This window comes from Lissotriton vulgaris, chromosome 6 (genome assembly GCF_964263255.1).
Source record: "Lissotriton vulgaris chromosome 6, aLisVul1.2, whole genome shotgun sequence".
NCBI lineage: Eukaryota > Metazoa > Chordata > Amphibia > Caudata > Salamandridae > Lissotriton > Lissotriton vulgaris.
The window spans coordinates 322,845,082-322,989,260 of record NC_141694.1 but is presented as its reverse complement, the minus strand read 5'-3'; the positions used below and the strand labels follow the sequence as shown (position 1 = coordinate 322,989,260).

Genomic DNA, 144,179 nt, shown 5'->3' with positions numbered 1-144,179 from the left:
CACAGAGTCTTAAGGCCAACAAAAAGTATTCAGCCAAATTGGAGGAAAAAGGGCAAATAGTTTGGGGGAAGAGCACTATAAAGCGGACAGGTCTAACACCCCTGCTGGCTCCAACAGCGGAAACCCTACGCCAATGTTTGGAGAGAGTTGGGGCCTTCTGCCTAAGTACATCAGATCATCTGACCTATCTTTCTTTTTTTTTAAACTTGTTTTTATTGTATTTTTCCAAGGATTCGTACAAAAAATATACTATACATGCAATGTGGATTACATGAACCAATCAATGACAGATAAAGAAAAAAAATGTGCTACACGTGACAACAATAGCTCCATAATCATTAACTAGGAAACAACAATACAGGCTCAAGTAACAGAAGTACTTCCGTAATCCTGATCCACAGGACCAGTCGGTTAATCCAACAATCACATAATTATTTGATACATTTCAGTCAATGAGCTCCGGGTGCGGTAGCAAGTAGGAACGGAGTGGCTGCCAAATGTTTTTAGGGCGGGAGGCAAGCGGCAACAAGGATACATATACATCGCTAGTCGTGTCACAATACATCATATCTCTGAGCCAGGCCCCAGCTAAATGCTGTGCGGTTCCACCCCAGTTCAGGGAGACCTGTCTTTTAACCAGCACAAGTGCAATTGCAGTGAAACGCCTTATCCCTGGACTCAACAGGACTACATACGCCATCTGACCTATATAGAGTAGTTAGTGGGATGTTTTTTTCCTGTGGAGATCCCAAAAAGAAAAAAAGAAAAATTAGCCCAAACCCTGGGAGAAGACTCCCATGGTGTCGGGTAATTAGTATTTTGATGTTCCATCATCTTGGGTTGCTTTTTTAAATTCAAAAAAGTTTGCTCAGTGGATGTATGAAACAGCAAACTTTCTGTGCCTTCAGAGGAGCTACATCGATGCTGGCATCACAGAAGGCAAAGAGATCTCCGCAGCCCTGATGGAGATCTCTAAATAGGTAGGTAAAGGTAATAACTTCCCCAACCCTAACAAATGGTGGACCACCCACCAAACTCTAAATCAGGTTATATTTCTTCTCTGCAGACTTAAAGTGAAGCATGAATGGGTACAGCACCAAACTGGTTTCTGCTCTTTTTTTGAGTGGATCCACACCTGGTGCCTTGAAATCATGTAAAAAAAAATAGGGACCCAAATCCTCCCATTTTGTTGCAGATCCAAGCTCCGTCACTGACCAAGGACTTGGGTACCCCAATGCTTAATTTGAGCCAGTTGTTGCTGCTGAGGGCCATCAGCACTCATTTGTTGGGACTGGCATGTATTTTTCCTCATTAGACAGGAGAGGGGAAGCACAAAATGGGAAAGAAGCTGGGAGAGAAAAATAAATTAAAACTTCTCAAAAGGAGAAAGCAGGAACCTGCAAGAGTGAGATAAAGAGGCAGGGAGTGTTAGGTAGTGGATTAGAGAGAAATGAAATTGTTTGAAGCAGGGCAGCCTTGGTATTTGTCACGTTATATTTTAATAGCAGCAACCGCGAACATCTGCGCAGAGCTTTTGGGACCAATGCACATTCTTTTACAAATTAAGCACGTCTATGCAGAGTACTCAGTGAGCTGCTGTGATCCAGGACTGGCATTGCTGATAGTCAGTCTCCAGGAGCTAATCAAAGATCTCCCCAAGCCTGTAGAATGTACTAGAAAGATGTGGGTCTGCTAGAGACAAGAAAAATTGGTGGAAGGATCCCCTGGTAATTTTCACAGGGAGGGGAATAATTGTTACAGAAAAGCAGACCCTGTGCTTTTTAGGGAGTAAATTCCAGTTAACACATATTAAGCAAGTCTACGGGGGAGTAGATCTGTAATGGGTTTCAGAGGGCAACTATAATACCTATATCTAGTACTAGTCTAGAGTTGTGTCACAGTATAATAAACAAATTAAATAACAAACAAATAAAATTGGATTATAAAAAAGTGTTTACACTTTATTAACCTCATAGCTGCTATTAAACATTCCTCCCCAGTGCTGCGCTGTCCATTAGAACTAGTGCTGAATGGACGTTCAATGGTCGTGCGCAGCACTGGGGAGGTAGTGCTGCCGTCGGCCAATGCACCGAGGCAGCACTTAAGGGGTTAAGTACCTCCCTTTAAGTGTTACATTCTAAAATTAATAAAACACATCGTGCTATGATGTATATATTCAGTTATTACAAAAACAGTCAAGAAAAAGAGTCGACGCGGCGTTTCGGTGTAGTTAAAATGATGTCACCTTCATCAGGACATTGACATTAACTGTAATCTTAAATTGCAGATTTATGTTGGCCGACTTTATTGTTTGGTTTTTGTACTGTACCGCTTGGGCTTCAAATGTGTTTTTTCCTCCTGCGGACTGATTGATTTAATATCTTGGATGAGAATTTTAAGTCTTTAAGATTGGGCACGTTGAAGCCACCGTTATGTAATACCAGGTGCAGTCTTTTTTGACTTCTAGATTTTTTCTTCAATTCAGAATCACAGAATTTAATATCGGATATGGTCCCAGGGAGATTGTGAGTCATATGTACCTACTTCACAGTCACTGTTTTTGCTCCATATGTTGTGTACCTGTATCAGAGCATTCGGTGGTTTCGTAAAAAACATGTCATGTCATGTTTTGTAGCAATTACCTTGGTACCTGGATAAATAAATAGGCAGTTAAGTACGTTTTATTAACTCCCCACCCCCCACCCCTGTTGACGAGCCACTACCTCCTCATATCTTTACCAGTTCAGTTAATAGTTGCCTGGTGCTCGTAGTGAGCACACTGATCGAGTGCATATCAAATCAAAATAACGGAAGTTCACATATACATAAATTAATTAGCAGAAATGTAGTCACAGAGTTTAATGCATATAACTTCAGAATATCAAATGCTTTAAAAGTTTCCAACAGTTGATCCGAGCTCATAGCAATAGGTTCCTTCCGTAGGCCTCTTTACTCCTCCCTGCGGATCGCCGCACTCTCTGCCAGTCCCCACATCTCTACTTCATCTTTCCAACTGAGTATTGTGGGGGATCTTGGAGATTTCCACCTCCTAGTGATACCTCATTTGTCAAGGAGTACAGCTAAGTCCGCAAACCTGGTTTGTACTTTAAGTGCTTTACGTCTTTTGTATAGACCTAATATACTTGCTTCTACTTTATGGCATCCCATGTTCCCCACCACCTCCTGTAAAATAGTGGATTATTCCCCCCAATATGCTTTCAAAGTAGAACAGTCCCATAGCATATGTAATAATAAATTAGCGTCTTGCTTATGGCATCTAGGGCAATGTGGTAGGAGAGTAGAGAAAATGGCATGCAGTCGATGGTGGTTCAGGTACACTCTTTGTGTAATCATGTATTGATGAACCTGAAACGGGAGTTACGGGAGGCTTGTTTTGGGTATTCTAATACTGTTGCCCAATCCTTGTCAGGTAATGGCCTATCAAGGTCCTGTTCCCATTTGGTACATGCTGCCGGGAGGGGGGTAGGAAGGTGAGCACGTATCCACAGGTAGAACCATCTCGTTAGGTGGCTACCAGTCCCCATAAGGTACATTAGATGAACTAACTCATGGGTGGGAGGTTATTCTTCCTGGGGTGCCCAATATCTTTTGGTGTACTGCGTCAGATTCACAAAAGTCATAAACAGTCAATCTGAGACACCCCTTTTGTTTAGAAAATCGATGTGTAAGTAGCATTTTATCGCCATATAAGTCCCCTTTTGTTGTCACTCCAGCATGCGTGCATGAGTCCAACCTATGAGGGGTCAGTGTTCCTGAAGTGGTTGGAATGCCAAGCAAGGGAATATTTGACGCATATGCGGGAAGAATATTTGTGTATTTTAATGTGTGTATCCAGTAGGTGATGGCAGATCTGAGGAGAGGTCTAGCGGTGTGAGGTAGTGTGCCGCTCGGAGAGAGTAGTCTGTGTAATGTACCCTGAGGTAGCATTCACTCTGAATTTGCTATTTCCTGTAAATTACGACCAGCAATCCAGTATGAGAGCCATTGCAGCTGCAAGGCTAAGAAATATGCACAGAAATCAGGGGCTCCCATTCCCCCAACGTCAGATGGCAGTAGTAGCTTTGCTAGACTCAGGGGCCTACGGGCTGAGCTCCAGATTAAGGAGATCAGGAGTGTGTTCAGGGTTGTGAATGCAGCTCTAGGGATAACCGATGGAAGATTAACAAAATAATACAAAGGTAGTGGGAACATTACCGGTTTGGAGATTGCCAACAGTCCTGCTACCGATAAGGGGATTGAGGTCCAGAACGCAATTTGTGCCCTCAAGGACCGGATAGCTTTATGGAGGTTGCCTTCGATTAGATCTGTTTTAGTGCCATACACCTAAATATCTAAAGGTATTATGAGCAATGGTTATCACGCGGTGTCCAAATAGTATAGTGAGATTAACTCTATTAAAGCCGAAGGGGAAGGCTTCATACTTTTCATAGTTGATTGCTAAACCAGCTATGCGTTCGAATTGTGTAAACAAGCCTGCTACAGGGACTAAATTATTCCGCGATTTCCTAGTATATAAAATAATATTGTCTACATAAAGAGGTAGGGCATGATGGGTATTATTAATGTGTATCCCCCATTCCCTAGAAGAGGCTCGGAGTTGAGCCAGTCGTTCGAGGGCGAGGGGAAACAGAAAGGGCGAGAGGGGGCAACCCTGTTGGATGCCTCATTGTATTTGCTATGGTTCTGAAATGTGCACTCCTGTGCGCACCCTTGCCCTGGGGAGATGATGTAATAATTGGATCCAGGGAATATAACCCTGCGGGATCCCGAATTTCAATAATGCGGTTAACATATAATCCAAGCCCAATGTATGCAACATTTGAGTGAGATCCAATGCTAAGCATCCTGCTTCGGAGGTCTACTCTGTGCAGGAAAACATAATGCTGCATGGTTTGCGTATATGCGTATATTCAAGGATGTACTTCGCCCGGGGGCAAAGGGACATTGGTCAATATGCACCAGTCTTAGTATTAAAGGTTGTAGGCGGTTAGGCAGGATTTTACTCAAAATCTTAAACTCCGTATTCAGCAACGAGAGTGGGCAGTATGAAGCTAGCAGAGAATGATCCCTCCCGGGTTCAGGGAGCGATGTTATTAATGCTTGTGTTGTGGAGGGGGGAATGTACGCCGTCTTGAAAGCCTCCTTGTATAATTTATGAAGTGGTGGAGCCAGTTGTTGTTAAATGTTAAATGTCGTATACTTGTAAAGTGCACAGCTGCCCCAGCAAAGGGGCGTCCTGGAGCTGTATACCGCTGGTGCACCCATCCTGGCTTTCCTTGTGAGATGGTCCCTCCTGGGCATCTCCAAGGTGAAGACAAGCATCCCCAGCGCTAATGGGGCCGTTAGTAGAGATTAAGCAAGCTATTGCCCAGAGTTGCTGAGTTGGACCCATGGTTGGAGTAGGCACCGAGGCGAGAATTATCGAGTCCGCTGACCATGGCTCAAGACTCTGCCACGTCAGGAATCGAACCCAGGTCCCGGGCCGACCTCTGCTTCCGGGTCTGCCGCCTCTAACCAGTGAGCCACACCACTCCACTATATATAAGTTGCATTGAATTCCACAGGTAAGCCATCTAACCACAGAGTTTTATTTTTAGGGAGATCCATAATGGCTCTTTTATCTCCATTGTTGTTATAGGATCAGCTAACATTTTCTTGTTCTCGTCAGATACCTGCGGCAGTTCTCTTGAGTCATGGACAACGACAATTTCCGAGTGATCAATCTTTGGTGGGGCAGTGTATAATGCTTCATAATATTCATAAAAGGCTACATTAATATCTGTTTGTGTAACAGCTTTAGTATGTCGGGTTGACCAAATAGCAGTTATAGGAGTGGGGGGAATGGCATTCCTCAGGATCAGCGCTAGCAGTGTACCTGGTCTATCTGATTCTGCGTGTGTTTTATGTAGGTATATACGTAATTGATCCAACATTTCCGCATATTCAATGCGTGCTTCCTGTAGATCTGGTTTAGCTGAGGGGTCTCCAGATAACCAAGTATCAAGTGTGTGGAGTTTATCTTCAGTGTCTTGCAAGTCTCAATGGATCTGTTGCCGTGCTCCAGTGGAAGTGCTGATAGCTGTACCTCTGATTACCACTTTAAATGCTTCCCATTCCAGTCCCGTCGAGGATGTTGTGCTAGTGTTTTTAGTAAAATAATGGGTTATGGCGGATTCTAATGTTGCATGATAGACACCGTCCTCTAAGGGACTAGGATTAAGGCGCCATGGGGGCATGGTATTGGGATTCAGCCTCAGGAAATTGCAATCTCTAATGCACTATGGTCAGATATTGTCTTTAAAGCAACATTATTAACATTCTCTGTTTCCTTAAATATATTTGTTAGAATTGCTAATGCAACAAAGATGATATCTTTTTTAGTTAGATTTGAGGGTGAGGAAGGATAAATTGTACAGAATTTGAGCAATAGTTTACACTGAAAAGAGAACATTTTCTATGATGATTCTTATTGTTGAAAAAAATGGTTGATAAAAATATTATTTTCCCCCCTGAATTTGTCATTTTGCACACTACATGACAGGTTGAAAAACATTCTCAACAGTAGGAATAGAGAGACAAGGTCACTCTTGTAGGTGCTATCCATCAGATAATCTGCATGCTTGTCACACAGTGTCCATGCAGGATTGGGGAGGGTGTGTCCTTGAGAATGGATGAGACAAAAGTGTCCTTAAAGACAAGATTCAGAACATAATTACAGAATACTGTTAACAAATAAGACAGACAGTTCGAGATCAGTAAAGTGGGAAAACTATGAAGGTTTATTAAAAGAAGAAAGGCAAATAAATAGTGAAATTCAATAAGTCTGTCATAAAGATCAGAAATCAAATGCTCTAAAGGCTCTTTATATTGTACGTGGGTGCAGCAATAAGCAAAGTCAGAAAGATAAGCTATGTCCAAAATGTGCAATATTTCAACAGAGTGATGGACAGCATCCCTAGTGAACATCCAAAAGAATCTGGATCTCCCACCAATCATGACTTTTATGGAGAATTTCACCTTAGAAAGCAAAGGAAATCACAGTCAGCATGTGGTGAACACATGTAACAATACAACAACAAAACCATGTAAAGCATTATAAAACGTGATTTAATACCACCATCTTAGAACTAACCCCCTAAATAAATATTTTTGAGTCCCTTCTGGTCTAATGTCATTGGTGGTGTCAGGACAAATCTGGTTACATAAACAATGGAAAGGCTCTTAAATGAATGGCCTACAGTGAGTGAGCGGGAAAAGCTTGGAAAAGTAACTTAAGGTTTCCTCCAGAGTTCTTTGAGAACAGCATGTCATCACTTGCACTGGCAGGAATGCCGGTGCCGGTGCGAGTGAAGCAAATGCTGCCGATGGCGGCGAAATGACGGTGGAGCCAGCTTTAGAGCGGACATCTGTAAAAGCAGCTGAGAAAACGGGACTGCTGGGTCGGTAAGCCTCTCTTATGCATACCGCTGCTCAGGAAAGTAACGGAGTTTCTCTTGTCAGCAGTGTGGGGATCGTGGGGAATGTTGTAGAAGAGAACTGTGGAAACAACATGACTCTAGGGGGCTTTTGTAGATTGGTCCTGCAACTTTGTAGCCGCTGTAAATAGGAATGATAATGAGGCTGCCAGTGCTCCCGAGGAAGATATCATGGGAAACGAGGAGACAGAAACAGATGAAATAGTTGAAAGATGGAATTTAGGGCTAGATGTAGGTAGGAAAGATTTACCGATTTCAAATTACCGAATTTTACTGATTCGGTAATTTGAAATCGGTAAATCTATGGGTCCGACAGTAAGTATTCCAGATGTGCTGGACAACCGAATCGGATGAATTCGGTATTTACCGATTCGGTAAATACCGAATCGGTAATGCCCATTCATTCCTATGGGCTTTGAAGCCCATAGGAATGAATGGGCATTACCGATTCGGAATTGGTAAATACCGATTCACACAAGGGTGCAGGGTGTGTCACTTTGACACCCTCTGGCACCCCCAAAACAGGAACGGGTGCCATGTGGCAGGCAGACCTGCCCTAAGGGCAGGTCTGCCTGTCACATGGCATAGGTGTGCATGCACACATGTGCATGCACACCGGAATCAGTATTTTACCATCAAATTGGATTTGATGGTAAAATACCGATTCGTTAAGGCTCCTGGAACTCTGAAGAGTCCCAGCTACATATGGGTGGCTCTGAATCGGTAAATTTACCGATTACTTATTTTACCGAATCGGTAAAATTACCGAATCGGTAATTTTACCGATTCGGTAAAATAATGCCCCCTACATACCATTCGCCTATTTACCGATCGGTAACGGCCGAAAATACCGATTTTCGGCCGTTACCGACCGACCTACATCGGGCCCTTAGATACTGGGGCCCGGATAAATATTGAAGTACCGGTGACTTTACATTTTGAAACCCCGAAAACATTGGGGGGGAAGGTACGAGAGGAAAAGGCTCCCAGGAAAAGCTCAACTGTTTTCTCAACAGAGAGCTTGCAGATTGCACCAAATTTAGGCTCTGATATCTCAGCTACCACTATTATGGCTGAGACTTTAAATTATGATATAGTGGCAGAATTGGGTGCTAAGACATCTCCGGTCGTAGATGAAACAATAGATGAGACGGATGTAATAAAGGAAGTAGATTCTGATGAAGACTATGCTGAATCAATGAATGGTCATAATCACACACCTACAAATGTAAATATACTTGCTGGCATTAAGAAAGGAAGAGGTAAACAAAAAGCAAGGTTAAGAAAATAACCAGTAAACAGAAAGCTACAGCATCAATGGAATAAAACCATCGCAGAGAATAGCCCTCTGCGGAAATGGGTACAGACGAAAGGTGGTGTTAAGTCTATGGCATTGCGACTTTCTGGTACCAGCCCTACGGATGTAAATCTAGTGCCTGACAAGGTGGATAAACTTGATAAATCCAACTCAAAACCTAAACCGAGCACACTGTAAGGGGACCAACCTGCAATATTGGCTCTAACATCAGCCCCAATGTCAAAGGCAATACCAACATCTATGTCAACAGCAGCTCCAGCTGCTCCCACGGTGCTCACTGCCCAGGTTCTCGCTACTGAAGTGGCTAACTCGCCTTCAGCGAACTTACAGCCAAGAGAAAAGACTACGACCTCGGCTGCGGATAGCCAGGAGGAATTACCATTGTCACTTAGTCTGATACTACGAATGCTACATGAACAAAGGCAGGAAGCACAATAACATTATCAACAGATGCGAGAGGATAATAGCAAAACGCAGTCCTCGTTTCAGGAGATGGCAGGCAAATTGGGTTGTATATCTCAAGAAGTCGAAGAGTTGCAACAAAGGGTCGTGGACACCGAAGAAAAATCAACACATATAGAAGCTATCTATGAGACATGAGGCTCAGATAGCAAGTATGCAGACCAAGCTCGAGGACATGGAAAATCGGCAACGTCGACAGAACCTTAGACTTTTTGGGATTGCAGAAGGGGCCGAAGGAGCTGATCCAAGGTCATACGTGGTACAACTACTCCAGAAGGCATTCCCTGATCTCTCTGATTGGGATTGGGATTCACAGATACAACGTGCTCACAGACTGCCGCTGGTACAAAGAAACAAGGGGGATCAATACCCTCGGCCGTTTCTGATTAATTTAGGAAATTATCTACTACGACAGGTTATCTCATTAAAAGCCAGACCTAACACTCCTGTTTCAGTAGACTCTGTCACTTTTATTGTGAGATTAGATTTGAGAAGAGCCACAATGGAAAGGCGTTGGAACCTGTGTCAATTCATTGATCCAATAAAGGCCCTTGACGGGCAAGTCTTTGTGCAGGAACCAGCACGGCTAAAAGTATTTAAGAGCGGCCGCACATATTTCTTTTCAGACAAAAAAGAAGCTGAACAATTCGTAACTAAATGGCAAACTGAAGCTACTGATAAAATGTGAAATAAGCTGCAAAAAAACGATCGTAATATTATGTAGACTACTGGAACTGGATAACTCTGAACATTGATAGAAAGATGCCCGGACTTTCGATTCTGTTGTTTGACCTGTGAAAGTGAGAGCAGGGATGTTAAAGTCTCCGCTCTCTGATACTTATTTTCTTTTTCTCACTTTTCTTATTTTTTTTTATTTTCTTTTTTCTTTTTAAGGAGTGGGAACAATGAAACTGAACTGAATATATGTATGTGCAGGTCTGATCCCCATGGCTGTGACTCTGTATGGCTGCCCAAGACAGCGGCAGCTGGATCAAAAGAGGAGGTCTCCTCTGGGGGTAAAGGGGTGGTTTGGTGTGGGCGGGCTAAGCGAGGGTAGTGGGTGTGTCCTGGGGAGGGGGAAAAACAACATGAGGATAATTAGCATAAATAAAATGATTAGCAAGATTATTCTGATTGAATTGTGGAAGGAAGGGAGCAAAAATCGTTTAAGATGTATCGGCTGAGATGTTTGGCATGGAACGTGGCGGGTTTGAATAGTAGGAATAAAAGAAGATTAGTCTTGGAAGAGCTAAAGATGTATAACCCACAAATAGCTCTGATATCGGAGACTCATATTTCATATAAAGATCGAAATCTGCTTAGGCAATTGGGTTACGATGCACTTGTTTGTACAGATCTAAATGCGTCAATTCGAGGAGTAGCTATTCTTCAATTTAGAGTAGAAACGGGTAAAACTTCTGTAGATAAGGCGGGGAGATGGGCTATAGTTCAGCTGGTACTTGAAGGCTGCAAATACACGTTCTGTGGCATATATGGCTCAAATATAAATGAACCATCAATCTTTGATCAAGTTATTATGGGGCTGCTGGGTTGGGAGGGAGAGCGCATAATAATGGGGGATTTTAATTGTATTAGGAGCTATGATATCGCCACTACTAGACGAGGGTCGTTTCAGAGAATACGAAGGACACGCGCTGCTATTACGGATCTGGGCCAAATACATGCTATAAAGGATGCGTGGCAGGTACTACACCCAAAAGTTCCCGGCTATACTTATTATTCAGCCACACATAAATTATGCTCATGCATAGACATGGCCTGGGTATCGGATAGGATCCTAAAATCTAGTATTATGGAAATCTGCCCGAGTCACCTCTGATCACAATCCAATTCTTCTTTCTTTTAACATCACAGCAGAGAGGCAAGGCCCTAGATGTTTTTCGTTTCCTAGATATTTATTTTTAAATACAGACTTCTTAAGACAATTAAAGGAACATCTGACAGAATTTATCGATATAAATATTGATTCAACCTCACCAATAGCTGTATGGGATGCTTGCAAGGCTAGCATACGGGGCTTTGTACAACAATTCATATGGAGACAGAATAAGGAACGTAAGAGAGAAAATGAGAAAATTATCGCCAATATAATTTCAATCGAGAACCAATTAGCAGAAGCACTACTTTGGGGGTCGGCAAAGACAGAAGAATTGGGCCATAGCTTGATAGATCTCAAATCCGCTCTGAAAAACACATTTAGGGAAAAAAGTATTGCTAAACTGAAGAAGTATCAACTGTCACAGTATGAAAGTGGAGAAAAGATAGGCAAGATACTGGCATATAAAGTTGCAGAGGAAAGGGCTAAAACCGCTATCAAAGTAATCAAGGGGCCTAACAATCTGGTCTACAACAACCCTAGGCAGATCTTGCAGCAATTTGTTAATTATTATCAAGAACTCTATACCCCTGAAAACCATATAGCTAAAGATGAGATACTCAGATATATCGACAGGAGTATATTAAAAAATATGGGGGATGAATATTCTGATTTATTAATAGGCGATATCACAAGAGCAGAAATCAGACTTGCTATCAATGCTTTGCCATCTGGATTCAATACATCTGGAATTATGCAAGATATGTATTGAAGAGCTTATACCACTCTTTAGTAAGGTTATCGCTTTATAGGGGTAGGGAAAAAGGCCCATAACTCTTGGAATTCTACACAAATTGTTTTTTTTTTTTTTTTTAAAACAAGCCGGCTGACGAGTGTGAGTCTTATAGACCCATCTCGCTTATAAATAATGATGCTAAAATATTTGCCAAAATTTTAGCGACTCGATTGGCACCAATAATGTCTAGCATGGTCTCACCTCAGCAACATGGGTTCATCACAAAAAGGGATACCACATTCCATATCAATATGGCTGTGATGGCATTCGACGTCGCTCAGATCAAGTCGACCCCACTCGGTTTGATATTATTAGACGATGAAAAAGCATTCGACCGAGTGGGATGGGACTTTTTCTGGGCTACACTGTCAGCATTTGGCTTCAAAGGCCAATTCTTGAATTGGATACAGGCCTTATATGACAACCCGATTGCTAAAATCAGCTACGCAGGGATGCATTCTTCGACATTTTCAATACTTCGATGCACACGACAAGGGTGCCCTCTTTCACCTTTGCTCTTTGCGCTAACAATGGAGCCATTCTTATTAGCTCTACAGAATCAATCCCGGATAGCCGCATACACGGATGACATTGCAATATATTCAACAGATGTGTCTGAAGCTATGAAGGGTATCATACAGGAGGCAAAAAGATTTGGGGCTGTCACTGGATACAGATTGAATACTAATAAGACCCAAGTCTTAATGAATTATAAATCTTTGGCCCCAATACAGGGAGTCTGTAGCTTTGCTACTTACTTAGGGGTCAGAATCTCTGCAAAAATAAATGAAATAGTTGCATTAAATTATGAGGCACTTCTAAAAGAAACAGCTACCTCTGTTAAAAAATGGCATAAGGTGCCTCTAAGTATTAGCAGTTGGATACATTTATTAAAAATGAAGATCTTGTCTAAATACCTCTATTTATTTCGGTCTATCCCTCTACGGGTGGATACTTTTTACTTTAAACGGTTAGATGGGATCCTCAGTAGTTTTATCTGGGGGTACAAAAAAGCTCGCCGAGCAATTGCCTTATTAAAACTTCCATTCAACCAGGAAGGTCTCGATCTTCCAGATTTTAAATTATATTATTGGTCAGCTTTCCTTAGCCGTTTCCGTAGCTTAATAAATCCTATTAATAGTCTTTTTTTTCATAAATTTATGCTGGTTGAAGACTCCAATATGTTTCTTTTTAGACTTAACGACCCAAACTACTTTAAGAGGGTCACATTTAAGACTGCACTGGACATTGTAATTATCTGGCGTGCATTTCTCATCAAATGTAAGACATTGCTATATCATTGTAGATTTCCCTTATGGGGCAATCCAGGTCTCCCGGAAATTTTTCACGATAAAGCTGGCAAACATCTATTTAGATTGGGCATAAAAACTCTGGGAGACTTATATGATCATAATGAATTTATGACCATTCAAGTACTGAAGGCTGTATATAATCTCACAGATGGGGCACGGTTCAAGTACTATCAGATACGTGATTACTTCACACGTAGGCTAAACCTTACGGCTATTTCTGATTCTGATATCTGGAACTGCCTATTCGCGGAAAAGGATAAATCACTAATTAGCACTGGATATAAAAGTTTAAATAGCCTCAGGACTGATGACTGTGTGAAATGGAGCAAAAAATTGGATACTGATGTTACAGCTACTACTATCTCCACAGCTCTCAGTAGCATAAGCAGATCAGTGCATTCTTCTAATCTCAGGCTGCAACAATAAAGAACAATATGTCAGCTACACTACACCCCGGAAAGAATAACAAAATGGTCATCAAATCATACTAACAGCAATCGCACAAAATGCCCAAAATGCGACCTTAGGGTAGCCGATTTGAAACATATGTTTTTTCTTTGTCCAGAACTCACAGAATTTTGGGAAGGAGTTATTAAAGTTCTTTCTCAGAAATTTGGGCGACCTTTCTCACTTACAGTCTCAGAAGTATTAGTGGGTGGGCATAATTGGAACATCTGTCAGAACGACTTAATAACTATTATAATTGTCAATAGCCCGGGTCTGGATATTGCAGAGCCCACCGACAGTCTTGGAGTGGTAGAGCCTCGTCAAGGATACATATGATACAGAATATGCCTTGGCCAAAACAAGGGGGATTCAATCATTACGGAAACTGGTGAAAATCTGGGGATCGATAATCTGAATTTCATTTCTCTTTCTTATTCTTGAACTGTTAAGCTTGCTTCTCTTTTTCTGTAGAAAAACTTCTCTTTTCTTTTTTTTTCTTGATGATTATGTGTATGTAATCTGCTATCTCTCATGGTGTCAATAAAAATGTTTTTAAAAAAGAGAACAGCATGTCATCACAAAACAACAGTGCACATTTTGCTGTGTACGTTATGAATGAGAAATATAAACACACAATGAATCGTATGAACTAGCTATACAATTGCAAGATGGAGATGAAGTCTAGTTTAGGCCTAGATTGGCATAAACAAGGAAAACTTTGCTCTGTACATCACAGCATTATCGTTTCAATTGCAAAAAATGTATGTCAATTTGGAAATATGATTTAAATCAGAAAACAGCTACATCAATCTGATACCAAAAGATATGCCAATATTTGCAGGATTACACTTTACTTTGTCCTTTATCTGATTTAAACAGCAAAATGTCAGGGAAATTCTCTGCATTTTTAATATTTGGAGAAAATAAAGGTAGGACTTTTGATGCTTTTTAAGTGTCAACTCTTTGGAACATAAGGTGCTGCCAACACTAAGTTTTGGACTGCAGTGTCAACTAAAGCTACACCACTGTAATCGTGGGGTTCGCTTCATTACTAAAGGGGGTGGAGTAATTGATAGGTTGGCAGAAAAGATATCTGACAATTTATGGTGGATGTTTGATTATTGTCTCCCATCAAAAGAGCGGGAGATTTTTAGTCCATTTAAATTGCAACAGTTACTCACAAAAGGGCAACTAGACCATACAGAATAAATTAAAGAACAAGAGTACCAGCTAAAGTTCAATTGCCTCCCTGGGGTATCCAAAGATACTGGAATAGATGAATCGCTCACTTATCATAACATGTTTGATCATCAATGCCTATCCACAGCCTGGTAGGATAACAGAAGAAGAAGAAGGTGTCTTAGATAAAAATGAAACTAGTTAATGTAGGGATCCAGAAAAAAAGTGATAGGTAGTGAGTTAAAAAGGCCTCATTGATTATCCCAAAGAATATGTTTTTATTAAAAGGATAATGGGGGTATGGTTAAAAATATGACAGTAACAAGGTTATAATTAAGAGTTATTCCTCAATTAACCTTGAGTTAAAAGAATATCAACATGTTTCGACCTCACAACATGTCCAAAAGGGATGTGGGGCTTCTTCAGGGCTGAAGTCATATTCCTGCACGAAACGACTATACATTCATTCTCTGTGTGTGTAAGAGGTCTATAGCTTTCACCTGGAGTTATAATCCATATGTGGATCCTACTCTAATTGTGGGTTGTTTACTCATTATGCGTGTCTAGTACTTGGTGCCATCCTGTAGTCACACTTGTGTCAACATAATGGCACCACCCATAGACCAACGGGTTCCTGTCGCTCAGACCTCTGCCAAACTGCATGGTCCAGTTGCCCTGTTGTGAGTAAAGGATGTTTGATTATTCCCCACCTTTAATTGACCCCATCACAGTTTTGTTTTCCAAAAGAATGTTCTAGCAGGCCCCACAAGTGGATAGGTGGGCCATGAGCACAGCCAGTTTCCCACCAAATGAAATGTATGGACTTTGCTTTATTGGGACTTTACAATGCACATTTGTCTCAGTTTGATTTTAATAAACACAGGGAAAGCTATTCCTGGAGATGCCCTCATGTTATTACATTCTTTTGTAAATAAAATATTTGAATATGTGGCCACACACTTTTCCCGCCCCTTTTTGCATAGATTGCACATACTCCACATGACTTCATGTGTGTGGATTGCGTTAAGCACAGGAAGTGCACATAGTACAATCATAATTGCTCTTTGTGAAGCAGGGACTGCACTCATTGCATTCCTTTATGATTTTTACCCTGCATACTACTGATATTAGTTAAAAAATGCCAACGGTAATTCAAGTTCTTCCTCTGGAATTCACTTCTGTTGAAGATTTTTGTGTACTGCTGTTTCCAAGAATTATTAATAACATTCAGAATATAGCTCTATTCACAATTACACATGTCCACACAGATAAGGTACCATTGGTTTGCAAATAAATTTCTTACGAAGTGTGGAAGTAGGTTTTTCTGAGCATTGTCTACCAGGCTTCAATTTGGATTCCATAGCCATCTTGTCTAAAAATGGATGTCTTCCCTGACTTCTTCCTTCAAATTTCACTATTTATTTCTGCAGCACACAGTCAAGCAGAAACATTTTCATTGCCATTGTTATTGATGTTCTTAATGAATCTTCTCTGGCTCAGTCATAAACTGTAACTTTACTTCAAGGAACTTCCACTAGCTCACTGTACCCTATTCATTCATAATACCTTACTGTTTTTAGTTAGTTAGTTTTTTAATTTATAGTGCGCAACAGATACCCAAAAAGGGTTTCCCGGCACATAGGAGAGGTCGGGGCTTAGAACTAGACAGACAAGGTAGTATTACCCGTCGAAAAGCCACGTTTTTAATGACTTGCGAAACTGTGTGTAATTTGTCTTTTTGCGGAGTACTGTGGGTAGAGAGTTCCAGGTCGATGGACCGAGATAAGAGAAAGACCTACCGCCCATCCGAGCTAGTTTGAATTAGGGGACGACAAACCTTCCTTGGGTGGCAGAGCGGAGATTTCGGGAAGGAAAGTAAGAACTGACCAATGGATGAAGATAATGAGGGGCACAGCAGGATTTAATTTTGTGCATGTAACTCAGTGCCTTGAACTTTATTCTGTTTTGGCTTTTAGCCGGTGCAGCTTGCGTCTGTAGGTCGAAGTGGAGGTGGTCTTAGGGATTCCGCACAGAAGTCTGACAGCGGCATTTTGTACCATCTGTAGTCTATGGACTACAGATTTGTATGACCCCAAGTAAAGAACATTTCCATAGTCGAGCCTCGATGTTATTAAGGCATTGACTATGGTTTTTCTGGTGGATTCCAAAAGCATCCAACAGATTTTCCTTAACCATTTGAGAATGGTGAAACAGGTTGCTGTAACTTTGATTGATGGAGGATGCATGCTAAGTGAGTCATCGATTGTGATGTCCAAATTTTTGACTTGGTGGGGGGGAAGGAAACGGAAGTTCACCCATTTTGCACGGCCAGTGTTGGGATTCCATAGATCTTTTTTCTTTCCTAGCACCAGAATCTCCTTTTTTTCCTCCATTAAGCTTAAGACAATTTTGCTGCATCCAAGAAGCTATTTTGTTTAAGCCAATTTTAAGAATCGGTGGAGCATTAGTTTTGTGTGAGGAAAGGAAGAAAATGATTTGAGAATCATCGGCGTAGGAAAAAAGGGATAATCCTGATTTTTCGGCTACCTCAGCCAGTGGTCTGACATAAAGATTGAATAACAAGGGGCTGAGAATGGATCCCTGCGGAAGGCCGTGGGCAGTAGAATGGATTTCAGAGCAGGCTGATTGTGAGAAAACTTGGAAGGGGCGTTTTGTAAGGAAAGCAGTGAGCCAGTTTAAGGCAGGCCCACCAATGCCCTGTGACATAAGTGTGTTTATTAGCACAGCATATGACACCTTATCGAATGCAGCGCTCAGATCCAATAAAATGAGCGCGACGGTGTCTCCATTGTCCAGATGTTGCCGTATGCTTTCAGTGACCTCAAGTAAGGTGGTTTCGGTTGAAAAACCCGCTCTGAAGCCTTACTGGGAGGGATGAAGAAGACCATGTGTTGTTACAAAATGGTTTAGATGTTGGTGGATATGTCTTTCTAAGATCTTTGAAAAGATAGGAAGTAAAGATATGGGACGGTAATTACTGGGCACATCAGCTTCGGCGTTAGCCTTTTTCAAGAGGGGATGAATCGTAGCATGTTTCCAAGATGATGGAATGACAGCTTCCTGTAGTGAGCTATTAAGGAGATTTTTTATCACAGACAGTGAGGAAGAGCTCAACTACTTTAATATTGAAACAGGTAGAGGATCATTCGGAGAACCGGATTTAATGTTGTTTAAGAGTGTTATTAAACTTTCTGTAGTGAGTAGAGGCCAAGTTGTAAGGGAATATTCAGGAAGATTCTGTTGTTCCGCTTGATTTAGGAGTGAGTCAGTATTATAAGAAGAAGGTGGAAGTGATGGGGTAGCGGAGACATTTTTTGCTTGATTAAGCACGGTGTCTTGATATACTTTGTCAACTTTTTGCACAAAAAAAGAGGCCATTTGGGTTTAGTTAATGCGGGCGACAGTGCTTGAGTTTTGGAGCCCGCCAGTTCCTTGACAGTTTTAAAAAGAATCTTGGAGCAGTTAATAGCATTTGCAATAGTAGTAGAAACATACAGGCTTATTCATCAAGCTAAATTGCACTCGCAAAGGGCCAGATTCTGAGAATCTGGCCCTTTGTGAGTGCAATTTTTGCATTTGGGATTCATCATCCCAAATGCAAAATTCGCTAATTAAGAATTCGCACATTTGCGAGGAATTGCATTTAAGGAATCTCTATTTGAGATTCCTTAAATGCAATTCATGATCCATTTTAAAATTGCGGAATCACAATTTTTTGCCGCTATTTACCGCGAGGTCAAACCTCGTGGTAAAATGCTTTTAAAAGCATTTTTCTAAGTTGCATGTTACACACACACATGTCCTTTGGACATGTGTGTGCGCAACACCTGTGTAAATTTGCATTTCAGGGGTGTTACAGGGTGTCCTTTGGACACCCCTGGCACCCTTGAAATCGCTATCTTATTTGCGATTAGCTAATTGCTAATCGCAAATAAGGAATACTTCCCATTCATTCCTATGGGCCTTTAGGCCCATAGGAATGAATGGGGAGTTATTCCTTAGTTGCGATTAGCAATTTGCTAATCGCAAATAAGGAATGTGTAGGAATCACAATTTATTTTGCGATTCCTACATGAATCCCGTTTGGCGAGTCTGTAATAGCGATTCCTTATGAATCGCTATTAAAGACTCGCAAAACGGGTCTTTGATGAATCTACCTGATAGTCTGCTCTAGCTAGTTTGCAATTTTTGTGATAGTGTTTTAAGGCATTTATGTAAACAGATTTAGATGAGGAGGTGTAATTCTTTCTCCACTTTCTTTCCAACCTTTAGCAGTTTTATTTTCAATTTTCAGTGCCTCATTAAACCATGGGGCTGGTGGCTGATGGTTATCAATTTTTTTTGTTCGTAAAAGGTAAGCAAGTATTTATGGCGTCTAAAAGCCAGTTTTGCACTGAAGATGATAGCTGGTTTACTTGAAGCACTGAACAAGGTTTGTGAGAGTCCAAAAGAGTATTTAGGGCAGCGATGTCTAACTTTTTCCAATTTCTACACTTTGAGACCGGCATGCTGGAAGTAAAGGAGAAGTGTGCCGGGAGTGTTAAGTCAAATTTAATCAGATAATGATCCAACCAACTTGTAGGCAGGGCCGGGAGCAAGACATCTCTGTAAGATTTGAGGACATTGGGTCCAGGAAATGTCCTGCTACATGTGTAGGGCCGTAATTTAATAAATGAAGATTCAGAGAGGCTAAATCTGAAATAAAATGTATGCTATTTTTACATGAAGCATTTTCTAAATGGAGATTAAGATCTCCAAGGAGGGAGAAATTTGCTGCTTTCATGGCTAAAGGGGCTATGAATTCAGCAAAGGTTGCGGTCCACGATAAGGAAGAGGTAGGGGGTGGTATACTAGCATGCCTGAGAAGGTAAATTTAGGGGATAAAGTCAAGTTGAAAAGAGCGGCCTCACAATGTGGAAAAGGCAGATGTTCAAATTTGCATTTAAAATCTTTCTTAAAGATGACCTCTATCCCGCCACCCATTTTTAAGCTTCGATCTTTCTTCACTATGGCATAATTTGCGGGCAATGCTGGAGCACTATCTGGACTGGAGCTCTCATGGAGCCAGGTCTCAGTGAGGAAGACCGCATCAGGTTTGTCGTTTACTAGTAGATCAAAGATGTCAGATTAGTGTTTTGGTAGAGAACGGCAATTAATACTAATGAAAGAGAAAGATCTGTTATCAGAAGGAGGTGGGTTGGAGATGGGCGATTGAGTCTTAACTTCAGGTCTGGGAGAGAAGTAGAAGCCACAATTTGTGCATAGTTTGTAATTTTCTAGTGAGTGCACTCTAGTACAGTTTGGATGCAGGGGTATGTGGAGGGCCTTTAGTTGCTCAGCTGTATACTTGAATCTGCTAGTTTGTGCCTTGGTATTAAATTTTGAATTAACAGGAGGTCTAGAGTGTCTTAACAAGGGACCAGGGTATCTGGCCCTGGGCCCGAGCCAGGCGCGGACGGGCACAGACGAGTTTGCCTTTGCCGCGCCAGCGGCGCGCCCGCTGCGCATCGGGCCATTGACCTAATTTGGCATTTAGTTTCCCTCCATGCAAACGGAAGAATCTGTGGTGGCCCGCTATGGCCGGTTTGAAAGTGCGCTGTGCAATTAGGGTAAGTGAAGTTACAAGTACAATGGAAACAATTGTGGTTTAAAAACAGTTTCACGCTATTCGGCAATTTACACTGTTTGTGCAGTAAGGAAGAAGGGTGAAGCCCTTTGCCAGGCGTTTCGATTAGCAGTTCATGCTCATATTAACAGAGCTCGTCCTTCAAATGCGTCCGCTGCGCGTACGGCCATTGATCTAATTTATACAGTCTCAGCAGCTAGACTGCTGACCACAGTGTGCGTGATGGAGGCAGCCAGCACTTCCGGTTTGGCGTTTAGTTTCCCTCCACGCAAACGTAAGAATACGTGGTGGACCGGGGAATACGCTATGGCCGGTTTCAAAGTGCGCTGTTCATGTATCTAGTTTGTGCCAACATCTTCAGATGGTATTAGCATAGAGTGGACAGAATCAATATACATGTAGCGGGATTGTGCTGAGGTGCTAAGGTAATATGATGCTTGATAAAACCGTAATCTGATTTCCTGAGAATGTAACACACTTGATCATACCACAATGAATTTGAAGTTTTAGTAATTTCATGTGCGAAAATTATTTTTGACTTTAGGGTGAGACAGAAAATGTTCCTGTGCTGCTAGGAGTGTTCGTTTGTTAGACCAGGCCATGGTGTCCTATTTGCTGGGAGCCATCATGGCAATTATTTTGTATCGCCTTTTTGAATTTTTGTAATAAATCCTTTAAATTATTCAAATGATCTAAAACTCAGTTAAGTGTGCCCTTTACTTGTGTGTGTTTCTGATATTTTCGATGTGTGGGAGGTGCCTTACCGCGGGGACACATTGGTACAGGAAATTGAGGTTTAACACCGTCTCCCATTCACTGACTTGTTTGCATTCTGTCGAGGCAACATTTTGGGATGTAAAAATTTCAGGGTTACCCGTGCCTACACTTCTGCTTTCATGAGTAGTAGAGGAAAGATGAAACTTGAATGTAGACAGATCCATTGCAGTCCAATCACATGTGCAGGGCTGTGTACAATATGACTGTCGGCTGACCTGTCACTTAGGAGCGTTCGTTTGCTTTCCTGGTTGTTTGACTGCTACTGGGCTTGTTGGACCTCGTTGGAACCGGCCACCAGACGCTTTCCATGCGATTCCTCCCGCTGCTCCTTTCTACACTACTGCGGCCGCCGAGTGGAGGACTCGCTCTCCCAGGATCCTTTGCGGCGCCGATAGAGGACATCACCACTGCGCCCGGAGGTGCTACAAACTCCCTGCAGCCCCGGGGAGTGGGCGGCTGACCTGTCACTTAGGAGCGTTCGTTAGCTTTCCTGATTGTTTGCCTGCTGCTGGGCTTGTTGGACCTCGTTGTCACCGGCCACCAGACGCTTTCCCTGCGAGTCCTCCCGCTGCCGCTTTCTACACTACTGCGGCCGCCAAGTGGAGGACTCGCTCTCCCAGGATTCTTTGCGGCACCGATAGAGGCCGTCACCACTGCGCCTGGAGGCGCTAAAAACTCCCTGCAGCCTCTGCGTCGCGGGAACGCGCGTGGGACATGCCGGGCTAAGCCCGGGCAAAGCTCGGGCCCTCTGTGGCCCTCAGAGGCCTGAGGAGGTTAGGCTGGGCCACCCTCCGTACATCTCCTGTCTTCCCTTTATGGACTTAAAGTAAGACCTGTTGTTGGACTTATTTTTTTTCGTGTATACTGTTCATTCTTTGGAGAACTGCAAGACCTGTATGAACTCACTCCATAATACCTATTAAATCTACCACGGCTGGTAAAAGATCGGGGGGGGTCCACCACCCCCTCGTTTAAGGGGACCCTTGACAATTATATCACTAGGGCAGTCTCAGTTGTGGAGCGGGAAATAGCGCAGGCTGAAAGGTGTATTTCTTCTGAGTGGCTAAATAACCCTCCTCCCTTTGGCCTTACTCAGACTTTACTCCCTACTCCTGCACTTAACCCAGGTCCTGTTCTATCACCTGACCTAGGTATCCCACGTCTCCTACAAGATCTTTCCGAAAGTACCCCCAGTTTGGTGCTAAACAATACTTTAACTCACCTTATATCCGATTCCCCCATGGACAGCTCTTTCAAAGAGCAACTCCCAGCAAAACCTTCCAGCATACTAAAGGTCGCGCCTTCAGTTCCATCTAAAAGAAAGCGTGGTCGTACCAAATACAAAGGCTCTAAACCAAAAAATTTGAAAATTACCTCATCTCCCTTACTCTCTACACACGATCTCCAAAACCCAACTGTTTCTAATCCCCATCACACAGTTCCGTTAGACATTGTCTTGGGTAAAATAGAGCATTTAATGAGATCTCTACTGATGCCCTTTCTTGAGCGTGTTAAACAAAGAGCAGTCCAACTCGGGGAAGTTCAAGCAGCGTGTACTTCAAATATGAAGTTACTCAGTGAATTGACCGCTAGCACGCTTTCTTTGAAAATTCCCCCCCTTGTGAAACATCTAAACTAGGTAAGAGTCCACCCAAAGCAAAGTCTGTGCCCACGACAATACCCCAAGCTACTTCCCCCATTAGTCATTCCCTTAACCCAGTATCACCAATTCATAATTCCAGAGATTCAAGAAAAATGGAACAAAATAATTTTCAAAAAAAGGCTGTGGCATTACAAGTAAATCCCCCCCCCCCCCCCCCCCCAAAGCAGACCCCTACGTAATAGTGCTAACCGGGATTCCGACACTGAAACCTGGCCAATTTGAAAATTACCAGACCTTGAAAAACAAGGTCACGCATTGGCTTAGTAATAATAGGCCTCTTCCTGCAAGCATAGATGGTAAAATCCTACATGTTAGGAGGTTACCCTGGCTAGGACAAAGACCCAAGGACATTCAAGGGGACAGTATAATCATTAATTTTAAAGACTATAGAGCTACTATCTTTATTAGAGATTGGTATAGTGATAGCCATGAGGGAGTCATCTCTACCAAATCTTTAAGCTATTTTTACCCAAGAGCTCTTGTTGATAATCATCCTCCAATGAACCCGATGAGTAACCCTGCCACAACTTTCACCATCCCCACCCATAATCGATATGCGGCACTATCTAGCCTAGAGGGGGTGGATTGACTCGCAAACAAGCATGTTAAGACCCCGAACCACAAATTGATCCGAAAGGTTCCTATAACTTCAAATAATATAAGTGTCGGCATTCTGAGGATCCTATTTCGGTTGCCTTCTCACATAGTCCTTTTATTGTGAGCTGTGACAACGTGCGGAATATGTACCAATCCCATGTGGTGGATCGCCAGTCCAATCCCAGGCACATTTACTCCACCCGAACCTCAGTCTGTAACAGAAGTCCCTCAAGTACCTCCCTCTCATACTATTGTACCATCGGGTGAGGTAACACTTAATATAATTTATTGGAACATAGCAGGGTTACGTACTAAAATCGACCAGGTCACCTGGCTTGAAATAATTCGAGAACACTCCATAGTTTGTCTGCAGGAAACATGGCTGACTTCTCCCATTCACATTCAGGGCTACAAAACATTTCATTCAAATGCTCGCCCCTCTACCTCCAGTAGACCTAAAGGAGGTCTAGCCATATATTTATCTATTGATCTTCCATTTAAGGAAATCTCCGCACTGAAGTTAGCTGAGAATTATCAAATTATAAAAATTATAGTTAACAAAGGGTGTACATACTTTCTGGTCAATATGTATAACAATTTGCCCTTCTCTGATTTTGTCAATGTTTTGAATGAAATGTCTCATATTTTAACGGAGCAATGGGCTAGTTTCCCTGTCTCTTCTTTTAACTTGATATAGGGTGGTGATTTTAATATTCCTCTGTGTGCAAGCTATGACTCAACTAAATGCGCCGTTATTGACGAAAGTGGGTGCCCTTTAACACACTTTGCTCATTCTATTCCAGGGAATTGTCTGAATGAACTGTTATTCTCGTTAGATTTGGGCTTTGCAAATGACCTAGTTGATCCCCCTGTAGCATTTTCATCTACTTTTCATGGAAAGGGGTTATCTAGTGTTATTGATTACATACTAAGCACTAATAATTCACATATTCACCTGTCAAAATTCATTACGGGGGTAGATATTAGTAGCGACCACTATTCCAATACCCTTATTATCAAGATTCAGTGTACCCATCATCAAACCAGGGCCTGACAATAGCTAAGTCAAATGGGTACTCAGTTAAATGGTCGATTGCAGATCTTAATGCTCTGTCAGCTAAGGTAATTAAAAGAGCACTCCCCTTATTGGAAATATGTTTAGACATGCAATCCCCGTGGATTTGATTTTGACCAGTTTTGCAGAGATCACCAAAATAATAAGAGAGGAATTATTCTGCAAGCAGAATTCCAATCCCTCTCAAGGGTTCGGTTGGTTTAACATCCCATGTCGTAGGGCTCTTTCTTCTTTGAAGGAGGCCCAACACAACCCTACTAGGGATGTTCTTGCAGTGAGAAAACTTAGAAAGGAATATAATTTGGCCATCAAAAACTGTAGACGCGAAATAAAAAGATACTTATGGGAACAACTTCACGAGAGCTGCCGAACTAAAGATAGCTCTGCATTTTGGCGCGTAATAAAATCTCCCTTTCTCTCAGAGTCGAGCTCAGCTCCCTGGATTGAAGTAGCAGTCTCTGCTGAGAATTGGGTTACCCACTTCTCCCAAAAAATTTTGGGGGGACAATTAGCTCAGAATGACGGTGAGCAAACAAGGGTGGGCCCCTCTTCTACTTCCAAAACGTACCCTATGCAGTTAGTTTTTGGTCATAAAGAAGTAATCGCTGCATTGTCAGCCTCAAAGCCCAGGAAAGCTCCTGGCCCGGATCGGGTTCCGTTGGACATCTTTACCCATTACCAGGAGCTCTGGTCTCCGATCCTGACCCGTGTTTTTGAGGCAGCAACATCTGTTGGATTGATTGACTCATGGTCAACGTCTACGTTACTCCCCATTTTTAAAAAAGGGGATCGCTCCGACCCTGCATGCTACAGGCCCATATCCCTCCTTGATTCCTTTGGCAAAGTGGCAGGTCGACTAATTCTTGAGCGATTACATGACTGGGCCGAGGCCAATAAAGTTATGACCGACCTTCAATATGGGTTCTGGGAGGGTCTGGGCACGGTAGAGCAGGCCTTAAACCTTTCCCTTTTTATAGGCAAATACGTGGGGGCCAAGAGTGGTTAGTTACACCTTGTATACGTTGACCTTTCTGCAGCATTTGACTGCATGTCTCACTCAAAACTATGGTCAATTTTAACTGAATTTGGTGTTGATCCACCCTTGGTCACATTTTTACGTGAACTGTATTCTGGCGCTTCGGCGAGGGTGAGATACGGGATTCATGGCGATCTTACATCATCATTTACCATCTCCAGGGGAGTTAGACAGGGCGGTGTACTGGCTCCCTTCCTTTTTAATCTTTACACTAATGGCTTAGAATTGGCTATGTTGGAAGGGAGCCAGGACCTCCCCACAATAGCCCATCACCCTATCCCTGCATTATTATATGCAGATGACTCTGTGATAATGACAAAAACCCCTAACCAACTACAGCACCTTCTCAACAATTATTGCAAGAATATGTCATCTTTGGACCTAAAGGTCAATATCAAGAAGACTTTTGTCATGCACGTGGGTAAGCGGTTAAAGAAACCTAAAACGATTGTTATTGCCAATGACAAGCTGGATTGTACTAAAACCTATCCCTATCTCTGCATTTTATTCGACAGTAAAATGTCTTGGAGGCAGGCTATGTGCAGTAGGAAACTGTTGTTTCTCCAAGCCACTACTGCCCTGGTAGCCTTCGCAAGAAAGCTTGGTTAACCTCCCTCCGAAGAACTCTTGAAATTTTATTATGCCAAATGCCACAGTGTGGCAGTATATGGCGCGGGGGTCTGGGTCTACGCTGCAGTAGATGCTCTTCAGGTTGTAGAAAACACCTTTATTGAGTATGTCCTGGCAATTCCTAAAAGTGCTCCAACTTACGGTAGCCATATCAAGTTGGGTATGGACTATATCAATGATAATATCAAAATTCAGCCCATTCTCTTATAGCACTGAGTATGGACCACAGAGCAGTGTCATTTGACCCGCACCCTTATTACTGACTGCCTGGGCTTGGTATACTGGGCCAAAATTCCCTGGTTGTCCTATGTGAGCAATTTCTTTGTGGACTTAGATCTGTCTCTGTATTTCCTTGAGCCATTAACTATGTCAAACATTTCAAGGAAAAAGTTGAAAAAGTTATGCTTATCACACTTAAGGGAGTTGCACTTATCTCAAGAAATTAGCAAGCCCTTCAATATCCAGACTTTAACTGTTCCAACTACCTCAGGCATCCAACCGTATTTAAATATCATCTGAAAGCACACGAAAAATATCTTCTTACAAGGTTTCGTTTTAATACTTTCTTTCGTATGATTTCTTTTCCGAAAAAACAGGATTGGTCTAAATCTATAATTAAATGCCCATGTAATGATTCCTCGGACCAATCCACAATGCATATTATATTTTTCTGTAGGTTCTATGAATTGCCGCGAAAGTGCTGGATTATTCCTTTACTCTCATTCATGGGCTTGAGAACCTGTCGTCCCGCTTTTTTGGCTTTGCAATATTTGGACTCTGTATTTATTGCCAAACGTGTTGCATGTTTTCTGAAAATGTGTATAAAATATCGATGCAACCTTGATTAATTGGCTGTTTTTAACGTACTAGCACTTTAATATCACATCCTCTGTCTTTTTAACTATTTTAACAAATTGTTTATGAAATGTACTTATGTTCTTTTAGAATTATTTTTAGCACTGACCAGTTGTTTTAAAAATGTATGTTGTAAATGTTTTTTTTATGGTTCCTACAAAATTATGGAAACCGAATAATAGATTTATGACTGACTGACTGACTAAAATATTACACAGATGACCAGTACTTTGTTATGTATGGAGGACAGGTGTACAATACTAGACCTAGTAGGTTACTCCTCCTACTACAAGCAGGTCACATTTGTGAATTCAAGTTCTGTGTATTTTGATACCGTGGGGGCAAAATCTGCAAAAGGCATTCCACATGTTCCCCATCCAATCTGCACGCCGTACTTTCTGAACAGGTTTTAATATTAGCAAAATGGTCTCATTAACAAAAATCTGAATACCAGTTTTGATTGACGAACTTCGGTACGTATTCCATCATAGAAAGGCATTAGCCTAGGAAATGTCCAGCCCAGTGCCATAACGAAACTTGAAGTCCCCCTCCCCACTCCCCCCCCCCCCTCCCCCCCTCCCCCCGCTAAGTACATAGAGGACCAGCCACAAATCGGACTCAATCAGGAGCTCTCAGCCGCCCCCCCCCCCCCCCCCCTGCACAGTGCCAGAGGGGCCCCCTCGGGACAATCTGCTCCTCAGGGGCTGCGGGGGCTATTATTATGCCATAGTTTTCAAAGAAGGCCGACCACTATTCACGATTAATTGCTGTGTGAGCAGGTAGCAAGTGCAAATTCCTTGCTTGCAGTTTTGGCCCATCCTACAAAGCATATAAACGAGACAGGGGACGCTGCTGCTCTTTTTTATGCATTTGCTCTCATGAGCCTTTTTGGCATTGCGACAGAGGCCTGCTGCTTATCTCTGTATCATTCACAGTGGCGCACTGATACATACAGCGGTCAAAGGATGTGCAAACAGACATGTTTAATTCAGGATTGTCTTAAGTAGCTCCAGGAGGATAAATACCAGTAAAGAATTTAATTGACCTCCTTCACATATTTAGCGGATATCCTCAAAACCTGGCATGGATCTCGAAGGTGGGAATGTAAATTATTTCTACACAGCTCGCGTAATTTATGAGCAGTGAAGTACAGGGTCTGCATTACAGATACGGCATTTCTGTGGAGCAACGTGCCTATAAGATTTCAAAGCATCCCTCGATAGGAAGGGTTCTTCATGAATCTGTATGCACCACACCCCGCGACATGTCACTGAGCAATACATGTGGGTGTAGCAAGATGCGTTTGCACAAGCCAAGTTGCACATATGCATCCCATGCTCAAATTCTCTTTGTGAATTCACGAGCTTGCATAATGCGCCCAATTAGTTATATTGTCATTCGTCTGATCCTTTTCTAACCCCATTTGCACAGGTTTGGACTTTGTCTTTGAGTGGCACCCTTGAAACTGTTTATGTCATTCCACCTGGCAGAAAGTATGGGTGCATCAAGATACCTGTGCGCAAGTCAGGTTGCACATAGGTATCCCATGCTTAGATTCTCTTTGTGAATTTATGACCTTGTAAAATGTGACTTTTCATACAATCTGCTGAAGTAGAGAAATGGAAACATGTTTGTGAATTATCCCTTTCGACATTAGGGTGCATAGACAGTATACAATAATACAATTATTCTTCACTGTGGAGTTTCCAACTATGTAGGACTTCCCTGTTTAAAAAGAAATTGAGTTAAAAATATGGACTCCAACAAAACTGACTCAAGATGATGGAAAATATCAATATAAAATATCTTGAGCACTCAAATGTATGTAGGCATGTGTGTATGTGGTATGTCTATAGTGTGAACCTAGCCAAAAGGCAGCACAGCGACTGTGTGTGGTTCATCTAGATATCACCCCTTTGAGGCTGCTTGGCTAAGGGCCTGATTTAGATCTTGGTGGAATTACCACTGTCCCGCCGTGGCAGCGGTCCCAAGTACTCTGTCGAGCTGATGGCAATCCACTCACAATATTTAGATGTTGTGACAATAGACAGTAGATTGCCGCCGGTGACGTCCTCTCTGCTGGCTACCAGTACTCCATTGCTGTCAGGGAGGCATGATTGCACTGAGCTGAATTAGACGTTCCTGGTGTACTGGTGGTGTCCTGGTGGTGGGGTCCTAATGGAGTGAGGCCATTCTGGTTTGGAGACTGGTCAGTACTAATTATCATTATCTCACTTCACATATATGTTGTGCTCCTGTCAATATGTATATGTAGGTGATGTATAATCCATTCATTTCATATATAGCCTTGCACACTAACATACACACACTATTGTATGTACACCCACGGTCACCAGAAGCACAACCCCACAACCATTTTTTTTTCATATGTCACTACAGGTGTGTTCATTTTACCACGATAAGTCATAAGATGAACACTCATGCATGACACATAAAAACATTGCATATAAGCGCAATTTAAAAATACACATGGCGAAAGCTTATGTTAACATATGATTCACATGGAGACAAGTGACACTGAAGCCTACCTTACATTCCAGTGACAACAGTGTTGCAGAGTGTTGTGGTCAAGTGGCAGCAGCATAGGCAGGACCTGGACAATGGTGTTCAAGACAAAAAGAGGGAGTTTTCACCTCTTTATTATCATTTCTGCCAACCCATGCTTGGCGCTGTCTCCGCCACATATTCCTCGATTGGAAGGCACCTCGTAATTGGCTCGGAGATCTTCATTGCGGGACTCCCTCTGACAACCACTTCTAGCTATGGCCCCGTCAACGAGGATTCCTGGCGGAGGCGGCGGGACTGTGGCGGTCTTTCTCCCACACACCCGTGAACATCTAAATACAGCAAGCAGACCGCCAAGCTGTCGGGCAGGAATACCATCGGAAAAGCGATGGCTGGACCCTATCCACCAAGATCTAAATTAGGCCCTGAGTCTATGTGAAGAGTAATTTTCTGCAAACATCTTATAATCTTTTTTTACCTGAAACTAACTTCGAAATATTCTTTTAATTTCAGTCCGACTCGTTTTCCCATCTCTTGTATGATTGGTTAAACTACTCATCTCACTGCGGGGCATATTACCAACAACTAGCGATAATTATCGCTATGTTGGTTTCGCGGCAATATTTTTATCACCGAGCTGCGGCGATTTTTATCACTTAGGAACCTTGCCATTATCAAGGTTTATCTCCTAAGCGATAAAAATCGTCCGAAATGCATGAATATCGCTGAAAAGTCAGCGATATTCATGCATTACCGAGCTAATGCTCTTAGCCATGTTATCCACCTACCATTGGATAACATGGCTAAGAACTGCTGGAAATTCTACCCACCTTCATACACTGGCTGAACAATAACTGCCACTGACTAACTTTCAGTATAGACCACAGCAAAATCAGCATCCCCTTCCTGGACCTATGCATCCAACATAAGGAGGGAGTACTATTCACCTCACTATTTCGTAAGCCTACTGAGAGAAATACGCTCCTATGCTATAACAGTTGTCACCCCCGGGCTCTCAGAGATAGTCTGCCATATTCACAGTTTCTGAGGCTACGGAGAAACTGCTTTCAGAAAACTGATTACTTTAGGGAGGCAAATACCCTAGCTAACAAACTCAGGTCTAGGGGCTATCCAAAAAGACTGATAAAAAATGCCATGAAACGGGCGTGGTACTGTCCGCGTGAGACATTGCTTGAACCAAAGGCTAAAAAAGAGTCAGACAGACTGGTGTGCGTGACGACCTTCTCGTCTGCCTCAAACAGAATAAAGAAAAGCATTAAAAAAAACTGGCACATTATCAACTCTGGCGATCTCTCACTTGATCAACCCCTTTTTGCCTTCAAACGCAACAAAAATCTAAAAGACCAATTGGTGAGGGCAGCACTACCACCTCCCAAGAAAATTAACACCACTCTGAACAATCTGTGGGGTCTTCCTCCCTTGATAGGCCACTCCAAATGCGGTGCTTGTGTTGTTTGTGATTTTTGTATTGAGACTAAGGAATTTGTGTTTAATGAAACTAGGAATGTTCTCAGGACTTTTACCAACTGCAACAGCTGCAACTTGATTTATGCAATTCTGTGTCCTTGCAACATGATTTATGTTGGTCAGACGAAACAAAAAATTAAACTCAGGATATCACAACACCGCAGCAGAATAAGGTGCAAAACAGCAAATGCACCTTTGGTCGAACATTTCTTGGAAAAAGGACATTCTGAGAATCAACTGAGATGGACAGTAATCAGCCAGATCATTTTACCACCGCGAGGAGGTGACCTCACTCGGATGCTGAACAAAGAGGAACTTAAGTGGATTTTGAGAACTGACAGTCTCAACACAGGACTCAATCTACAGGAAGATTGGACTAGCCTACTGTAACTGGGTCCATTGAATTGTCATATGAACTGTATGGGTCAATTTATCAGGATGTTTTAATAATTTCTCATTGACTAGGATGTTTTAAACTCTCATGGATGTCACTTCACCTTTTGCATGCAATCCACCACCTATTTAAAGATGGCCGCCACGTTTATTCCCTTCCCTTCCTCACTGTTTACTAGCAAACAAACCACCTGACCAAAGATGGCCGCCGCCACTGGTCCCTCCATTATTTCTAACTTTCTGCCCACCTATCAGCATTCAACCACTCTGGTTTATACTCCCCTCCCTCGCCCTCCGTGCACAACGCGGAACCACACTGCTGGTAGCCTGGATATCGCGAAGCCTTCGGTAAGTGAGACTAACTCCTTTAGGCGCGATCTTATCTCTACCGCGACACGGGTTATAATGATGACCCTACGTGTTATTCCTAACAGGCTCGCCCGACCGCGCCTTATTTGGCGGCTGAATCAATACCCAGTACTCCATTGTGGGCGTCTTCGAACTTCACCGGGGATCTCCCTGTTTATCCTCCGGTAAGTGCAGCGCTAACCGGCCAGCTCCCCTGGTAGTGTGAGCAATGTCTGATCGCCTCCCCCTCTCTTCCCAGACCCACCGAGAGGCGAGGCACCTCTGTTTCCAGAAGGAGACCCCAAGTAATACTGCTCGGCCATTCTCCCGAGTACATCTACAATAGGACCTGGGTAAGTCCACGGACGTGGTCTACCGACCCGATCCACCCAGGCGAACCCTCACTGACCTGAACTCTTTCCCTCCCCAGCCCAGACCGAACCCATGATTGGCGCCATCCCTGCATCAAGACGTCAGGGCTTTCTGGCTTGTGCCATACAGGTATACTTCAGCCCCTTATGTGCCATGGAGTAACTGCGCATAATTCACCCCCGGGCACTACACAGACACTCGTTTTGCCATCCTTGTATTTGATCACGTCGGTCATCAGGCTTTTCACTTAAGGAGCTGTCACTCACGTGTAGACACTCGATGACTTTTTTTTAAAAAAAGTATTCACCCTTCAAAATCACGCGTGTTGTATTCTGCTCCCTTATGGACCATGTAGTCACTTAGACTCACCAAAAGTCACCAGATACGTTCTGTTCTGTGTTCCTTTTGACAAAATTTTCCTAATTTCTTTTTCCCTAGGCTATTGTGTAGAACAGATTTTAGGCATAATACTTTGTGTCCTGATGATGATTCCTTGTATTTTGGCTATGGAATCGAAACGTCGTCGACCTCTTGTCACACCATATATGAATGTGTATATTCATTGAGATATGCTATTTATGGTGTTGTTGAATTTCTGTCATCGCTATAATTAACAGAAATCGCTCACTTTCTGCCTAAGAATCTATCTCTCCCTTTCCTTTCACCTTGCCAATCTGTAAGCGTGAAGGCACAGGCTTGTGTCTCACTCTTTGTTGAATGTAAGAGAATTTTCGTTGTTCATTATATATAGTAAAAATTTCTGTGATCACTGTCCGGCTGGACAAATCACTCTAAACCAATATAGTTCCATTGTGTCTATATTATTACTTTTTTATCCTAACCTTGCATGGGACCACTGTTGTTAGATATAACGTATGTTACCCGAGGTCCTTTGCTGACTTACTGGGTGCCCTTGTTGTTTGTCTGCTATGTAAGAACTGCTCAGGGCAGGTGTTAGCTTTTGGAGATAAAGATAGCAATGGTAGCAACTGTTTCCAGTCGCTAACATCTTGGCACGCCCACTTTGCATGTCATTAGTGATAAATATCACTGGCATGCAAAGCGGGGCCCAAGATGGTCGCTATCTCCTACTAGCTGTCGCTAACTGGTGTTAGCGACAGCTAGGTAATAGGGAGATAATTTTATCTCCGCTTTCTTGGCTTTTAAAGCCAAAAAAGCGGAGATAAACCCCCTTGATAATATGCCCCTGCATTCCTTGCAAATTTAGAGGCATGTTTTTGAGGGTTGGATTGTGGGTATGTTGGTATTTTTGTACAGAAATATTTTTGCATGGTTTTTCATGAGCAGCCTACTTTTCGAAGTTGGTATTTCTGTAGCCTATCTGTCTGTACTGTATTTTTTTCCAGAGGCTGTTGTCACGGCTACTGCTTCCTTCTGACCATAGATGCTGCACTCCCCCCACGGATAATAAGCGGGGGTGGAGGGGGAGCTCCGGTACACACATAATTGTGGATAGCTGAAGTGCATTTGCATTTTGAACCTCTGCAGGGAAAATCCATTCGCAATGGTTATGAAAAGTAAATCATTTAGGATGTTATCTGCACATTTTTGTATAATTCATGAACCGTGGCTTTTTACGAGTATATTTTAATATCATTATCCCGTAAATGTCATGTGGCTATTTCCTTGAGGTCTGTGGGGGTCAGAGACTCTTGGCAGACATGTATTTGCCCTATTTTTCTTCAGAAAATACGGTTTCACTGTTTAAATCTTAATTGCATTTTTTCTTTGCCTCTAATTGAGGAACGATGGGAGCACTGCAAACGTTTGAGGTCTTGCATCTCTGACAACTGCCACTTGGCACCAGAATCTTTTTCCTTCGCAGTCCATGCTGGTATGCTCTTCCCATCACTGTGAAGTAAAGAGGACGCATCTGGCTTCACAATAAAGCAAATTAAGAGATTAGCTCAAAGCACTCGGTACTTAACTTGATAATCAGACAAGGTCTGTCCAAATTACAGAAAAATAAACAAAAGGTTTAGGGCATTAAAAGATAAACTGGAATATTATCAGGAAGGAAGATTTTGACATTTCATTTTATTCTGCAGTCATAAATACCCCTTAGAAGGGCAAAACTATCACGAATATGAATGATAACTTTTGTATGAACTGAAAAGAAAATCATGATACTTAGGGGCATACTTATGAGTTTTGTGGCGCAGGGCAACGCAGCAAGTCACCTTTCATGACAGTGAAAGGGCAGGAAACGCTGTATCCTTTCTCCCTGTGGTGGCGCCGTTTCGGCAGTCTAGCTGTAATGCAGACACCCTTGCACCATGGTGCGTATGTTGTAGGCAGGATTGTTTTTGTGCAGGAAAGGGCTCTTTTTCTGTACAAAAACAACCCTGAGAGGCTTTTTCTTCTTTCTATGTATGTTGTAAAGTGCTGCACACATAAAAAGAGGAAAAAAGAAAAAACGAGGAGAAATAAAAATATTTTGTCAAGGTGTCCTTGCCAGGCTTCATAACTCTCATTTTTCATTTGCGTCGCACTTCCACCACATTGCAAGAGTGACACAAACGGACTTGTAAATATACCCCTCAGTGACAAATATATAACTTTACAACCATCCTTTACCAAGCATGACTTTGCCACGCAAGGTAAGTATATTTAAGGTAATCATTTGGGCAGTACAGCTCAGCATCTTTGTGAAAAAGGATCCAGTAGAGAAAAATGTATTCTTTGATATCTCCAAAGGCCATGGAACTGGACTTGTTCATTGTATGATTAATGAGAAGTGGGCTGACACCAAGGGGCAGATTTATGATGCCCTTGCGCCTCTTTGAGCCGCAATTCCGTCACTTTATTTGACGCAACGGCGGCGCAAACAATGCGTCCTATTTACAACGTGACGCATCTAGGAGATCCATCATGTTGTAAAGCCCTGCGCCATAAGGAGGCATTCCTGCGCAAGGGGGGGCGTTCCTGCACAGGAACGCCTCCTGAAAGTGGCTGAGTGAAATCTATGAGATTTCACTCATTCACTTTCAGGCCAATGCTGCGTCAAAACCCTGCACCTGCTTTAAGCAGGCATAGGTCTTGACGCAGCATTGTGGAGATGGGGCACCCCTGAGCCTTGCTGGAGCTGCGTCGCGCTTGCTACGCAACTCCAGCAATGCGCCACCTTTCCGACACAGATGCGTCACGCATCTGTGCCGTTTTTTCACCATGGTGCGCTGCATTATAAATGCGGCGCACCATGGGTGGCGGAGCTGTGGCGCACTGTGGCGCACATTAACTGGCGCATCCCTGGGGATGCGCCAGTTAACATAAATCTGCCCCCAAGTGCATTGTAAACATTTAATTATGATTGGTTCCTTCTTTACCGAATTGTGGTGTGTATCAACTTTTGCTGAATTTCATGTTTTAATTGTTTCTCTCCTGCCTCAGTTAGTTAGACTGACTTCTGTTCAACCTGAAGTCCCTTTCCGACTCTTGAGACACCTACTGGTTATTATTTTCCCAGACCTTACTCACAACTTCAGTTTAGCATTTTGGAGTTTCCCTTCAGGGGAAGTGACTTCTTTATGATTTGTCTTCTCTATCTTTAGGTAACTTAACTTCACAATTGCTGTTTGACCTTCCTGGACTTTAATAATAGATGCTATAATCATATGAGCATTGATTTATGATTAAATTGATTGATTTCATGGTTTTCATATCGACTACCCTCTGTTGTTACTGTAAGGCGAAATGTTCTTCACTGTCATTGATATGGTATTGAAATGGTATTAATGACCCTCAGTTTGAGACAAATACCCATCTTGTGAGTATAGTTAAAGCTTGAAGATTTACACTGTAATTTGCATGGTACAAACACCATTCTTTTGCCATCCTAAAAGATAGACAGTTCACTTGCGAGAACACCACCAATCAGAAAGTATAGACATGGCTGGATGGGTCATTTATTCTATCGGGCATTTCCCCAGTGGGCTACAGCCCTAAAGGCTAGTTTTGAAAGCCTAGGGCTGTTCTTGGTGCCTCTGTTATTTCCCCCAGCTCCCAGAAGTTAACTGCATCAGGTATGAGGAGACTTAAAGAGAGAGAGGGAGAACAGGACGGAGGGAGTGGGGAGGTAGAGAGAAAGAAATTAGTGAGGGAGAGAGAGGAGAGAGTAGAGAGAAGGCGAGAGAGAAAACAAATTAAATGAATTGAAAGAGTGAGACTGCACGTGGAGACAAAGGGAGGACTTGGTTTGAACATTTATGCCAGGACTGCTTTTAGTTATTCAGTCTGGACCTTAATCAAGACAGTTAAGTTGAAGGGTGAGTTTCTGCAAAAACACAACGCAACTACTCACGAAGAGAGACCGGTGTGAAACCTCTCCAAGGGGCTTTGAATTCACCTTAATATAACAAGGAACAAATGAAAAATGTAGGCTATGATTATTAGTCGACCTAAGTATTCCAACCCCAATGGCTAAAATTCCAAGTTTTGTGGAGTTTACTATGCTTGATAAAGTATACACCTTTCATTAATTTTTGCCAGGTCAAATTTACTGTGATTTAATAGCGTAAAAGAATACAGTATTTCCAATATTTATTAGCCCAGAAATCTCAGAGTAGGTGTAGTTTATCGGAAGTGATAAATTCCGAACTCCAGGCGGTCGGATTTTAATGGGTGTGATAAATAGCACCTACCTTTACAGAACACACGCAATCTTCTCTTAGGTTTTCACAGAACGTGGATGTACTGCAAAATCAGCAAAAGGTAATGTAAAATGGGAAGCAAGGTTTGTGTTGTGCTTATATCTGAAAGACGTAGGGACCTAATCTTGAACTTCTGACTTCCTCATGAACCTCAGGAGTAAGTCAGGAGTACTTTTGGCTTGCACCTGTCTTAATCCTGGAATTCAGGCATAAGCCATGAGAGAGTCATACCAATAGCTTTTTGAATAGAGACCCAAGAAATTCAAAACACACAAAAACATGCTTTAAAATCATTCCACCTGCAAGACATGGATCTAATGTAGACCAGACTGGAAAACAAATGCAGTCATTGCTAAAAAATGTCAGACCCAGCACATACTGCAGGAGATTACAACTAGAATGAGGTAAGCCCACCAGGAAAATGACAGAATGGTCAATCTGGCCTTGCTCCTATGGTATACTGTTTGAGAAATTGGGTTGTTGGTTTACTGGGGTGTTAGTCCTGGTCAGACAGCATCCACACTCATTGTCATGGCGAGGCACAATCCAACCCTAAATTTACCCGTTCTCAACTCTCTGGTACCTACACAGAGCAGTCAGGGTTAACTTGGATGCAATGTGTAAAGTATTTGTAAAACCCTTTAAACTGTAATAAAGTGAAATAACCAGACTAAAATGACCCCACATCAAGTTAGAAAAATATAGTTCTCATTAATTAATAAAAACAAGAACAAAACAAAAAAATCCACTCTGGAGAACCTGAGATATTCAATTTTAAGGATTTAGGTAAAAATAATGGCAAAAAGCACAAAGCGCAAATTGTGCATATCTGGTCACGCCGAACTGGGACAAAGTCACAAGTTCTGGCTACAGGGACCCAGTGGAGTATTGCCAGGATCAGCATCGAAGATGCGCACACAGCAAGAAGCGATGCATCAGTTCCGAGATGCAGTGAGGCTGTAATGCAAAGACCTAAATCATCGTTGAGAATCCTGCTGATGGGGCTTGTAGTACGAACACCAGATTCGAAGATGCGGAGCACATTTAGGGTGATATATTGGGTCTGAAAAGCTGTGAGGCTGTGATGCAGAGTCCTGCATCGTTGTGAGGTTGCCGTCATTGAGGGATGCATGGGCTTGGGCTGAGGATGCGTAGCATAGTCGGGATTCTGAAGGAGTTGAACGTTGTAAAGGTGATGCGTGTCTTTATGACAGGTCCAATCCATGCAGCAGTGGAGATGAGTCAGTTCTGCTCGGGTTTTCGTTGCTCAGCAGAGGAGATCCATTGGTTCTGCTGGTACGACAGAGGTTGGCAGAGCCTCTGAGGCCCACTTACAAGGATAATGGACTGTGGTGGCACCACATGGCAGGGTAGACTCACAGATGGCTGGGTAACTGGGAAGGTGATACGTATTTGAAATCACCCTGACGAAAGCCCGGGACCTATTCAGTCCTGCAAGAGTAAGGCTGAAACATGTTGGTTGAGGAAGGGTCATAGGACCACTGAATCCTACACCCTCTCATTTGTTATTTTAGTTTTACTGTCCCCACCCACTATGCGAATGAAGGGATAGCTTTGAGTTGAGGAATTGTTTATCTTTAGTTACACTCTCTAGTTTCTGTTCTAATAAGAGGTCCCTGGAACATGGTCGAGTCCAAATTGACCTTTAGGAGTCAGGGTGAACCAGATGATGTAGCATGATACTACAAGTGTAGTAATACTTTACTTGTTGAGTAAAAAAAATCATTACAATCAAGAATAAAACACATTATTTTTTGCCGATAAAACACATATACTACTTTGTAATGAAAATTAGCAGCAATGGTTAAACGTGCCTGCGCCAAGTCTTTTAGTAACAATAATTAAAGTGCAATTTTACAGGGTCTTGTATTTAACAGTGATAATTAAAGTGCAATTCTACAGAATCTAACAGCTGGGAAGCATTTTCGAACTGTTAATTACGATAAATATTTTTTTCCGCGTCAGAACGGACCCATGCAATAGATACCCACAGATAATTAATCATGTATTACATTTTAACCATCTGTTACAAACAATTAAAACATGTTTTCTTTTAACAAAAACACTTTTTTAAAATCTCGAATTTGTTTTTCCTATTATTACAAACAATTAAAAAGCTTTTCAGAACTTCAGATTCAGGGTCATACACAAAACTTTAGGAACAATTTTCGTTTTAAGATTAATGGGATTTGCGACATTATCCTGCAAAAAGAATCATTATCAGTCTAGGCAAGCGATTAATGTTGGGAGTCGCATTTGGAGAGTAACTTCTTTTCTGCGATAAAAACAAGATGACACTATGAGAGTGTGTGAGGGTTGTTTTTAATGAAAATTATTTTTTTCCTTTCCCACGCCCAGTAGCATGGAGTCTAGTTGGGGCAAGAACTTCCTCTCATCACGTATAGTGTAATAAGACTAAGTAGGGTACATTTGAGTGCTGCACCATACAAGGCCAGGCTTCTGCCTGCCTACCACTGCAAGGCGGTACGAGTGGGACTTAGTGAACAGATTCAGTTGAATTGCGAACTGTCCAAACTTTTCTAGGCCAGCAAACAATTATCAGCCTGATTCATCAACCATATATGCGCTCACAAAGGGCCAGATTCTGAGAATCTGGCCCTTTGCGAGTGCAATTTTTGCATTTGGAATTCATCATCCCAAATGCAAAAATCGCTATTTAAAAACTCGCAAATTTGCGAGGAATAGCATTTAAGGAATCTCTATTAGAGATACCTTAAATGCTATTCTTGAAACATTTTAAAATTGCGAAATCGCAAATTTCTGCCGCTATTTAACGCGAGGTCAAACCTCGTGGTAAATAGCGAAAACTTAGAAAAATGCTTTTAAAAGCATTTTTCTAAGTTGCATGTTACACACACACATGTCCTAAGGACATGTGTGTGCGCAACACCTGTTTAAATTAGCATTTAAGGGGTGTTACAGGGTGTCCTCTGGACACCCCTGGCACCCTTTAAATCGCTATCTTATTTGCGATTAGCTAATTGCTAATCGCAAATAAGGAATACTCCCCATTCATTCCTATGGGCCTTTTGGCCCATAGGAATGAATGGGGAGTTATTCCTAACTCCTAATCGCAAATAAGGAATAATTAGGAATCGCATTTTTTGGGGATATTCCTACATGAATCCCGTTTTGCGAGCCTGTAATAGCGATTCCTTATGAATCGCTATTAGAGACTCGCAAAACAGGTCTTTCATGAATCAGGCTGTAAAGCTCTTGAAAAATAGAGTTTGTACAGGCTCAATCGCAAAGCAGTCTTGGTCAAGTCTGAAGGGAGAAGCCAGGCTGGTAGCGGGAACTGCTTTTCACAGAATTGTTTTTAAAGAACACCTTAAATTATCAACTTCAGATTGTTTTGCTGGCTCTCTACTTTATTTCACCACTACTTTTAAGGAGCTTTGGAATTTGGTGGTGAAAGGTGTGGTTTTGTGGTATGTTAATAACATGAGAAAGCAGTGCCTGTTTGTCGATTTTCCATCACCATGCGCTGAATTTTTCATGTAGAGAATGTCAAAACCACCTTATTTATGCTTATGTTTTGGAATTTGTCAGGTTCATACATATCTCGTGAACCACATATATTTTGGAAAATGTCAGTAAAAGATAGAAAGGATTTAGAAGAAGGATTTGGTGAACAGGAAGATTTTCTACAGGATTTTCAAAGAAGGAATGCTTGGGATATCTTTGACTGGTCTTGGAAGTGCGTTTCATAATGCAGGACTTCAGTGTGAGAATATTCTGATATGGGATGCAGGGGTCAATGATGGTCAAGGGTGTCGAGCAAAAAGATCTTGAAGACATGGGAAAGATGAGGTTTGACAGACACTTAGGCCTGGGAGCTTTGTGGGTCTAGACCGAGGTTTGAAATGTCGGTGATCATTTATTGGTAGCCATTGAAGCTCCTTCAGGATTTTCTGTGATCTGCTTTTGCAGTAATTCTGACGGATAGGAGTTTTCCAAATTTGGGTACAGCACTACAGTAGGGTTTGGGTGCATTTAGGTTTTGAGTTGTCCTGAACTGGCCTTTGACATGTAGCATTGCCTGCTTCTGCTGCATTTGGTGTTAGTGTTTCCTCCGAATATTGTTAACAGTGACTGCAAATATTTTGATATTTTGAGCAGAATATATTATGAGCTACGTTTAGCAGCAGCCAGCCTTGATGTTTTTGTTGGAGTTTGTGAACTAGGGTACGTTTTGGTATATTTTCAAGAGTGTGAAGTAGCACTGCCTACTTCTATTTTTTGCACTACATGTGCTATATCAATCACATTTTACATGCATTCATTCCAAGAGCACTTCGGGAGAACTTTGTGAAGGAAGGTTGTTAAGAGTGTGATTCTGCATTGTTGGGCCTCGCGCACGAAAGCCTTCACATTTTTGATTGCACTAAATTTCAGTACCACTTCTGGGGAATGTTAAAGTCAGTTGATAAGGTTTAAGATTTTGTAGTGTCAAAAATATCATGTAACCTCGCCTGTTTCTGAACTCGTATACGAAGTGGTGTAGTAATCACTTTTGGCACACAACACATTTCACTCACAAACTGGGAAGCTGGGAAGTGGATGAGTTTGAGTATAAGGGCATGGGCGTTCACAGACATTTTTTGCCAGGAGGGGGGGGGGGCAAGATTTTAACTTCATCACTATCCTCCAACATTATGTGTGCCAGGTGGGGCATAAGAAAGCTCTGGGCGCAGGAGGAGCCATTGGGGCCAGGAAGCAGGGTGCAAATTATCTCATACACAATAGGGTTGTTGTGCCACAGCCATCTCTTTCTTTTGTGCCTTTGGTAGATATCAGTCACACCTTCTAGCAGTTGGCAAAGGAAAAAGCAGAGCTGCAGACAGGAGCGACTCTTTACCAAAAGTGAAAAAGCACAGGTATGCTTAAGGTTTATAAGCCTGATGCAAAGGCTTAATGGAAGGATCAAGCTGCCACTGTCTGATTATCTATTTCTAATCTGTTTTTATGTCACCACTATTGAATACACCACATTATTCATACACACATGATCAAGGCAGTGAAAGCAATATAACTACATTATAAAAAAACATGTAGAGTCAGTCTGCATTTGGTGTTAATGCACACAAACGAATAAGAAGTCAAATATATGACAAATGTATTTATTGTGGCAATGTATTAACTTAAATATATTAAAATAAATACAATCAAATATATTACCATAAACAAAATAACAGCTGTTCTCTTCCAAATTGGAAAATAGAACATATAAACTTATCCTGGATTACTGTTGCAGGAACTGCAAACATGTACAGTCTTGCTGAAATTTAACAGTCACATTTTTCAATGAGTAGTAGTTTTATACAGTTTGCGTTCACTGGTTAGTGTAGTGATCTCGAAAAAGGAACTGTAAACGTCTGCCGTTTTGTGCAAATTTATCAATCACTTTTTCAATCAGCTGTTGTTTGTTTTCATCAATTTTTGCTTAATGTATGCACATCATACACAAACCCGATAAGCGATCATCTGCCATTGTGGACTTCAACTAACTAGGTTTTCACCCTTCTCATTGTGCTGAAAGACCTTTCCACTCCACTGTGCAAGTGGTCACTGGTAATGTGGGAGCAATGAGAATTGCTTGCTGGACTGATGGAAATAAATCTGTGTGGTTTAACAAATCCTGAAATCCATTGTCAAACTGCTCATCGTTCACTGACCAGATTTGAAACCATGTGACTGCTTCGGCTTCCAGTTTTTCAATGTCGTAAATTTCTCTGATGTTTGCAATATGGCATTTGTATTGCTCAAGTGTAATTTTTGTCATAAGTTTTGTGTAAAGGGAGAACAAACTCAAATTTTTCTTGTTTTCATTGCTAAACCGGCTTTCTAATGATGTGATGATAGAGTCCATGTATGGCACATAGATAAACTGGCTATAGTATTCTTCCACAGAAGAGGAACCAAAATTAGAACAAAATACTTGCAATGTCTGGGAACACAATGGTCTATGTTCAGTTTTTCTGCCAGTGTTTGAACATTGGTAAAAACCTCCTTAAATTGCTCTTCTGCTTTTTGTCTGTGATCACGGAACACAGTCAGAAGGTCTTGCAGGTGATGACACACCTTGAGGATATATTGCTGAACAGCTGGGAGAGCCCGGCTTACAGATTCCAATCTTGATGAGTAATCTGAAATTATGGATAAGCAAAAGAGAAAGCTTACTGTTCTGGAGCAACATTGCAGTTGATATGCATCCTGACGAGTTTTTCCTGAAGCTGTAGTGCCCAGTAGGCTTAAGTGCTTAAAAATATCTTCAAAGTGTGAGCTAAAACTTCAAATGCTCTTGTATTTTGCTGTCCATCGTGTTTTCCTCAGAAATGTCAGATTAGGAATCAAAGATCAACTTTTTGGACTCTCATGGAAAAACTTGATTATGGCGTTCACTGTGCCATTAGAATTCTGTATATCAGGAACAGCATTCAGGTCATTAACAACAACATTAAGTTTATGTGGAGCACAGTGAGCAAAAGCAGCTTTAGGATATTTTCTCTTTATTATGGCATGAACGCCCCTTCCTTTTCTCCCATTGTAGAGCATCTATCATATCCTTGGCCATGGAGTTTTTCTAAGTTTAATCCAAATTTATAACTTGTATCCATAATCATATTTGCAATTGAGATAGCATCCATTTCTTTTAAGGTTGCAAATCCAAGTAATTCTCAGATGACAGCTACGGTGCTACTTGTTGTGTCTACAAAACGTACTCCAAGTGACATCCGTTCTTTTCCAGATATGTCAGCACTTTTATCAGCTATGATTGAAAGTCCATTTGACCTTTTGATTAAGGATACTAGATCTTCTCTTAATGTTTCTTCACATAATGTAATCAATTCATGTTCAACTCGAACTTATGTATAACGTGCATTAACTGGTGCATTTTCCAGATGGTTGTTTAGCATCACATCTCCTGCTTCAATGCGAAATTGGTACAGACTTTGCACATTTCCGGTTTAACTTTTTTCCCCACGTAAAGCAATAACTCGTGTGCCACAAAATTTGAAAGTAGACAAAATTGGAAATCATTTTTCCGATTTTTTTCAACATGCCTCTTCACGTTGTTGAATATTTGGCAAACAATACTAGTTTACGGTTTCTTTCTTATCTCCAAAAAGTGAATTGCATCCACTTTGTAGTCCGCAATACTTGTTTATTTTGGGGCAATCCTTATTTAACATTATATATTTTTTTAAATAAAAACGTTCAGCCATACTGCACAGAAGACGTGCTGCTGTGCAACACTCGTTAAAAACATTAACAAAAGTGTAGTTTGTTCTACTTACACCTACTACATGTGTGGCGGGAGGAACTTAAAAAAACACCTCTGCTTGAAACATGTTCCCCGACAATACTAGTATGGATTGCAACGGTGTTCCGGGGGGGGGGGGAAAGTGCCCCTCCTTACCCCCTGCAGACGCCATTTTAAGGTGCATGTTGACAGATTGTTAGAAGAGAGACCTAACACTTCTTGCTTCTATCAAGCAACAAATATTGAGTTGCTACATTTCCTTACTGCAGCATATTGCTTGCTAAGTGTGAGAAATGTAGCTAGCCAGAAGAATCTAGATTAGGGTCAATAGTTTACTTTTGTAGCCTGTATCTGCGTGCATTGAGCACAGATATAAGGAAAGAAACATGGCTTGTTCAAGGTTTAGTATAAACAGTTTTTCTCTGCCAGAATAGGCCCCAAACTTCTTTTAAGAAGGAAGGGACATTATTCGGTTTTGTTTTGCGTAAGAATTATGGGTCGGCTGCGGAGAGACATCTCAGGGATGCACACTTTGGTAAATCAAGACTAAACAAATGTGGTATGATGAAATGTGGACATGCTTTGGTGAATAAGCCGACATGCTTCAAGGTATTAAAGAGCAGTGCTTGTTTCACACACATGTTAGGAGTCTGTAGTATGCTTGAGCAGGGAGTCACACGTAGCCCAGCTGTTTACTATTCTATGGCTTCTGGAAAGAATTTTAGAGTAGGTACCAACACTGCGACAGAGATGTGAGGCTTCATTTATTATCTTTTCCTCTGCCTTTAAATGATTGTAAATTCATGAACAAATGATTTTTATTTAGACCACAGCAATGCATTATCAGGCCACAGCATTATCTTATTTGATGTATTAATAAATGCTGCTGTAATTCACTCTTGTCGTCCTTGCCACCTGACTGTGATTGGCATTTATTGCACTGAATCAAAACTCATTGACAACCCGAGCCTTCAGGCTGAGGGAGGCATAAGTCAACACAATTTGCACTAGCAGAAGCCAACGTCTGATTTTTGTATATAGTATCCCTGTATTTCCCACTTTATACGCTGAAATTAATCTCAATACTTCTTCTTATTTGAAACGCAGTTAAAGTTGATATAGTTACTGTACACAACATTTCAGTCCAGTACAATGGTACATGAAAAATTAGGTTTGATGTTGTCAGCTGGTGTGCTTTCAGATAAGAACGTTCTAGCTGTGTAAGAACCAGGCTGCATTTGGATCAACCTGCTGCTGGCTACAGTTTTAAGTTACCAAGGTCGGCCTGTCTTCCCACTGCCTCATCCTCGAAGCCCTGCTTCCCTAGGGTTTCAAGTACTCACATTGACCAGATCATTTACGTCGACAAACCTCTCTGACAACATCATCCCACATTATATATGGAGTTAGGACGTTCTTATCTAAAAGCACACCAGCCTCCTCCACCTTCCAAACTTGATTTCTATCTTACCACAGTTCTGGGCAGACAACTGTGGCCTTGAAGAAGCCCCAAGCGTGCGTGTTGTTGAAGGGCGAAACACGTGTTGGGGTCATATTTCCAGTATGCCCACTGAAGCAACTGATGGGAATTATACCCAAGTAGAATGAATAAGAAGAACAAATTAAAAAAAGTATTTCACAGATATTTCCATTGAGTCTACACATTTATGTCTTTCAATTACTGTGTGTTGATGTAATATTATTTAAGCAAACGTTTCTACCTTTAAATTGGGTATTTTGCATTACTTGTGTTTATCCCAATGTATCTCTGAGCTGGACGGTCCTACCAATGTGCTACTAGGATTGCATGCACACACTACACATATTGCCTAATCTGACCAAATTACCTATAGAGTGGGATACCAAGGTTCTAGGCACTTTACATTTTCTTTCTTGCAATAACTATCACTTCTTAACCCAAGCAGATAATTATTTGTCGAAATAACATAGTGAAAGGTAAAGTTCATAATGCTTATGGATAACTACCTGTGAACATGAAGAAGTGCAAAAGAATTCATAAGACTAATGGACAACCCTTGTGAAAAGGAAATAGCGCAAAACAGTTTGTAATTATAATGGATGGCTCCTTGTGGGAAATAACAAAGTGCAAGTCTGTATTCTTTGGAAGTGTCATTCTAGAAGATGTCTTTTGTTGACTACACAGTATTCAGGTTTCAAGGTGTTCCAGCATGGGTAGGGAAAAACATAAGGGAGCGGCATAGTGGCTGTCATGGTGGTTAACGCCACAATAAAGGACTAACCTGAAAGTGATAAACTCGCTGTCTTGCAGACTCTCCTTCCCTTGAGGGCGGCGGGACCAGCTGCTGGCATGGCATGTTGTTGGTCCCAGCCAGAACCTAGAGTAACTGGAAGTGGAAGTTTTGTTCTTCAAGAGAGGCGTTATTGTAATTGAAACCTTGACACATGGATTCCACAAGCAAGTCCTGGGTGCAGCAAACATCACGATATCCTAGCAAGGATGCTATTGTTACAAGGACCTTATACTATAATGATTTAATATGGCCACTACCATTGGCAAGTCCTGTGGCCCCATGGGACTTATAGACCCTCTTACATATACTCAGGTGTTTAACTTTGTACATCCCTCCGAGACATAAGGCTTCTGCTAGACAGCGTCCACACTCTGCACAACCCTGAAGAATAACAGAATTACAGCAAACCAGTATTACAGAGAAAAAAAGAATGATAACAATAAAATGCTCAAAAAAACAGAAGAGAAAGCTATTTTAAAATGTTAAGGGGGAAATAAAGAGAGGGGAAGTGAGAAAGGGAGAAGGGGAGGGGAGAAGGAAGGAAAGGGAGAAAGGGAAATTCATAAACAAATAAAGCATACAAATATGAGGTAAATAAATGAGTGCAATAATATAAACAAATGTGAGAGATAATCTCAACAGCTCACTATACATATTAAACCAATAAAATATAAGAATAAAAAAACTGAAAAAACATTCAAGGAGGTTTAACATTTTCAGCAGTTGAATGGCAATTATGTGTTAACGTTAGACTATCTAAACAATTTGTAAGAGGTAACCAAAAGAGATACCTATTGAGCATTGGTTTGCAGGAGGAAGCGAACGCAATATCAAGTCAATGAAAGTGACAGAGACTATTCCACCAGTGTTGGACAGAGAGTTTTTTTTGAGTGTTTTCCAGTTAACTGTTATATGTTGGTAAGCTAAAGCAAGCATGAGGTCAAAGAGACAATATGTGTGGGGGGAAAGATCTAAAGAATCTCACAGACTACCAGAAAAAAGAAGAGGGATAGAATAAGGAATAGAAATCCTAAAAATATGAGAACTATAGGAGCAAGTTTTCTCACAAAAAATAGAGACTGAAGAACAAAGGAAAGCAGATGTATGATATTAGCATTAGAGGAGCTACAAGACCAGCAATTAGTATCAGTATAAAGAAAAAAGTGAGCCAAGGATAAAGTCTGTGATAAAGAAAGAACATTTATTGAGTGAGAGATGCAGAACAAGAGATTTTAAGGGAACAGGACCAAAGTTGATCCCAAAAGGGAATAGTCCACTTACATCCCAGGTCAGATTCCCACAAGAGTTCCAATTTCGTCTTAGCGCGCTCTGGATTAGGAGCTAAAAATATTTATAAATGAGAGAATCCTTGGGCAGCAAAAGAAGGATTTGCAGAAGAGAATTTGGAACAACAGGGGGAGAGGAAGATGGAAGAGAATAAAAAGAATCAAGGATGACCGTCATTAAAATGGTAACATTTTTGTAGAAAGGAGAGGGGACAGCACAGGGACTGAAGGGAAGAAGATGGCGGCTGACTGAAGAGCTCAGTCGCGAGCTCCTTGCCCAAAGGTATGCAACGTGGAGAATGATCACCGGGGACTGAGAACTGGAGAGTGAACAAGTCTACACAATCGCGGCACAACTTCTAGCAGGTCCATACAACATTCAAGTTTACCCCAGTGAGGATAAAGGGAACTACAAACTGCTCTTACCTGATCTGATCTGACTCCGGGCTACGCGCTCACAACACGGAGGCGGCGACTGCTGCCTATCGAGCAACATTGAGCAGCTCGCATCGCGGACTCCGGGCTCCGTACTCACAAGACGGCGGCGGCATTGGGGATGAAGGGAGTATCAAGAAAAGCGAACCACACCCATTCGCAACTGATCTGGGTCCTGGGCTCCGTGCTTGAAAGACGGCAGCGGTGTCTGCTGCCGAGTACTGCAGAGCCGCTCGCACCGTGGTTGAAGGGAGCGGAGATGGCAGGCACAGGCAAGGGACCGCACAACACTTGAGCTGCCCTAGTGAGGGCAAAGGGAGCGGCGAGAAAAAGCTCACTGACCGTGAGATGCTGGCTGTGTCTGGAGGTGCCTGCCTGTTGAGCAATACCGAGCTACTCACACCGCGGCTGCGGGGGCCTGAAGAGGTCCCTGGTGTTCCCCTGTTCGATCCCTCCGGGTGGCAAGAGGAGCAGAAAAACTGAGCCCGACACAGCGGTCCCGCGCTCATTCGGAGTGTGGGCGGAAGTGGCTAAAAGACACCACAGTAACCGGAGAGCCGGGCGCAGTGTGTCTTTCCAGGTCAAGGAGGTGGCAGCAGCAGCTCCTGAAGGAGGAGAGAGGAGGGATGCAGAGGTCTAGCCCGGTACCAGGGTTCAATTCCCCACCTCAACGGGTCTTGGGCTTAAAATTCCACGGACCTGATAATTCTCGCCTCGGTGCCTATTCCAATCATGGAGTCCCACTCTGCAACTCTGGGCAATAGCTTGCTTAATCTCCACAACGGTCCCCACAATGCTAAGGATGCCTGGCCTCCACCTTGGGGGTGCCCAGGAGTGGAGGCCTCACAGGAAAAGCCAGGATGGGTTCCACAGCGGTATTCGTGCAAGCACCTTGAGACCCTTGCGGGTGAGTAGTGCGTTATTCAAGTATCAATTTACATTTTACATTTAGGGGCAGCCCACCGCACAGAGACTGCAGCAGAAGCACTGAAGTCCTATGCTGGAAGACGGCTGAGAGAAGCACAGGCATTATAGTGGGGAGGAAGGCTTAGCTGCAGCGGCAACTGAGCCGGTAAGTTTGAGGGGGTCTGCTCCTGGCGTGTCTTTTGTCTCAGGTATCTCTGTTGGGGAAAAACAGAAGGTGGGTCAGACAGTTAAGGAAAGGGAGGAAACTGCATTAGAAGAACCAGAAGTGCCACAAGGGACACAGATCAGCCCCCCTGCCATACTAAGGGCTGCTACAGCTGTATCAAATATCCTGGAAACCACCAAGGTCCCCCTGGTAACTAGTAGAGACTAGGAGGGTGGAACATATGAGAGTAAAGGGCACAGCCTGAGAAGTAAAAACTCTGAGGCAAGGGCTAGCAAAACTACCAAAGAAAAAAGGCAGCCACCAGCCGGTGCATCTCCAGTGGGGGGTAAAAAGGAAAAACAAGAAGCACATCTCAGGAAAGCCACACGCCCCCCTATCCATAGCTAGCCATGTAAACCTGAAAGCGATAGGACACAGCAGCACTCTTAAGATCACTCCATCCCTAAGATCCTACTTTAAGGTTCAGGAAAAAATCTTTAATTCAGTGAAAGCTAACACAGAAACTCCCCCTCAGTTAGCCTTACCTGCGCCAAGTAAAGCTACAGAATTAAAAGGGAAAAAAATGGAGGAGAAACCGAAAGAAGGAGCTTCTGACCGAACAACTAGCAATAAATATCAAGCCCTCTCCTTGTAAATATGTTCCTATTTTTGTTAAAGGTGATGCAAGGGGCTTGTAAATATGCTCCTATTTTTGTTACAGGTGTCGCAAGGGGCTTGTAAATATGCTCCTCTTTTTGTTAAAGGTGACGCAAGGGGCTTGTAAATATGCTCCTATTTTCGTTAAAGGTGACGCAAGGGGATTGTAAATAAGAAGAGGATTTCACTAATGACATCAATTGAGAAACAATATAAAAATTGGACATATTTACAAGCCCCTTGTGCAACCTTTAACATGGGTAGAGGCAGTGAATGCATGCACAGAGATACAAATGGGACACAGAAAACAATAAGAAATGGTGTGGGAGACGCATAAATGATTTCACTAATGGAATCAATTGAGAAACAATATAAAAAATGAGAGGCATATTTACAAGCCCCTTACGCAATCTTTAACATGGGTGCAAGCAGTAAATGCATGCAGAGGGATAGGAATGGTACAAAGACAAGAATATGAAATGGTGTGAGAGATGCGTAAAGGATTTCACTAATGCATCAATTGAGATAGAATATAAGAAAAAGAGGGGCATATTTACAAGCCCCTTGCGCAATCATTAACATGGGTACAGGCAGTCAATGGATGGAGAGTGATAGGAATAGCACACAGGAAAGAATATGAAATGGATTTCAGTAATGGCATCAATTGAGATACAATATAAATAAAAAGGGGCATATTTACAAGCCCCTTGTGCAACCTTTAACATGGGTACAAGAAATCAATGCCATGTTAAAAGTTGCGCAAAGGGCTTGTAAATATGTGTCTCTTTTTTATATTGTTGCTCAATTGATGCCAATAGTGAAATCCATTTTATATTCTTTTCTGTGTGCCATTCCTAATTCCTCTACATGCAATCACTGCCTGCATCTATGTTAAAGGTTTCTCTTCCTGTAAAGAACTCGGTAAGGGGGGTTGACTTCTCTGTATAACAGCTTTTCCTGTGAAATGTTCCTTTTAATGATCTTTTCTCAACCATTAGAATTACTTCTTTGAAAAATGAAAAGCATGCATTCTAATATGCTGTGTTGTATTTCAGAGATTCTGCTGAAGAAAATCTGGTGTGTGTCACTGAGACTGTTCTAACTCTTCCAAAGCTTTTTTTCAGGTGAGTAATGATTTATTTAATATAGATAGAGTGTAGTATACACTCTTGGGACCATTATGAAGTATATAGGGCTTCATTATTGTTTCATTGTGAATCATGTTTTTTTGTAATGCTGGTAAAAAAAATGATGCATTATGGAAATCGATTTTTATATGACACACAAACACACACAAACAGGGAGATGGAGCAGGCATAGAGTGAGATGACACACACACACACAAACAGAAAGATGGTGCAGGCAGAGAGTGAGATGACACACGTACACAAATAGAGACATGGGGCAGGCAGAGAGTGAGATGACACACACATACAAACAGAGAGATGGTGTGGGCAGAGAGTGAGATGACACACACATGCACAGAGAAAGATGGCGGAAGGAGAGAGTGAGATGATGCATGCAAAGAGGAAGATGGTGCAGGCAGAGAGTGATATGAGACACACAAAGAGAGAGATGGCGTAGGTAGAAAGTGAGAATAATGTTGAAACGGTACTGCACTGACATAAACTGAGAAACAGCAGTCAGAGCATGATTTCCTACTCTGGTGAGAGACACTTGCTGCGCTATATACTTACTTAAGTTGTGAACTATTGTTTATATTGTTTAGTTAATGTAATTGCTATGTGCTATTTTAGTAGTGGTCTATAATATGTCACATTTTTCTTTTCAACAGATTGTAAATATCTACAGAGCCATAAAAGAATATGCCTTCCAAGGGCCGGAAAAGAAAACTTTATAAGCAAGCTTTATTGACCAAGAGGACTCAATTAGAAGAATCAACTAAAAGACAATCTTCAGAGAAAAAAAATGCTCCTGGTAAGCAAACAAAGGATTGTTTAAGGAAATTGACAAAATGCACAAAATGGCAAGAAAGTTTACCTACGAAAAAAAAAAAAAAATCCAAAAAAAAAAAAGCAGAGCTCCCCAAAAAATGGTATAACGGTACGAGGAGATGATAGTGTGTATGGTAATCGTAGGACAAATCAGTTTATTAACATTCGTATGTTTCGTAACAGAGTAGTTTTGAATTTATTAAAAAATCTTAAGAACTATAAAAGGAAAACAGCTTTTTACAAGAAAAAGAAAAGAATAGAAAAGTTTGTTGATCAGGCTTTTGAAGCGAAGAGAAAGCTGTATATTTTAGTAATCAATAGAATTCGTAAACTAGACAAGGCAATCCATGATTTGAAATCGAAATGTAAGTGGAAAAGAGTAATTAAGCTGAATAATTTTTGTGATGTTTTTTTGGGAGAATGGAAGCATAGTTCAAGTTGTGAGCCATTTTTGAATGAAGAGAGTTACTTTCAAGATAATGTTTTGGTGCATGCAGTTGACACCAGTGGTCAAGAATATGAGGTGAAGGACGGCTGTCCGGTTAAAAAAGAAAAAATTGTGCCTAGAAATGCAGGTGAGGTGTTAGCTGATGAAGTTTTAGGGAGACGTCATAAGGCTCCGGTGTATACTTGGAATTGTAGTAGTATTTGTAGTATGCGACAGGATTCTAATAATTTGTTTAGCAATTTCTTACGTACATATAGTAGGAAAAGCCTTAAACAAAAGATGAAGATGTTGCAAGACTTAGATCCTTGCAGAGTGAGGGAAAAAACAGGTTTGCATGGTCATTCACTGGCTTGCCTTTCTAGAAAAGTATGTCAGAGTACTTTTCACCATTTTAGGATGTTAGCAGTGCATCAAACTAGAGTGAGGAAAATATTGAGAAGGTTGTATTATGCAAAAAGTGCAGCACTTAAGCTAAAACAGTTAAACAGTGCTCTTTTGCATGGATCTGAATTAGATGTGAAGAAGATTTGTGAAGAAAGAGAGTTTTGTTACTTTGGTGAAAAAGAGGACTCTGCTGAAACTGATCCAGAAATAGAAAGTAATGTGGAAGAGAATGTACAGATTGTTAGTACTGAAAATTTTGATAATGAAATTACAAAGTTTAAGGTCATTTCAAGTGAAAGGCCAAATTTTTCTTGTGTGTGTTGTCGACGAACTCATTATAAGAATCAGACTCGGTTAGTTGATTTATATGTGAAAAGTAAAAAGGAAATTAATAATGAGTTGAAGGATTTTGCAACTTATTTGTTGGTTGAGAATTGTTTTGATTTGGGTTCTTATCTACGTATTTGTAAATATTGGTATAACAAATTAAATGAAAACAGAATGCCTGCTAGAGCTGTACATAATAATCTTGAGTTAGTAAGTATTCCGTCTGAATTGATGGATTTAAATACGTATGAGTCTATTCTGATTCGAATTGTGCATCCTTTTCAGGCTATTGTTCGCATGGAGCCTAAGACAGGGAAATTGCCTCCTTCAGATTTACAAAGAGGATTAAAGGGAATAGTTGTTTATTTGCCTTCAGATTTAAAGAAAAATATTGACACCATTGGTGTAGAAAAAGTGGAAGAGGAACCTCTGGTTATTCTAGTTAATGGCGTTCCTACAAAGACTAAGAAAATCTGGCAAGAATTAGTGGATGTTAGGAAAGTCAAAAAGGCAACGTTGTATTTAATAAAAAACAATCAGTACTACAAAAATGTATATGTAGGAGAAGAGGAAACAACTGTAGAAGAGGACAGTGATTCCTCAGCTGGACAGATTGAAAAAGTAGATGTGTCTAAAAGTGAACAGATTTATGAGCATTATAGTGTTCATCCTGTGCATTCCAAAGAAGTAATGGGGAATGCTATTGAGTTGTTCCAAATGAAAGAAGCCAAAGGAAGTCTCATAAGTGTATGGGAAGAAAGCTTGGGAGCTCGTTGTTTTCCTCAATTGTTTCCAACAGGTCAAGGTGGAAGATATATTGAGCGACCAGTTCAAATTCCTGCGTCGGAATACCGGACTTTAAGATTATATGCAGAAGATCCAAGATTTCGCCAATGCATTCCATATTTGTTACATCTTCTATTTGAGAGTGACTTGTCTGGATTATATTATGCTGTGAACCATATACTGAAATCTGGAGTACATCTTCAAAATGTTTCAGCAAGGGACTTTATGGATAAAGTCCAAGAGCAAGACAGTATTTTGGAATCTTATCTAATCAATCTCATGGCATGTCAGCGTAATACTAATGAGTATTGGTACCGTCGTCATGGGGAATTGAAATGTATGCTAAGAAACTTAGGAACTCCTACATGGTTCCTCACTCTTAGCTGTGCTGAGTATGCCTGGGAAGACTTACTTGAATTTCTTCGAGAAGCAAATGCAAACATAGAGAATATACAATTCAAGACACAAGGAGAACTGTGCTCTTTGGATCCAGTTAATGTTTGTAGGTATTTTAATCATAGATTTGAAGCTATAATGTCTTTCATCACAAACAAAAAAAATACTCCACTTGGAGAGGTTTTGGATTTCTTTTGGAGAAAGGAGTATCAAGCAAGAGGTGCTCCTCACATACATATGCTGCTATGGATCAAAGATGCTCCCAAATTTGGAACAGATTCGGATGACACAGTGAGGAGTTTCATTGAACAGTATTCCACATGTGTTGTTCCGAAAAGTATAGAAGAAGACAATTTACAACATCAAGTCTTATGCTTTCAAAACCATCGCTGTGGAAAATACTGTTGTCGAAAGTTCAAATCCAAGGAGAAGTTCTACACAAAATCTCGTTTTGGATTTCCACAACCAGTAATATCAAAAGGAAGAGTGAACAATTTTATGTCTTCACTTCGACATACTGTGACAAGAAAATCACCGAAAAATACGTACAACTTGAAAAGAAATCAAGAGTCCAAATACATAAATGACTATAATCCAGTCATTTTGTCCATGTGGAATGCTAACATGGATATTCAATATGTTGCTGACAACTCTATTGCTGTGGCTCGATATGTCACATCTTACATAACAAAATCAGAGAAGACAGAACTAAAGGAAATGTGGGAGGAAATTTCTCACGAAAAGAGCCTAAGTAAGAAATTATACAGTTACAGTCTGAAGATGTTGTCGCATCGAGAAATTGGAGCATATGAATGTTCAGATCGGTTATCATCAGCAAGTCTGTATGCCAAATCTAGATCTATCATTTGGGTAAGTCTAGGTCTTGCTGCAACACGGAACCGAGTTTGGAAGTTTGTATAAGAAATTGAGTATTTGGTGGAGTTTGAACCAAACAGTACAAATATTTTGAAGACAAACATGTTGGATACATATTATCCAAATAGAAGTAGTCATCTTGAGGACGTTTGTCTCTATGAAGTACTGCAAAGCTATACTTTTAAGAGGAATATGACAGAAGATATCAATAAAGGAGTATATGCTGTAATTGGATGCGAAGGATGTCTGGTGAAACAAAGAAAAGGACATTTGATTAATCATTGAAAATTGAGTTGAGAATCTCCTAACAAAAGGGAATTTTACTATTTAGATCTTTTGCAACTCTTTAAGCCATGGCGTACAGAAGAGGAACTACTTGGAGATTTTCTCAGTTATGAAGATTCTTTCAATGCAACCAAGGATACCATAGAATGTCCTGTTTTTTCAAATTATCTGCAAATGTTGAACGATGAAATACAGCAAGAAGCTACCATTGCTGCAGAGATTGCTAGAGACAGTTCTCAAGACAGTCAGAGTTCTGCTTCGTTGAGTCAGGATCCACTAGGAGGACCAATTATCCAAAATGAAGCTGCCACTGCCATAGATGAGTTGGAAAGAGCAATGGAACAAGCTCAGGAGGATGTAATTAACTTAGAAGATTTGGAAAAACAACTAAACGTGGAGCAGAAAGAAATATATGATGAAGTTACAGAACAGATTGAGCATGGTTTACGTCATGATAAAAAAGAGTGCTCATGTACGTCATTTGAACCTGTCCGACTGTACGTGAGTGGAGAAGCAGGAACTGGGAAAAGTTTTCTGATTAAAGCAATTGCAACTTATCTGCAGAAAAGAACAGAGTCATCACCGTCTTGTGTTGCTACCGCTCCAACTGGCTTGGCAGAACATAACATTAAAGGAATTACTTTACATCATTTATTGATGCTGCCAGTAGAGCATGATAATAAATTTCAATACCACAAGCTATCTGGTGAAGCTTGTTGTGAAGTTTTCAGAGTCCTGAAGAAAATGAAACTTCTTATCATTGATGAGGTAAGCATGGTATCAAATGTCATGCTTGCTTTTGTGCATTTAAGAATGCAACAAATTCTTAAAACAGAGTATGATGTGTTATTTGGAGGCAAACAAATCATTGTTTTTAGAGATCTACTGCAGCTAACTCCAGTGAAAGGACAACCAGTCTTTCAAATGATTACGCATGAAGATACCAGAAAGTGCCTAGGAAGCATTGGAAATATCAATATCTGGTTATATTTCAAATATGCAGAACTGTGTCAAAATATGCGACAGGCAAAGGATGAAGATTACAAAAACATTTTACAAGATGTAAGAATTGGAAAAGTAACTGAACATGGCAAAGAAGCTTTACAGGCACGATTAATTTCAAATTTGTTTCCAAATGAAAATATTCTCCCAGAGAATATCTATAAGAATATTGCTGAAAACAAAACTGTAATATGCTTGATGCCAACTCTACAAGAATGTTCAGTCTTCAACAACAAAATGTTAGAGTTAGAAAATCAAGAGATTGTGAAACTGGAAGCTATTGATAAAATAGAGCACAAAGGAGTTACTATTGTTTTATCAGAGAAGTTGAAATCAAAGTTGGATTCTTTAGAGAAGACAATATATAAAACTGCTGGTTTTGAAAAGACTCTATATGCATGTTTAAATTGTCGTATAATTTTACGACGGAATTTACATGTGGAAAGAGGTTTAGTAAATGGAGCAATGGGTCATGTTGTTGATTTTGTGAATTACTGAAATAGAGATAGAATGTAATTTTTGAAAATTAAATTTGATGGAATTGAAGAAGTACAACAGTTTAGTCGTTGTTCTGCTTGATTTTTGCTTGTGAAAGATTTATATATGCACCGAAAACAGTTTCCTGTTTCTTTGGCATATGCAGAAACTATTCATAAATCTCAAGGTGTAAGTGTAGATAGTGCTTTGGTGAATATTGGAAGGTCTGTCTTCAAGGAGGGTATGGCATATGTTGCTTTATCTCAAGTCAGAACTTTATCTGGATTGTACTTGATTGATTTTGATGAGACAAAGATTAGTGCAGATCTAAATTGTGTAAAGGAATATAATAGGTTAAGAAGAGAGTATGCTCCAAATTTACCTCAATATCCTCTATTTGAAAAGCGTGTAAAAGGCCGATAAAGAAAAAATGAGAAAAATCTTAGCGAGGCTTTAGCAAAAATAAGAAAAGTAGATGAACCAGTAATTGTAAGCGGAAACAAAGAGGATTCTGTTGAAGATATTGTTGGATTTCAATTTGAGAACAGTTCTGGGGTCAACTGGTATGCAAATGTAGTAGTTAATGTTGTTTTTTTTCTCCAAAGTTTGCAAAAACAGATTGTTAAAAATCAGCATCAAAGATTTTGTTGTTTATTGAATACTGTGTTTGAGAAATGTAGCAGTGATCGAGCAAAAATAGAAAGTGTTTCTGTTATTCGAAATGGTTTAGATATATGTTCTGGTATAAATAAATTTTCTCAGGATATTCAGCAAGATTGTCAGGAATTTCTAATGCACATGCTTGTTGTATTGCAAGAGGAAGGTATAGATGTTGAAAATCTTTTTGGCCTTTCTTATAAATGGCAACATGACTGCGATAATTGTTCCTTTTCAAGTAGTACTACAGTAGACACTGAAAGATTTATATATTTGACTTTACCAGACTGCAAATCAGTGTCTTTTAATAATCTAGTTAGAGCAGCAGATCAAAACATGGTTTGTACCCAATGTAACTCTGCAATGCTATCAACATTATTTATACAAAGTTATGGACAGTATGTAATTTTAATGTTCCAACGATGTAGACCTGATGGAACTAAATTGACAACTTTAATTAAAAATGTTGTGGCTTCTCAATTATCACTTTCAGGAAGAACCTTTGTAACTGTAGCAATTTTTTCCATGATGGTCCTTCAACAACATCTGGACATTATACAGCTTATTTAAAATGTCAAAAAGGCTGGACTTATTGTAATGATACTCTTTTGACTTTCAAAAAACGTTTGCCTTTTGACTTAAAAAATTCTTACCTAGTGTTTTTACAACCTAAATTTTAGGAAAAGTAATTGGCCTAGAACGATTGGAACAGTTAATAAAAGTTAGTCATCAGGATAGTATATAATGTAGAGATTCTGATAGTTTTCTGGTTGTTTAATGTTTTATGGACATGATACACATCATCGGGTGGAGATGTAAATATTATTAGGTGTTACAAAAGACGTTGGAGCTTTTCATGCAGAAGGTCGGGAAATGGAAGGTCAAGAGTAGTATTAAGTATTTTCAAAACCAAGGAATTTTTATGTACTATTTGGCCATGTGGGAAAGTATGTCAATGAAAAATAAGTTTCTCGGGTAAATGTTGATAATATATGTTTTTACATAAGTTTGTAATGATAGTCAATTGATTTTCAAACAACGTTTGCCTTTTGATTTAAGAAATTCTTACCTAGTGTTTTTAGAACCAAAATTTTAGAGAAAGTAATTGGACAATAAAGTTTGGAGCAGTTAATAAAAGTAAGTGTGTTGTTCAAAATTAGTTTGTGAGCGAAAGTGATCAAGATAATTAGTAAACTTGGAGATGTCATAGAGGTAGAGTAAGTATATCACATAGTGAGTGATATCAGTATTATAGGAAATGTTAATCAAGAGTGAGTCAGAGGTGCAAATATAACCAGTGTTAGATGATGAAATAGATGTTGGAGCTTTTCATTCAGAAAGTCGGGTAAATGGAAGTTTAAAACTACTATTAAGTAATTTCCAAAAAGAGGAGTTTATGTATACTATTTGGCCATGTGGAAAGGTATGTAAATGAAGAATACGTATTTCGGGTAAATGTGGTTAATATATGTTTCTATATCACTTTAGTTTGAGAGTATAATAATGAGATACTGTATGTTAGAAATTGCTCTTTGGAAAAAAACATTTAAGATATGTTTTTTCTAAGTTTTATGGGTTTTTTAAAAACAATCATTTTGATTGTGCTTTTTTTGCCCGCTGTGATATGATGAGTAGTATTGAACTCACTGTTTTTAGTGAAAATCAATATATTCTGAGAACAGCAAAAATAAACCATATAACATGTTGTAGAAGTTAATTTGTATTTTGTATTGTGAAATATATATTATAACCGATTTGTTTACTGTCTTCCACAGATATTACATTTATAAGGTAAGTATGACTAATAAAAAATACATTTTCATTACTTTTTTTATTTCTGTTTCTCTCTATCCTTCCCTCACTCCCTGTCCCTTAACCTCACTGCCTTCATCCCTTCACTTTCTGACTCCCTTTCTCTAATGCTCACTCCCTTTAACTCATCCACATTTCGTCACTGACCTTTCTTTGCTCCTTCACTCAGTCCCCTTCTCTCACTCTTTCCTTCACTCCCTCTATGTCCTCACCCTTTTACTCCCCTTGTCTCATGTTCACTCGCCTTTATTCATCCTCCATCACCTCTGTTTCCTCAAACTTACTGTCATTCTCTTACCCTACCTCACCCCTGTCCCCTTACTGTGCTTCCCTAACTTATCCTCATTCTCCCTACTTCACTCCCCTTCTTCTTAGTCTTCTCACCCTTTAATCGTATGTCAGTCCCTCTGCTTCACTCCCCTTCACCTCTCTTTCCTTCCTTTGCTCCCTTACTAATTCCCCTTCTGTCACTCACCTTACTCCACTTCAAACACACCTTCTCAAAACTCCCTCTGTCCTCTTACTTTCTCTGTCCTTTTCCATCACTCCCTCTCTCTTAGCCTCACTCCTTTCATCACCTCACTCTGTTACTCCTCTTCCCTCGCACTTACTCCCTTTAACTCACCCACATTGCCTCATTTACCTTTCTTTGATCCCTTACTCAGTCCCCTTCTTTCACTCCTTCCTTCACTCTCTGTCTCTTCTCAATCACTTACTCCTGTTGTGTCAGGCTCACTCGACTTTATCCACCCTCTATCACTTTTCTTTCTTCAACCTCACTGTCCTTCTCTCACCCACCTCAACCCCGTTTCCTTAGTACGCTTCCCTCAGTACCCCTTATTCCCCATCCTTCACTCCCTTTTCCCTTTCTTCTCTCCCCACTTACCTTCTCTCAGTCCATCTGCTTCACTCCCCTTCACCTCTCTTTCCTTCCTTCACTCCCTCACTAATTTCCCTTTTGTCACTCACCTTACTCCACTTTAAACACATGTTCTCAAAAATCCCTCTGTCGTCTTACAAAATCAAATTTCAAAGCTTTATTCAACAGCAAGTCATAAAAGCAATTATGCATCCTACACTACACAATAAATACTACAATATTAAATTCATTATTTTTAAAAACTCATTAAACCAGAGTGCTGTCATGTTACATTTATAAAAACATTTTATACATGATAATTAAAAATAGTTCAATAAAACATGAATTTTTAAAAGCTGGACTATAATAAACGGTGTCAGTTAATTCATCGAGCAGTGTCTAACTGTTGTAAAGTGCGGGTGTGTATAGTCCATGCCCAACCTAAGAATTTTGCAACGCCAATCGCCAAACAAGGTGTGCAATCCGATTCCAGCATTCTTAGCGCCTCTATACACCTACGTGTGCCTAAGTTTAAACATACAGGTTTTATCCACTTCCGTCGTGGGCTTACATAAAGGGGACAAACAAACAGTATATGAGCAATATTCTCAATCGAGTCTTTACAATGGGGACATTTGTCATCCTAGCTAGTTGACCATTTGCGGGTATACGCCTTTAGAGGGAGGGTCCCGATTCTAAATTGAAAATACAATTTTCTTTCAGACGGCCTTTCAATAATGTCCCAATATGGCTCACAAGATGGTAAAGGTTTGATATCCAAAAAACGTCCAGTTAAATTTGTGTTGGATCCAATGCTATTAGCGGATGACCATACCATTTCCCAATACATTTTTTTCAATGTTACCTTTGATGGAAAGCTTTCAACGATGGGAGAGTTCCATAGGTGGTCCAATTCCAGCTTAATAAGCAACCCTCCTATTTCCTTTACCCCCGGGATCGAATGGAAGCGATCTGCCCTGATGATATCCTTTAGGGCAGTGGCATAGTGCACAAGTTCAGGGGTGGTCATGATGCGGCTACAGTATAGTAAGGGTCGTAGCCGTGCCAAGTCCTCAATATTTTTCCTGCCAAGGTCATATGCCAGTGGAACGGTTGGAGTGCTATGGGGAACCCCAACCAGGCGGCGTAAGAACCTGTTTTCCGCCAGTTTTAGTTGTTTCAAACAGGAGAATCCCCAAAGTCCCGAGTCGTATAAAGTGGCACTGATCATCTTCATATTATAGATTTCAAAAGCAGCAGTGATTGGCTTAGTCAATGAGGCTTTATGTTTAAGGGCCACTACACCCGCCAGCTGGTGGAATTTTAAGACAGCCATGTCGATGTGTTTTTTCCAACTCATATTACACTGAAGGGATATTCCTAGATACGTGAAAGCCTCAACCTGTTCGAGGGGAGTACCATTAAAATTAATTGAACCCCTTAAAAGTGTTTTGCTGGTTCAAGCACATGAACTTAGTTTTGGAGGTGTTTATCTCAAGTCCACATGCTTGACAGAACTCACCAAAAGCATTAACTGCCTTCTGGAGCCCACTCGGTGTTTGAGAAACTATGAGCGTGTCTTCCGCAAACATGAGGACTGGCACGTGTGCCCCTGCTAGAACAGGTTCAGAAAAGGGGGTGGTGATGAACAGAGTGTCTGAATTAAGCAGACCACTCTTACCCAGTCCAAAGATCAGGGCTTGATCCATCACCGTTATTTATCTCACTGCACCATCCCAGCTCAGAACCTGGCTATATGCAAATCAGTCTGTCCCTGGCCCAGTGCATCATGGGAACAGGGCAGACTAAACTACCAAGCCAATTCTTCACCAGAAAGGAGACAAGCTACCGGGGACCGGTTTCTGGCATTTCAGCCTTCTTCGGCCCGGCTTGCTTGAATCCTGATGGTGCAGTGAGAAAGGGACTCATGTCTGAGTATACCCTGCCACACCTATAGTGGCCAAAAACGATTCAGAAAAGGGGGGTGGTGATGAACAGAGTGTCTGAATTAAGCAGACCACTCTTACCCAGTCCAAAGATCAGGGCTTGATCCATCACCATTATTTATCTCACTGCACCATCCCAGCTCAGAACCTGGCTATATGCAAATCAGTCTGTCCCTGGCCCAGTGCATCATGGGAACAGGGCAGACTAAACTACCAAGCCAATTCTTCACCAGAAAGGAGACAAGCTACCGGGGACCGGTTTCTGGCATTTCAGCCTTCTTCGGCCCGGCTTGCTTGAATCCTGATGGTGCAGTGAGAAAGGGACTCATGTCTGAGTATACCCTGCCACACCTATAGTGGCTTAAAACGATTCAGAAAAGGGGGGTGATGATGAACAGAGTGTCTGAATTAAGCAGACCACTCTTACCCAGTCCAAAGATCAGGGCTTGATCCATCACCGTTATTTATCTCACTGCACCAACCCAGCTCAGAACCTGGCTATATGCAAATCAGTCTGTCCCTGGCCCAGTGCATCATGGGAACAGGGCAGACTAAACTACCAAGCCAATTCTTCACCAGAAAGGAGACAAGCTACCGGGGACCGGTTTCTGGCATTTCAGCCTTCTTCGGCCCGGCTTGCTTGAATCCTGATGGTGCAGTGAGAAAGGGACTCATGTCTGAGTATACCCTGCCACACCTATAGTGGCAAAAAACGATTCAGAAAAGGGGGGTGGTGATGAACAGAGTGTCTGAATTAAGCAGACCACTCTTACCCAGTCCAAAGATCAGGGCTTGATCCATCACCGTTATTTATCTCACTGCACCATCCAAGCTCAGAACCGGAGCATCGGTGGGACAACGGCTTAGATGGTCTACAATGCCATTGATGTAAATAGAAAACAGTGTGGGTGCCAGGACACACCCCTGCCGGACCCCACGTTCAGCAGGGAATGTGTCTGTCACCTCACCCTGTGCCCCCCACCTGATTCTAGCATAATTGTTCTCATGTAAGCGGACAAGAAGCGTCAACAGTTACGGGGCCAACCAAGCTTCGGCAAGCACCCTCCAAAGTTTAGAACGAGAAACTAGATCAAATCTGATTTTAAATCTACGAAAACAGCGTAAAGAGTCCCATTAGTTAGCATCACGTTCCTCCAGTATAAAGCTATGAAAAAAAAGACCTGATCAAATGAACTTGTACAAGGACGGAAACCAGCTTGATAAGGGGATAAAATATATTTTTCTTCTATCCAGGTTTGCAGTTTGTTTTGCACTAGTCGACCTATTAACTTTTGGGCAGAGTGTATGAGACTGATAGGTCTGTAATTACTAGGTAGGGATTTGTTTCCCTTTTTAAAAACTGGAATTATTTCTGCACCCTTCCACTAAGATTCTGGCGGGCTACTCTACAGGACTTATTGTACCATCCCATTCTGGGTAGTTTTTTATGAACATTATCTGATTTAATGGGCTTCTTAAAAAACTCCTGAAGCTTGGAAAAAAAGTTTGTATGAGCCTCAAGCATAATTGCAGGAAAATTTTGATTTGTAGCATATGAATTTATCTTACCTACTTCTTCGACCACCACTTTTTTAAGCTCCTCCAACCTCTCTGTGTTAATTAATCTACCCCATTTTATGTGGCGCAGGTTATTCGAGGCTACAATATCTAAGGTGACTTTGCCACCCCCATGATTTGATTCTCTTAACCCCATATTTGCTTGAAAGACCATACAGAGAGGATTGTGGTCACTCTCCATCCTGTTTTTTACAGCCATATCAGTCAGCCTATGCCATTCTCTGATATCCACTAGGAAGTAGTCTATTCGGCTCGAGAACCTACCATTGTCAAATGTTTTGTTCCCCTGGCGATCTGAAGGGGTGCGTCCATTAGCTGCTCTGAGTCCCCTTGCTAGACATAAGGCCTTCAGTTGGATGGCCACTGCTGTCCATCTTCTGACTACAGGTAATTCTGGCTGGGGGATTCCCCACTTGCTATCCTCCTCTTCTGCTAGGATTTGGTCTTCTTGGCCAAGCGGTTCAAATGTGGTGTTAACATCACCCCCCACTATAAAAGACATCTGTGTTGGGAGTGCCTCGAGCTCAAGGTCAAGGGCGGCGATAACTTCTGATATTTGACCTCCCGCTACTCCCCTGGCATAGATGTTGAATATAACCACCCACTGTCCGTTAGCCCATGTAAGGTTGACTGACAAAATGTCATCTAGCGGAGAAGTCCTTTGCTGGATTTTACAACATAATGTTTGGCGGACCCAAATTATCAAAGCCCCCTGATGGACGACCCTTTGGATTTTTTGTAACTGGGATTTGAAAGTTAAGAAACCCTAGATGATGTACTGGGGTCACTGACCATGTTTCCTGGAACAGTAAATGTCAAATTGATCTATAAAGTTACACCATTCTGGTGATGACAACTTATTAGTAATTTCCGCAATATTCCAGGAAGGAAAAGACAACCCTGTCTCATCTACTTCATCTGCTGTTAAGGGGGCCTGAGTTGTTAATATACCTTGGGTTTCATCCTCCAACCCTGGTTCTGATTCTATATTAGTACAATGATAACCTAATAGTTCGGGTGAAGGTGCTACTGGACTAGGAACAGAACGTGGTACTGTCAAGGTGGGGGCATACTGTATCTCGGCGTGTTTATTCTCCTTTCTATTTACTAAAATGATTGGATCATCTACCCTTTTCCCTGGGGTCAAGGAGATAACATTTGTAAGACCAATCCCCTCGTCTATGGGAATATATGTTCTTTTTAGCTCAGCTGGTTCATTGAACACTACACTGTCTGTCCTCTCAAGTCAATCGCATTCGTTCAAGTCTGACAGTGCTGCAAATCTATTTTCAAGACTAATTCCCCATTCGCAGGGTTGGGGACCCATGCCCCACTTATTTGACACCAGGTTCCACTTCGTCTTTAATATGCTTGGATTCCCTGTACTACCTCTACGATAGAAAAAGTCTATGGTTAGCGGGATGATGTCAGTGCTCCTGCGTTGTGGGGGAAATACATTTCTCAAGACATCAGGGAGTACTTCTGGACTTAGAAAATGCAGAACTACACAATCTCCTTTAAATTTTTTCACACTATTCCCTATCCAGTCCACCCTTCTTGCCATAGTAATTTCCCCAGCTAGTTGCTATTTACCCCATGGGGATATCATCATGTTATTAGATAACCAGTGAAATGCTTTACTGATCAGGGAAGATGTAGATTCCGCTTGACCCGGCTTTAAGAGAGGAACATTGGCTAAAACCAGGACAAGGGGGGAGGCCTCTACAATGAGTTGGACCGGGCCTTTCTCTATACCCGTCCCAGTGGATTTTAATGGGAGGTCTTTATTGACTGTTACCTGTACATCGTTAAGTTCTAGGTGCTTGATAGGGGGAGGATTTGATACCACTTTATCCCTACCCCCTGGTCCAACCCCAGGGACATTCACAGTTGGTTCAACTCTGTTTGAAGCTAGAATTGGTGTGTTACCCACCTCCTCCACAGTCTTGTTCATGAGCCCCCCTAGCCTATTTACCTCTGCTGTTAGCTGGTCAATTTTGGCTACCAACGGTTTAATAATGCATTTGATCTTGGAGTCAATCATACTCACTAGTTTTTTAATTTGATCATCCTCCAATATCTCCTTCTCACCATAGTCCCCAATTGCCTCTTTTGTAGCCATATTTTTGGGTGGGGAGACAGTCCTTTTCCTACTAGAGCATAACCCACCACGTTTACTCTGGCCCTTTCTACATGCTCTGACTGCTCTAGTTACAGGCACGGACACAGGGGAGGGAGAATTATCTTCTACCATGTTTGACTGGTCTAAGGAATCATTGTCTAGATTAACGACAGTGGATATATTTTGGTCAGAATTATCATCCGGGGGAACACAATATCTGGAGCATCACTGCTATGCACCTATATCGGGACTTCTACCAGGGTGGGTTCTGGCAAAGAGTTCTGTGTGGGGGTAATTGGAGGAGAACTCAAGCCCAGTGATATCCTTCTCGTGCTGTTGATTTTACTCACTACCTGTACTAGGTAATTGTCCATAGTATTAGAAACAGAAGAGGACTTTTGCTTGGACATGTTGCTCACAGTGAGATGGTAGCAAGTTTGCACTGGTAACCCTAGGGCAAACAATGAATAGCGATTGCTAATAGAACGATGGCACAAATGTACCACAAAAATATTGACAACAGTAAGTCTTACTATTAGGGTACCACAGATGGGCCACGACAACGGCAAACAAGGTTCCTGGCCCAGCCCAGTCACGGTCCAGTCACGGTCAGTCTCGGACTGTCTCAGACTGCCCGCCCTTTGTCCAGGCTTTCCCGCGCGATCCCGCGACGCAAGGCTGAGATTCAATTTCAAGCGCCTCCTGGCGCTTAGTGGTGGGCGGCGGCTTCCTGCCGCAGGTGTGGCTGGTACTAGTGGTCCCCTTCCGTACTGCGGCCGTGCAAGAGGACCCAAAGCAAACGGCGGCAGGGGGAGACCACGGGGTAGACAAACACTGAAGCTGGACGAAGGTCGTGGGACCTCAGGGGCACAAAGAGCCTTGCAGCGTGGTTGCGGAAAAGGAACACCCGCTCTGCTGGGCTGAGCTTCAATTTCAAGCACCTCCTGGTGCGTAGTGGTGGGCGGCAGCTTCCTGCTGCAGGTGTGGCTGGTCCTAGTGGTCCCCTCCCGTACTGCGGCCGTGCAAGATGACCCAAAGCAAACGGCGGCAGGGGGAGACCACGGGCCGACAAACACTGAAGCTGGACGAGGGTCGTGGGACCTCAGGGGCACAAAGAGTCTTGCAGCGTGGTTGCGGAAAAGGAACACACCTTCTGTCGTCTTACTTCCTCTCTCCTCTTCCCTCACTTTCTCTCTCTTACCCTCACTTCCTCTGTCCCCTCACTCTGTCAGTTTCGTTCAGTCACCCTCACTCACCTTCTATCCCTCACTGTCGTTAACGCACCCGACTCACTCCCCCTTCCCTCTCCCTCATTTCTCTTCCCTTACTCCTCTTTCCTCATTTAGTTTTACTAACTCCCTTTCCTTTAGTCCCTTACTCACTTTCAGTTCATTTGTCTTTCCTTCTGTGTCTCTGAATCTATCTGCCTCATTATCCTGTCAGTTATTTGCTCTCTCTTTATTTATTTTTTCCTCTTTTTGTCCTTCACCGTTCCTTTGTTTCCCTTTTTGTTTTTTCATCTTTTACTTTATCTGTAAGTACCCTTTTGTGACTTTTAATCTCCTGCCTTGTCTCTTGTATTGTGAATAATATATTATAACTGATTTGTTTTTTTCGTTTCCACAGATATTTCATTTATAAGGTAAGTACAACTGCCCAAAAAAACTTTTTTATTTCTCTTTCTGTCTATACTTCCATCACTTCCTCTCTCTTGGCCTCACTCCCCCCATCACCTCACTCTGTCACTCCTCTTCCCTCACCCACACTGCCTTATTTACCTTTCTTTGATCCCTCACTGAGTCCCCTTCTCTCACTCCTTCTTTCACTCCCTGTGTGTTCTCAATCACTCACTCCCGTTGTCTCACCCTCACTCGACTTTATCCACCCTCTATCACTTGTCTTTCTTCAACCTCACTGTCCTTCTCTCACCCACCTCACCCTTGTTTCATTAGTCTGCTTCCCTCAGTACACCGTATTCCAAATCTTTCAGTCCCCTTCCCCTTTCTTCTCTCCCCCACTTACCTTTTCTCAGTCCATCTGATTCACTCCCCTTCACCTCTCTTTCCTTCCTTTGCTCCCTTACTCATTAACTTTCCCTCACTCACGTTACTCCACTTCACTTACTCCTTCTGTCACTCCCTCTGAACTCTGACATCCTCACTTCTCTTCCTTCACTGTCTCTCTGTTAGCCTTACTCCCTCTGTCCCTCCACTGTCTCACTGCCATTCACTCACACTCACTCTCTTTAACTCACCCACACCCCATCATTTATCTTTCTTTGCTCCCTCACTCAGTCCCCTTCTCTCACTCTTTCTTCACTCCCTCTGTGTCGTCACTCCCCCTGTGTCACGCTCATTTGCCATCTCTCTTTTGACTGTGCTATGTCTTCCTTTGGCTGTTCCATGTTTCTCTGTGTGTGTGCCATCTTACCCTCTATCTGCACAATATATGCATGTGCCTGTGTCATCTTACCCTCTGCTTGCACCATCACACCCTCTACTTGTTCGGTCTCACTCTCTGCTTGCACCATCTTACCCTCTACCTGTGGCATCTGTCCCTCTGCGTGTGCCATCTAACTTTCCCGTCTCTTAATCTTCTTCCTTCTTTCTTGTATTGTGAAATATACATTGTATGCATTACAATTTATTTTTTTCTTGTGTTTTACAGATAATATTTTTTTTTTTTTAATTCCTTAACTTTTTTATATATTAGAAGGTAAGTATAACAAATAAAAAACTTTTTTCGCAACAGTGTCTAAGTTTTTATTATTTATAACGTAAGTATGAGAAACAAAAATAAGTTTGTTATCACTCTGTTATTGTGACAGCATAACTGCTTCAGTCTTTCTCAGTCCCTTGCTCTCTCTCTCTCTACATCTCTCTCTCTTACACTTAATCTTGTTTTTTTTTCTTTCTACCACTCCTCCTCTTTACCTCAGTCAGTTTACCTCTTTCTTTCTTTTTTTTTAATCTTATTTTCCTTCCTTCACTCTGTTATCAATTTCTTACCTGTTAGTAAGCCTTCATTTATTGGCACTCCACTTCCCCCAGTGCACTTCCTTCTGTCTGTTTCTCACACCTCTTCCCTTTTGTGTTCACTTTAGTTTACACCTCTTTGTTTTGTTTTGCAAACCAGTGCAGGTTTTTTACGTAGTATAAATCCAAGAGTGACTGAATGAAACATTATAAATGTTACTTATTCATTTTTAGGTGGTATTCCTGAATTTGTACATTCCCAATGTATGCAGGAAAGCCTTGTTTTGGTGTAAAAGACACACAAGGCTATTATAAATTATCCTTAATACATATAAATTAATTCATACAGTTTTACTAACAGTGCAAATTGAAGCATAGAGGCAGATGTAGGACACCAAGTACCAGTTGGTAATAGCTGTTTTCGGCCGTTACCGACTGGTATTTGGTGTTTCATATGTAGGAGCCTTAAATTGTATAGAATCGGTAAACTTACTGTTTCAGTAATTTTGCCAATTCGGTAAAATACTGAATCTGTAAATTTACCAAATTGGTAAATCTAGATGTAGGTGGCTCTGAAAACAGTGTCACAGGCCCATAAGTATTCGTTAGTTACCACCAAATACTATTCCGTGGTAAATAACGATTTCCTGTGTACATACACATCTGTGCATGTACATTTGTGCCATGTGGCACACATACAAGCCGTAAGAGCATGTATGTGTGTGACATGGGACCTAGTCAAAATCAGGGGTGCAACAGGGTGTCAAAGTGACAACCTGTTCCCCTTGACAATTCGGTTATTTTACCAAATTGGTATTTACTGGTTCAGTAATTGCCATTGATTCCTTTTGGCCTCAAGGCCCATAGGAATCAATGGCAATTATCGAATCGGCAAATACCGATTCGGTAAAATGACTGAATTATACAAATTTGGTAATTTCAAAAGAGAAATTAACTACATCCCATTTACCTACTCTTAAATGTTGAACAGGTATGATTTGGTATTTAAGAGTAGGTAAATGGAGATTACATACATCTGGCCCATTGAGTTGTAACATATTTATATACATATGTTACATTTCAGTGCTTTGGAAGTACTACAGTATACTATAGGTAAACACCTTATAGGTTTATGCTGTACCACATCCTTATAGTTTTGCACTTTGACATTCACTATGACAAACTTTTACATACAAACATAGAAATGTAGCTCTTTTTTTAACCAGTAGAGGTCGTTCTAAAAATAACTTGTTTTTTTTGTTTTTGTTTTGCAAGAGAAACGATGTAAAAAATGAATTTTTTAAACTAAACAACTGTTCAACTGGAACAAACTATGAGAAAAAAAATAAAAAAATGTATGGGGTGCACCTGTGGTTCCTGTCCTTCTGTAGGATTACTTGAATTGACTCTTGGCCAAAGGCTATCAGTTTACTGCAATGTATACACTGCGTCATTAGATTTTTCAGCTCTGGCTGAATGTTTGCCACCATTGAGGCTGACAATGGTGGTACTCCAGATGCTGAAGCAGAAATACTAGGAAGAGAGCCCTCCTCCTTTGATCCCTCCTTCTGTAATCTTTGCGCCTTAGCCTTTAACCAATTGTTAGAGTGTAGGTCTTTAACATCCCTCTCCATGCTGTGGGTTCCAAATGAATATTTTTTGGTTGGATCTCCCCTTGACAGCGCTGACTGACAGATCTTGCAGGTGACGAATTGCGCATTTACTTTTTTCCTATTCTCCGGAAAGGTGAAACATTTCCAAACTATTGATTCTTTTTGTTTAGTTGTATGAGGTTCCTCTGCAACAAATTCTTCAGATGAAGAATGGTCTGAGTCAGGTTGTTCAGCCATTTAAAAAAAAAGTTCAATAGGTAGTTGTCTGGAGACTGGAAAACAGGTGTTACTTCTCTGAAAGCCAAAGAAGAATGATGAAAATAGGAGGGGTCTTTCAACAACTGGAGTAGGAAGTAATATAAACCAATGAAATCTTTTGTTTTAAGGTCACATGGTTGGACGTAAGCTTACGGAGCGTTCACGGAGCGTTTACGGAGCGCTTACATAAGCTTATGGTGCGTTTACGTCTTATTTACGGAGCGCTTACGTAAGTGTACGGTACGCTCAGGATTGATTTACGGTGCGCTCACGTATTACGCACCCTTGCGAGATTTGTAATTGCTTAATAAAGTAATATACGGGCTTTAAAAGTTTTAAATAAACATGTTCTTTATTAGTCCAGATAATGTGTATCTTTACATTGTACAATAAATACGTACATATAACGTTTTTAAGCTTATAAAAGTTTCGGGGGTAAGCGCTGGAAGAGTTTACGGTGCGCGGACAGAGCGCGACGTACCCTCGCGAGATTTGTTAGTACTTCAAAAAGTAATATGCTGTTTTTTAAAGTTTCAAAAAACCATTTTCTATAGTAAAGCAGATATTGTCTACCTTTAAAATGTACAATAAATACCTAGATATTACGTTTTTAGAATTCAAAATACTTTGGGAGGTAAGCGCTCGCAGAGTTTACGGAGCGCGGACAGAGCTCTCACGTTGCGTGCACGTGCGACGTACCCTTGCTTGATTAGTAATTACTTTTAAAAATAATATACGGTCTTTAAAAGTTTTAGAAAAACATTTTCTTCGTTAATGCAGATATTGTCTACTTTTAAAATCTACATTAAATACGTAGTTAGTATGTTTTTGAAATCTAAAAAAATTATCCGCGTAAGCGCACGGAAAGTAAACGGAGTGCTTACGGAGCTCTGACGGTGCGCAGACCTTGTAATCATATAATAAAAAAAAAAGAAATTTAAAAAATAATTTGAAAATTACTTTTGTACTTAGATTTATAATTATTGTAGTATAAAATGTGAAATATAAAGAAAGGAAAAAAATATGTAAATATGATTATAAAAAACAAACATTATTAAAAAAAGAAAGAAATGTATTATTTAGTATAATTAAAAATTATCTTTAACAAAATATTTGAAATTTACTAAAAAAGAATATAAGTTTTAGGCTTGATATAGTTTGGAATTAGCATTTAAAAAACTTTTGAAATTCACTGAAAAAACTAAAGGTTACAAGCCTTAAATAGGAATAGAAATTCACTGAAAAAACCATAGGATTCAGGTCATATATAGTTAGAAATTTGCGTTTAAAAAACCTTGCAAATTCACTGAAAAAACCATAGGTTTCAGGTAATATATAGTTAGGGATTAGCATTTAAAAAACCTTGCAAATTCACTTAAAAAACCATAGGTTTCAGGTCATATATAGTTAGGAATTAGCATTTAAAAAACCTTTGAAATTGCACCTATATAGTTAGTTGGACTAACTATATTTCGCGCACTCGCAATCCACTGCTGATGATGTCACATATTACATCATTCATGACATGGTCAGTGACATCACTGATGACATCTCAAATGACATCACTGATGACATCACTGATGACATCATCCAGTGACTGTGTTTTTCTGTAAAGTTTTAAATATGTTTTACAGATTGAAGAATGAGTGGATGAATAAGTGTCTGGATGAAGGATTTAGTAGGTGCGTGACTGACTGTATAAGTGAGTGATTAAATATGTCTTACTGAATGCATAGGCTAGTGACTAAACTGTCTGAATTTGTCCATCAGTATGTCTGTTGTTGTGTAAGCTGCTGCATGTGCTGATCAGTAGCTATATGAGTGGCTATATGGGTTATTGATTGGTTGCCCAAGTATTTGTATGGGAGACTGAGTGTGTGTGTGGGTGGCTGGGAGGTGTGTGACTGTGCATAGATGTGTGAGCAGTTAATTCACTAGGTGTATGGGTTCAAGAGTGCATGTGGAAACAGCTGTATGGGCGGTTGATTGTGTGCATGTGTGTGTTGGTGAGTGAATGGATATCTCAGTGCTACAGGTCCAAGTAAGTACATATGTAAAACACAGTACATGTGAGAGTTGTCATATATAAATGACTATACATGAGAGCCAGTGATTGGGCGACTGGCTGCATGGATCATTGTGTACTTGTATCAGTGATTGTATAAGAGAGTAAGTATGTGTTAGTATATGTTTGAATAAGTAAGGTGTTTATAACTGTATTATTGAGGAAATGGAAGTGTGATTGATTCTTTGCATGACTGACTAGGTGTGTGAGTAACTCCATGGATGAGTGGCAGTGTGTGAGTGTCTGTATAGGGGTATGAGTGCATATGTTAGTGTTGTATTGATGAGTGACTGTATGTATGAGTGATTCTATGGGTGAATAAGTGGATGTATGTGTAAACCTAGCAATCAGTGAGTGCGTATGTAGTAACTGGCATTGGTGTGTCAATGGTTTCAAGAATGGTAGTCTGGATTTAACACTGGGTTTATCAAAGGTTATATTAGAGTGTAAGGAGGTGCATAATATTATCACATGAATTATGTCATCAGTGATGTCTTCAGTGACGTCACTGACCATGTCATGAATGATGTATTATGTGACATCATCAGCAGTGGATTGCGGGTGCGCGAATATAGTTAGTCCAACTAACTACATAGGTGCAATTTCAAAGGTTTTTTAAATGCTGATTCCTAACTAGTATGACCTGAAACCTATGGTTTTTTCAATGAACATATATATATATATATATATATATATATATATATATATATATATATATATATATATATATATATATATATATATATATATATATAAACACACATATATATGTATATGGGTGCATCTTTACACCTGCACACAATAAATAAACAAATATAGCAAACAAAATTAACATTGCCCACCCAATAACATAAACATATATAAAATATTACAACATGATTTTGTAGCTCGTCAGTAAAATAATGATCTAAAAATTACAGGGGCATATTACCAACAACTAGCGATAATTTTTGTCTCTAACTTGTTTAGAGACAAAAATTATCGCCGCACATCGGCGATTTTTATCGCAGATAAACCTTGCTATTAGCAAGGTTTATCGCAAATGCGATAAAAAACGGCCGCAATGCATGAATATCGCTGAAAAGTCCGCGATATTCATTCATTATCGAGCAAATGCTCTTAGCCATGTTATCCACCTCCCATTGGATAACATGGCTAAGAACTGCTCAGGGCAGGTGTTAGCTTTTGGAGATATTCGCGCTTAGCGCGAATATCTCCAAAAGTTGGTAATAGGAGATAGCGATGTTAGGGACTGTTTCCAGTCGCTAACATCTTGGCACGCCCACTTTGCATGTCATTAGTGATAAATATCACTGACTTGCAAAGCGGGCCCAAGATGGTCGCTATCTCCTATTAGCTGTCACTAACTGGTGTTAGCGACAGCTTGGTAATAGGGAGATAATTTTATCTCCGCTTTCTTGGCTTTTAAAGCCAAAAAAGCGGAGATAAATCCCTAAAATATTCAATAGGAAGGAGGTCATAAATATAAAAATAAACCAGAGAAGAACCAAAGTCATATATGGCTCCAGTAATCCAGAGAAACCATCTGAAGCCACAAAAAGTAGAAGAAAAAAATGCTCCAGGAAGACTGTAAAATAAAGGAAGAAGAAAAACATAATTTAATTAAAAACTAAACAAAGTTTTTCTTTAAAAAAAACATCAAACTGAACAATAACATCCTGTAAAGGAAAAAAACATAGAAACATACCCACACAAAATTACAATCCCCAAATAAAAGAAAGCACATTAAAAAAAGTATTACAAATACTGTTAAACACATCGAACACGCATACAAAAATACAAATAAACATTAATATTTTACAATAAGCTACTAAAATAACATCCATTAATTCTCACTAGTCTACCTTTCCCATTAATAAAGCCCTAGAAAATTAGTTTAAAATAGTCTTACTTGAATATTCCATAAAACTTGTTGTAAATATTATACAATAAAACATAGTTAAAATGGGTTAAAATCTACTACTACAATAGGTCATACTACATTTTAAGACACAGCCTTTTAATAAAATCATTCTAATGAGAAAATCAATCTGTTTTATTCACAAAGGGAACTGCACCACGTGCGACGTTACACATCGAACTACATTTCCAATGATCCTGTGGCACAGATGCGTAGTGGAATTGTTCATTTTGAAACGGGTACTGCACTGCATGCTGTATTACACAAGGGATTAAACTCTCCATGATCCTGTGACGCAGACACGTAGCATTACCTCATTACGCTTGCCAACTGGATCCATGTAGGAGATACAGGTGTTTGCTTAGCTATAATGTGGCTGCCCTCGCTACCTCATATGTCTGACATGGAAGAGGCAAGGAATATTGATCTGGAGATGAGATACCGTACCTTTGGAGCAGTATGTTTTTAAAAAGCTATCACGTCGGACATTCAGTAGACTTGTGCTGTTCAGATTAGCATGATCAGATTGGGCTGAATGGTCACTGCTAAAATGTTTGATCACCAAGATAATGGTGAGTGTTGTCTGTTTTATGATGTGACAATGCCAACAAAGTGTGATTACAGTCTGACAGTTTGTCACGTGGTGGGATACCACCAGGATGTTTGTTATACATTGTTGATTTAAGATGTGACTGTGTGAACAATGGGTGATTACGGTCCATGGAGTTGCTAAGAAGCTTCTGACCACTAAGAAAGACATTGTGTATTGCTCAATTATCATATGACAGCATCAATAATGTGTGTATGCGTGCCTCACTGAGGGAATATAAATATTGAATACCGCAAGACGTGTTACACTGGTCATGAATACATTTTACTGCTATCCGTGTGCTAAAACATACAATATATGTTTTCCATGTAGAACAAAAAGAGGGGTGACTACGTAGAGATGATGTAATCAATCAATCAGAACATTTGTAATGCGCACTACTCATCCGTGAGGGATTCAAGGCGCTGGGGGGAGGTGCTGCTACTGCTCGAATAGCCAGGTCTTGAGTAGCCTCCTGAAGGTTATTATGTCCTGGGTCTGCCGTAGGAGGGTGGGGAGGGTGTTCCAGGTCTTGGCGGCGAGGTGGGAGACCGATCTGCCACTGGTGGTTGCTCTTTGGATGCGGGGAATGGTGGCTAAGGGCAAGGTCTGCGTAGAGGGCAGTTCGGGGTGTAGAAGGTGAGTCGTCTGTTGAGGTATGCTGGTCCGGTGTTGTGGAGTGCCTCGTGAACGTGGGTGAGGAGCTTGAAGGTGATTCTTTTGTTGATGGGAAGCCAGTGCAGGTCTCTCAGGTGGGGTGTGATGTGGCGAGGGATGTCGAGGATCAGGCATGCAGAGGTGTTCTGTAAAAGTCGTTTCAGAAGTTTAGCCGAGGCTCCTGCGTAGCGGGGGTTTCTGTAGTCCAGCCTGCTGCTGACGAGGGCCTGGGTGACCATTCTTCTTTTTCCAGTGGGAATCCACCTGTAGATCTTGCGGAGCATGCAGAGGGTTTTAAAGCAGAAGGATGAGACGGCGTTGACTTGCTTGGTCATGGAGAGTGATGTGTTGAGGATGAATCCTAGATTGCATGCGTGGTCGGTGGATGTCAGTGCTGCTCCCAGTACGGTCGGCCACCAGGAGTCATCCCAGGCTGAGGGGGTGGAGCATAGGATGAGGACCTCCATCTTGTCTGAGTTCAGCTTCAGACAGCTGTTCTTAATCCACTCGGCGGGGCCCTTCATTCCTTTGTGTAGGTTGGTTTTGGCAGTGAGGGGGTCCTTGGTGAGGGAGAGGATCATCTGAGTGTATTTAGCATAAGAGATGATGTTGAGGTCGTGCAGTTGGGCATCGTGGGTGAGCGGTGCCATGTAGATGTTAAACAATGTCGGGCTGAGGGATGAACCTTGGGGTACACCGCAGATGATCTCGGAGGCTGCAGACCAGAAATGGGGGAAGCGGACGCTCTGGGCTCTGCCGGAGAGGAAGTTGGTGGTCCATTCCAGAGCCTTGTCTTGAATCCATTGTGTTGTGGAGGCATGTGCGTAGGGTGCGGTGCCGGACAGTGTCAAAGGCGGCTGATAGGTCCAGGAGGATGAGGGCTGCGGTTTCGCTGTTGTCCAGCAGGGCACTGATGTCATCAGTGGCAACGATGAGGAGAGTTTCAGTACTGTGGTTGCTGCAGAAACCAGACTGGGATAGGTCCAGGATGTTGTTCTCCTCGAGGTAGAGGGTCAGTTGTCCGTTGACCGTCTTCTCGATGACCTTCGCTGGGAACGGGAGCAGGGAGATGGGCCAGAAGTTCTTGAGGTCCCTCGGATCTGCCTTGGGTTTTTTGAGTAAGGCGTTGATCTCTGCGTACTTCCAGCTTTCTGGGAAGGTCGCGGTCTCGAAGGAGATATTGATGGCCTTGTGGAGATGAGGTGCAATGGTGGCGCTAGCTTTGTTGAAGATGTGGTATGAGCATGGGTCCGTCGGAGAGCCGGAGTGGATGGTGTTCATGATTTTGATGGTGTCATCACAGTTTATGTGGGCCCAGGGGAGCAGGGGATCTATGCAGGTGGTGGCCATGGGGTCAGAGGTGTTGGTGGCTGTCGGGGCAGCCCGGTAGTTGAAGCTGTTGTGGAGGTCTGTGATCTTGCGATTGAAGAAGGTTGCAAGGGAGTCGCACAGGTCTTGCGATGGTGGGATGCTGTTGGTATTGGAGCTGGGGTTGGAGACTTCCTTCACAATGTTGAAGAGCTCTTTGCTGTTGTGCTCGTTGTTGTTGAGGCGGTTGTTGAGGAGGCCCTTTTTGCGGACCTGATGAGGTGATGGTGTCTGTAGATGGCATTCTTTTGGGCTGTGTAGCTGTCCGGTGTCTGTTCGCAGTGCCATTTCTTCTCTAGTTTTCGGCAGGTTTGCTTGGAGGCCTGGAGGTCCGCAGTGAACCAGCAGGCCTTCTTGTTAGTGCGTCTGTTGGAGGGTTTCTTAATTGGGGCGAGAGTGTTGGCACAGTCGTCGATTCATCATCTGAGGTTGTGGGCGGCGGTTGCAGAGTCAGTGGGGTCGGTGGGTTGGCTTCGGGTGAAGGTGGTGTTTAGCTGGTCTTCGGTGACTTTGCTTCAGCTGTGGCGGGGGATCTGTTGAGTGCAGTGGTGGGTTTCCGGAAGGTGAAGTGGATGCATTGATGGTCGGTCCAGAGGATTTCGGTGGTGTGGTTAAAGGTGACGTGGGAGCCAGCGGAGAAGCTGGGGTTAAGCGTGTGGCCGGTGGAGTAGGTGGGCATTGCGACAAGCTGTCTGAGTCTGAGGTTGGCGAGATTGTCGATCAGGGTGGTGAAGTTGGTGTCGTTGTTCTCGAGGTGGAAGTTCATGTCTCTGAGGAGGATGTAGGTTGTGGAGATAAGGGCGTGCGTTCTGACGAAGTCGGCTATGGAGTCGCTGAACTGAGGCCGGGGTCCAGAGGTTCAGTAGGGCGAACACCCATTACAACGATGGGAGAGCATCGCGGGTACATTACATCGCACATTTACATTGTGGAAATGTTTAGAACGCATGCTGTTACTTCGTGCATGCTTAAATCGTGGAAATGTTTATAGCGCATGCTGTTACTTCGTGCATGCTTACATTGTGGAAATGTTTACAGCGCATGCTGTTACATTGCACATTTATTGGAAGCTCAGGCCACATGCTTCACATACATTACAGATAGCAAGAACTTTTTTCCGGTGCAAATAACCAGTGGATTTTGCAATTTAGCAATCACCTTATAACGTGAGGTTCTCCACAGAAAAGAATAGACTGGTCTACCAAGTTTAAAGTCTGGAACGTTTACAAGAACACACAAAGGTCTGATGCAATCCAGTCTGCTCCTCTGAAAGAAAAGACACTTAGCAGGAAAGTGAAGTGTGCATTCTTACATAGTGGCCATCCTTCACTAGGCTGTGTCCCCAGTCACCCTTCAGATGGACAACTGTGCACTACTTGCAACTCTGCAGTCTGGTCCTGTAGTGTTTATCAGCCGACAGCAGAGGGATGAAGGTGTCACTGTGAGATAGTTTCATACTGCTGTTCCAGGCAGGGATGCTCTTGCCTTTCCTCTCAGGCACGTCACCATGGAGCTCATGTCCACAGTCTCCATGGCTAGTCACCCTAATGGAGCTCCATCAGTTCAAGTTCGTGCTTGGATGCCAATTCTAGGACGCGCTGCTTGCTGAGCTGCCAGCTGCACATTGTTAGCTCCATGAAAGTGACCCCTAAGTGTGTTAAGATCAGAATGACATAGAATGGCAGAATGGCGAAGCCATCAATGATATTCATGAATGACAATGCAAAGCGTTGTTTATTCGGGGAGGAAATAAGGCACAGGACATACTCACGAGTGAACCAACCAGTGCAGGCTGTCTCAATGCTGTAGTCATCAGAGACAGAAAAGATAGCATCATACCCCCACCACCACTCCGAGACACAGTCCACCAGCTTGGCCAGAATTCAGACCCTTCTCTCTCCAGCTCCTCAAAGGTGGAACTGCCCATCATGTTTGTGCGGAACTGTTAATGTCCTATTTCTTTCCAGTTCTTGTCAGCGGGTGGTCTTTGTTCGAGCAATTTGAAGCAAGGCAGGAATATCCTCGCAAACATCGAGGCAAGCGAGAAGTGCTCCACCTGCAGCAGGGAAGTTGGCAAGTGCTTCACTATGTAGACGAAATGCAACAAGCTACATTCAGGGAAAGTGAAAACTCAAACGAAATGCAGACGAGCAGTTTTTTTTCTTGCTTCTGTTAAACTGCCAAGGAAGACAGAACTAAAGTAATGCCACTCTGTGCTGGAGAGCTGGGCTTCTCTTAGATTTTGTTCGTTCCATGGGAGAGGTCCTCTGGAGCCTAAAACGCTGCATGTCGATTCTGCCAGTGTAATGTGCGTGATATGCATTGTAATGACGTGCGCTTTGAGTGTGTGCGATGTAATGTACTTGCCCATAGAATAAATAAACACTGCATTTGCGTTGCAACGCCGTGCGTTGTGAAAACGGCCGGTGTAGCGGTGTTTGCGAAGTATTACACATGTGGTAAAAGCACGCGTTGAAATGGAGTGCGATGTACAAACATACATCCGTTCAGTAGATGAGATTTCCTCTGAGGGAGGTGTTTGGGTCAGTGTGGATCTGGAAGTGCAGGTGTTTGGCGGTGTTGAGGGTGTCGTTGGTGCTGGATGAGATCCTGAGGGTGTTCCAGTGGACGATGGCGATTCCACCTCCTACTCCATTGGTACAGTCCCTGACGGTGATTTTGTAGCCGTCCGGGATAGCTATGTGATGTCGGGTGCCGAGGAGGCGTTCGTCCAGGTCTCTGTCAGGAAGGTGACGTCCGCGGAGGATGTGTCGAACAGGTCCCATGTAATGGTTAACTACGCGTATTATTCCCAATAATGTAACTAGAGGGTATCATCCACTCCCTCTGAGCCAATGGGACTTGCTTAAGAACCTAAATTAGGTAACCTAGATTTAAATCCATGCACATTTGAAACCATATTTCCCAGCCCTATGGCTGGTTCCCATGAGACTGTGTGTAAATATGAGTAAGGAGTGGGCTTCTTGGCGTGTGGTGTGTTGTTAAACTGGAGTGGGGTCTCACTTTTTTATTCACATGATTGTCGATGTTTTGATATAAACACGAGTGAGCGTGTCGAGCCCACCTGTACCAACAATGTTCAACAGTAAGTATCTTGTTTCTGGTATCCTACAGGTTTGAGAATACACACAGGTAGGAGAGCCTTATGCCGTCTTACATTCAATTTTCCCTTAGAATTAGTTAGAGAGGTCTGTGGTGAAGGCAGAGTGAACATGTAGGCATATCAAATGTGGCCAAAACATGATGGTATGGTAAGGATGCTAGAACCACTGGATTCTTGATAGGCATCTGTAGCTTAGTTTTCTATTATGGTATGAGTTCCTACTGAATAAATATATTTGAGTAAACCTGTAACCATTTTCAATTCGACTGAACCTCAGGAAATGTCCAGAAAAAGTGAATATCTAAGAGCTTCTGATAGTGGTTGAGTCTGCCTTGGTAGTATTGTCCTACCATGGTAAGAAAAACACCAGTGATGAAGCATGCCACCATTTGGTGGTTGAGACGTTTTTTCTTAATATTATTAAAATCCTTGTCGGATGTGGCATGGAATGTAGACAGGAACAAATCCCTGGGCTTTCACATCTGTCGGTGTAAACACAAATTTACTACTCCCACTTCAAATGTATCCACATTGAGGAAGGTGCTGGCCTTTGATGAGGTCAAGTATTCAAGTTTACTATTACTTCTCCAAGCTGAACCACAATGGGGAAAGTGTTGCACATTTGGGGGTAACATTTACTATTCCAACTTCAAATGTAACCACAATGGGAAACGTGGACTTTGGAGGTTGGGTTGGATTCAGAATTGCTATTCCCACTGCAAACTTAACCACATTGTGGAAAGTGTTGGACTTTGAGGAGGCCAAGTTTAATATTCCCTCTCCATGCTTAACCTCATTAGGGAATGTATTCGACAGTGAGGGGGGGGGGGGGTAAGGCGGGGATCAAATTTACTAATCTGACTTCAAATTTGACCACATTGAGGAAAGTCCTAGACTTTGCGGAGGTCAATTGTGCCATTCCCACCAAACTTAACCACATTGAGGAATGTGCTGTATTTGGTGGAGGAGGGGGTCAGAGTTACTAATCCCCATCCAAACTTTACCAGATTGATGTAAGTGTTTGGGGAGTCAAATTTACTATACCCACTCCAAACATAACCACATTGGAAACATTGTTGGACTTTAGGGGGGGGGGTCAGATTTACTATTTCCAATCCAAACTTAACTGCACTGGGGAAAGTACTGTACTTTTAGAGCTCAAAATTAAGCACTCTCACAATATTATAATATACATTCCACTAAAACTAATACATTGCAGGAAGACATTTGAGTTATTGCAAATAAATAAACCACTTGACATAAATAAGGTGAATTGTGAAGAATACCAGAAAATAACTGCTATTTTCTATACATTATCATTTAAAAGAATAATTATTGTAAAAGAAACAATATATTTGCAATTAATAGAGGCCAAAAAGTAACAACATTTTAAATGTAATATCAAATTACATAAATAAGTATCTCCAAATGGAAAAAAATGAATTTCAAAAACACCATTATCTAAAACGAAAATAATTATTTAAAAATAATTAACTACATTGATTTTATTTGAAAATGATTAGAAATAATAAATATTTTTCAATAATAAGGAACTTAAACAGTTTATTATAATTCTATTATGACAACCATATATATTACAAATTGTAAAAAATTAAAACAAAAAAAACCTACATATAATAATTAATGGTTTACATAATTAAACAGTGTAGATGTAATCTCATACACAGATATTTAAAAAATGTTATAGTTAAAAAATTCACTCAACAATTTTAATAATAAACTTATAAAATTAAATAATGCAATATACTTCCATACTATTCCTCTATGATACAATATCCCACTCCCAAACCTATTATACAGAGTAATTCTAACATTTTAAAAAACAAATACCATGTATTGATGTAAATGAACATAAAAAATACACTTACTTTTTTATATAAATTCCAATGATATAATACACAACAATATTTTTAACAATGATATTAAAAAATAGAAAAAGGATTGATATTCATCTCTGCGTTATTCTGACTCACAATATTTTTGATATCACAGTATTTAAGACAACATATTTGGGTTTTATTATGTTCTTTATATGATATTTTGTTGGAACTCCATGCCATGAGGAGTATGCAATCTTGGGCATTCATCTCATTCCCATCATCTGATAAACTGACACCTGTCCCTCCTTTGGAAACAATGCAGCCACAGAATAAATATCTTGGACATGAAATAATGGAATGTGGCTCCAGGTTTGTGTACCACAACTGTTGAAAGACCAAAGAATTTCCCTTGGCTCATTCATTCTAGGAGAATCTGTTTGAGAGGCCAAATTGCACTCTGGTTCACAGGTGCCTCCTAGGTATATATAGTTAGGATTGGCTACCATAGGAAATTCCGAACATTCTATTGGGAATAACTTTGGCGCCGATTGAGAGATCTGCCTGTAATTTTCCTTACTATGGTCTCGCTGCGCTCCGCTCCTTCCCTGAAAGTTTCGGGGGGATTCGTGAAGTGGGGGCTGAGAAAAAAGGGGGTCCCAAAACGTGTTTTCCCCATGTTAATTACCACAGGACGGTCTGACAAGTCTACAGCCCGAACCGCTGTACGGAATTACGCCAAACTTGGCAAAATTGTAGGGACTGGTACGCAGATGTGCCTTTGCTATGTTTTGTGAAATTTGCTCCAGTGGTTTTTATGAAAATTAGGTTCAAAAACACATATATATCTATATGAGCTTACGGGTCCGCGCACTGTACGCGTACCGTACGCGTACGTGCGTGTACCAATACGTTCGCGAGCGCGATCCTGATTGGCTGGCAGTCGACTGTCAACATTCCAAACTGTCCAAACCAGGAAGAGTTTGCCACCATCTTGTTTCTCAGGAGAACTGAGGCACAAGAGAGCCCAAAACAAGAGTGGAAAACACAAAAAGGGGACAGGGTAGAGACCTCCCAACCCCCTAGCCCTTCTCAGGGGGTCCCAAAAGGACCCCCAAGGGCATAAAAAAACGAAAAAATCGTGGGGCGCGCGCACGCGTACAGGTCCGCGTACGTACGCGTACCGTGCGCGTACCCCATGATTTCATTAAACAAAGTTTGCCCTTTGGGGTCCTTCTGGGACAACCTGAGAAGGGCTAGGGGGTCAGGGGGTCTCTACCCTGCCCCCTTTTTGCGTTTTCCACTCTTGTTTTGTGCTCTCTTGTGCCTCAGTTCTACTGAGAAATGAGATGGCTGCTCAGGTGGTACCAGAAGGATATTAACATATAAAAACGTTATTCGCTAATAGAATTTGCATTTACAAAACCTTGCAAATTTACTGAAAAAAACATAGGTTTCAGGCCATATATAGTTAGGAACTAGCATTTAAAAAACCTTGCAAATTCACTTAAAAAACCATAGGTTTCAGGCCTTATATAGTTAGGAACTAGCATTTAAAAACTTGCAAATTCACTTGAAAAACCATAGGTTTAAGGCCTTATATAGTTAGGAACTAGCATTTAAAAACTTGCAAATTCACTTGAAAAACCATAGGTTTTAGGCCTTACGCGATTTTATAATATAAAAACAAAAAAACAAAATTGCCCTTGGGGGTCCTTCTAGGACAACCTGAGAAGGGTTAGGGGGTCAGGGGGGTCTCTACCCTGCCCCCCTTTCCATGTTTTCCACTCTTGTTTTGTGCTCTCTTGTGCCTCACTTCTCCTGAGAAACAAGATGGCTGCTCAGGTGGTCCCAGAAGGATAATAACATATATAAACGTTATCCACTAATAGAATTAGCATTTACAAAACCTTTGAAATTTATTGAAAAAAATATAGGTTTCACGCCTGATATAGTTAGGAATTAGCATTTAAAAACCTTGCAAATTCACTTAAAAATCATAGGTTTCAGGCCTTATATAGTTAGGAATTTGCCTTTATAAACCTTGCAAATTCACTTAAAAAACCATAGGTTTCAGGCCTTATATAATTAGGAATTAGCATTTAAAAAACCTTGCAAATTCACTTAAAAAACCATAGGTTTCAGGCCTTATATAGTTAGGAATTAGCATTTAAAAAACCTTTGAAATTCACTGAAAAAACCATAGGTTTCAGGCCTTATATAGTTAGGAATTAGCTCTAAAAAAAACTTTGAAATTCACTCAAAAAAGTTTTAGGGGTGTTATAGTTTGCTGGACATTTCACTCATACAAAACCATTGAAATTGCTCTTATATAGTTAGTTGGACTAACTATATTTCGCGCACCCGCAATGCACTGCTGATGATGTCACATATTAGATCATTCATGACATGAAAACTGTTTTTGAGTGAATTTCAAAGTTTTTTTGAAAGCTAATTCCTAACTATATAAGACATGAAACCTATGGTTTTTTCAGTGAATATATATATATATATATATAACAAATCCTGTATTAGAAACCGCGTCTTTGATCACGCGCAGGAGCCAAACAGGACACGGACCCAAGATTTCGTGCTGCTTATTCTTTTATTTTGCCAAGATGTCCGAGACGCGTTTCGCGGTAGGAACGCCGCTTGTTCACTCGACAATTTAATTTAGACACGAAGGCTTTTTAAAGTGACAGTGCTTTCAAAAAATGTGAATCACGTGATAACAGTTTGCCATGGACATGGAAAACATACTACAATCATTGTGTAATACTTAATTTTTACATTGGTTAAGGCTATCGGTTGCTGCACAAAATATACGTAAAATACGCTTTTTTCAAAGATTTACATGCAACTCAAACAAATTATAAAATGCAATTCATGTAGCTTTCTATGTTTGTTGTTGTTATGAATTTCTGTAAAATACATTCGCCCTTTAACCTATACACTGACTGAGTTGTTTATCTGTTCAATTACCATGACTAAAATTCATAACTAAAGTGCTTTAAAGTGATAGTGATGTTTAAAAAATCATTTCTTTTACTGTTTTCATATTGTACAAACCATGTTATCTTCAGTTACTTTAACTTTAGTTTCTACGTTCCTCATATCTGTTACCACATACATAATATAATTTTGCTCATTATTAACATTTGTAAATACTGGAACACCATTGCACTTGCTATTATCTCTGAACATTGTTGCTTGGTATATATCATTGTATATCTGTCCATTTTGTTCCACATGTGTGTTATAGCTACCAGTACCGATCTTTCTTTGTATCCCTTTAGACACCAGATAATTGTATTTGATCACCTTTATAAACATTGTCTAAAAAACAATCATAAGATATTTACAGATTTTAAAATCATTTGTACCCCAATTGTTCATAAAAATGCATATATACATTATTTACAACTTAAAACACCTTGTTGTTCCTCATACATAACTGGTGGTTTGATTTATGTGTATTTTTAGACGGGTTATCAAATTGATCTCATGTGCTGAAGGATCTATTGACTGGTTGTCTTCTCACTATTTCAAAACCTTTTCTCCTCATATTTGGTTAAGACAGACAAGTATATAAATCTTCTGTTAGATTCAATCCATTCGGATGTTTTGAATCCAGCAGCAAAATATACCTAGTCTCTAACTTCCTTAGTTTATTCTCACGGTCCCCTCCTCGTCTATTGGAGGGAATTGCGTCTATAAGGTAATACGTTAACCCTTTGTTGTTTGACCCGTGGAATGTTTTAAAATGTCGAGCCACCGGGTAGGTATTATCAGTATTCGTGATGGCTCGAAGGTGCTGAAGTATTCGAACTTGTGCTTGTAGTTTAGTTGAGCCCACGTAGTTTAACCCGCATGGGCACGTTAACACATATACAGAAAATTCTGTTTTACAATTCAGCATTTTGTTTATCATATAAGGGTTGGCTTTGAAGGGACTGAGGTATGTTTTCGTGTTTGTATCATGTGTGCAGGCTTTGCATGTGGGACATTTTTTGAAGCCTTTCGAATTTTGATACCAAGTAGGTTTGCCAATGATTTCTGGATCCGATACAACTAGACAATCTCTCATTGAGGGACATCTACTATAAGTAATGGACGCCATCTGCGGGAGCAGGGGTCCTAATACTGGGTCACTCAACAATGTAGGCCATTCATCTTGAATGATTTTTTGTATCGCCTTATGTTGTTTACTGTACCCTAAAAATCAAATGAAAATTATTTTCCTCCAAAATTGCCTGGCTTACCTGATGTTCATTGTCTTGTTTATCGCACTTATCTTTTTTGCTGACCAGTAGAGTTTCCCTATCTACTAACATTGTTTTGGCAATGGCTCTGTCTATAGTTTGTTTGGCATAGCCTCTGGCTAGGAACCTTTCTTTGCTCTGTTTTTGGGCTTTTTGTAATTCCTCGTGTGTACTACATATCTTCTTTATCCTTAGCATTTCCCCATAGGGAATGCTGTTCACTAAGTGATGTGGGTGTGAACTTGAGGCGTGCAATAGGGAGTTTCCTGCCATTTTTTTCTGATGTAATGTCGTTTGTAAAGTGTTGTTGTCTATATACACTTCTGTGTCCAAAAAACTCACCCTTGATTTGCTTATTTCTGCAGTAAATCTTAAATTAAGATCATTATTGTTCAATTCACACAAGAAATTTTCAGCTTCCCCCCTCGTTCCATGCCAGATTACGAACAAATCGTCTATAAATCCTAGCCAAACTTTAACTTTAGCTGACATTGTATCACCATGTGTTCCACCTAGGACTAGCTTCTCCCATTTGCCCATATGTAGGCATGAATAACTCGGGGAGAAGCTAGCCCCCATGGCTACTCCTTGTATTTGGCAGTACAACAGATGATTAAACATGAATACATTATTATGTAGGCAAAATTTGATCATCGCCACGAGCATCTCACTGTGTTGATGAAAAATAGGCTCTCTGTCTTTTAGAAAATATTCCACAGCTTCGATGCCGTCATCATGTTTTATGCTGGTATATAATGATGATACATCTATTGCCATCATGATGTATTCAGGGTTCCATTGAAAGTTCTTTACTTTATTTAAAAAGTCACTTGTATCCCTAACATAGGATGCTAATGATTTAACATAATCTTGAAGGAAAAAGTCTACATAGACTGATGTTTTTTCTAAAATGCTATTCCTGGCACTGATAATAGGACGCCACGGTGGTTTCTTGCTGTCCTTATGTATTTTGGGTATAAAGTATATTGTTGGAACAGTCAGATTTTCATTTTTGAAATCACTAAGGAGTTTTTTGTTGTGCCAACTTGATACACCTATATCGACATTAAACAACAGCACACATCCTATTCACATGTGAAGTCATCCTACTCACTTAGGCAAACAATGGATCATACTTACATACTTACTTAACTACACACTTATACAAACACCACTTCATCTATTACTTTAGATAGTAAGTCATACTTAGTGAATTATAAAATCATTATTACAAGTATATAGTTATCCATACAGTCACTCACACAATCATTGAGTCTTATGGATACTTATTTATATACATCAACTGACACATACACTGCCTTTTATATTTCTACTTTGTTGGACATGTACCATTGAGACATATATTTGCTCATCACCACACCCTTAAAGAGATTCACTCACCCAAACTGTTAGAACATGTAATTTTAACTTCATATATCTACTGAAGCAACTATTCACACATCTTTGGACAGTCACACACACCCCAACGAACCACACACACTTTCACTCTCCCATACAAATACTCAGTTATCTAATCAATAACTAATATAGACTTTCACATAGCTAGTAAGCAACTGGAGAACCAGTTTACACAACAACTGACAAAGCGATACAGATATTCGCACAGTTTAGTCCCTATCCACTATATTTAGTGAGACACTATAAATCGGTCAAGTAATCAGTCAATTACACTGCTACTAAATCCGCTATCCAAATATTTATTTATATATATCCACTCATTCTTCAATGCAAATTCCTATATATATAATGCATATTTAAATAAAGCAGCAAACCAAAAGCACTGGATGATGTCATCAGTGATGTCATCAGTGATGTCACTGACCATGTCATGAATGATCTAATATGTGACATCATCAGCAGTGCATTGCTGGTGCGCGAAATATAGTTAGTCCAACTAACTAAATAGGAGCAATTTCAATGGTTTTGTATGAGTGAAATGTCCAGCAAACTTTTTATTTATATATATATATCTCCTGACATCCGGAATGCCTCTGCCTCGTGGATCGTGGGCCCGTTTCAGGTGTGTCAGGCACCTCTTAAACACAAAAAGAACACACATGCTCTTCTAGCAGCGTAAAACAGGCCGCACCAACTGCTTCCAACAGATTATTTACTTTATTAAAAGCCAAGGAAGGCATTACGTGTTCGAGCATGCTGACTCTTAATCATATGCCACTAAGGGGTCAAGAGGATTAACCTTTATTAATGACTGTACTTACCCTCGTTGCATCTAAGATGTGTGTTAAAATCGAAAATGAGATCTGGAAATCAAGAATAGACTGTTCCTTTAAAACTGGAAGAATGTCTTTTTTCAATGTCTATCAGTCACGTTATTTAAAAGCTAAAGAACCCATCGTGACAGCAGCATTTGGCATATGATTAAGAGTCAGCAGACTCAAAACGCGTAATGCCTTCCTATAGTATGGACCTACCTTCCATAGGAAATCCACAACATTCTATTTGGAATAACTTTGGCGCCGGTGGACGAATATGTGGAAATTTCTCCAAGAGAATGGCCTGCTCAGCACCGCTCTTTCCCTGAAAGCTTGAGGGGGATTCGTCAAGTGGGGGGCGAAAAAAAAGGGGGGTCCCAAAACATGTTTTCCCCATGCAATTTTCCATAGGAACCTTTAGCCAGGGCTACAGCTCGAACGGCTGAACGGAATTGCACCACATTTGGCAGAGAGGTAGAGTTCGGTTCGTAGATTGTGCTTTTTGTTAAATGGTTTAAATCCGCCAGTAGTTCCTGAGAAAATCAAAAGTAAAATCATAGTGATACGTTAGTCCATACAATCATATAATGATGTAGCCGAGGCAGATGTAGTTGAGTTAAGTAGAAGATTTATTTAGTCCATAAGTAGGATAACAGGAAAAATAGATCTGGAACAAGCAGCCCCACCAGGAGCAGCCTCCTAGCTGCTCAGCCCATCTCCCAACTGAAAACACTAACACCAGGCACCCAAGCATTCCACTCATGTCAATCACACTAACATTCTACCCGGAACACTCACACTGGCTGAGCAGCTAGATGAAGAGGAGTACAGAAACATATATACAAATCTGAGGATACTACATTATCTTCTTCCTCTCTAAATGAAAAACAAAAGAGAAAATACCAATGGAGGAAAAACTATACACAGTAAGAATAAACAATCGTAATAAGAAATTCATAAACCCAGGGATGAGGATGACACCACATCGCGAAAGGGAAAACAGACAAACAAGAAAATTAAGAAGGAAGAAAGAGACAGTAAACACTAACACTATTCCCCTCCTTTACTACTGAACAAAAATGTGAAGGGTGAAAGAAAAACTCACAACAACAAGTGAGCATGACCTAACGTGAAAAGGAGGTCTTCACGAAAGGAGACAAAAGGAAAAGAAACCCTAAATGCCACCCCTCATGTGAGGGACTGAGAAAATATGGGGCTACTCCATAACAAAATAATTGAAGGTGTTACAAGGGACAGAAACCCAAGAACACACGCAGCACGAGATGGTGCAGCACAATGTGGCGAACGCACACATAACGTCAAGGTGAAGCACAAGGTGACTTACACACACAAGACAGAGTAGGAGGAAGGTGATGCGCAGGGCGGCTTACACACACAAGACACAGTGAGCCTTACGATGACTACACACACATGAGAACGTGAAGCACAGGGCGACTTACACATGACAATGAAAAGTGAGGCGCCGGGCGGCTTACACACTGGACACTAGAGAAGATATCGCACAGGGCGACATGCACGCAATTGAAGTACAACAAAGTGCCCAACACACGTAGAGAAGGGATTCTCACCCTATAACCCAAACATGAGGGTTAACAACAAAATAAATGGTGAAAAGACCATGAGAAGGGATTATCACCCTATAACCCAATCATGAGGGTTAACAACAAAGAATCACAAATTAGACATTGAAATGGGGCGGACACCCATCCCAATCTTGTCAAGGGAAAGCCCCCTTGACACAAACTGTGAATGAGGGGAAATGGAACTGAGAACCCACTCCCATCCATAGACAGGAATACAAAAACTGAAATGCAAGAACATGACAATATAGTACATTCTTGAGGGTAAGGGAACCCAACATAAGAAATATGATACCAGTGTAAAAGTGACATGTCTGATAAAAAACACACACATTTCTTAAATAAAAGAAACCATATTGTAATTACAATTACAATAAGCTGGAAAACATGCATGTTGATTAATCAAAGTCAAAGGTGTGCCTGTCTCCGGAATGAATAGACAGGCCTTAGAAATATTTTAATGACTATCCAGTAGAAAGAACTTCGCCAAGATTCAACGCCAACTGAAGAACATAAGTACTTGAAAGAACAAAGGACTTGTCAGCATACTAAAGTACTTTGCAGCATATCAAAATGCTGGGCAGCAAACATCATGCCCACCGAATTTGAAACGAGTTGGGGCAACAAGACAACAAAAGAAACTCACCACTTAGAATTTCAGCACAGTTCAATAGCAGGAAAAGAAAGGCATACTTCTCAAACGTTGAAGCTGAAGAGAGTCCGGTGAAGAATGTCAGTTTTCCTGAAAAGAAGAATACTATGCCCAAACGATGTTTTTGAAAATGCGTGATGAATACAAAAGCTCTTGTCTAGTGTCCAGTGACTTGGGTTGACTACCGGAACGATGAATTGAAGAGGCGGAGACTTGAGAAAACGTTCTAACGCTGGAGATATAACTTTACTGAGTGAACAGTGCTTGGCAGATTGCTGGAGGGCACCGTCAGCAGACCAAAGATTTTGGCAAAGTAAAAACCCTGAATCCGCCAATAGCAATATGGCGGGATGCACAGGAGATGCAAGTCAGGTGGCTCACAGTGCGCTCCTGCTCTTAAACGTCCTAAGACAGCATCAACAACCACGAAACCAGAAGACGTCACAGAAGGTTGAAGAAAGGCTCCGCGGGGCACTGCGCTCAATGTAAGTTGCATGAGCCTCTTTTAAATTTGAAACAATGCTTAACTGTTATTATTAACAGGCATTTAAACTATACAAAAACATTTTTTTCCATTATGGTCTCAGCGTCGTTCTCCTCCAAATCTGGCAGAGACTCTTGGAACTGAACCAAAACGATCTGTACAACTGTCATAACGCCAGTAAACAAATAAACCTGGCAATGGCCCAAGTAATTCCCACTCAAGTGCAACGCTAGCACAAAGGAGAGCACATAATGACATCTAGCAATACAACATCCTGTGTCATAGTCAATGAACTCTGCACTGGGGAATAAACACAGTCAGTCATTAAATACCTTGGTCCCAGAGGCCCAATGTCCATTAGTAGTGCGAGACTTGACGTTGCTTGTTGCACTGTGTACCTTCTTTTGAGAAATCGGTTCTTCTAACAAATGTAGACAGCTTTGATGTTGAGTTTATGGATGTTGAAGACACTGAGATGACATAACAACACGCTTTGGCTAGGGCTGTCTGGTGTAGTAGACACTGGTGCTGCTACTTTTTTTGCTTGTAGAGATTCCTTCTTCTTAAGATGCTAGGGGGCATATTACCAACAACTAGCGATATTTATCGCTATGTTGGTTTAGCGGGGATATTTTTATCGCCGAGCTGCGGCGATTTTTATTGTTTAGGAACCTTGCTATTATCAAGGTTTATCTCCTAAGCGATAAAAATCGGCCGAAATGCATGAATATTGCTGAAAAGTCAGCGATATTCATGCATTACCGAGCTAATGCTCTTAGCCATGTTATCCACCTACCATTGGATAACATGGCTAAGAACTGCTCAGGGCAGGTTATAAGCTTTTGGAGATATTCGCGATTAGCGCGAATATCTCCAAAAGTTGGTAGTAGGAGATAGCGATGTTAGTGACTGTTTCAAGTCGCTAACATATTGGCACGCCCACTTTGCATGTCATTAGTGATAAATATCACTGACATGCAAAGTGGGGCCCAAGATGGTCGCTATCTCCTACTAGCTGTCGCTAACTGGTGTTAGCGACAGCTAGGTAATAGGGAGATCATTTTATCTCGGCTTTCTTTACTTTTAAAGCCAAAAAAGTGGAGATAAACCCCCTTGATAATCTGCCCCACAATGCTTGTTCGACTTTCGTTACTTGTTAGTCCCAACTCCTGTTAAATGGCATGTTTTGCGCAGGAAAGTCTCCTCTAGCTCATCACCATAAAATATGTAGTATGTTAGTCCATACAATCATATAATGATGTAGCTGAGGCCGATGAAGTTGAGTTAAGTAGAAGATTTATTTAGTCCATAAGTAGGATAATAGAAAGTATAGATCTGGAACAAGCAGACCCACCAGGAGCAGCCTCCTAGCTGCTCAGCCCATCTTCCAACTGACAACACTCACACCAGGCACCCAAACAATCACACTAACATTCTGCCCGGAACACTCTCATTGTCTGAGCAGCTAGATGAAGAGGAGTACAGAAACATATATACAAAGCTGAGGATACTACAGATATCTAGAGATGAAGTACTGCACGCGTACGGAACCGAGTCACAAGAAAACAGTACAACAAAGTTGAAAAAAAAAGGAAAGGGGCAGTGTAGAAACATCCTGACCTTCTAGGCCTGCTGAGGGGGTCCCACATGGATCTTTAGGCCCCCAATTGTTTTAAAAATAAGAAATCGCTGGGTACGCGTATAGGTAAAAAAAACTAGAAGTCCGTTTTATTCTTAATTTGCCTCGGGGGGGGGGGCAAATCTCGGTGGCAATTTTTATCCAGAAAGGGGGCTTGTAATGCCCTCTGCAGCCCCGGGGACCGCCACCCCCTCAGGGTTTTTGTTTTTTAAAGTATGTTTTCAGCTCCCCCTCCCCCCATACACGCCCCGGGGACCGCCACCTTCCTGGGGCAGAATTATGTAAAATGACCTTTCACCCACGGGCTATTTAATGTTGGGAGGGGGTCGCGGCCCCCCTCCTGGAGCCCTTGATGGCCATGGGGACCACCGCCTCCCAGGACCAGCTCCTGTAGTGTCTCGGGGTGCCCACCTCCGGGACACTGCTGTTTGCTAAGGTAGGGCGGGAGCGTCACTGTTCCCACTTTGCCACAGCAAACCGCTTTCCTATTTGAAAGAGAGAGCAAGTTAACCTGCTCTCTCTTTCAAGTAGGAAAGCAGATTGGTTTTCGATAGAGAGAGCAGCATGTAAGTTTCTCTCTCTGACAAAGCAATGCTGGCTCTCGAAGGACGCGGGGAGAATCGTGGGGGCAATGGGGCTAAAAAAACAGTTCTTTTTGAGAACTAACTTTACTGGTGAAAAAAATAGCTATATTTCTATGATAGTATGTGAAACTTTCCGGGGTTTTTTTGTGCACCAGTTGTAATCTCTATGCATGAGCAGCCTTGTTTCCAAGCCCATATTTCTTTCTTTTCCTTTAAGTTCACCAAGCAAAGCTGTCCTCATTTCAGGTTTTAAATTTGCTGCTTTCTTTTCCCGGGCTGTGTGTGTCATCCACTGCTATACTTTTGTAATATATTAATAATCATATTGCCGAGGTGCCAAACGTTAGTTACATACTCCGTCCTCCGCCATTTTAGTAGTTTTCCTCAGTTATTTTTTTTATACCTGTTACTTTTATTTTACCCTCCGCCTATCTTGTCTGTGAGCGATGAGATTTCCTGTGTTTGTCCTTGGCCTCCGATGTTATCAGACTTAGTCACACATATACCTAAAAACTAAATTGAAGCATGTAAGCCACAGCCATTACAACGCGTGTCCATCACCAGAAAGCCATTATCATGCTTATGCCTTTATCATGGGTGGTAAATGTATATGGCTGAGGACATACTCATGCTCCCATCATTATCATCGCAGGTTCTTCACCCGCTCAGTGCTTCGGGCACCACTAACTCAGTGACCAAAGAGGCCACGCATGTAGTAGTGGGCCCCTTGTTCGGTAGTTTGGAAACAACTCTAAAATGGCGTAGATACGTGCCCCCCCTCTTTTTTATATATAGGGTTACGTGTGTAGTGACGGATGTGCTGGATGGGTGTGGTGTGGGTGTATACCAGCCATGAGAGAGTGTGTGTCGATCTGACAACTAGCCCAACTAAGAAATCACTATAATGGAAATCTGGGCTTTGTACTGTTGTTGTGTTTTCCTGGTAGCGAAAGCACAGTAGGCTGTACTAACGTATTCAGTCTCAATTCATTTACCACCTACCCAGGGGCTTTTAAATGTTGGGAGAGGGGTCAATAATTGTGTTGATTTTTCTTCTTTAGCGTGTAGTACTATATTGTTTTATAAAATGTATAAGTCTTTAAACTATCTTTACTCTTACGACGTACGGGCGACATTTCCGTAATTGATTTTAAAAGTAATATACACTTTTTTAAAGTTTTAAAAACCTATTTTTATGATTATCCCAGATAATGTCTTAATATGTACATTAAATACATAAATGTATGTTTTTGAACAATTAGAATCTTTCGCACCGTACGCGTATGGGGCGGCGTATATGACGTCACACAGGATATATATATATTTTTTATTAAAAAACGCAGGGTACGCATTTTGGGTGAAAAAGAAAAAATGCGAAGCCTGCTTTATTGTTAATTAAACTCCGGGGGGGGCAAATCCCTGGGGCAATTTTGTTTTTCATAATGGGGGGCCTAGAGGGTCTCCCCTGCGCGGGGATCGCTACCCCCGATCTTTAACTATATGTATGCCGGGGGGCTCATGGTCCCCCGGAGTTCCTGGGACTGCCTCCTCCCGGGGCCTCTTTTTATAAATAAAAATGTGCAAAGGGGCCGTAAATGTGGCATTTTGGTTTTGTTTCTGTCTTGTAGAGGATCCAGGGTAAATATAACAGTTTTTTGTACAGCCGCTACCTTTCTGCCTGTTACCATAGTAACAGTTCATGGATCAGTTGCAAGAGTACAGAGGTTAGAAGTTCACCACAATATGTTTCTAATTGAAATAGTTACGGGGGACATACTGACACCAACCTGGGCGTCACGGAGGGAGCTGAGGAACACCGCAGCCTTTCCGCGCTGCTCCCGCTGATTCGGCTAGCCTTCCTGCCGACTGCCGCCTCACCCACTGGACATCGCGGCGGATCGAGACCACATCCCCCAGCGGCCCTCGCGACAGGATGTCGCGCACGCCCTGTCCCACCCCCGGAGGTGCTCTTAAGACCAGCGTGAGCCCCGGGGAGCGGGGGACATGCTGACACCAACTTGGGCATCACGGAGGGAGCCGAGGAACACCGCAGCCTTTCCGCGCTGCTCCCGCTGTTTCGGCTAGCCTTCCTGCCTTCCTGTCTTCCTGCAGCCTCACCCACTGGACATCGCGGCGGATCGGGACCACATCCCCCAGCGGCCCTCACGACAGGAATTCGTGCACGCCCTGTCCCGCCCCCGGAGGTGCTCTTAAGACCAGCGAGAGCCCCCGCATCGTGGGAAGCGCACGGGTGGCGCCGGGCTAAGCCCAGGCAAAGGGCGGGCAGTCTGTGGCAGTCGGGGGCAGGAGGAGGCAGGGCTGGGCTACCCACCTGAAATCATCCAATGGGTAAGCGCAAAAACACCGTTAGGGCCGAAGAGGGGGGAAAGAAGGCAAAGCTGCTGAGATACTCAGAGTCCATCATCTCTTATCTGTCATCTGCGGTGGGTGTGCTTTCTAAGGAAATTGCAAATGCTGAACTAGAGCTGGGTTTGTCTGCCACCCCACCACCAAAACCTGCACACACCACCGTCCCCGAACTTGTGCCTCACATTCCCCTAGAACCAGAGGTGGTCATATTAAATGCTAATATGCCTGTAATACAAACTGTCTTCCCCCCATCTGGCGACATGCCAGCCTTGGATTCGATAGAGAGTACCCAAATCCCCGGTCAGGCACCTAAATGGAACACTAAGAGGAAGAAGAAATCAGAGGGCAACCCAATCCCTCCCCCTGGGACTGATGCCAATCTTGGAGACCAGCTAGAGCCATTGTTTCTGCCCAAATTGAGACTTTGTTAGTGGGTATTGCTAAGGACATTAATGATTCATTGAATACTTGCCTTCCGGCCAATTATCGAAATGGTCACTAATTGACAAACTGGTTAAAGATCTTACCCCAGTCCCTTTTCCAATCAGAGGGGTATCCCCGTCCGACAATTCCAATGGCAATGTGATGACAATACCTGATTCCAATTTGCCCAGCTCTGGGGCGCATGCAGGCACTGAGGGGGTACGAAATTCCCATAGCGCCATCACAGGCCTAGCCATAGGAGGCCCAAAGGTAGGACATGTAGGGAGCGATAGTCATCCATGCATCCCAGTTCCTAGTCGGAGGGTAAGGGGAAGTATATTGAATCTTGATTTACCCCGGCGGCAGCCCCATTAGTGGCAATCTTCATTGGTGTACCCCCACTAGAAGAGGGAATGGCGGAAACAGCTGCTGATCTAATAATCAAGGCAAGGTCATGGTGCGCGGAAGCCAGTAGTGGTGGGGTCCAAGTAGCTCACAGGGTCATATTTGCCAACAGGGTGGGCTGGATTGGGAAACGACCTAAGTTAGTACAGGGGGACTGTGTTGTCGTCAATTTTGATAGTCCTGACGTAGCAAATAGATTATTCTGGGATGGCTCAGACATTTCGGGAGCAAACCATATGAGACCAATCCCCTTGGGGTTCTTTTACCCACCTCCAGTCATCACACTGGGACCAACCGCCCAATGAGAGTAAGATGGAGCCTGAACACCGTAGTGGGTGGGGCTGGAACAGCGGTATACACACATTTTAACACAAGGCGGGACTTTAGAATCCACACATCTTTAACCGCGCCGCCTGTGCACAAACGTAAGGAGAGTGATGGGTTAGTAGTGAGCAATCGTTTCTTGCCCCTTTCTGACATTGAGGAATTAGATTGACAACCAGCTTCACCGCAGCCCGTCACTCCCAGGACCCACATTCCTGATGAGCTTGCAGTTTGTAAGCTAATCAGTTGGAACATAGCGGGCACTGAAGAACCGGGTTTTAGAACCCCAATGTCTTCGAGTTCCCCTGCCTCGGCAAACAGCGACACGGGACACTTCTTGATGACATCAAAGACCAAAATGTATTGGTTGCAACCAGGAACAGAGGTCTACGAAGCACAACACGGGTGGTTCGCTAGAGACTGCACAAATTCAATGAGCGGAGCATGGTCTTTTATGCCAAAAATCACATTCCAGTCTAGCATCAATTACGTACAAACTGACCAATGGAGAAGTGACATTTCAAAAGTCGCGCATGACCACAATCCCACTTTCCGTTGTCCAGCCCACCAGAAATGACCAAGCACATTCCAATATCCTGTTCGATCAGGCCGGACAAACCCATCATAAAACCTCAACCAAATCAGTGACTAAGCCATGAAGGAAGGAACAGAAACAGATGAGAAGCAAGATAAAAGGGTGGGTGCAGTGTACCATAAACTTCGGCAATGTCCTACTCTTTGATCTTTATCTGGCCAGCTGCTTAACAAGGAACTTGCTCAGCGAGTTCAGCCTCAGGCAAGGGAATCAGTTCGGCCAGGTCAAACAAGAGTCAGCTAAGTGTACGTGTCCCAAGGACTCGCTCGGCCGCAGTCATCGGCCTCTGTGAGGGCAACCACACAAAATGGCTGCCGTACACAAAATGGAACCCGAGGGTTCAAACGAAATCCCTGAATACGTAGTGTTCTCATTGATCGATTACGACGAAAACACTCGTACACACCGCCCTCGTGATTTGCGGTCCACTGATACCAAAATCGTCTATATCCGACGACCTTCATTGAATGGATTCGGAACCACCGAACCACAGACCCTCAAACTACGGAACTACAGCACCAGAGCAAAGAGGACAGATACTGCCAGGATCGAGTTTGTCAGCAACCATGGTATTATAGCTTGTCAAGAAACCTGGGACACCTCTCCCAACTTTTGGTTAGCCGGTTTTACCAGCTTTGCTATTCCGGCTGTCCCGAGTATGGCTGGAAGGGCAAAGGGCGGCCTTATTTTTTTATTCTCACTCAATCTCAAGAGCACCTTTAAGATGGTTCAAAGTGGTTCGCCGAACCTCCTAATTGTTGAGTGGGTAGCTTCACCCAGTTGTAAAATTGTCTTAATTAATTTTTATAATTCATGGGATAGGGACAAGGGAAACGATCACATAGGTGCCTTGGATCACTTCCTTACCATGTTCAGTCAAAATAATAATCACACTAATTTCGAGCTTATCTTACTAGGAGATTTTAATGTTCACCCTTGCAGAGATCTGTGTTTTTTAGGAGAACAGGTGGGTCAGTTGGGCACAGGGACCCCCCATTTTGAGCATACCAAGTCAGGGGAGGCCCTTGAGGAGTTGCTTGCTAACCATAACCTGTACGAAGTCTGCATTACTGAGGGAGGGGTAAGAACTGTTAAGTATAAAGGATCTGTTCCCGGCTCCATTCTAGATGATATTTTCCTGACTCCGGGTATTTTACACAGGGTTGTGTCCTATAATGCAATAGCCTCTACTTATAGTGACCACAGCCCCGGTTTTGCTTAAAGTGCTCTGGGGAGACTATATAGTAACCATGTCTCGCCCTGGTGTTCCGGGGCCTGCCATATGCCCCACAGACCAAGGGAGGAGGCTTAAATGGGCAAATGTAGTCCCTGGGAACTTCATGGATGAATTACTCCCTACCATCGAGGGGTATATGGCCATTTGCCAGGATCACCTCGCCACACCTCATGAGGTTATGGGGGCCTTTGAATGCATTTGTGCTCAAATCTCTGGAGCCTTGACGGCCAAACCATCCCAGCGGAGGAAGAAGCAACATAGATGGTTTGACGTCAAGTGCTCCAAAGCCCATAAGGCGTTAATGGCAGCCTTAAAAACTAACCCGAGAGATAGGATAGTGGTGGCCTCCCTAAGAAAAGAATACAAGGCCACAATCAACGGGAGGAAAAAGGACATAAAAAACATGGCATGGGAAAAATTACTGTCCAGTGATGTACTTCGCGACAGTTCTCAGTTCTGGGCCACAGTTAATCAACCCTTCTTTTCAGATGTGGACAACTTAGTCTTGGATTGTGTTATCCCAGATGACAAGTGGCTTACCCACTTTAGTGTCGGAAGGGTGGGAAACCCAATATACCCTTGTAGGCTTGGGCAATGGGTAATTAAAGTAAAGGATGACTACAAGGGATTTAGTTAACAGAGTCACTTCACTTAAATTGTTCTGTACTTGTCGGTTCTTCACTAGTTTGAACCAAGTGTATCCTTGGGATTACTACACAGTTAATTTTAAAATTTAAGACAAAAAGTAAACAAATACCATAAAGTGAAGAAATACACAGCAAAAAGGAATAATATTCAAAGTTATTTACGTAAAAAGATTAATCAACCTGTCACATCAACTCCTCAACATCATTTATTGATAAGGACACCATGATACATTTATGATTTTGGTTTTCCCTGTTATTATTGGAGCTGATGTACTGTTATGATTTGACCTGTTGATTTGGATATACAGCCTTTCATAACTTTTATATGAAGAGTTTTGTTCTATGTCTATCCCCATGAATTTCTTTACTTGATTAATCTTTTTACATAAATAACTTTGAATATTATTCTTTTTGCTGTGTATTTCTTCTCTTCATGGTATTTGTTTACTTTTTGTCTTAAAATGTGAAAATTAACTGTGTAGTAATCCTAAGGATACACTTGGTTCAAACTAGTGAAGAACCGACAAGTACAGAACAATTTAAGTGAAGTGACTCTGTTAACTGAATCCCTTGTAGCCATCCTTTACTTTAATTACCCACTTTAGAGCGGTGTAGGGCGATAGGAATCTGGCGCCCTTAAGAACCCGTGAGTGGCCCTAGAGTATGCGCCCCTATCTTTTAACTTAGCCGAGGTGGAGAGAGCAATCCTGGAGACATCCAAGAAGAAAGCCCCTGGGCTGGATGGGGTCCCAGCCGATTTTTACAGGCATTCCCCAAAACTTTGGGCAGGGGTCCTAACCCACGTTTTCACAGCTGCAAATGGTAATGTCCTCCCTAGTAGCTGGTCTAAATCAATCATTGTGCCAATCTTCAAAAAAGGCCAATGTGACCATCCAGGGTGTTACAGGCCCATTTCTCTCCTAGACTCTGCAATAAAGATCTTAGGCAGAGTCTTACTTTATAAACTTAGAGGAAACATCGAGAGGAATGGCGGCTTATCAAACACTCAGTAAGGCTTCAGGGAGAAGAGAGGCACCCTGGACCAGTGCTCCAACCTACACTTGTTAATATCTAAATACACGGTTGCCAAGGAGGGGTCTTTGTTTCCGGCTTTCATGGACCTCTCCTCGGCCTTCGACTTAGTGAACAGGTCGAAACTGTGGGAAGTTCTATTGGAGTCTGAGGTTGACAAACCGCTTGTGAATTTTATGGCATCCCTCCACCAGGAACTGTTTGCTACAGTGCGGGTCACCAAGGAGGGTAGGTGCACCAGCCATTTTAAGTCAGAGAGAGGAGTGTGACAGGGCTGCATCTTGGCCCCCCCTTCTCTTTACCATCTATATAAATGGCCTGGGTAAACATCTTGAGGCAGTGGAGGGGGATGTTCCGCGTGTAGGAGAAGTTAGAATCCCGGCTCTCCTATACGCGGACGATGCAGTCCTGATAGCACGTACTGGGCTGGGCCTTCAGCGTTTATTGGACTCATTTGGCGCTTTTATGGACCAAATGAATCTAAAAATCAACGCGAAGAAATCCCATACAATGGTGGTGGGCCGCCACAGAAACAAGGGTAAACTTATACCCTTCTCTTGTAAGGGAGAGGTAGTGTCTAGGGTAACAGCTTTTCCCTACCTCGGGGTTACCTTCGATGAGAAGGGCTCGTGGGGACCCCAAATTAAGATAAAGAGTTTATCATTGGTGAGAGCCACTTCAGCGCTTATGGGGTTCACTAACAGGTTAGGGGCCAGGCCCATGGAGGCCCTTTTAAAAATTTATAATTCCAAGTGCATTTCAATAGTCATGTATGGGTCCCCATTATGGGGGTATGTGTCACAGGAAAAAATTCAAACTGTGGAAAACAAGTTTCTGAGACTTCTTCTCTCCGTCCCCCAGTCCACCCCACCTTCTCGATTCACGGGGAGGTGGGTTTAGACTATGTAACTGACAAACTTCGATTGGCTCCTTTAATATTCTGGTTTAAGCCATGGCTTAATGAAGAACTAACACTTAACCATGCTATTCTGTATGATGTTATGTCTCTGGACCACGCTAAGAGAATACCCTGGCTGGAGTATGTGAGATACACCTTTCTACAGCTAGGTCGACTGGAATTATTTAATTTCCCATCTTGCATCAGAAGGGAGGATATTAACTGGACTAAAATGCACTTTATGGATAAGGCTAGATTGGCTCGCGAGGAGCAAGAACTGATTAAACCAACTGTCAGATCACATTACATGTTATTAATTTCTCCTTCTCTTGAGCCCTACCTCAGAATTGTGACCAAGCCCTTCCACAGATACCTGTTAACCAAATTTAGATTTAATTGAATCCATTACTTTTTAGGTAGTTATCAATCCTGGAGCAAACCAGAAGGGGGTCCCCCTTGTAAATGTGATGAATTCTCCCCACAGGACACTATGCATTTTATTTTGTTTTGTGGTTTATATTCGGTCCCTAGGAAAAAATATTTGGTACCAATTTTAAAAGAAGCCGGCTTTGTTCAAGTCAGGCCGGCTCTAGTTTATCTACAGTCCTTGGGCAGTACTCCCATCATATTTGGTGTGGCTAGTTTTTTAGTGGCGGCTTATAGAACCAAAACAAAAATGGTGACATCGAGGGGCTTTGTATAGTTTTGTAGAGTCACCACTTAAACACTGGCTTGTATTGCATTTGTGTCCTATTACTGTATATAACGTTTTTGCCCAATTTTGTAATTTTATGAAATATGTGAAATATGCGATTTTATATTTGTATATAAATGTTTTATGTCTGTTATGATTTTTTACAAATCGAATAAAGTGTATTTGGATTTGACTGACTGACTGAAATAGTTACTGTGCTGGAGATTTATATTTATTTTTCATAGGAACCGTTAGTCGTAGAAGAAGGCCATGGAAAAGTTTTGTTAGGGATTCCTTTCTGTTCGGGGAATATTAGTGTAACGTGCTCCAAGCGGGACTTTACGAAGTTTAATGTTCATTGGCTGTAAAGTTTTAAAAGTAGAAGGTTTAGCAGTCATTCCTTGCTCGTCTGTGGAACAACATGGACATTTTATTGGCTAAAGTGTTCCGAGCACAAGTTTGCTCCTTATTTGGTGGGAACAGTTCACTGTTGTCAGTGATATTGTGATGCATTTTCCAAAGAAGTATGGGGAAAGAAAGTAGTAGAGGGCAAGTTAGGAACACTATTAACTCTGTACAGTGCCCATAAGGTGGTGGAGAGGAATATGAGGGAAACTATTTTTTTTATATGTTTCAAGGGATATTTATATAATTGCCGTGTGGTGTATAAATCACGGCGGAAAAATGACAGTGTCTTGCGCTGTTTTCTTTTATCAAGTTTGTAGGTGACATAATTCTTAGTAGTACTATTTACTTATAATGTGATGTTTACTTTCCTGATGGGGAGGTGTGGTTGCGCAGCAAAAATTTCAGTCTAGGTTTGAAACAGTTTTTATTAAGCAATACAAATAAACTTTATTTAGAAACTGTCGCTGTATATGTGAAAGGGGTGACAATTAAAAATGGAATTTCATAAAATGTCAGTTAAGCGTGGCTATATACTTCTTTTTGGTGCTACAGTTTGTAAAAGTGTTGCCCCACATTCTTGTTGATGCAAGTGGGCATCAGTTACTTTTGGATAAAGTAGAATAGAAGTGCTACAAAACACTCCCGCACTACATTATCTCAGATCAAGAGAACAAGTAAAACAGTAAAATATAAATTATTTCATATTACATAGAAATGTATGCATTATTATTTTTCAAATTTGTATTCTGTACAAATCAGAAACGTGCTGCCATAGTGTTTACAGGTCGCAGACTTTTCCGCTAATAAATCACATACTCACCAAAGAATATATAAAATGTTACTCTTATAATATACAGTATAGGTCCTATATATTCTTTAGGGAGAAGGTGAATAGGAATGAGAAATAAGAATAGAAATTAGAAAGTAACATTCAGAAATGTAGGGTTTATTAAATATTTAAAGTACCAAAGTATGCATGATAGCTATATTTTAATGTATATAAAAATATCTGATCAAGTACTTATAAATATTTGATAATTATATTACAGATGTTGCTGAAAAATCTCCCATTCCTCTTCTGTAGCAATAGGACAATTTATTATAATATAACGATTGATACCATTGTTACAGTAAAAAGAAAAGGAAAATAAAGTTATGCATTTTACAGAACATCCATAATGAAATACTGTAGAGCGGTAATTATTTGCTGAACTTCTTTTCTCCGGGAGCTGAAAAAATGTGATCTTCGTGGCGACGGGTCATAAACTCCTCTGAGATCATGATGGTGAGAATAATAATATGTATATATTCTCACAGCAGATGATCACAAGGGGAAAATAGACTGAACGCCGCAAGCCGGTAACAATGCTTTATTATCGTTACTGTTTGTGACAACAGATTGTGAATTCCGCTAAGATCACCAAGACTGTTAATGTTATAATATATATATTAACAGTATGTGATCTCTAGGGGAAAACACAATAACAAGTGTAACATTGTGACGTTGATTGTAAATGTTTAGTGTTTGCGTTGACGGGTAAGCAACACCTCTCGAGCGAAGTACAGTATCAATATTATAATATAAAAAGCCACTATATATAAGGTGAAAGGAGCCAGAAAAGGAGCAATATTTGTTATCATCTATCTGTTTCTAAGAACAAGCTGCTGACGTTACAGAGAAAAAGCGATAAACATGCAATAACATTTTTTTCTACATATAAATGTTTAAATATTGACAAATAGCCACAATTTATAACTAAGTACTATGCCTATGCCATATTGAAGCAACTTACAACTCCGGAATATGTTTGTTGACTCAAAAAGAGAATCCAATGCTAGAGAACAGGAACCTGTACCAACAATTGGCGATTCAGAAATAACTCGCGAAAACAAAACTAATTGCACAGTAGGTGTGGTTTATATAGTTTTTTGTTGTTTAGTAGTCTGGAAGGAAGATGTGGCTCCGCCTATTTAGATGGCACGTTTTGCAATTTACACATGCTCACGTTTTAACTGTTTTTCTTCTGCACGTGTTCGGAAAGTTACAAACTGTGAAGCTGTAAAGGTTTCGATTTTGATAGTAACACGTATAAGGTATTATTATCTACATACGTTGGAGAGTTTAAAAAGTGTTACTTAGCAAAATGTGTTCTTTTCATTTTCATGATTAAAAGCATCTAAATAGGAGACATAAATAAATATCGTTATCATTAGAAGAAAAGGAAAAAGGTTTAATATTTGTTATTTTTATGGTTCTTAATTTAAAAAATGCAAGCATTTGTAAATCGTAATCCTACCCTCGGAAATGTGTGCTGGCGCTTGAGGCTTTGAGAAGGTTAATAAATAATAAATGCCCTTTTCTATGCACCTGCAAACTTGGGGCCTCATTTATGACTTTTTGCCGTAGGGAAGCGCAGCAGGCCTTCCTGCTGCGCATCCCTACGGCAAAATAAAAGGGCAGAAATGCGCCGTATCTATAAGATACGGCGCATTCCTGTCCTTTTCCCCTGCGCCGGCGCACAATGGGCTGTCAGCGCCAGCGCAGGTACCCTTGCACAATGGTGCAAGGGTGCCTGCGTTGCGGGCAAGATTATTTTTGTACAGGAAGGGAAACCTTTCTGTACAAAAATAATCACAAGAGGCTTTTCCTCTTTCTATGTGTGCTGTAGAATGCAGCACACATGGAAAAAGGAAATACAAGGAGAAATAAAGACATTTCTCCCTGTTGCGCCTCCCTTACGCCTCCCCTGGGGAGGCGTAAGCTTTTGGCACTGCTTCAGAGTTACGATTTCTCGTAAATCTGGGGCAGTGTCAAAAGGCCATGGATGTTGCTGGGAACGCCCCCAGCAACACCTATTGCACGCCCCTTTAATGCAGAACACTGCGTTAAAGGGACTGATATTTATCAGGCAGCAGTACACCACAAAAACTGGCGTACTGCTGCCTGATAAATACCACGCAGGCTTCTGCGCCACGGAACTTCATGAAAAGTGAAGTTCCGATGGCGCAAGGGGCCTCATAAATGAGGCCCTTGGCTTTTAAACTTTTAATTGCCCAGTCTGTATCTTTACACTTCCTCCAAACATTTTGGTACTGCTATTTTAGTATTATAGTGAGCCATTCAGCAGTATGGGCCCGATTCACAGAACTAACTTAAGACAAAATCCTAAACTTACTACCATTTTGGTATTCACAGAGACACTTACTCATTTTGGTATTCACAGAAGGCACTTACTCATTTCGGTATTCACAGAAGTTAGGAGTCCTAACTTTAGGACTCTTAAATGCCTTCTGTGAATACCGAAAGTCTTAAAGTTAGGATTTTTCTCTATTTAGTAGTAGTCAAGTTAGGACTCCTAACTTTAGGACTCCTAAATGCCTTCTGTGAATACCGAAAGTCCTAAAATTAGGATTTTTCTCAATTTAGTAGTAGTAAAGTTAGGACTCCTAACTTTTGGACTCCTAAATGCCTTCTGTGAATACCGAAAGTCTTAAAATTAGGGTTTTTCTCAATTTAGTTGTAGTAAAGTTAGGACTCCTAACGTTTGGACACCTAAATGCCTTCTGTGAATACCGAAAGTCTTAAAATTAGGATTTTTCTCAACTTTACTACTACTAAGAAAAATCCTAATTTTAAGACTTTCGGTATTCACAGTAGGCATTTAGGAGTCCTAAAGTTAGGAGTCCTAACTTTACTACTCCTAAACTGAGAAAAATCCTAACTTTAGGACTTTCTGTATTCACAGAAGGCATTTAGGAGTCCTAAAGTTAGGACTCCGAACTTCTGTGAATACCGAAATGAGTAAGTGTTTTCTGTGAATACCAAAATGAGTAAGTGCCTTCTGTGAATACGAAAATGGTAGTAAGTTTAAGATTTTGTCTTAATTTAGTTCTGTGAATCGGGCCCCTTGTGTTTATGTATACGCTGTTCTAAAAGTGAAGCTGCTATACATTTTGCCAGACACTCTCCTTGCAGAATTGTAATAATTCAGCTAGTACCCAAGTAGTCATGGTGCAAAGTGGGCCTTAGGGCATGGACTGCTTCAAATTCCTATACACTATGCATGCACTCTTCTATGCACGGGCAAACTTGTCTTTTATAGCTTTTATTATCCAGTATATATTCTTACACTGCCAGCAAACTATTTGTGATTGCTGATTCAGTATTGTAGTGAGCTATTTAGCAGAATGCCCTTATGTATGAACTGTGCTAAAAATGAAGCTCTTTTAAATTCAGACAGACACTCTCCTTGAAGAACTGTAATTATCCAGGCAGTACTCAAGTAACCATGGTGCAAAGTAGGCCTTAGGCCATGTACTGCTTTAAACCTGTATAGACTATGCATGCAGTCTTCTATGTAGCTGCACATTTGTTTTTATGCATTCAATTTCCCAGTCTGTATCATTAGACTTTCACAATCACTCTCACTCTACTGTTTCAATATTGTAGTGAGCCATTCAGAAGTATTTCCTTATATATGGACTGTGGTAAAAGTGAAGCTCTTATAAATTCAGTCATGCACTCTCTTTGCAGAACCGTAATCATGCAGTCAGTAATTATGGAGCAAAGTAGGCCTTAGTTTATGGACTGCTTCAAACTTCTATTTACTATGCATGTACTGTTCTATGCACCTGCAAATTTACCTTTCATATTTTGAATTGCTCAGTCTTTATCTTTACACTTCCACCAAGCACACTGTCATTCCTGTTATAGTTTTGTAGTGACTCATTGATCAGTGTGTAGTAATCCATTTACTACATTTAAACAGTAATCAGCAGATGTACAATAAGTGGTACATCCCCAGAGATATGCCAGTTATTGTGCACTGTGATATCACCACAATGGATGCATCGTATTTACAATGTGGTGTATTATAAAGCAAAAACAGCACAGATATGTGATGTATTTGTGTGGTGAAGGTGGTGCATTGCTTGACTTGCGTTCCAAGTGCAATGCAGATCCAGCAATGCTCTTGGGGTTCTATGCTCACAAAGCTGTGTCAATCCTTACACCTGTTTTAAGCAGGTGCAGGGTTTTGACGTAGCATAGGCCTAAAAGTGACTGAATTAAATCTTATAGATTTCACTCAGTCACTTTTAGGAGGCGTTCTTAATGCAGAACACCTCCACCCCCCCCCTCTCTGCGCAGGAAAGCTTCTTTCCGGCGCAGGGCTTTAGAATGTGATGCACCTTCCATATGCATCACATTGTAAATAGCAGATACCATGGCACATCTTTTGCACCACAGCTGCATCACAAAAGTGATGGAAAAGATGTGTAAAAGAGGCACAAGGGGGTTGTAAATCTGCTCCGAACACATACAAATTCACCCAGGCAGTTTCACTAGCAGTGCAAATTGAAGCATAGACTTGTAACTTATTTATATGGATGTGTTACATTGAAGAGTTTGGAGGTACTACAGTATACTATAGGTAAATATGTTATACATTTATGCTGTAGCAGTCCCTTATAGTTTTGCACTTTCACATTCACCATACACTACTAATTCATTCATTCATTCATTTATGCACTACACATTCATATAGAAATATAGTTCTTTTTTAAGCCTGTGGAGGTAGTTCTGAAAAAAACAGTTTTTTTTTCTTTTTAGTTTTCTATTTTTTTTGTATTTTTAAGCAAGTTTATTGCAGTTTTTTTTATTAAACCAAAAAAAATTAAACTGGAAACAAAAAAAACTGAGGAACAGGAACAATAAAGATTCATAACGTTCTCTAATAACTAAGATGTGTTTAACAATTCATGAAATATATGTAAATTATTATTTTTCATTATTTGTTTTGACTATATCAAACTGTGTCTCATAATGAATGTAACATATTGAGATCACTATTTTCGAAACTCACGTCTTGTGGTGGTGGGATTCATACTTTCTTTTTATATTAATGCTTTGGCTTTCTTTACCGCTTTAAGATGGCTGCCATAGGTGTGGATTTGGTGTTTTTCCCAGATTTTATAGGTGGCCCTTCTTTATACTTAATAGCGAGTATGCTTGTCAATCTAATTTCTTCAGATAGTAGAATTGGGCCACCAACATTGACTTTTTAATAACATTTGATGTAATATCTGAAACCGTGCCGAAATAGATCAGTGTAGTCCTCTTTTTTGGTCTATGGCCAGGACATTATAAACCAGCTGGAGTTGCCGGTTGGAACTTCTGGGAATTCACACCGATGAGTATAGGAGAGTTACCAGGCTGGTGGGACGAATAGGACAACATAAGACAGTAAGCAAGACTTTTCTCTGTGTCGAGTAGTGCATTAAATGGGCTGAAGGCATTGTTTGACAATTATTGGATATTTGAAGGGCAATGTCTCTAAACGTGTTGGATGGCATGCCCACGCTCACTTTTCTGCTGCCTTGTAACCATTTACTCATTTTCAGTTGAGTTGAGTGGTTTATTTGTATTAAGAAAAATTGGCTAGTTCATCACTCAAGTCCTTTTCATAAGATTGTTCGATTAGCATGCCCCTATAAATCTGTGCTAACCAGTCTGCCTATATGATTATTAAACTCTGCATACATTCTGCATATACTTAAAAGATTGGCCGTAATGAGCGGATAGTCTTACTTGGCACAACATGGTCCCAATTAGCATGAATTCTTTAATGTCTTTTACATTGCCTCAATGGAGGAGTAGGGGATTTCGTAAGTTTGCAGTCCAGGAAGGAATTCAAAATTTGCAAACATACGTGACAAGAATTTTCAATTTTATTAAGCAATCGGTTTATAATAAAATGTTTTAAATACAGAATCAGATGACCAATCAGCGGCCTTCATGATGTCAACCAAAGTCATACCCATTGAAGAGACTTTAGAAGCCATTGCCCCTCATGCAGAATGTGCACCAAAAACAGAGACATCAATACCAGCCTCAGACATGAGCCACCTGACCCGACGGGCCAGCGTAGCTGGGATGACAGGACGAAAGGGCTTCTGTAAAGCAATCAACAATTGACCCTGCATATCCTGACGAAAAGGAGCAGTACTCACCTCATAATCCTTAACACATTGAACTACGCAAAGTTTGGGATTATTGGGAAAAGATGGATAGGAAACCGAAGATGTATTACATTTAGTGCGTCTGGAAATAGCAAAAGTAACACCCTCAGATGTGAAACAGCGACCTGCCAGGTCCAGTGCTCGAACATCAGACACGCGTTTGCATGAAACAAGACATAAAATCATAGTTAGTTACGCCCAAAGTTGTTTGCGGGATAACAAAGAATTGGAAGGCCAGGCCTCCAAGAATCGCAAAACAATGGAAACATCCCAGAGGGCCACATATCTCGGACAAGGAGGTTTCGCTAGGCATATACCCTTAAGCAACTTAGAGATCAATGGTTGTTCACCCGCAGGCTTACCATCAATATGGATATGACCCGCCAAAATGGCTGAATGGAAATTATTAACCGTTCGATAAGCAAGGCCGGACAAGGCGATGGAAGCCAGAAAGTTAACAATTAGAGAGACATCCTCTGAAGCGGTTTCCACCTCCCGTTGAGCACACCAATCACACCATTGTTTCCAAGACCCTGCATAACAATTGTGTGTGTTGTGTGACCAAGCCTCGCTGATAAATTTGTTGGCGTCTCGAGAAAGGCCTGGGATGTGCCAGCATTCCCCGAAATTCACCACGCAACTAGGAGAAGTTGGCCTGACTCGATCAGGGGATGTGGATTGCCAAGAGGGTCCAGCAAGAGATTCCACTGCTGGCGAAGAAGGAGCGTCACTGCACAACTCATTTCCAGGAGAACTGGGAACCAAGCTTGAGCCCTCCACAGAGGAGTAATCAGAATCAGCTCTGAATGATAATGCTTTGTGTGAGCCAGCACTCTGGGCATCATCAGAAATGGAGGAAAGGCGTAACACAGGAGCGATGGCCAGGGTTGCAGAAATGCATCCGTGGCCAGGGCTTCCGGATCCGTCCTCCAGCTCAAAAACAGGGGAAGCTGAGTGTTGAGGCGAGAGGCAAATAGGTCAATCTAACACTGAGTCCAAACATAGGATAGAGAGCGGAACATGCGAAGGTGAAGTCTCCAATCGCTGAAGTCCCGAAGATGACGCGAGTTCCAATCCGCAATCCGATTGTTGCGACCGGGAAGATAGTCTGCAATAACTGTGATCTTCCGTTGAAGACAAAAGTGCCAAAAATCTTTGGCGATTTCCGCCAAGATCTTGGACTTCGACCCGCCCAACTTGTTGACATATCGAACCGCTGAAACATTGTCCATGCGGAGAAGAATACAACAATTGGTCTGGCGTGGTGATAAATAACAGATCGCAAAAGACCCCGCTAGGAGCAACAGGCAATTTATATGGAGAGACAATTCCTCCTGAGACCACCAACCTCCCGTTGACAACGGACCGCAATGAGCACCCCAGCCCCACTGGCTAGCATCCGACTCTACCACCACCTGCGGTGACGCTCCGAACAGGTCTCGCCCATTCCATGCTACCATGTGATGTGGTCCAGCCACCATATCATTTCCCACCTCGCATCCTCTGAAAGAGGAACCAGATCTGAATAGCGAAGGCCTTTCCGGAGATGACGGATCTTCAAACGTTGAAGCGCCCGGTAATGAAGGGGGCCTGGGAAAATTGCCTGAATCAAGGAAGCCAACAGACAGACAATCCGTGCTATTGACCTCAAAGAGACACTCTGTTTGGATAAAACTGAAGTCAATTCCTTCTTGATGGAGCGAATCTTCTGTTTGGGCAAGAGGGGTTGACATGAGAGGGAACTGATCTGGAAACCCCGAAATTCTATCGACTGAGAAGGACGGAAGACTGATTTCTGAGGATTCACCAGAAATCCCAGAGATTGTAAGAGATCGATGGATCACTCCAAATGCATCATCAACTTTTGAGGACAATCTTCCATGATCAGAATGTCGTCCAGATAAATAATTAGATGAACTACTCGGGTTTGCAAGGATTCTACAACGGGCCTCAGAAGCTTCGTGAAGCAATAAGTTGCTGACAAGAGGCCGAACGGGAGAACTTTGTATTCGAACCAAGTCCCCTGCCATTGGAACTGCAGGAATCAACGGTGTGGGCCGAAAATGGGAATTGACAAATACATGTCTTTGAGATCGAGGTGGACCATCCAGTCTCCTTCCTGAAGAAGATCTCGCAAAAGATGGATGCCTTCCATCTTGAAATGGCGATAAACCACCCCTCTGTTGAATTCTTTGAGATTGAGTACCAACGGGGACCCACCCCCTTTTTACTGGACCAGAAAGACTGCTCGCAAAGCCCTGAGGATGGCGGGAAGTCTGAAGAATTGCCCCTTTTTTCAGAAGGGAACCGATCTCTGCTGAAATTAACTTTCGATCTTGAAGGGAAAAAACTAGGGGAGTAGGAGGGTGGGACTGATGCAGGAAATGGTAGGATTCTATCTTGTAACCTTGAACAGTCTCAACACCCATGCATCGCTGGAGATCAGACGCCAATTTTGTAGAAAAAATGTAATCCTGCCCCCTAAAACAACCTCCGAAGCCGGAATCAACCTCACCTAAAGTGTTGGAATCGTGATGTCCTCCTTGATTTCCGCTGTATTGTCCCTTCTTATATTGACCTCTCCCTTTGCGAGAGGGGTAGAAGTTGGTTCTATTGTTGTATCCGGAATCCTGTCCTCCACCCTTTTGGGATTGGAATCCCCGCTGGGAATTCTGGCCACCGCGGACAAATGATTGTCCCCTGTGTCGTCCGGCCCTAGCAAAAAACGGGCGGAAGGCTCGTCTTAGGGAAGCTTGAGCCTTATCCAGCCCGCTAAAGGTAGCCACGAATTTAGTCCACTCCTTCAGGAAAGGTTGGCCAAATAACAAGCCTTGAGCCAACAGACCGGACTCGGACGAAGATAGTTCCGCTAACTTGGGGTCCAATTTAAGAAGAATGGAGAGGCGCCTTTTGCAAGACATTGCACAATTGGCATTTCCTAATTGACAAATAGCCCGTTGGGACCATTCAATCAACTCGTCCGGGTTCACGAGAGCGGAGGACTCCTTGGCCTGAAACCCCTGGTCCAAGATTTTGGTAAGAAGACCCAGCAAATCCAGCATTTTATCTTGGCAGGAATGCAATGCCCTGTCAATACCTTTTTTTGGCCCCTTTGCATACTTTTTAAGGTATGTGACCATAGTAGGGTTGACCTCCGGAGTGTCGGCCAAGTTGTCGGCCAAGTCAGGACGCGGACACTCAGACCGAAGGCGAGCTCTAACATCTTTCTCAAATGGCTGACGAATATGTGCCTGAACATATTCAGCCACAGCTGGGGACATTAGCCAAGAGGAGGAGTTAGGATGTACAATATCCGAGAGTTCGAAAGTGAGAAGTTGAGTATGCATTGGCGCATTAACAAAATGCTCCTTACGAGCTTTCTTAGAAGGCGGAGGACCATCCTGCCCTGAAGAAGAGGTCAAGGAAGTATCATCAGTATCCATCAGTGGAACTTGCCAGTACAAAGGCTCCTTGGAAGACTTACTCCCAGAACAATCAGAGGACAAAGTCTTAGCCAATTTCTTAAAGTCGGAGGTATGTGGATTGTGTGGAGACCTGGAAGAAGAAGCACGACCAGATGCAGAAGGCAACCAACCCTGTTGCATGGCGTATTTGGAAATGCGGCACTTCAAAGGTGCAATTGCACATACAAGCACTTTATTTACAGAATGCTGCACTCCCTGGTCCAGGGGCTCTACCAAATCCTGCTCCATGGAACCAGAAGCATCCTCCTCATAAAATTCATCTTCCTCATAATAGTCTTCCATGGTGTACACCAAGTGTACAAAGTTATGCCCACCAGAGGAAGGAATCAAGAATTGCAGAGGGCAAAAAATCAGGGGGAGTGGCTAAAGGCCCCAATGCAAGCCAAAGGACCCAGGAACAAACCTGATAAAAACTACATGTAATAAAAAGTGGAGGGAGGGCTTGCTGCAAACAGCCACTCTAGGCAGTGCCTATGACGATTATACAGCCCAAAGTTGTGGATTTTTATGAAAATTGGGCGTAAATGGGGACTTTTTGCAGGCTTGTGGGCAAAAGCACGATTTTGCGGTGCTTAATTCGAAGTCTCCGGTGAAAACCCGAAGTGAACATACACAATGGCCGCCGCGCATGCGTGGAACGGCCGCCTGCCGATGTAAACACAAAGAAAGGACTACGCGATGTAATCGCGTAGCCTTTCACCATCCCCAAACTCCCTCTCCACGGAATACTGGTGTGGGTGCTAAGCGCCCGAACCGGGGAGGCGAGCGCGCGCTCACCGCAGAAGGCAGAGCGTGCAGGACACAAGACACCCTCTGAGGCACAGCCACGAGTCTTGAAAGCACAGGTGGCAATCCGAAGGCAAGCAAACACAGCGCGAAGAGCGCCAAAGGCCGGCAGTCTACAAAGCTATCTGAAAAAAACGGCAGACAGCGCTAACAAAGCACAGGGAACCTGCAAAGGCAAAGCAATGAAAACAGGCAATATAAATGGAACAAAGCAACAAAGCACAATGCAAGTAAGGTAAGAAGCACTTAACTGGTTGCGGAGCAGCAAAGAAAGAGAATTTAATATTCTATGTGTCCTTTTATACTGGTGACTCTATGATCTGTCATGTGATACCCAAGTGTTCATGGGTACTGTAGTTTTTTGTTTTTACATACTGCTTCTAATTGGCTGATGAGCATTTCTAATAAAGAAATGAGAAAGCATAATCAGAGCCTCCTGTCCTGACACAGAATTATTCCGTTATCCATACTATACACTTATTGGACATTCTTGCTTTTATAGCGTCATTTAACGTATCTACCGGGATCCCCTGACCCAGCATGATTGCTGACTTAATATGCAAGGACATTAGGTATCGTATTTACTTGGGGTAACTTGGATATATTGGATTTGTTCCATCGCAAGGACCTCACATACATTTTGAATTTTTCTTTGTTTATCAGATGACTGCACTTTGATAGCCTATGTCTGGTTTTCATATTTTATTTTAAGAGTGCGATTACACTCCTTCCGGTTTTTTCTGATACTATAGCAGGTTAGTGGAGTTACAGTGGTTTGCTCTTTGTTAAACTAGATTAAATGACTGCAAGTTATATTCCATGCGGAGAAGAATGCAACAATTGGTCTGGCGTGGTGATAAACAACGGATCGCAAAAGACCCCGCTAGGAGCAACAGGCAATTTATATGGAGAGACAATTCCTCCTGAGACCACCAACCTCCCGTTGACAACGGACCGCAATGAGCACCCCAGCCCCACTGGCTAGCATCCGACTCTACCACCACCTGCGGTGACGCTCCGAACAGGTCTCGCCCATTCCATGCTACCATGTGATGTGGTCCAGCCACCATATCATTTCCCACCTCGCATCCTCTGAAAGAGGAACCAGATCTGAATAGCGAAGGCCTTTCCGGAGATGACGGATCTTCAAACGTTGAAGCGCCTGGTAATGAAGGGGGCCTGGGAAAATTGCCTCAATCAAGGAAGCCAACAGACAGACAATCCGTGCTATTGACCTCAAAGAGACACTCTGTTTGGATAAAACTGAAGTCAATTCCCTCTTGATGGAGCGTATCTTCTGTTTGGGCAAGAGGGGTTGACATGAGAGGGAACTGATCTGGAAACCCCGAAATTCTATCGACTGAGAAGGACGGAAGACTGATTTCTGAGGATTCACCAGAAATCCCAGAGATTGTAAGAGATCGATGGATCACTCCAAATGCATCATCAACTTTTGAGGACAATCTTCCATGATCAGAATGTCGTCCAGATAAATAATTAGATGAACTACTCGGGTTTGCAAGGATTCTACAACGGGCCTCAGAAGCTTCGTGAAGCAATAAGTTGCTGACAAGAGGCCGAACGGGAGAACTTTGTATTCGAACCAAGTCCCCTGCCATTGGAACTGCAGGAATCAACGGTGTGGGCCGAAAATGGGAATTGACAAATACATGTCTTTGAGATCGAGGTGGACCATCCAGTCTCCTTCCTGAAGAAGATCTCACAAAAGATGGATGCCTTCCATCTTGAAATGGCGATAAACCACCCCTCTGTTGAATTCTTTGAGATTGAGTACCAACGGGGACCCACCCCCTTTTTTCTGGACCAGAAAGACTGCTCGCAAAGCCCTGAGGATGGTGGGAAGTCTGAAGAATTGCCCCTTTTTTCAGAAGGGAACCGATCTCTGCTGAAATTAACTTTCGATCTTGAAGGAAAAAAACTAGGGGAGTAGGAGGGTGGGACTGATGCAGGAAATGGTAGGATTCTATCTTGTAACCTTGAACAGTCTCAACACCCATGCATCGCTGGAGATCAGACGCCAATTTTGTAGAAAAAATGTAATACTGCCCCCTAAAACAACCTACGAAGCCGGAATCAACCTCACCTAAAGTGTTGGAATTGTGATGTCCTCCTTGATTTCCGCTGTATTGTCCCTTCTTATATTGACCTCTCCCTTTGCGAGAGGGGTAGAAGTTGGTTCTATTGTTGTATCCGGAATCCTGTCCTCCACCCTTTTGGGATTGGAATCCCCGCTGGGAATTCTGGCCACCGCGGCCAAATGATTGTCCCCTGTGTCGTCCGGCCCTAGCAAAAAACGGGCGGAAGGCTCGTCTTAGGGAAGTTTGAGCCTTATCCAGCCCGCTAAAGGTAGCCACGAATTTAGTCAACTCCTTCAGGAAAGGTTGGCCAAATAACAAGCCTTGAGCCAACAGACCGGACTCGGACGAAGATAGTTCCGCTAACTTGGGGTCCAATTTAAGAAGAATGGAGAGGCGCCTTTTGCAAGACATTGCACAATTGGCATTTCCTAATTGACAAATAGCCCGTTGGGACCATTCAATCAACTCGTCCGGGTTCACGAGAGCGGAGGACTCCTTGGCCTGAAACCCCTGGTCCAAGATTTTGGTAAGAAGACCCAGCAAATCCAGCATTTTATCTTGGCAGGAATGCAATGCCCTGTCAATACCTTTTTTTGGCCCCTTTGCATACTTTTTAAGGTATGTGACCATAGTAGGGTTGACCTCCGGAGTGTCGGCCAAGTTGTCGGCCAAGTCAGGACGCGGACACTCAGACCGAAGGCGAGCTCTAACATCTTTCTCAAATGGCTGACGAATATGTGCCTGAACATATTCAGCCACAGCTGGGGACATTAGCCAAGAGGAAGAGTTAGGATGTACAATATCCGAGAGTTCGAAAGTGAGAAGTTGAGTATGCATTGGCGCATTAACAAAATGCTCCTTACGAGCTTTCTTAGAAGGCGGAGGACCATCCTGCCCTGAAGAAGAGGTCAAGGAAGTATCATCAGTATCCATCAGTGGAACTTGCGAGTACAAAGGCTCCTTGGAAGACTTACTCCCAGAACAATCAGAGGACAAAGTCTTAGCCAATTTCTTAAAGTCGGAGGTATGTGGATTGTGTGGAGACCTGGAAGAAGAAGCACAACCAGATGCAGAAGGCAACCAACCCTGTTGCATGGCGTATTTGGAAATGTGGCACTTCAAAGGTGCAATTGCACATACAAGCACTTTATTTACAGAATGCTGCACTCCCTGGTCCAGGGGCTCTACCAAATCCTGCTCCATGGAACCAGAAGCATCCTCCTCATAAAATTCATCTTCCTCATAATAGTCTTCCATGGTGTACACCAAGTGTACAAAGTTATGCCCACCAGAGGAAGGAATCAAGAATTGCAGAGGGCAAAAAATCAGGGGGAGTGGCTAAAGGCCCCAATGCAAGCCAAAGGACCCAGAAACAAACCTGATAAAAACTACATGTAATAAAAAGGGGAGGGAGGGCTTGCTGCAAACAGCCACTCTAGGCAGTGCCTATGACGATTATACAGCCTAAAGTTGTGGATTTTTATGAAAATTGGGCGAAATGGGGACTTTTTGCAGGCTTGTGGGCAAAAGCACGATTTTGCGGTGCTTAATTCGAAGTCTCCGGTGAAAACCCGAAGTGAACATACACAATGGCCGCCGCACATGCGTGGAACGGCCACCTGCCGATGTAAACACAAAGAAAGGACCACGCGATGTAATCGCGTAGCCTTTCACCATCCCAAACTCCCTCTCCACAGAATACTGGTGTGGGTGCTAAGCGCCCGAACCGGGGAGGCGAGCGCGCGCTCACCGCAGAAGGCAGAGCGTCCAGGACACAAGACACCCTCTGAGGCACAGCCACGAGTCTTGAAAGCACAGGTGGCAATCCGAAGGCAGGCAAACACAGCGCGAAGAGCGCGCAGAGACCGGCAGTCTACAAAGCTGTCGGAAAAAAACGGCAGACAACGCGAACAAAGCACAGGGAACCTGCAAAGGCAAAGCAATGAAAACAGGCAATATAAATGGAACAAAGCAACAAAGCACAATGCAAGTAAGGTAAGAAGCACTTAACTGGTTGCGGAGCAGCAAAGAAAGAGAATTTAATATTTTCTATGTGTCCTTTTATACTGGTGACTCTATGATCTGTCATGTGATACCCAAGTGTTCATGGGTACTGTAGTTTTTTGTTTTTACATACTGCTTCTAATTGGCTGATGAGCATTTCTAATAAAGAAATGAGAAAGCATAATCAGAGCCTCCTGTCCTGACACAGAATTATTCCGTTATCCATACTATACACTTATTGGACATTCTTTGTTTTTATAGCGTCATTTAACGTATCGACCGGGATCCCCTGACCCAGCATGATTGCTGACTTAATATGCAAGGACATTAGGTATCGTATTTACTTGTGGTAACTTGGATATATTGGATTTGTTCCATCGCAAGGACCTCACAAACATTTTGAATTTTTCTTTGTTTATCAGATGACTGCACTTTGATAGCCTATGTCTGGTTTTCATATTTTATTTTAAGAGTGCGATTACACTCCCTGCGGATTTTTCTGATACTATAGCAGGTTAGTGGAGTTACAGTGGTTTGCTCTTTATTAAACTAGATTAAATGACAGCAAATTATATTTTGCCTTTTTTATTTTGATAGATTACGTATCTCCCCTCGTACTGGGGCTTTGAATGCCGTAATGTCCTACACATCTTTCATGTTGATCCCTTCTTCATGCAGATGTTGTATTTCTATATAGGACCCTAATTCGATATTCCCGATTCATGCCCTTATGTGGTTATAATAAATAGTATCCTTATAAAGGCATAAGAATCATATCCGTATTTAGTAATAGCCCATGCAGTCCAAAGCACGGCAAGGCTACTCCCATAGACTCCTAGAAAGCACAAGGCATTCTTTAAACAAACCAAACCTCCAGCAGCCCGGGAATGCCCCCTGCTTTTGTTATGATTTGCACAAGAACTACTGGAGTCCAGAAAGAACTGTTAGTTCTTTGTGACATCTTATGTCCAACCATACATCAAACCCGGCACCTTTCAGGTATAATTATACCAACGTTGCCTTAAGCAAACCCACGGTGGTGGGGAGCAGAGCGACGTTCTACTTGTCCGAGAGCCCAGCTGTTGCCAGAGCCGAAGGAAGCTGCCCCTCCCTTTTTTGACACGCTGGAGAAGCTGCCTTTTCTCACGCCGAGAAACCCAGCTCCGGTGTTCCCAAGTCACCCTCGCGGGTTGCTGGGAGATCGAGTCCTGAGAAGCGAGATACAAGACCTCCTTCATTCTATAACCAAGGTACGGAGCTGATTAAAACCTTAGAGAGAATTCTTGATTCCGATACTTGGCAAAAAACCTAACTTAACTTAAAAACTGCAACTTACTTACTCCTTCCCACGTATTAGGCTTAGGTCAGGTACACCGGGTAGGCGTATCTTAGAAGCACCAGTTGAGTTTGTTAGTCAATGTTTTTATGTATGTATATATTTTATCCATTTTAAAGTATCATATGGCTAAGAAAACATATCAATGCTTTTACAGTATTATTTCATAATACTACTTTTACTGTACGCACTTTACTTTATAATGAGTATTGCAATTGTGGCAATTAATTACTCTTGCATGAGAAAGAAGACTGCTCAAAAAATAACACCTTTTGTTGAAAACGCCCGTCTCTCTATTTCTCTGCACTCTGGTGAAATTAAGCTTGCATGATTGACTGAGTGAAATAGCTGTCTATTGTTTTCACACGACTCTAGAGATACAATCTTTATTCTGAGGGAGCAAAGTTGTCATGTTTATGCGGTTGTCAGAAACGAATCCCTTCTTGTCTAAATCAGGACGGTTAACCCTTTCCTGAACATTCGAGAAAGTTTCTAGTGACTCTGAGCTAGCTGGCAAAACTAATGAAGTCTAATATAGTCAGTAGAGACCTAGATGACCTCAGTCCTATGTCTACACTGCTGTTTATGTTATTCCAATGCGCAGAGCCTATTGAGAATATAGGAACTATACTACACAGACTGAGGTGATTATTAATTCCTTTTTCTTTATCTCTCACATTTCTTTCGGTGTCTTCCCTATTTAGTTTTCTTTCATGGCTTATTTGGATCCAGATTATAAATTTGATTATACTCAGTAACCCAATAAGAATTATCTTTTGAGTCCCACACCTATTTTGGTGGCCCCTCTATTCACTTCTCTTTTGGGATTTACAAAAAGGTTCTCTGCCTTAGATCACTAACTTGACTATATCTGTGTACTCAATATGAATTATCTTCTGAAACCCATGAACATGTATTTCTGTTTTGTTTAGAAACCTGTCTTTGTGATTTTCCCTCAGTCACTATCTGTTTACACCTGTCAATGTTCACAATTGTAACACCGTCTGTGTAACTGTATGAGCGCCCTATTATCGTATTAAAAAATGTTCTTCTTTTGATAATATAAACATTTATTGGTGAAAAAAATATATTATCTGTACATGAGTATTGTGTGTCTTACAATATTTGAGTAGCATATTTTCTCCTTTTTTCTTGATTTTATTTTTTTAGACTTTAAGGTTTTCCTTTCTTTTTCCAAGTGGCATACCTGAAACATTGTTTGGACTATATAGTTAATTACCCCTGGTTCAGGACCTAGGGTTGTCCCTGTTGTTTGTAAGTATTGTAATCATAACCCAGGCGGAGAAGGGAGATTCGGAGAACGGGAAGGAGAAGGAGCGGGAGAAAGAGCTGCGTGTTGGGGTGAAGCACCCAATTGTGCCGGCCATTCTGCAGGAGTCTGTGCAAGAGGTGAACACAGTCCTGTGTACCTAAAGTGCAAGCCCCACAGAGAGAGTGAGATCCTAGTTTTCCTTAGCATTCCTTTATGCACATTTGTGCTGTTACATGTCTGGCTTCTTTTCAAAATCACACGGTATAGTGGAGTGCCATCATCTCATAAACTTGTGGTTTAAAATCCCAGTGTTTCTATAAAGAAGAGTGGCTGTAACCTGTGCATAAACAAGCAGGTATTGTTTGGTACCTAGTATTTGCAATTCTTTAATTAGGGCGGGAAAATACCTGCACTTCTCAGCACTGCATCGATAAAATTAATGAGAGTGCCAGGACTTCTCAGGAGTAAAGAGGTGCTCTGAAGAGTAGGTGCCCACACTCCTATATTTCCATTTGAAGCATTGAATTGCATAAATGTTGAAGCAGGTTTTGACTGTCAAAAAGGAGAACAGGATCTAACCCTAAGCATATGAAGACATGCAAGATGATCTCTCTCTGGCGCCAATAAATGTTAGATGATGTCCTACTTTTTTTTAGATGAACCAGAGGAATTGCTTCTTTATACAGTACACTCAAAGCATTTGTTAGTTCACAAAACCTAGTGGAAAGAAGGTGGCAGACCTCTTAGCCTGGATTCTACTTTCAGAAACACAAGTATGACCTAATGGGTCCGGATGGAGGCAATACAACAACAACAATAATGTAACCTACCTCCCCTGACTCATGGCATTCAATGAGGCTTATTAATGTCATGAAGAATGCTTTGTAAGCCGGCTCTTCATAGCGCCTGGTGGGCGGGGTTAGCAAGCAGCATAGTTTCAGATCTATTTGTCATAGTAATGCTCTTGAGGAGAATGATTAGGACTTAAGATAATGAAGATTACCAGTAAGTCATTAGGACAGTAAGCATTGTCTTTCATTTGTGGCCATTGCTGTGAATAAAGGAGCTCCACATTTTTATTCACAAATCTCAATTTAGCTTAAATAGTCTTTGAAGTTGCAAAGGACAGAAGCAAAAGATTCCACACAGCAGGCATCCTGAAACAAAAAACACCTAAGCAAATGTCTTGTATTGGTTTTAATCTGAGCTGGTGTTCCTTTTACAAGTGCCCCGTGGCTAAATATTAGCTGGTTTGGTGCTGTACAGCCTAACCCTTGCACTCTCACCTGAGCCCCTTCTCGAATGCTCGCCTTTTTACTATGCACATGTTAGAAAGGACAGCCTTAGGGTGGTCTTTTCCTCAATGTTTTGCCTGCCTTCCTTCATTTTTCTTATCTTGTTTCGCTGATATTAGGACCCTACACATTACCACTGCTAACCAATGCTAAAGTGCTTGTGCTTTCTCCCCTAAACATGATAATATTGGTTTATCCCCAGTTGGCATTTTTTAATTTACTTATAAATCCCTAATAAAGTGGTAACCCTTTAGCCAGGGCCTGTTAATTAAATGCTACTAGAGGCACAGGGTCAAGACTGATTTGCACATGGCCAGGTCTAAACTGGGGTGGCATGGTGAGCTAAAGAATCACTGGGCTGAATGTTTAGATTTGTTCTGCATTTCGTCCATCAATTGTGTGTCTTTTGCTTTCTTGCCCTAAGTGCTCTGGGTAGGCCCAGATGTGTTTCCTGGGCTCACAGTGCCACTGGAATCAAGCTATCCTGGCTGAAGAGTGGTGAGACCCCGAAACCGGTCCTAGGATGCTTGTTTCCGGTCCAGGGAAGACCTGGCTTGGCAGTTCAGGATGGCCTGTTCCCATGAGGCACAGGGTCAAGGCTGACTTGCACTTGGCCAGGTCTAAACTGGGGTGGCATGGTGAGCAAAACAATGATGGATTTAACCCAGATCTCTTGACTGGGGGTGAATGTTTAGATTTGTTCTGCATTCCGTCCATCAATTGTGTGTCTTTTACTAGTGCGCATGCAGCACTAATTGTGCCACCCACTTAAGCAGTCCTCAAGGTTCTGTGCATACGTCTTAGGGATCCCTGGCACAGTGCTCAGATGTTATGGCTCCTGGCTACACTTCAGATCTGGGGGGTCTCCTGGACAATGCGCTCTATTGCAAGGCTTCAGCTGGCTCCTTGATTTCAGCTGATGGTATGTGCGCACGTGTCCAACCTCCATCAAACACTATACTGGAATCTTTGGTGGTGTCCGATTTCAAGCGGAAAATTCGCTCTAGAGCATTTTAGATGCCGCAAAGCACTCTGGTTTACATTCCAGGCAGTTCCCCAAAGCAGGGCTTCAAGTATCCATGTTTGAGTTCTGCCTGTGTTCATATCCGGCAATAATTATACATTAACTTTGAAACGCGTGCCTGACTGTAAAACCCTTAAGAACAAGCATTTGCAATGCAATAGCTCTCGCATTTACGCGAGTTTGAGCTATTCACATTGCAAATGGCGATTCCCTTTACTTTTGTTTTCGTTTTTAAAACATAAATAAAAGGCATTGTAATTTATAATGCCAATAGCTTAAACTCGCCTAACTGCGAGACCTAGCGTATTGCAAATACCTATTCTGTACTCCTCTCACTACACACCCCACTGTGCAGCAATCCATTGCATTGTATTTACATGTTCACTATGTAAGACCCCCACATAGATACATACATAGGAGTTGCATGAACATTAAAGTCAGATTTAAAACAATAGTCAACTACATTACATTGTTTCAAAAACATTGCTGTACTTCTGTAACTTCATCCAAGAATACAGCACACATTTAAGGGACACCAAGTAAGTTACCCCTAATCACCACTTTAACACTGATGCTCCCTTAAATTCTCTCACGGGCAGATAAACATACTTATAAAATGCCCCTCTCTATAAAGTATTTCCTTGTTACGTATGATTCCTCTACGTATTATGCTTTATTTATATTTGCAATACTCTAACACAAAACTTTTAATTTGAATTGAAAGTTGGCTTGTCTCTCAGCAGAGCTTTTTAAATCACTTGAATAATTTATTTCCATTCATGGAATATAGATTGCTTTGTCTTCAGACCACTGAGCGGCCCTCTAGCTGAGATGAACTGGATGCTAAATGCTGCAGCTGCATCAATGATTATCGAGGGTCTCGGTAACCGAGATTTCATCTATCCAGCCAATGTGTGCTCATGATGACTGCCTGTTGGGCATCAATTTAAAAGTAGTTTAAATTTTTTATAAGGGTGCAGCTGCTAAAGGCTCCTAACATTTTTGGGAAATTTGTAAGAGTACCAAGCTAAAGCAATGAACGTCGTCTGTGTCAGATAATATTCTGCCTAATGCCTCTGTGAACCAAAATTGTTGATTACTATCCAGTGTGGTCTGCATTTGCATTGTACCCTATAGTACCTGTAGTCTTTTTTATCTCCAAATCACCACCAGTTTCTGAAAAAGAGAGTGGGGCATATTATCAAGGGCCCTTATCGCCCTTTTTCCCCTAAAGCGGCGATAATTTGATTGCCTTTTACCAAGCTGTCGCTAACACCAGTTAGCGACAGCTAGTAGGAGATAGCGAGCATCTTGGGGCCCACTTTGCATGTCAGCGATATTTATCGTTAATGACATGCAAAGTGGGCGTGCCAAGATGTTAGCGACTGTGAACAGTCGCTAACATCGCTATCTCCTATTCCCTACAATGGCGTACTTTTGGAAATATTTGCGCTAAGCCTGCCCAGAGCAGTTCTTAGCCATGTTATCCAATGGTAGGTGGATAACATGGCTAAGAGCATTGTCACGATAATGTGTGAATATCGCTGTATTTCCAGCGATATTCACGCATTTCAAATGATTTTTATAGTTTCTGAGATAAACTTTGATGATAGCAAGGTATCTCAGCGATAAAAATTGTCGTAGCGCGTCGATAACATTATTTCCGCTAACCCTGCTTAGCGATAAATATCGCTATTTCTAGGTAATATGCCCCAGTGTTCTTCAACTGGTTGAACAAAGTCAGTTTTTGGCCTTCTTCAGTGATTTAATGTGATATTGTTTTCTCTTGCTAATTTGCAATCATTCACAAACTTCCTAGGCAAACAATGCCTTGCTCTAACCACCTTCATCCCAAGGGCGATGCTTTACTACTTCGTAATTGTATGCTGTTGTGGCATGCAATTAGGCAGTAGAAAACCACGGGGCAGATTTACAATCACTGGTGCATCCCTGCATATCAGCAGGGATGTGTCAGTTATTGTGTGCCACGGCTCCACCACCATGGATGCGCCGCATTTACAATGTGGCGCACCATGGGGCAAAAACGTCACAGATGCATGATGCATCTGTGCTGTTAAAGCGGTGCATTGCTGGAGTTGCGTTGCAAGTGCGACGCAGCTCCAGCAATGCTCTGGGGGGCCATATCTTTTCAATGCTGCGTCAATCCTTACGCCTGCTTGAAGCAGGCGCAGGGTTTTGATGCAGCATGGACTCAAAAGTGAATGAGTGACATCTTGTAGATTTCACTCAGCCACTTTTGGAAGGCGTTCCAGCACCGGAACGTCACTCCCCCCGCGGAGGAACGCCTACTTCTGGTGCAGAGTTGTACAACGTGACACATCTCCCGGATGCGTCACGTTGTAAATACCCTGCAGCATGGCGCATCTTTTGCACTGCCGTTGCGTGATGCAACGGCGGTGTAAAACAGGTGTAAGGGACTTGTAAATCTGCCTCCATGTATGACTGCAATATGTACAAAGCTAATAGGCGTAAATAAAGCCATTTTCTGCTGCAGATGTACGTTTGCCGCTGTAAATGCCTTTGTGAATCGGTCCCAGTAAGTGCAATTGCACTTGCTAACTTTTTTCTTTTCTTTTACCTAACCCCTTCTCCATAACCACTCATTGAAAGGTGCTCCCTTTATCTTCTTGCCCTGAAAAGGGGATTTATTCCTCCCCTTGTTAGCAGCAAATATCTGACCTTTTTCAAATAAGGAAGGGTTCAGGGGGGAGTTTGTTAATACCTACAAATGTGTACGTTTATAGGTAGTTATACATGTGAAATTATTTTGTTGCCCTTGGAATGCCCATTATATACCGAAGGTTATAGATTTACTCACATTGAAACCTACGAGTGAATAAATCCATTTATTAGAGTGAAAGTAAATTTGGTGTACTGAAACATTTGTTTTGCACTCCTAAATTAAGCTATTTGTTTGTGTAAGTAAAAAAAATATGCATAGTTTGTCAGCAAGTCCAAAAATATATTAAAATAAACAGGTGGGGGTATATGTATTCTTAAAGTTCAGCTCGGTGTATGCCAACAACTTCCACGCAGCTAGCAGGTATGACTTCAACAATCTAAAAAACTCCTTTATTTGTATTTTTTTACTATTTTTTGCAAGCAGTTGCAACACCCAATACCAAAATTACCGGTATCAAATAGGAGCTTTTTGTAGATCTGTATTTTCACTTCAGAGTGGACAGAAAAAAAGGCTACAATAAATGTTTTGTGGGAATGCTTATTTTGAACAGTACAAACACATTTTGGGCACATGTCAAATTGAAAAATAATACTTATACATTCCCATCTTATATATCAAGTACAAAAGTCCTCCAATGGGCTGTTGATATGAGATAGCCTTGAGATCCAGATGTCAGACTGCTCTAGAAACTCTCCTTACCTGCTAACCCCGGGGCATATTATCCATAGACGGTGATAAATATCGCAATGCGCGCTTAGCGCTTTTTTATTTATCGCCATCTATCGCTGGAATTTATCACCCAGTTAGCGCATTATTAACAACGGTTATCACCGAGGCGATAAGAATTCTGGGGATTTCGCTGTTTTCCATGGAACAATGCTGGTTTTCCAGTGATAAAGAAGCCAAAAGGATGGTGGAACCTTCTTTACCAATGCACCTGACCACAATAACCAAGATAATATTATCCCTTTAGATCTGAGGAAGGGAAGAGTGTGCACACCGATATCCACCCACCATCACAATGATAGTTCTATACAGAACTTGAACACAGTTAGATTTATAAGCACAGGTGCACCACATATAGGAATTGTACAAACTAGGTCAAAAGTTTGATACAAGATAAACCAAGAATCAATTTCAAAAAACGGTTTTTATCAAAAGGGTCTTTTCTTTATTAGTTCATTAGTCAAAGAGACACAGCCGACGCGTTTCGTCCCATACGGGACTTCTTCAGGGCAAAAATTAAATGAAAAGGCTCCTTAGGTGTAGCAGCAAATCGTTAGAGATGAGCACATGCGAAGCCAATAGTTGTGTTATGTACAGACTCAAGGTATTTATAGATGCACGTTATGTTCACGAGGGAAACCCAATTTCTGTAAGTATCACGACAAACGGCAAATTTGAACTGAGCCTTATAGTAATGGCTCCGATCGGCTATCCCCTGTTCAGGACCCAATAACAACCGGGGATCCGTGGCCGACTCGCGGACAAAGAGTGATGACGAATTTGCGATCCCCCTCTTGCCTTCTCCAGTACGTATAGCACCTGGTAGGAGTTTTTGGAATTGATTCTTGGTTTACCTTGTATCAAACTTTTGACCTAGTTTGTACAATTCCTATATGTGGTGCACCTGTGCTTATAAATCTAACTGGTTTTCCAGTGATGTTCAGTGGAAAACGGCGATATGGTTGATGATAGGGCCCTGTCGTCTTAGCCCCACAATCCACCTCCCATGTCAGGTATGCCTTAGTCACGAATTTAACAGACGTTAATTCCTGCGTTAGGGCAGAGTTAGCACAAAAAAGATCAGCTCTACACCGGACATGGCCTTGTTGTAAATATTGCGAAGCCCTGTTAGCGATATTTTACACTGAAATTTTACGAGGCACGCCTACCTTGCATCTCATTATTGGTGTAAAATAAGAGGTATGGGCGCGTAGTGTTGATTTCCCCTAGCCAGGCACACACATACTGAATACTATGAGTGTGAGAATTTGCATACTTTGCTTTTGTTAAATTACGTAAAATTTTAGCAAACATTATGTAAATTACACATAATCATACGAAATGCAAATCCTTCCTTTTGTGCTGTATTTATAACAGGAAATGCTGCTAACAATTGGTTCTCCCATGTCTTCTTGCTAAACGTTTTACATCAATTGGTGCATTTGCTGTAAAATGTTACGCACATGATGTGTAAATCTGTAATAGATTAATTTCAGGAATTTCACAATGCAATCAGAATACAAGGGGGCATATTAGCAAGAACCTCGTTAACATTTTTGCCACGTAGGGGCAGGAAACTGCAGCTAAAATGGCGATACTGGGCTTGCTAATATGCATTATAGAATTCCAATCGAAGCCCAGGTTAGAAATGCCGGACATCTAACCTGGGCCTCTATTGGAATTCTATAACGCATATTACCAAGTCCATTATCACCGTTTTAGCTGCAGTTTCCTGCCCCTAAAACTGCGATAATTTTAACGAGGTTCTTGCTAATATGCCCCGAAATTCCTTTACTCATGCAAATTACATCGTGATTTTAAACTTCACCCTTGCCTATTGAACACACTGATAAAAGCATGTAAAGAAAACGTCCACAAGCAAATGACTGAGACCACACCAATTTTGTTTGAAGAAAATTATGGTTTATTTGGTAAGGTAATGGACAATTTACAGGCAATCCAAGAAGAGTTGGTGATGATAAGAACTAAACTGGACGACCAGCACCAGAAATTCTTAAAATCTTGTGTTGAGCCTTTGGCGGTTCACCACACATCTGGGCCACTTAGTCCAGGAAAATGACCTACACACAGAGGTGGAGAGTGCCAACCAGCCTCAGTCAGAGGCACCATCGTAGAGCAGCAAAAATAAGTGTTTCAGGCAGTCGCCTTTCAGCACAGAACAAGCTGTGATACAGAATAGCTAACTTGCCATCTCACAATGAAAACACAGGTATACTGTGCAATCCATCATTAGAAACTTTAATACAGGCTTGTTATTTATTGTTTTAGATCAAATTAGCATAGCACTTGGAAATAGCTCAAGGGTGTTAGGATGTTAGGATACTAACAACTCAATAATTATGTTAGAAATGTTCTTGTTGTTTTTGGGAGAAATGCTTAAATGCATTCCTTTATACAATCTTTGTGGTCACCATCCATATTTTATGCACTAGGGTAAGATAATAAAATAAACAATTTAAACAACATTTCTGAATCTTGAGTGTGCTGTTACTTACGAAAGAGGGCTTGGATCTAGTTTAAAGCACCGTGATCCCAAGGTATCAGTGGTGGCTGGTGGAATTTTAAACTGGTGAGGCATATGCAGAACAAATCAACGTACGCGAGTCAGCGCATCGAGCAAGGCCGACTGCAATAAGGGAAGTCATAGGGGTTCTCTCCCCGTGAAGTAATACAAAAATAATTATTATCTTTTTGGTGCCATTTTCAGTACTATATCTGTGATAAATGAACTAAAAATTCAGTTCTTCTAGGCATTCATAAAAGAAAACCCATACATTATTTCAGAGAATTTCTGGGTTGCCAAGCAAGTCTGACTTCTGTAGAAGGCTAGGGTACTAAGCCAGACTGCTTTGGCTTTACCCTTTCCAATAGAATACACATAACATAGGTGCATAAAGGTCTACAAAGAAACACACTTGAAATGTTGTTCCTTCCGGAAATGCAGGCTGGCCACTTCCTTTTCTACATTAGCTATTCAATGTTTACAATGCTTATTGTCCAATAATTTTTATGAAATATATTAAATAGCTAATAAGTATAAGAAATATCCATCCGAAACAAACATTTAGTTTTTAGGAAATTAATAAAACCTTTGTATTTTTGAGCAAGGCAATTTTGCAAAATAAAAAATGTAGTAAATATTGTACTTAAAATAGTTCATATAGCGCTCTGAAGCCCTTGGGTCCATCAGTATCTTAGAAAACCACTAAATAAAAATAATTTATGAAATGAGTCTAGTGTGCATTGCTTAAAATATAAGAAATATCCATTATTTTATTTTTAAATACTTTGCATGTCACTCTCAGGCCCTTGTGCCTGTCAGTACAGTAGAAAATGGTTACATAAAAATAAATTATGAAAATAAATGCGGATTTTAAGAAATATCTCTTCAAAACCAATATGATATTTCTAAACACCAACAAAATTATTTTAAATAATTATATGTAAATACTTTGCATGTCACTCTCAGATCCCTTTGTTAGCCAGCACAGCAGAGAAAACAGTTAAATAAAAAGAAATCAAATAAATGTACATTTTAAGAAATGTAAAAACAAATATGATACTTTTAAACACAATTTAAAAAAATTATATTTAAATACTTTGCATGTCAATCTCAGGTTCTTGTGCCTGTCAGTACAGTAGAAAATGCGGTCCTGACATGGAAATTGGGATGCCACCACCACGGTGGCGGTGGGATCCCGCTTATATTGCATTGTGCGGGAGGTGCTGTAAGCAGCACCTGCCACAATGCAATATATACATATTGCGCATTTGTATGCATAATGTGGCAGGCACCGCGTGGTGCCTGCCACATTGTGCAGGTAAATAGAGGGGAGTCCCATGGGTACCCCCCAAGTGAACCCCCAACCCCCCAACCCTCAAAGGGCCCCCGAAAGTGATCTCCGCCTGGCTTTCCATGGTGGAATGTCTGCCATGGAATGCCCTGCACCAGCGCCCATCATTATATGGATAGCGGTGTGTTGCAAACACAACCACCATGAACTTTGGGTGTTCTAGGAGTTATGAAAAGTGCTCAAGAAACAATACACTGTTATATTTCTATTCAACGTATCCTCTCTGGGTGCTCACAATGTGGGAGAAAAAACACCCAACCTCTCCCTGCGTACTCATACGATTAGACATACATTGAAAATCCACAACAACTGGAGCACACCAATTATAATAGCTTCAAATTGCTTCAACAGTCAGTTGAACAAACAAACAATTATTCAAGATTTCCCAAGATTCGTCTTCTTTTATTTCTTTTCCAATCCCAAACCAACGCGTTTCGCCGAGGTTAATGAACACCTATCGGCTTCCTCAGGGCTGGAAATGATACAAAATGTTTCTGTCTTAGCATTTCATAATTATTTTCCATGAACATTTCTATAAATATGAGAGAATAGAGTCCCACACGGCCCATGGAAAAACCTGTGCATCTTTAAATTTCAATGATATAGTGACATCATGCAACTGTCATCCTATCATTTCATTTCAACTTAAAATGTACATGACTTCTTAATTCAGTGAAAATCTATATTTCAAATAAAGAGACATAGCAGTGACTCGAATTGAACACTAATCAAAACATGCAAAAGCAAAATTGTGAACAGCTTCATTGTGAGATTGCTTAAAAACTCTACTTATAGCCCAGAGCTTAAATTCCTATATTTTTGTATTGTTTTACCTTGTCTTCATATATTTCCGGCCTAAAGAGAGAAACATTCCCTTACTTTTAAGTATCAGCATGAGGCAAAGACTTCTGATCACGTTTACGTGATTTACTCGAATTTCAGTTTTCATAAAACTGAAGTTATCCTACCTTATATCTTGGGGAGGTTGCTCTTTAAACTATTTGCTGCTAAATTCCGGTTGGAGTCAAAAAGTTATTTTCTGTACCGTTATTTCTGAAAGAATATATAATACATGGCTCTGTTTCAAAACCTATTATTCACCATCCATTATATTAACCTGTCTTTTAGAAAGCCACAAAAAAAAATTATTATTCAACTCCAACTGTTCTTACCTGCACTGATAACTTTGCTAGTTATTTTCCTAGTCCTGTTGCCTGTTCCTAATAGAAGTTATATTCTTATCGTGGTGATTGCCTAAAAATAATCATTAGCATTCAATTATTATCCCGTTCCTTTCCCCTATTTATTGCAACACAGGAGCTTCACCTCCATGCCCATTCCAATCGTACCTTATTTAACGGCATTGCTCCATATCCCCTTGTATTTCAAAATGCTGCCCTCGTATCTCGCACCTCTCCCTGTCAAAAATAAATGTGTGCTTTTGTTTATTTCAATTTATGAACCACCCGGAGTTAAATCTATCTTATTAGAAAGCCACACCCGCTCTAATGCGAAACTCACCTCTCTCACAGTGCTGGCGTCCCGTGTTCAGGCAACAACGCCAATACTTCCTACTTCCGTTATATTCTTTAACTCGAGTAACGTGAAGATAGAGAGCGGACTTACAACTGGCGTCTATGCTTAATCGCCATCTTTAAAGTAAGTTCGTTTACTCGTGATATTTCCTCATATAGATATTGCCACAAAAATTTGTTAAACATCATATAATTAATATTAGTAAATTCTAGTCCATCTTTCTGAATAATTTCTAAAATATTAGCCACGAACCCTCCAATATGAATCCTCACCCCATATCTTGGTCCCTTTAAACTTTCCTTAGCTAAGAGCTAAAAAACAGACTTTTTTCTCGACTCAGTCACCATCTTTGAAGGGGATTCACTATATCACATTGGAAGTAAATAGTACATGCCTCTTATTATTTCACGCTTTATTATCATGACTTTCTATTTTTCTGGACATTTAGCTACCCATTAATAATTCTCAGTCCCCTAATCACCATATTGGGGCTGATGTTGACCCCTTAATTATTTCATCATATTGATTAGGTTTGCGAGTATCACTATTATTAACCTCTTAATCCCCCAGAAAAAATTCTAGTTCCCAGTCATAATTTAAGCCGTCCTCTACAGCTCGCAAACACATAATCCATTTTGCCTCTTGCCGTCTTAATTTCAGTTCTCTGTTTCCCCCTCGGCGATCACTATATACATGATCTATTCCATAGAATTTAAAGCTCTTACTCTGATCCTGCTTATCACATGTATTCAAATGTTCTGCTATTGGATACCGCATATCATTGTTTTTCACGGCTCTCAGATGTTCACCCATTCTAGACACCACCACCATATCTGAGCCCTTTTCTGCCCTGTTGCCTGTTTGACCGGCGGAAAACCGGCGGACGATCTTTCCTTAGGATCTTTCCGTCCGCCGTGGTCCCCACGGCCATCCTAATTTGGCAGGGGGAATTGGTGAGCGGGTGGTGGTAAATGGTGGGCAGATTGCCACTGCACACGGGCGGTGGCGATCCGCCCGCCATTCTAATAGACCCCTAAATGTTGTACATTTAAAGAAATATACTCTCATAACCAACATATTTTTAAACACTAAAATAATAATAAAATATGAAAACAAATATATATGAATTCACAAATACGTAAACATGCATATATAAATACATATCAACTGTATAGGAGTTGTATGAATATTAAATGGAATGAGTAAACTGCCAACAGTACTTCCTAATGTTATCAAACAAAACAAACCAAGCTATAAACACCTGAAACAATCATCACACATCAGATTCATATTTTCTATTTATATAGATAGTTTGCTCTCTGATCTTTAACACCTTGGGTGCTAAGCAGATCCCCCTCCTGTGCTGATATTTACAGAATCCCCTTTTACATGACGAGCTCAGCTCGTCATGAGCGCACGAGAGGTGTACCTCATGACGAGCTGAGCTCATCATGCGCATCGAAGGGGTTAATATGAACAAACTTTTCAATTGGTCTTTTGTTGAATTCTAGTATTTACTTTATTAGCTCTTTTTCCATTGAAAGCATAGCAAATGCATTAAGTCTAGCTTGAGTCATTGTGTTTCGCAAAAACATTTTTTCCCTCTTTAGTGTGGAAAAACATTGCTCAGACTCTGCTGTCATGGGTGTAGTAATGACAACGCTTAAAAGATTTATGGTTTCAGAAAAAGACTTCTCTAAGTTGTTTTCACACAAAAAGCGAAATAAAGCCATGGCACCACCAGTAGCCTGACGAAAGGCACGTCTTCCATACAGGACTGAAAGTGCTGTATGCAATCTGGCTTTGTCTAACATAGGATGGGCTTCTATGGTTTCTGTGAGTGCCTCAGCTTGGAAAGATTTGTCATGTCTTTCAAAAAAGTCACTTCGGAATATTGTTGCACTTACACATTGCTTTATGAATGCAAAACGCTCTCTGGCATGGACCACAATAATGTCACAGACTTCTTTTGCTTCCTGGGCCAAAGTATTTATTTGCAGTCTCTGGTTTACAAATGTACATTCTTGTGGCAGTGTAGAATCCAAACTGTCAATGGATTCTCGTACTTTGGTGATGCTTGTCACAAAGTCGCTTTCTGGAGAGACACAGTGTCTATGTCTCGCTTTTGCAATTGATTATATAAAATGTCTATGTGGGGCATTATACAGTGAAAAAGAAACAGAAAGAATATAAACTCTCTATCTTCTTATGTATGTATATGTATGTATAAATTATTTTATAGCGCGCTCCGTTACTGGAGAGTATCCTGGCGCGGGTAAAGGAGAGGTAGACAGTAAGACATACAAGAAAAACTTAACTTACACTCTTGAACAGATGAGTTTTCAAATGCTTTTTAAAAACAGCCACTGAGGACATAGATCGTAGCTGGAGAGGGAGAGCATTCCAGGCCCGGGCCCCGATCACTGAAATCGATTGGCCACCAAGTCTTGCTCGTTTGAAGCGGGGAAGATACAATTTGTACAGGGTGGAGGATCTGAGGGGACGTGCAGGAACATAGTTGGTAAATCTCTTCCTCAGATACAGGGGGCCTTGATCATGGGAGGCACGAAACGCAAGCACCAGTGATTTAAATAGAATGCGTTGAGCAACCGGAAGCCAGTGGAGTGTGCGCATCTCAGAACGAACGCTCTTCCATCTCGGGATGTTGAACAAGAGTCGGACTGCCGCATTCTGGATAATTTGAAGGCGTTTTACCAAATAGGCCGGGATGCCACTGAATAATGCATTTGCATAATCCAGCCTAGCCAGTATAAGTGCTCTAGCAACCGTCTCCTTAGCATCCCTAGGGAGCAGAGGGAAGAATTTGCGGAGCATTTTTAGGGTAGCAAAACAGGTACCTGTAAGTTTTTTAATATGGACCTCAAATTTGAGATCCTCTGTGAACCAAATGCCGAGGTTTTTTGCTGGTCTCATCATCTCTTTTGGGCAAGGAATGTTTGGAGGCCACAGTGAGTTCTTAAACGAGGTGGGGAAGGAGCCATAGAAAAGTACTTCAGATTTTTCCTCGTTGCATTTCAACTGGGCCTGTGTTAACCAGCGAAATACAGCGGACAAGCACAGATGAACTACCGATGTATCCAGATTATCATCCGGCCAGGTAAACAACAGTTGGGTATCATCTGCATACCCTATTATCTTGGCCCCAAACTGTTCTGCCAGAAAAACCAGGGGGGTTATGTAGACATTAAACAGCAGGGGGCTAAGAGTAGACCCCTGCAGCACCCCTGTAAGCAATGGCTTAGGTTCAGAGGCGTGAGGAGGCATCCAGACCTGCTGAGTCCTATCGGACAGAAAAGAAGATAGCCAATCTAGGACAACCCCCCCAATACCAATGGCCGACAGCCGGCGGAGAAGGAGCTCATAGGGGACGGTGTCGAACGCGGCAGAGAGGTCCAATAAAATTAGGACCGCTCTGCCACCTCCGTCCAGACATTCCCGAATTGACTCAGTCATCTCCACCAGCGCCGTCTCAGTGCTATACGCCGCCCTGAAACCAGATTGAGCGGGATGGAGGGCATTGGAGATGTCAACAAAATTCTCCAGTTGCTGAAGGACTACCTTCTCACAAATTTTCGTAAGTGCCGGAAGAAGGGAGATGGGACGGTAGTTCCCAGGAACCGACACGTCCAGTCCAGGTTTCTTCAGAAGCGGCAGCAGCTTGGCCTGTTTCCAAGCTGATGGCACCTCTCCAGTGGCCAAGGAGAGGTTAACTATCTGCGTGATCTCAGTGCAGACTGTTTCCGCCACCTCCGACAGCACCCGGGCCGGGCACGGATCGGCTGGGGAGGCAGACTTCAGGGACTGGAGGAGAGGGAGGACGGTACACTCCTCAATTTGCACAAAGTTCGTGAAGTGGTGCCCTGAATTTGGACATAATGAAGGGTCCAAATCAGCAGCAAGGTAGTCGGCTGGGAGGGCCGCTAAAAGGTCCTGCTGAATCCTTGTTATTTTCGTAATGAAAAAAGAGGAAAGTTCCTCACACCATTGCGCAGAGGACGGGAGTGGAACAGCATCAGCCACAGGGGACATAAAACTTTTAACAATAGAGAAAATCTCTCTGCTATTGTTATCAGCCTTGGCAATGCGCCCGCATAGAAATTCCCCTTAGCTACCTTGATGGCTGTATAATAATCTTTCTGGGCGAGTCGCAGAGCGGATTTAGCCTCAGAGCTATAACCACATCTCCAAGCTCGTTCCAATTTTTTACACCCCAGTTTCCGTTCTCTCAGTTCCGGGGAGAACCAAGGTTGGGAGGGAGAGCGCCTAGCTCTGCATACCGTACTTTGCTTAGTAGAGGCGATAGTCGCCTCCCGAGCCCACTCATTAAACTCACATACTGCTACGTCTAAACATGAGTTAAGTTTTGGGCGGGTGCTGGACAACGCCTGTCTGAACTCAAGTACATTAATCTTTTGGGGGTGACTGATGAGAGATGGAAGACTGGGTTCGGGCAATTCCCACATGAATCTGACCAAATCATGGTCCGACCATGTAGTCTTTTCCACAGTAACCGACTGAATGGGAAAATTAGAGCAAACCAGGTCGAGTAGATGACCACCCGCATGCGTTGCACCAGTGACCCATTGATTAAGCTGAGCAAGCTCGAGGATTTCACCAAGTCTTCGGGCTTCTGGGGCGTCCGGAACATCCATATGGATATTTAAGTCGCCGACCAGCAAAAACTTGGGAAAGCTTAGGGCACGGGGCACTATATAATCTTCTAGGGAATCCAAAAAATAGTTAGGCTGGCCCGGTGGCCTATAGATTAAAGATCCGCCCACGGTAAAATGAGGAGAAGTTTTTATGGAAAAATGAAGAACCTCTGCCCTGGCATCCGCAATCGGAGGCTCAGAGGTGAAGCTCCACCACTCCCTAAAAACAACTGCTATCCCCCCCCCTCTACCTAAGGGGCGATCAACCCTAGCTATCTTGAAACCCCTGGGGACAGCACTGGGAGCGGAAGTGTTAGTCATCCACGTCTCCGTGAGGAACAATACATCCAGCTGACCCTCCCCTAGTAATTCAAAAATGTCAGAGGCATGCCTCACCGCAGATCTGGCATTGATCAAACCCGCCCTGATGTTGGGGGCAGGGGCGTTAATGACCAGATGTGAAGGAAGGGAGGGTTGGGGAAAGAAGCCACAGTGATGGCATGTAGCCAAAACACCAACAGGGACTACCCGAGGGCAGGGAAGACCTTTAGCAGGGGGGGCCAGACTCCACAGGTCACAGCGCGAGTACCTGCGTTTCTCTAGCGAGGGGATCCCAGGAAGGCGCCGAGCAGTATGGCAGGCCCTGGGCCCGTCCGAGGCACGGACGGGCACAGACGGGCCCTCCTTTGGCGCTCCTTCGGCGCGCAGTCGGCGCGCCCGCTGCACGCGGCCGCTGCGCGCCCTATGGGGGACCATTATTTAGCACACAAGCCCCTCCCCGAGCTGGACCGCTACCTCCCGACCAGCCAGGGACCGGGCCTCACTCAAGATGGCGCCGCCCGACCTGTCCCTCCACTACAATCGGCACAGAACAGCCGCGGTGGACCAGGGCACAGGGGAACTGGGAAACAGTGCAGGTATTTAAAACGATTTCAATTTAATTAAAAAAATACATACAACACAATTCGTCAGGCAATTGAGTGTAAGGAAGTAAAAATGGATTTTTTTAAATAGCGCTACAGCTATAGTGCAGCAAAGCGAGTGAGCAGAAGAGTTAAACTCGCAGTCTGCTCGTCTTTTCTCCAGCAGCGTTTCTGAGTGCTGCCACCACAAAGATCAGCCATAGATCAGCCACAAGATCAGCTTATGTTCTAGTAAATTCCTTAGCTTCACATATAGTATTTGACTTTAAATTGCCACTGTTTGCAACGGTTGACATGCATTCAAGAAGATCTCTGTATTCATCAATTATGTTTATTGCTCGAATATTGAAGTTCCAGCGAGTTGCAGACCCTCTTGGAAGTCTTCTTGAAAGTATTTGTTCAAGAATATCAGTCTTTTTCAGGGAACCTGCACAAAATGCTGCTATACCACCAACCTCTGAAAAGAAAATTTTAACTCTAGCTATTTTGGAGGAAGCCTGTTCCCTTATTAGGTTAAGTTGGTGAGCATAGCAATGATTATAATGTGCATTTAGGTAAACATCCCTGATTTTCATTTGCACCCTACCAGTTGCACCACGCATGACGCTGGCACCATCGAAGTTTAAACAATTTAAATTTAAACAATTAGCTTTCAGGGAGAACAATGTTTAATTAATTAAGAATGACTATGGCAGTGATTTTTGCAGATAAGTCTTTAGATGTGTAAAACAATAAAATCTTTTAGCTACCTTTCAATTTTCCTCAATGTAGCGGAAGACCAGAACTGACTGTGTCTTAGTAGAGACATCAGTTGTATTGTCAGATTGGATAGCTACATAATCAGTGCTTCTGAACTGCTGTGTAATATATTCTCTTATTGCTTCCAGCATATAGTCCAGCAACTCATTCTGAGTAGTTTTAGAACTGTCTTTAAACACTGTGGCTGTTTTTAGATATGTTTCAATAGCACTATCAATGCTGGAGACAAAATCAACAAGGCCACTGAACACGCCAGGATTTAGAAACTCTTCAGTTTCATCATGCCTCGTAATGCCAATTCAAAGGCACTACAAAAACTTAATACAGTCAATCAATTTTGATCAAATGTATCGATTTTTATCCACTTCTGCATTATGTTTTCTTACTCCCACATGGTATGCTTCGTTCAATTGCTGTACACTGTATGATTTTCCAAAAAGAGATAATTTCTAAATATTTGTCAAATGGGATTTACAGGAATCAGTTTTTTTTTATGCCAGATGCTTTAGGTCAGTAACTCCTATTTTTGTCTAGGTAACTTCCCCTCCAAACAGTAAGCAAGGGAAACAGAATAAAGAATTTTTAGAAGCGCTACCAGTAAGACATTCTATCCTTTGCAGACTGCTCACTTTTAATTTCAGGTTTATCAGTTCCTAACGTTTTCACTTGCAGTTTATCTGCATGTGTCAAGCCCAAAAAAGGGTTTATGAGTAAACTGTCAACTGTGTTCATTGTGTCCAGTAATAGATCAGACTGGAAATAGAAAACATAACCTCCCTCGGTTGAGGACAAAAACTATATTACGCAAAATACTGATTAAACACTAAAATGAATTCTCATGCACACAATAGTAACAACAATTAGTCAACCATCCTCAGTCTGACAGGAATGCAACTGCAGCAGCATGTACAGCTGTACCCCAAGCGATATAGCCTTGTAACTATTTCAGAATTCCTCCTGGGATCCTGTTAATAACTAAAATATGATGTAAGCCTTGAGACTAGGGGCCATTGCATGCACAACACCAGTGGCGATTCAAAATTGAGCATGTAAATTCAGTGATCTGCCTAGAAGGGTTTATTCCAATTATGGGATCCTTGAATTGCTATTATAAGGATGCAATTACTATATTTTAGGAGTAAACCTAAAACAAAGTACTTATACATTTGGACTTGACTTTAGATGGCAAATAATACAAAACGTGTTGAACATTTTCTTAAAAAGCATAAGACTCGCATTGAACAATACCCTTTAAAAGAGTTCTAGGCAGATCTCTGATATATCCAGTACCCGACTGAACCAGGCACAGCATTATAAATGTATATTTTTCCAATGAAGAGTTTAACATTGCAGTTAGACTATTTCCAAATTCAAAAAATATTTGGATGGAGCTATTCTACACACAAGACAGACTATATTTACATCCTATAGACAGTGCTAGTCATTTGGCTGACCTACCAGCAAAACTAAGTGAGGTTAATTTGGCCGACCTACCAGCAAAACTAAGTGAGGTTAAAGGGGCGAGTCCAAAATTGGGAGGTAATCATGTTTCGTGCCTATTATTCGCGGATGATCTAGTGATTATGGACCTGACACAGATAGGCCTCCAGAGGAAATTAAACATGTTCAATGAATACTGTCGGAATAAAAAGTTAACAGTGAACATGGATAAAACTAAAATTTTATGCTTCGGTAGGAGTAAAACTAGCTTCCTGTAGTATCTGGATACAAAGCCACTCGAGAGGGTGAACGAATACAGATACCTGGGAATCTGGTTTATGAGTAACCTTAAATGGTATACCCATCTGGAGGCTCTCAAAATGAGGGCATCTGCCTCTGTGAAGGGTCTAAAAAGATTTAATAGTGTGTACGGAGAAAACTCAGATAGGCCGGTCATAAAAGCCTACGTAGCAATGGTCCCCCCCCCCAATTCCTGTATGGGGCAGAAGTGCTCTATTTAAGTGGGAAAAAAGGGTGGGATAAAGAGGAGGGAAATATTTTTAAAAACCTGTTCTCTTTGCCTAAATCCTCTATGGTACATGCTGCAAGACTGGAGCTGGGAATTACCTCCTGGGCAGTAACTGCCTGTATGGCACTAATCCGCTTTTGGCAGCGCCTAGGGTCTGGAGAGCACTTAAAAATTTCACAGTGGTGTAAAAGTGAAATTGTCGCTAGCGAACTGACCTGGGCGAAAGAAACAAGAGCCGCACTAAGTGAAGCCTATGGTGTGTTGGGTTTAAAACTATGCCAGGAACTCGGTCATCCACGTATAGCTAGGAAGGAACTGAGGTCACTTGGCACCGAGACGTCCCGCACATACGATAGAGAGTACCTCTCGCAGATAGTTTCGGTGTCGTATATGACCCTGGCCTGGGAACTTAACCAACAGTACCCCTACTTAGACAGATTGCCCAGCTACCGCCTAAGATGTGAGGTCCTAAAAGTGCGAATGGGGATAAACCCCTGCTATGGGAACAAGGAAGCCAAAAATTTTATGTTGAATAATAATGGAACCTGTACTTGCGGGTTGGGTACCCACTGCGATATTGTACATATTTTACTAGACTGTATGATGTTTTTAGATTTACGAAAAGAAATTTTATGCCCGATTTTTTAAAAATACAGGATCAGAAATAGGATGTAAGCTGCTAGCTTTATAGCTGAAATGAGGTATCTAGATATTGCTTGTGCTATGGGGAAATTTTTGTGTAAAGTCAAGTTGTTCCTAAAGTGTTCAGAGAAAATATCTTATATGGCGCTCATGCGGGGAGGATGAGCCTGTACATGTAAAGGTTAACGTTATGATTTGGAACCTTTGGAATTGATTTGATGCTGATGGAAATTACCTGACTTAATTACCCCTAGGGGTATTTTTGTATTTAGTACGAAGGAATGTACTATTTTATGGGAAGTACAAATGCCATGTTTTTAATATGATCTTGTTTAAGTTTTAACAGTAATTTGATGTATAGGGTATACTTTTAAGGTTGTAATTAACCAAATAAAGTTTTCTTACTGACTGACTGACTGACATATCAGTGATCCTATTACTAAATGGATAGGGGTCACACTGTCACAACACATTAGACATATTTTATATAACCTACTCACTGTACATACTCTGTGTGCATTAAAAATATGGTGGGGAAAAAAGTAGATTAAAAAACATTGGTGTGAAAAATATTGTTGACTGAATAAAAAGAATGAAAATAAGTAGTGGCTTCCATGCATTATACAGGAAACATAAGTGTACTGGTAGCCAGGGTAGGGGACATCCTCCAAAGTAGACAAGAGTATTTAAAATGAGGTGGGGTAAAGGGTCAGGAGACATGGGGTGGGCGTCAAATTCTGTTCCGCTCGCGGAAATTGTGAATTTGAGTAATAATAATCTTTATTGATTGGTTTAAAAAACCATTTACAATTTACAACATGACGAAAATTAATTAATAGAAATGGCCGTGATAAACGTTTTAAATCAATTAATTTAAAATGACTTAAAATTCGTGGGGCCATTAAGATCTGATAATGTTCTGATACAGTACATAACTCTGGAATTCTTGTAGTCTCTGATTTGGATGTTGTATCTATTAACTCGTCATCTCTGCTATGATGGGGAGACTTTGGATTGAAGTGTGGCTTCAAGGAGTTTTAATGCTTTATGGACAAATTTCGAAAGCCCAATGTTTAGCATGGTGTTGTCAGGGTTGAGGGCGGCCATTACTGCTTGGCTGCAAGATCGAACTCCCAACATAATACATTGGCCTCGCAACAGTGACCGTCTGGCTGTGAGCAGTGCAGAGCATGCACAGATGATATGTTCCATTGTTTCTGAATGGTAGCCACACAATCTGCAATCCGTGCTACTACCCGGCCGGCGCCATTCTGGGATGTTCTTCAGAAAGGGCCATTCTCCCATCCTCAGGGCTATAAACTTGGTTTTCCAATAAAGTGCATATGTGCTTGACAAGTAGAACGGCTGAACAACCACTTTAAAATTTGCGATTACAGCCCAGGCGTGTCTCCTCTTTGAGAGTATCGCCCTGTCCGAGTGAAAGGACCACAATCTAACGTTTCTTTTGATGACTGACTTTAGCACCGGAAGAGATGGATTTATGTCCCAGAGCTCTTTTGCGCCTAGTAACTGTAGGCTGTAATCCAGGATTTGCCGATGCTTGTGGCTGGTCTGATTTTTTTGTATTCCCTGCCAGAGTCGGGCGTCCAAGGAATCCTCCCCGGGCGTGGCGCAGTCTATGACACAGTTTAACAAATGCACCTGCCTCCACTCCATGTGGTCTTGGAGTCCCAATTCAAGTCTCACTTGAGCTGGCGAGGCAGATTTTGGCAACCCAAAGGCTCTTTTAAAGATTTTTGTTGTTAACTTGTTTATTAGTATACTGGTTGTGCCCTTGGTGACCTCGTGTCCGTACGTCAGGGAGTTGTTTACTTTGGCTTTCATTACTTTCAGCATGGGTGTTAGGCTAGGACCTAGTAGCTGTTTAGCCAATTTTGCAGCGGCCACCTCTAGCGACAGAGCTTTGATTTTTAATGCTTCGTTGTGCTTGATAAAAGAGCCTCTTGCATCCAGAAAGATGCCCAGATATTTGTAACTGGGGGTTAAATCTAACTTTGCTTTGTTGAAGTACCACCTTTCTGTTGGCATTTTTTGCTCCCCAAAAGAGATAGTTTTGGTTTTTGACAAGTTAAGCTCTAGATGGTTTCTTGTCGGGTAGCAATTCATCCAGTAGCCTCTGGAGACCCACTTTGTGTGACTTATAAGCACCAGATCATCGGCGTAAAGCAAGTTGGTGATCCGAGTCCCGTTGAGTTGAGGAGGATGGCCCTTTATGCTGTCGAGAGCTGGCGAGAGATCGGATATAAACAAATTGAATAGGAGTGGGGCCAATACACAACCTTGTCTGATGCCGGTTTCAGTTCGGGTCTTCCTGGAAACATGGCAGCCTTCGCCCAGCTTGATTCTTATCCACGTTTCCGTGTGGAGTTGAATTATTGCCTGAAGAAGAGGATGTGGTATGCCCCACGATTTTAGTTTCTGCCATTACAGGCCCCTGGGCACACGATCGAAGGCTGCTTTGAAGTCTACAAAGCAGCAGTGCAGCTGGATATGTTGGCAGGTCGTTTTGTCCATCAAGACGGTTAGCATTACCAAATTGGTTGTCGTACCGGTATTAGCCACAAAACCCAACTGGTTAAAAGGAAGGCGCAGGGTTGATTTGGTCCAAGCCTGTAGCTTCTCCAGTAGAATATTTGCAAAGTACTTAGACTCCACGTCAAGAAGTGCTACCATTCGGTCATTTTTGGCTCATTTATCTTCCCGCCTTTGTAGATTGGGTGAACGACTGCACCTCGCCAAGATTCTGGGACCGTGTTGTTTAGACTGCAGTAGAGAAATAAAGGAGTCAAGTATTCTGGCAATAGTCTGACATCAGATTTGAACATAGCTTGAGGGAGGCCGTTCGGTCCTGGGGCTCCTTTGGCTCTGGCTTTCCTTATGAAGCTTGAGATCTTGTTTTTTAAGGCATCCAGCGACACTGTTGCCTCAGGTGAATTATCACTCCATTTCATCGGTTCCTTGTGTGTCAGATCTTCAAATGGAGTGTTTACAGGCTGAGCCCTCCTCGAGTTCTCCAGTCTCGAAAAAAATCTCATGGGGTTGACAGGGCCAGCAGAATCGGTGCAAGCTTCATTTTTGTTGGTGTCTCTGAAGTGAAGAGATAATAACTTACTCCAGACTGCTTCGCTTATGTTTGCACTACCATATCCACTTGCACTTTGTTTACTCCAATTTACGAGAGACCAGAATTGCTTCGGGTTAGGATTTTTACTTTCATGGATAAGTTTCAGCCAGAATTGATCCGAGGCCGCTAGTTTTTCCTTTT

The 144,179-nt window shown here is 41.7% G+C and overlaps 1 protein-coding gene and 1 long non-coding RNA gene across 2 annotated transcripts; both read right to left on the bottom strand.

The window, feature by feature from the left end:
• Positions 1 to 42,494: 42,494 nt before the first annotated feature.
• On the bottom strand, positions 42,495 to 113,551 carry LOC147707298 (uncharacterized). The gene is made up of 2 exons (XM_086925633.1): positions 112,300 to 113,551; positions 42,495 to 42,871 (listed from the first exon to the last, which is right to left on the bottom strand). The coding sequence occupies exons 1-2, from the start codon at positions 113,549 to 113,551 to the stop codon at positions 42,495 to 42,497; spliced, it is 1,629 nt and encodes a 542-aa protein (XP_086781759.1).
• Positions 113,552 to 130,438: 16,887 nt separating this feature from the next.
• On the bottom strand, positions 130,439 to 131,954 carry LOC147707297 (uncharacterized). Its single transcript, XR_015296443.1, has 4 exons — positions 131,913 to 131,954; positions 131,741 to 131,809; positions 131,564 to 131,645; positions 130,439 to 130,863 (listed from the first exon to the last, which is right to left on the bottom strand). It is a non-coding gene; the product is annotated as an uncharacterized LOC147707297 (long non-coding RNA).
• Positions 131,955 to 144,179: the final 12,225 nt, after the last annotated feature.

Bases quoted from the DNA above. Each gene is read 5' to 3' on its own strand.
- LOC147707298 (XM_086925633.1), bottom strand. From the start codon at position 113,551: ATGGAAGACTATTATGAGGAAGATGAATTTTATGAGGAGGATGCTTCT. The intron at 42,872-112,299 runs GTGAGGTTGATT...CTTCTGTGGAAG, and splicing joins TCACGATTCCAACACTTTAG to AATACTATAGCCAGTTTATC.